Source organism: Balaenoptera borealis (assembly GCF_965194805.1).
Source record: "Balaenoptera borealis genome assembly, chromosome: 2".
NCBI classification, from domain to species: domain Eukaryota; kingdom Metazoa; phylum Chordata; class Mammalia; order Artiodactyla; family Balaenopteridae; genus Balaenoptera; species Balaenoptera borealis.
In genome coordinates, this window is record NC_138867.1 from 183696559 (window position 1) to 183799969 (window position 103411).

General features: G+C 56.9%; 3 protein-coding genes across 15 annotated transcripts; 1 reads left to right on the plus strand and 2 right to left on the minus strand.

Annotated features, from left to right (window-relative positions):
- Positions 1-257: 257 nt before the first annotated feature.
- CSNK1G2 (casein kinase 1 gamma 2) lies at positions 258-28749 on the plus strand. 6 transcript variants are annotated; one of them, XM_082381805.1, is made up of 12 exons: positions 263-562; positions 17555-17987; positions 25877-25917; positions 26067-26136; positions 26215-26363; positions 26465-26699; positions 26765-26850; positions 26930-27014; positions 27116-27264; positions 27425-27508; positions 27591-27697; positions 27835-28749. In XM_082381805.1, exons 2-12 carry the CDS (start codon positions 17804-17806, stop codon positions 27887-27889), a joined length of 1245 nt encoding a protein of 414 aa, XP_082237931.1. In that variant the 5' UTR covers positions 263-562; positions 17555-17803; the 3' UTR covers positions 27890-28749. The 6 variants fall into 6 exon arrangements, with proteins under 6 accessions (XP_082237932.1, XP_082237930.1, XP_082237931.1 ...); XM_082381809.1 differs by lacking the exon at positions 263-562 and adding an exon at positions 25513-25597 and having other exon boundaries at positions 17824-17987; positions 25882-25917; XM_082381807.1 differs by lacking the exon at positions 263-562 and adding an exon at positions 25513-25597 and having other exon boundaries at positions 17849-17987.
- Positions 28750-41454: 12705 nt separating this feature from the next.
- Positions 41455-63252, minus strand: BTBD2 (BTB domain containing 2). 3 transcript variants are annotated; one of them, XM_082381794.1, is made up of 10 exons: positions 62843-63252; positions 59368-59463; positions 51499-51618; positions 47654-47810; positions 46333-46438; positions 45962-46159; positions 43635-43827; positions 43397-43484; positions 42906-43052; positions 41455-42420 (listed from the first exon to the last, which is right to left on the minus strand). In XM_082381794.1, the coding sequence occupies exons 1-10, from the start codon at positions 63229-63231 to the stop codon at positions 42259-42261; spliced, it is 1656 nt and encodes a 551-aa protein (XP_082237920.1). In that variant the 5' UTR covers positions 63232-63252; the 3' UTR covers positions 41455-42258. The 3 variants fall into 3 exon arrangements, with proteins under 3 accessions (XP_082237920.1, XP_082237922.1, XP_082237921.1); XM_082381796.1 differs by lacking the exon at positions 62843-63252 and adding an exon at positions 60402-61350 and having other exon boundaries at positions 59368-59422; XM_082381795.1 differs by lacking the exon at positions 59368-59463.
- Positions 63253-73699: 10447 nt separating this feature from the next.
- On the minus strand, positions 73700-95887 carry MKNK2 (MAPK interacting serine/threonine kinase 2). 6 transcript variants are annotated; one of them, XM_082381803.1, is made up of 15 exons: positions 94661-95088; positions 94383-94518; positions 90722-90809; positions 90523-90624; positions 90345-90442; positions 88214-88293; positions 87817-87890; positions 87461-87565; positions 87271-87326; positions 87085-87180; positions 86430-86624; positions 85827-85991; positions 85044-85087; positions 79657-79781; positions 73700-73737 (listed from the first exon to the last, which is right to left on the minus strand). In XM_082381803.1, the coding sequence occupies exons 2-15, from the start codon at positions 94431-94433 to the stop codon at positions 73715-73717; spliced, it is 1302 nt and encodes a 433-aa protein (XP_082237929.1). In that variant the 5' UTR covers positions 94434-94518; positions 94661-95088; the 3' UTR covers positions 73700-73714. The 6 variants fall into 6 exon arrangements, 4 of the variants coding, with proteins under 4 accessions (XP_082237929.1, XP_082237927.1, XP_082237928.1 ...); XM_082381801.1 differs by lacking the exons at positions 73700-73737; positions 79657-79781; positions 94661-95088 and adding exons at positions 82905-84702; positions 95629-95887; XM_082381802.1 differs by lacking the exons at positions 73700-73737; positions 79657-79781 and adding an exon at positions 82905-84696 and having other exon boundaries at positions 94661-95082.
- Positions 95888-103411: the final 7524 nt, after the last annotated feature.

The window sequence follows — 103411 nt, forward strand, 5'->3', positions numbered from 1 at the left end:
GGCAAGGCGGGCCAGGGCCGGCGGCGGGAGCCCCGCCTCCCGGAAGGGTGGATGGGGCCCGGTTCCTTCCCCGCGCCCGTGCGCGCCCTCGCGGCCGCGCGCCTCCAGTGGTCCCGCGGGCTGCGGCCCGGCCGCGCTGGAGCAGCCGCAAAGTGCGGCGGTCGTCGCGCGGCGCCACCCGCTGCCGCAAAGCGGCGGGCGCGCCGCCGGGCCCCGCCCCGCGCGGTGACGTCACGCGCGCGCCCCAAGGCCGCCGGCCGCTGCGCAGTGGGCGCCGGGCCCTCCCCCGCGACGCTGGCGGCGTAAACGCGGGCCGCGAGCGACGCTGCGAGACCGGGGCGAGCCGGGCGCCCGCGCGGCGGGGACAGCCCGCGCCCAACATGCGGAGGCCGGCGGCGGCAGCGGCGCGGGAGCGGGGGCCCGAGCGGGCGCCGGAGCCGGAGCCGGAGCGCGAACGGGGTCCGGAGCGGGGGCCCGCGCCGCGCTGCTGAGGGAGCCCGGGCCGCCCAGCCCGGCCGCCCGGCCGCGGGGCCACGGCCACGGCCACGGCGGAGGCCGTCAGGTAACGACGCGGACGCCCTTGTCGGCGGCCGCGGCCACGCGCCCCGGCCCTGCGGCCCCACCCCCGCGGACCCCCGGACCTCGCCGCCCTTATATCCCGAGGACCCCCCAGATCCGTCACCCCGCAGCCCCTACACCCAGACTTCGGACCCCCGCAGACCACTGCACGCCGTGTCCCGCACCCCGCGGACCCCACAGTCCGGACCCTTTCCTGTGGACCCCTGCACTCCCGACTCTGCTGCCCCACTGACTCCTGCACTGCGACCCCACTGCCCCTCCAGCTCACTGACCCCCACACACTAGACCCCAACCGCTCAGCACTTCTCCCCTGCACCCCTGATTTTGCCGCCGCCAGCGACCCCCGAACTCAGGCCCTGTCACCTCTCACCCCCACTAATCCCCATACTGCAGACCTCATTGTCCCTCCCGATTCCTCACTCCAGACCCTACTGTTCCCTCACTCCAGACCTCAGTGTCCCCCACTGTCCCTCAGCCCCACCCCACCCACCCCTTCACCACCCCCCAGCGCTCAAGCCCACGGTCCGCTCCCCGCGTCCTCCCACCCCTCCAGCTCTCTCTACTGGGCCCATCGCTCCTCCCCACGCTGGTGCATACACTCGCCCCTCTGTGGCCCTGCAGGTTTTAGCGGGGAGCTGGGAGCAGGGAAGGGGAGCAGCAATAAGGGTCTGGTCTGGGGGACCTGTTGTGGGCTGCTCAGGAACTCCCGGCTCTCGCCTGGCTGCGCCTCCCCCTTCCGCCCTCGCCACCGGCTTTGTTTTCCGGAAACACTTCAGATCAGGGAGGGGGGTGCGATGTCTGCGTGCCCAGCAGCCACACTCATCCCCTCCCTGCCCTGTGCTTCCCCTGTTTCCTCTGCCCCAGTTTTCTCAGGGGAAGTGTTCACGATCGGGCTGGGGGCCTGAGAGAAAGCCGTGCTGTGACGTCCAAGGCGTCGTCCTGGGCAGGCTTTGGGCAGCTGGGGTAGTCCCTTGGCCTCCGGATGGCATTGTTTGCAGGAAACGGCCTGGAGAGCTCTGTGCACGTAGGTGGAGCCTAGCATTCTCTCCCCAACCCCTTCCACAGGGGGACCCTGGCCCGGCCAGCATCTGGGACTCCAGGGTTGTTCACACATCCATCCTGAGGGGCTTCTGGGGGCCCCCCGTCCCTGCCCCAGGGGACACGGACAGGCTCAGTGGGCGTTTCCGGGCCCCCACGGGCTCCTGTGGCTCAGGGATGTGAGAGATCAGTGGGAGAGCACAAAGGCTCTGATTTGGGGGCAAGACTGGGGGCTGGGGGATGGCTCTGATTGGAAGGGGGTGGAGGCTGCCCTTGAGGAGAACAGGCTGAGCTGGGCCGCCGGTTTGAAAGGGGGAAGTTTGTGGTCCTCGCCAGGAGTTTGTTTTTATCTGCTGCGTCTCCACCAAGTTGTGGCTCTGCAGGCACGTGGCCAGGTGGGTTGGGGGGTTGACTGTAGCGCCCCCAGGAGCGCACACAGGCCTGGACAGGCCCGCCTCACTGTCTCCAGGGCCCCAGGTGTTCAGTTCCCCCGCTGCGGTGGTGTCTGTGGCCCTGCCTCTGAGAAGTGGAATGGGAGGGCCACTTGGGGGTGGTGGGTGTGGGCCGGGGGTCCAGCTGGTGGGGGGCAGCTCCCAGGCTGGGGGGCTAGTTGTGTCTGCTGCATTTGGCCGTGGAGGGAGGGAGGTTGGGAAGGAGCTGGCTGGACCCCCCACCCTAGGGGTGGGCCAAACCCCGGGGTCTGCAGCGGTCGTCCAGCCCGGCTCTGGTTTTTCCGTGTGTAGTTGCCAGTCGGGTCTTCTGGTCTGATTTCGAGTTCCTCTAATTTTTCTGAAGCGGGCTGGGGACAGGCATCTTATTCCCTGGCTCAGAGCTGTGACAGCAGAGCCCTGTGTACACAGACTTCTCTGAAGTGCTGCTGCTGGTTCCATCTTAACCTCCTCCTTTCAACTACATAGTAATTACCTCTGGATTGCAAGAGGAAGTAGGTGAGGTTTTTTTTTTGTTTGTTTTTTTTTTTTTACACTGAAAGCTTTCTATCTGTTCATCCCAGCTCTGGGGAAGCCAGCCAGCCAAGAGGTGTTCCGGACAGCTGCAGGGCCAACCTGTGTCCTTGGGGGTTTACTGGTGGGTCTGAGCGAGCACTCAGGGTGGGCCCAGTCCCCGCAAGGTTGTACCTGGGGAAGTAGCACGTCCCCTGGACGTCTTGGGGCACCAGGAACGCCTCGTCCCAGTGCTGCCCCGGACACCTCAGAGCAGCAGGGTTTCTCCTCACGGTTGTTGTGGGTTTGGGTTGCTGCCCCCCCCCCCCGCACCCCAGAGGCCTTACTGGGAGGCCTTACCAGGCTGCAGGCTGGGGAGGGAGCTGGCAGCGGGGTGTCATGGCCAGGGGCGTTGGGTGGGTCAGCGTGGGTGGTGCGTGCGGCTTGGGGTCGTGGTCAGTGTCTGGGGTCCAGCTGGGGCTGTCAGGCCCAGTGGGGGCCTTGCTGTCATGATCTAGGCAGGGGGGTGTGCTCGGGAGAGCTCTGGCCGTCGGGTTGGGAATCTTTCTGCCGTGGAGGAAGGGTCCACCGGGCCCGAGGCCTGGTAGGTGTGGAAGGCCCTACCTCGGGCAGCTCCTTGTCTGCCCTTCCCCGTTCGGGAGCTTTGGGGGGCCTGTACTGGGCGACGGCCCAAGTGCCCGTCCTACAGATGAGGAGGTGAGGCCTGAGTGACCTCCAGTAGGAAGACCTGTGCTCCTTGGGGAACCTCTGTGCCCGCTGGTTGCGGCCTGAGCAGGAGGCTGGTGGCGGGAGGACCGGCTCCCTGGGCTCCCCTGGCCCACAGGGGCTGCGAGCACCCGTCTCCTCTCCTGGCCTCAGCCCCTCCCTCCTGCCCCATCGTCCACACGAGCTTCTGGCCCAGGCCAAGCCCATGCCTACCTTTGTAGTGCGGGGCTCCACGCAGAGGGCCGGTGGGACTCTCCGGGAGAGTGGCTGGTGGCAGCACTTCCTTCTCCAAACCCCATGCGTCCCCTGGTACCTGGCACGGTCCACGGATGTGGGCCCGCCCTGCTGTCACGCAGCCCTTCCTGTGAGTCCCTTTCAGTGAGCGGCAGAAGCCAGGTTGCTCGGGACAGACCGCGGTGCTTAAATTCCAGAGGGCGAACCCCTCCCCTCACTGCGGAGACCCAGCCTGCAGAGCCCGTGCAGAGTGCGTGCGGGGAGCCAGGAGGTCCCAGCAATCGCAGGTGTCGCGGTGCCTGAGCACCCCTGGTGCGGGACTGCTCTTCCCTGGTGCTCCCGCCAGCAGCCCGCCCTTTGGAGAACAGAGAACTGCCCGCCGCCCTCCCGCTGCTCGGAGCCTCTCCTGCCGGTGGCGGGCAGGGGCACCCAGGTGCTAGATCTGGTCCCAGGTCATCCTGGGTCATGGTAGGATCGCTATTTAAAGGTAGAAATAGATATACGGTATATGTCACAACTTTACGTCGGTCCGTGATGCACCTCAGTCTTAAAAAGTTGTTCTTGGGGACTTCCCTGGTGGCGCAGTGGTTAAGAATCCACCTGCCAATGTAGGGGACACGGGTTCGAGCCCTGGTCCGGGAAGATCCCACATGCCGTGGAGCAACTAAGCCCGTGCGCCACAACTACTGAGCCCGCACTCTAGAGCCCGCGAGCCACAACTACTGAAGCCCGCGAGCCTAGAGCCTGTGGAACAAGAGAAGCCACCGCAATGAGAAGCCCGCGCACCGCAGCAAAGACCTAATACAGCCAAAAGTGGAACTTCCGCCCTCCTGAATGAGGGGACAGCCCCGCCTTGTGTGGGGGGCCCGGCCGCTCCCCCGCCAGCCCCCTGCAGGACGTAGGGTTGCAGGGCAGCGTCGCTCATTGTGGGGCCCCCGTGAGCGTTTGCAGTGCTCCCTCACGGCCACGCCTGTCATGGGGGGCTCTGCTCGCTGTGGTTCCAGGGCTTGGCTGGTGGGCACGTGGCAGAGCTCTGCTGGGCGCCCAGTGGGTGACCCAGCCGGGACAGCGGGGCAGCTGGCTGGGGAGTAGGCTGAGATTAAGAATCCCAGGCAGAGAATTCCGGAAAGACCAGGGGCTTTCATGGGGGGATGGTGGGGTGGCGAGGGCTGAGGTTGGGGGAGGTGCCTGGGGACACGTACAGGCTCCCTTCCTCGTTGCTTCTAGAACAGGCCTTAGGTGTCATTTCATGGGGCCACGCTGGGAGACTGGTGTCTTTACAGGAACTTGACCGTGCTGTGTGCCAGGCCGCACCGTCTCGGGGATCACCCACACGGACGGGCTGGCCTTGAAGCCAGCCGCTCACGTAGCTTAACCCGAGCGGGCCGGGGTGGGGGGGACCCAGGTCAGTGCTGATAGCTCCCAGGACCCCTCGTGGCACCCTGTGTGCCTGTCGCCCCACCAGCGCCTGCCTCCACCTTTGCTCTCACACCTGCACGGGGGCAGTTTGGGGAGCTCCCGCCCTGGCCTGGGCCTTCCCTCGGCCTGCTGGCTCTCAGTCATGAGCTGCTTGTTTCCTGAAGCTGCAGCCGTGGGTCTAGCGGGAACCTGTGTGAGGGACTTTTTCTAGACCCAGGTCTCTCCCCTCGGCACTGTGGGCGTCGGGGCCGGGTCGTTCTCTAGGGCAGCCCCATCGTGACAGCCGCAAACATCCCAGGCGCTGCCCGGTGTTAGGGCGGCAGGATCAGCCTGGCGAGCGCCCCAGCTGGGTATTTCCTGCACCCCACAGCCTGCGGCGAGCTGCAGCTGAGGGCCCGGTGGGTGCCTGTTTCAGGTGCTCCCTGAGTGCGTCTCTGGGCCTCCACAGGCCCACCTTTGCCCCCAGGAGCTGGAAGTCTGTGGAAGCAGGTGGGGAGGGGACCGGCAGAGGGGAGGCCCAGAGGGATGCGGCTCATGTGGACCGGACGTGGTGGCCGGCCAAGGTCCCCCCATGGGGCAGTGTCTGCCCCCTCACCTCCGGCCGCCCTGCTGCTCGTCCGAGGGTGACCCTCATGCTCCCTCCTGGTTTCGCCCCTGGCCTCCAGGCTGCTGCCCGGGGAGTTGGGGCTTCCTCTGTGGCCAGATGAAGGGGGCAGAGCCGATGAGGAGACCGTCTCCCCTGGACGCTCCACGGCCTTCCCTCCAAAGCGGAGGCTCCAGCACGGCCCTGCGTAGTGCCGCTCGCCCAGGCCGGCTGCAGGGCGCGCCCGGCGCCCCTCACACCCCAGCCTAGGCTTCCCCGTCTGAAATGGTCACGACAGTACCCAGCTTGCGGGCGGGGCGGAGTATTTTGGAGGCCCAGGTATCTATCAGGGTCCCCAGCCCCGGTCCACAACACAGACAGGGTGTAAGCCGTGTGGATGGTGGACAGTGTGCCGGTACCTGGTTGAAAAGTAGAAAGCAACAGGTGACGCTCCGTTTATGTCATTTCATTTCGTTTTCTGAGGTATGATCATTGAAACGTTAATTGGTATGAGAAGTTGCTGTTGAGGCAGTTTATGTCCTTCCTATTTGGGTATATATTTCATACTCGTGGCTCATCACCATTTGGAAGCTAAGTTTTCATAGGAAACGCTTGATTTTAACAAATATACGGACTTGAGTAGAAAACATCAGTGCCTTTGGGAATGTGAGTCCTGCCAGAGGCTGTCTGCGCTGCTGTCAGGCATGGGCACGTGGAGCTGATAAAAGTGCAGGGCGCCCAGTGAAATTTTAGTTTCAGACAAACCACCGAAAATTGCTTAGTATAAATAGGTCTCAAATAGCACGTTGGACATACTTGTAGTAGAAGTTATTAGTTGCTTATCTAAATTTCCGTGTCGGCTGGGTGCCCTGTGTTTTTATCTACGTCTGGCCACCCCGGGCTGGTGGCAAGCCTACCATCTGGGGCTCAGGGCTGTGTTGGCCTCAGTGGGTTGGGGCCAGTGGCCGGCCTGCGGGGTGTGGAGGGGAACCTTCGCGATGAGGTGGTGGTGCTCCCAGGTGGCTGCAGGCCCCGCCCCGGCCTCCGCATCTGGGGGTGGGCTGGGCATCTGGTGACTCTGATGCAGCCTCTGGGCAGTGGAGGCTGCTCCAGCTCGCGGCCGATCTGGGGGACCAAAGTCGGGGTGCTGCTTGCTCGCTGAGCAGGGCCAGAGGCCAGCAGGGCGGTTCTGGGGTGAGAAGGGAGCTCCCGAGTGTGCCCAGGTGAGCGTGAGCCCGTCCTGGGCCATCGTGGGAACACCTCTGTGCCCCTGGGGCCTTATCCAGGGCTGCTGGGAAGGACCGAGGCCATGAGTCAGCCCTTCCTCCTCTCCCCACCTTCTCGCCGGTGTCTGCGTCTCTTACTTCATGTGGGCACGAACCCCTCGATTCCTCTGAAGGATTTATTGCGTGTCTGTCACAGAAGCTGCTTCAACTGGCGGGAGTGGGAGGCGTGGCTCTGGCAGCTGCATGTGCGTCGGACTTTGATCTGCGCTGGACAAGCCCTGTCCTCTGGGCTGCCTGCCAAGCCCCACGCCCTGTGCCCCCCCAGACAGCTTTGTGGAGATGCCACACACGCCCCTGGTTTTAGCTGAGGTACGACTCCCAGACCATGAAGTTCGCTGGCGAGTACACCTCGGTGGTTTTAGTGTATTCACAAGTTGTGCAGCCGTCACTAGAATCATTTCCAGAACATTCCATCACCCCCAAAAGAACCATGTCCCCATGAGCAGTCACTCCCCAGCCCGTGACAACCACTCACCACTCTCTGTCTGTGGACTGGCCTGTTCTGGACGTTTCCCATCAATGGAATCACACACTGTGTGTCCTTCTGCGTCTGGCTTCTCTCACTGAGCATCGTGGTCTCAGGGTCCATCCACGTGGTAGCGAGTGTCAGGGCTTCACCCCTTTTCGTGGCTGAGTCATGTTCCTGTGTGTGGAGGGACCACATTATTTATTCACTCCTCAGTTGATGGACATCTGGGTCGTGTGTACCTCTTGGCCATCATGAGTCATGCTGCTGTGGATGTGCGGACACAGGTCTGCGTGGACATGTTCTCAGTTGACCCAGGTGGACACGGAGTAGGTCGAGTGGTGACTGCATGTTTAACTTTTGAGGACCCGCTGCTTGTTTTCCATGGCGACTGCACCACCTTCTGCCCCACCTGCCATGGGTGAGGGTCCCGTTTGTCCACGTCCCCGCCAACTTCCTTTCCAGATGCTGTGTCCTGGTCTCTCCCAGCATCTCTCCTGTCCTGGGTTGGGGTCTGTCCTTTGTGGTGGTGTCTTTGTCTCCTCAGAGCCTGGGAACCCTGGCCGGCTTTTGGAAGACCGTTCTCCCACTGCCCTGCACTTTCCAGAATGCCAGCCCTTTGGAGCATGTGGGCGCTGGGGCTGGTCCTGCCCTTTGACGTCACAGACAACGGGCTGGTCCATGGACTTCGGTCCTGGTGCCCTTGCCTGCTCTCCTCTGAGCAGGCGCATCCGGTGCCTGGAGTGACCGGCAGGCCCCACAGGGCCAGGTGGCCCCCCCAGTTGTGATACCACAAAACCACTGTCCTCTCGTTGGTGTTTTCAGTAGCAAAAGCCACACGCACATTGAGGAGAATGGACGTTACGACGAAGCGTGGAAATGTCTTGAGAACTCGTTCAGAATCTAGGAGGTGGGCACCAGCCACGCGTCGGTGAAGTCCTTCCAGACCGCTGAACAACACGGGCGTGATTGTAAGCGGGTCCAGCCACACGCTGTGGACGGCCCCCCTCGGGATTGGCTGCAGGTTTCCTCCGTGTCGGGGAGAGAGACTGTCTCAGGCTGCGCCAAGGGAAACGAAGCCCTCCTCCCCGGGAGGTAGTGCTCGTGTCCCCGAGGCCCGGGCCTCCCGCTGCTGCAGCCTCTGGGCCTCAGGCGAGCTCCCGGTGCACCAGGTCTGGGTGGGGGGGTGGGGAGGGAGGACCGCGGAGGCTCCGGCCTGGATGCAGGAGCCCGGCCCATTGGGCAGGCACTGGGCCTCCTTCCCAGAGGCAGCTGCCTCGTGCTGCCCCCGGCCCTGAGGGGAGGGGCGGGTCTTTGTCCCAGACGCCTCACCCGGTGGGGGGCTGGCCGGGTGGGCCAGTGGATGTGGTTTTCTGGCGAGTTTGAAGGTGCTCTGGGCGCCCCTTAATGTCCTCCCTCGTGTGTCTCTCCGGCCCCTGCGTCTGCGTGTCCCCCCACCCCCCGCAACCCGCCTTCCGCGCCCAGCCGGGGCTCCGCATGAGGCGCCGTGCTGAGAACCCTCTTCCCCACCCTTTTCCCCCCTGCTCCTGAGCTCAGGAAAGTTTGCACGTGCTCGCTGGGGCTGGGAAGGCACAGAGGAGCCCCTGGGCTGCAGTGTGGCTTCCTTGCTGTGGGAGCGCGGAGGCCGCTTCTGCGGGCCCTCACGTGCCTCTCCCAGCACCTGGCCTGAGAGCCCAGGTTTCCATCGTTTCCATCGGCGCACGTGTCCCCGCCCCATGTTCTGGCCCGCAGAGGCCTTCGCGTTTCCTCCCTGCTCTGCCCCTTGTGCTCTCGGACCCCTTTCAGCGAGTAGCAGCCGCCGTGTTCCCCCCGGGACCTGCTGTGTCCTTGGGGAGCGCGTTGGGTGGACGGGCTGCTGTCGATGGCAGTGAGCGCCGTGGTGCTCTTCGAGGGGCTGGGTGGGTGACATTGGAGTGAGGCCCGGAGTGGGTGCTGGGCGGGTACTGGGGGAGCTGCTAGAGGAGGTGGAGGTTGTTTTTTAAATAGACTTTATTTTTAAAAATTATTTATTTATTTATTTTGGGCTGTGTTGGGCCTTAGTTGTGGCACGTGGGATCTTTCGTTGCGGTGCGGGCTTCTCTCTAGTTGTGGCGCATGGGCTCCAGAGCGTGTGGGCTCAGTAGTTGTGGTGGGCAGGCTTAGTTGCCCCGCGGCATGTGGGATCTTAGTTCCCCGACCAGGGATCGAACCCGTGTCCCCTGCATCGGAAGGCAGACTCTTACCCACTGGACCGCCAGGGACGTCCCTAAATAAACTTTGTTTTAGAACAGTTTTAGATTTACAGAGAGCCTGTGAATCAGTTCAGAGGGTCCCCGTGTGCCCACGACCAGCCCCTCGGCGCCGCCTGTGTCCCAGCTGATGGGCCTGTGTTCATACGTTGTCCTCAGCCAGAGTCCACGCTGCCCCACGTCCTCTCTGCCCCAGGCCCCCGGGCTGTGCCGGTGTCGCCCGCTCTCCTGGGGTGGGGGGCATGGCTGTCTCCCTGTCTCTGTCTCTTCTCCTCACAGGGCACCCGTCACAGCTTCAGGCCCACCCTCATTTGCAAATAAGGTCACAGTCCCAGACTCCAGGGGTGGGACATGTCTTTGGGGGACACAGCTCAGCCCCCTCCTGGGACCGATGCGGGGCTGCAGCGCAGGCACAACTGATCTGAGCGCCCAGGACGAGGGGTCATGCGGGGCCCGTCATGTGGGCTGGGGTGCTGCTGCCCCTCCACGGGCGGCCAGCTCACCGCAAAGGTGTGGACAAGGCCTTGGCAGGGGGGCTGCAGGGAGAGGCCCGCCTTCGCGGTGATGGAAGGTTCCAGATCTGCTCGTCCAGGACGGTGTGCGGCAGCCCTGGCGGTGCTGAGCTCCTGGCACGTGCCTGGTGCCACCGAGCGCGCTTCTGTGTGTTTGCCTTCTGTTAGTGGGTGGCCCGTGTGCTGGGGCAGGACGGTCAGTTACGCCCGTGCGGCCGGCCCGGCCCTGTCTCTGCGCCTCCAGTTGTCTTGTGTTCTACCTGGCATCAGGTGGAACCCACCTGGCGGGTTTGGATGCCCGCCGTCCCCGTGATCAGATGCCTTCTGTGTCCCTCCCCGATCCCCTCCTGTCCTCCTTTTAGCTCTGTGTTGGGGGACTTTTAAACGTGCCCAGACGTAGGGAGAACAGTCCAGTGAGCCCGTGGCCCCGTGGCCCCGTGGCCCGGCCCACCCGTTCCCAGCATTGTGAGCGACGCAGCACCTCAGCTTGTCCCAGGTGCCGTGTCCAGGGGTCACTGCCGAGCGCTCCTCCGGTAGGTTCTCGAGTCACCCCTGCGCAGAAGCGCCCGGTGACTTCTGGGCTGAGGCTGCGGGGTCTGTCGTGAGAACGTTTCAAGTCTGTGGAGAGGTTTGGAGGAAAGCGCTCTCAGTTCCCCCGTCCTCCTGGGCTCGTCTGTGACTTGGCTGCACCTGTGCATCTCTGCCCACACCTGCTCTCCATGACCCCGAGCCTGCGGCTGCCCCCGAGCGTGAGGTCTGGCCCCCTTCCACACCTTTCTCCATGGGGCGCAGGGTCTGGGCAGCAGCCCTGCGCCTCCTCTCAGGGCCGCGGGCTGGCTTGTGCCGCACACGGACTTTTCCTCGTGGTCGCTAAGAAGGTGACGCCGGGCCGCGGCCTCAGCGTGCTCCAGCGTTGCCGGTGGCGGTTACCTGCAGCCTCCGCCAGGTGGGGTGCCCCTTCCTCTCCCGTCTACTCAGGGTTGTGTTCCATTGTCTGTATGGGTCAGTGTGTTGTGACCCATTTCTGCCTAATTCATTTAGGTGTCGACCTCGTCCCGGGGGCTGGTCACTGTTTTAGGGCCACTTCCTAACTCTGTGCTGTAACTCCACGTTGCGGTGACCTCAAGCTTCTAGGCTGCGGCCCCAGGGCCGGCACGTCTCCAGGGTCCGGGTCCCTCTTGGGGAGCGGTGCATAGGCACCAAGACCTGACGCTCGGGGTGCTCACGGCTGCTGGGGCGCCAACCCCGGCTCTGGGTGACCCTGGGGAGGAGGCCCTCCCTACACGTGTCACCAAGACCCCGTGGGACGGAAACGGGCTCAGCCTGATGGAGGGACACGCGTGTCCGGAGATGCCTCAAGGGGGCCGCAGCCGCGATCCCACCAGAGTCCCGGCGTTTTCCAGGCGGCACCCACCAGGGCCTGCTGTGTGCGGTGGAGCCGGGCAGCCTCCGAGAGGCCGCCCCCAGGAGGGAAGCTGCCCACCTCTGCCCCAGACTGGCCCTGCCTCTGGGCCAGGGCTGTGCCCGTGATGTCGGCCAGGGACTGTGACATCACTGGGTGGAGGCGCTCAGAGAAGGGGGTTCCTGGGGCCTCCGCGAGGGGGACCTGGCCCGGGCCCTGACGAGATGGAGGACCCCCCAAGGAACATGACAGGTAACTCACCTGAGCTGGAAGGCAGGCCAGGGGCCGCCTGGGGACTGGCCTGGGGCGGCGAGGGGGGTGGGTCGGGGCTCAGCGGGGCCTGTGGGATTTAAGTTGGCCATGAGGGTCTGAGCAGAGCCCACACCCCTGTAGGGCCTTCCCTGCGTGGGAGGAGAGTCCAAGTGCCCCTGGGAGGACCTGAGGGCCATGTTGGTTGGGTCGAGACTGGCTTTGTTTTAGGGTCGGGTCAAGGACTGGGTACCCCCCCCCCACCCATGATGAGTTTTAGCTTCGGCGCATGCATCAGGGCTGGCATCACACACACCTGCCTCCTGGTCCCCCAGGTGTGCCGGGGGGGGCACCTGCAGACTCCCAGGCTCCTGGCAACGTTTGGCTCTGGTTTTAGCCCTGTGTCCACTCTGTTACCCCTGCTCCCCCCAGGTCAGCGGGGGACTCGCTCTTGCCGTCCCCCGTGAGGTCAGGAGGGCACCCAGGATAACCGTCGTGTGGATGGTGGGGCGACCTCTCCGTGCATGCTGGCGGTGGCTGTTCTCGTTCGTGGGGTGAACGGGGCTGGCGTCCTGTCCCTGGGAGGCTCAGGGTCTAGGACTCCTCAGCCGCCTCCCCGCGGTGGCCACACGCCTGCTCAGCTGCTGTGGGCCCGGCCGGGTGAGCTGCGGTGGGGCCTCTGGCATCGCGTGTGGGCTGGGGGCCAGGGTGGGGAGTACACACACCAGGGTCTCTGGTTTTGCCCCTGGCTGCCCGCCGGGAGCCCCGTGGACGTCGGGGCGTGGGGGCCAACACGGTGCGTCTACCGCCGCAGCCCCTGTTCACGCGGGCTGTGCCCAGGCTTGCGGCTCACACAGAGCCCCTTCCCTGCTGTGCCCGGTCACGCCCGTCTCTGCACGGCGCCTCCTGGATCCTTGGCCCGCCAGCTGCCGCAGGTGTGCTCGCGAACGTGCCTCTCTGCACGGGCTGGAGGGCCCCCCGTGTGAGCGGGAGAGCAGGCCTGCCGCTGGGGGTGTGGCTGGGAGCCCACTGCTGCCTGAGCCCTGGGCGCGGAGTAAGCGCTCACCTAACACCAGCCATCCCAGGAGGCGGCAGAGAAGGGTCTGGCAGAGGAGAAGGGTCTGCCGAGGGGAGTGTCGCCGGACCCTGAGTCTTGCGTCCTGCAGGGGCTGGGAGTGAGGGCCTGGGAGTGAGCACCTGGGGGTAGGGGTGCTTCCGAACAAGCCCGAGGGGGCGTGTCTCGTGGCTTTGTGGCCGTCAGAGGTTCCGTAGGTTCGGAAGGGTTTGCACCTGGGAACGTGAAGGCAGGCGGAGGTGAAGGCCGTGCCTCTGTGGATCTCCGGCTGGGGCCGAGAACAAGTCCTACATGGCCTGAAAGAGGGGGTCGCAGCCCGGAAAGGAGGCCTGCTAGCGAGCCAGGTGCCAGCGGCTGGGCCGGGGCTCCCAGGCAGGTGGGCTTGGAGTACAGAGGAGTGGGGCCCTGGGAGGGGTTGCTTGTGTGTGCTGTGGGGCTGGGCGGTGTCGGGGCCCCCTTCCCCATAAAAGCTGCTTGCACAAAGCAGGACCCAGACCTGAATCCTTGCCCGCGGGGGTGCGTGGGTCACGGTGGCGGGACGCGGGACTGCGAGGCGCCCGCCCGCCCACCCCGCACTGGCGCGGCGCGCCCAGTCGTCCTGGCCTCATCTGCGTGGAGACCACCCTCAGAGGCTCCCGAAGAACCTCCGCGCTCGTCCCCTCCCGCTTGTGTGTGCGTCCCCCTGAGCTCACGGCCCCATGGTGGCCTGCTGCTGGTGTCCGCCTGCCCCGCACCCTGGCTGCTTCTGCCGCTTGCAGGCGGGAGTGCCTGGGGCGTCCTCGGGGAGTGGAGCCGAGGAGCTGGGAGAACGCAGGGGTCACCTTTTAATCTTTGAAATTCCCATGGGTTTTACATCCGCCTCTGGTGTGCCTGCGTGTGTGTGCACAGGCCCGTGTGTTGTTGTTTTTTTTTTTTTTTTGATTTATTTTTGGCTGCATTGGGCTTTTTCTAGCTGTGGCGAACGGGGGCTACTCTTCATTGTGGTGTGCAGGCTTCTCACTGCGGTGGCTTCTCTTGTTGTGGAGCACGGGCTCTAGGCACACAGGCTTCAGTAGTTGCGGTGCGTGGGCTCAGTAGTTGTGGTGGGCTCCAGAGCACAGGCTCAGTAGTTGTGGCTCACGGGCTTATTTGCTCCACGGCACGTGGGATCTTCCCGGACCAGGGCTCGAACCCATTTCCCCTGCATTGGAAGGAGGATTCTTAACCACTGTGCCACCAGGGAAGTCCCCAGGCATGTGTTTTTAATTTCTTTCTGACAGGAAAGAAAATCCGGCTGGAAACCACCCTTAAGTGTCCATCAGCAGGGTGGCCTGTAGATTTTGGTGTTCCCTCTCTATGGAATCCGGGAGGATTTCAGAGGAATGAGGGTAGCGTGTCCAGGCGTGTGGTCCGGGAACAAGGTGCCCAGGGAGTACAGGGTACGGGCTCGCTGCGTGTGTACAGGTCTCGAAACAGCAGACGTAGGGGGCCGGGCACCAGGGGCTGTGGCTTCAGTTTTCTGCAGGAATCCCACGCTGGCTGGTTCCCATCTCAGGGAGTGTTTGCCCCCTGCCTGGTCCTGCTCCATCTGGCCTCTCGGCAGCTCCAGAAGTGAGTCGTGTGCACAGTCTCCTGTGTGGTCAGGCGTCCGGCCGCTCCGAGCCTGGCTCCACCTGGTCCCTGTGTGCACCTCCCCCGCTGCTAGGTGCCTTTTCCACAGGCACCCGTGAGATGAGTGCGTGTCCGGCGCTGGCACGGGCGCTGGGGGCGACGTGTGCCCGGAGATGAAGCGGGACCCCCACGTCCCTGGCAGCTGTCCCAAAGCCAGGCGGCAGCAATGCCGGGGGATGCGGAGGGCGTGGGCGGGCACGGGAGGGGGGCAGCTCCTCCGGCAATTAAAATAGAGCTTCCACCTGACCCAGCAGTTGCAGCCTACGTCCGAGCCGGGAGACAGCACTCGCCTCCTGGGGGCTGCACACAAACGCCCCGGCCGCACGGTTCACTGCAGCCCGAAGGCGGGCACAGCCTAGGTGTCCTCCCGTGGTTGAGCGTGCCCTCCACACATAGCAGCATCCCTCCGCCACGAGAAGGACAGAAACCCTGACACTCGTGGACGGACCCTGAGGACACGATGCTCAGAGAGAGAAGCCAGACAGAGAAGGACCCACGGTGTGTGATTCCACTGATGGGAACCGTCCAGAACAGGCAGATCCACAGACACAGAGAGTGGGTTCCTGGTTGTCCGGGGCTGGGGAGGGGGGGAGGAGGTGACTGCTGATGGGGACGGGGCTTCTTGTTGGGGTGATGGAATGTGCTGGAATTTGAGGTGATTGTAGCACAACTCTGCAAGCATAAGCCGTGGTTCAGTAAGAACCGTTGAACTGTCCACTTTATTTATTTTGGCCGTGCCGCGCGGCATGTGGGATCTACTTCCCTGACCAGGGATCTAACCCAGAGCCCCTGCGTTGGGAGCGTGGAGTCTTAGCCACTGGACCAGCGGGGAGGTCCCACTATTTCCTTTGTTGTTAATGTAGTTATTTCCTTGTAAGTTTGTAACAGCTGTTCCCAGTCGACTCCCAAATTCCTGATGGTGAACAGCTGTCCCCCCGCCCGCCCCCCACAGGGAACTAACCGCTTACAGGTGGGGAGCGGCCTGGCCCGTGGGTTGGAAGCCCTGAGACGCCGAGGGTGTGGGGAGCGGCCTGCTCTGGCCAGGGCCCGGCTCCTTGGCCGCGCCCCTCCCTGCCTGCCCTTGGGCCTGCAGTGCCCCCGTGGCGTCCCCTCGGCTCAGGTCCGTCTCCTGCGAGTGCAGCCGGTGAAGGTGGAGACCGACGGGTGGCCGCATGAGCAGGGGCACCGCTTGGCCAGCGACCAGTGTGTCGTCCACAGGCGCGGACAGCGCTGGTCTCGGGCGGGGGCGTGCTGCTGGCGGTAGGGGCCGTGCGCACGTGGCCCCGGGCCGGCCCCTTGCTCGGGTGGCGCGGCTGCGGTACCGGGGTGTCAGCTGGCGGGAACCCCAGGCAGCGGTGGAGCTGGGCGCGCAGCTCTTGTTGGGGTCGGATTGTCCACACACACCGTCCATGTGGTTGGGAAGCTGCCGGCCTTAAACGGTGAGGTTTGTCCTGCAGCCTGGGCCCCTGCCTGTCTGGGCATCTCCCGGGCTCCCGGGCTCTGGCCGCTCCGGCCCTGCACGCCCCCCCCAGGCAGCGATGACCTGCGTGGGTGCCGAGCACGGACTGGCGTGTGCATGCGTGTGTGAGCTTCCCCCCACCCCATCCTGCCGGCTGTGGGCCTGCCTCTGGGCACATGGCCAGAGGTCCCCTCATTCGGGCCTGTCCTCGGCCTGCGACTCTTGGCACCTGTGCCGTCGGTGACACGGTGGCTGGCTGGCCCTTGGTGGTAGGTGGGGACGCTGGGGGCCATGTGGGCGGCCAGTTGGGGGCTCGGGCACCCACGGGGGTGGGAGGCGACCCCCTCATCGCCCCCCCAGGGCACCGGGCCTCAGTGCTGGTCCTGCCACAGCCTGCCAGGGGCCCCCCGGGTGCCTTCATGGGCTGTGGATGAGCTGCAGCTGGGCCGCCTACCTGGCGTGAAGAGCCAACGACCGTGGGCAGGGCCCTCACCTGGCCTCACCTCCCCTCACCCCTCCTCACCCCTGCAGACGTTCAGGGGGGCGTGGCCTCCACCAGGTGTCAGCCCCTGAGTGCCTGGTGGGGAGGGGAGCACAGGTGTGAGCCTCGCAGTGGCCACTCTGGGCCGGGGGGAGCTTGGGCAGGCAGAGGGCATGGGGAGGCGTTATAGGAGCAGGTTAGTGTTTTCTTTCGAAAGCGATTCTGTGGCTTTGGCGTGAGAGTTGGCCAGAGGAGACAGGAGGAGGCGAGGGCCTGTAGGAGGGCGCTGCGCTGTGGGAGGCCCTGTGACCCTCGCTGAGAGGAGGGGGCGGCTTGAGAGGCTCGGCCAGCTGGCAGGGGAGAGCCCCGTCCGTCTGAGCTGCAGGGTGACTAGTCTACACGGGGGTGGGAGGAGGGAGAAGCCGGCACCACAGACAGACCTTGGGGGTGTATCGCCACCCCCCAGCTCGGGTGGCCAGCCCCTCCCTGTAACCCGGAGGGCTATCGGGGTGCCCGCCGTTCCCTCCACAGCCCAGCTTTCTGCTGGAGAGGCCAGGCCGGACTCGCCTTGGGGGCACGTGTCCAGCCAGCCCCGTCAGGCTCAGAGCCCATCTGCCTGCCCTCGGGGCCCTCGCAGCCCCTCCTGCCTGCTCACTCTCCCGCAGCAGCAGCCGGTCACCCACCTGACCACAGGGTCACGGGCTCCTGGAACGAGGCCCGGGGACGTTGATGTCACCTGGATATTGGGCAGGGGTGGGGTGGGGGAGAGGCAGCTCGGAGGCCCTCCGGGTCTGTGGCAGGGGCCTGTCTCCTAGCCTCGGGCACTTTCTGCTCTGCACCTCTCCTCTTCCGAGGAGCAGTGCTGGGGCCTCTGTTGCTCAACTAGGCGTCCTCTCCCAGCACAGCCGTCCTCTAGCCTGGGGTGGGCTGGCAGGTGGCACGTGGAATTCTCGGAGGCCCGGGCCTCCCTCCCCTCTGCCCCCAGAAGGTCACAGGTTGCACGAGCTTCCCTCCCCTCTGCCCCCAGAAGGTCACAGGTCGCACCTGCATGTCAGAGATCTTTCCAGAACGCGGTCCCGCCACCACTTAACGCCCAGTCCCGGGTCCCCGGCCAGGCTGTGCTCTGGGCCCTGGGGGGCGTGGCGGGCGGGCGGGCGGGTGGGTGCATTGCGGCCTTCTAACCCGCGCCTCTGTTTCTCCTGCAGCTGAGAGCCACGATATTTGAGCCCCCAGGACCTGTCAGCAGCATGTGTCCTCCCCCCATGCGTGACCCCGAGGCCACCAAGATGAGCGCTGCGGCCGGGCCCTCGCAAGCGCCCGTGTCTCACTAGCAGGAGCCCGCTGGGCGCCATGGGGTGCTAGCCCCGAAGAGCCACCGCGACCGCAGGTCTCCGTGGAGCCGGGATTTGCACGGCAGCAGAGTCACCGTGGAGAGGCCAGGGTACCACAAACTTATGGATTTTGACAAGAAAGGAGGGAAAGGGGAGTCGGAGGAGGGCCGGAGAATGTCCAAGGCCGCCGGCCGGAGCAGCCACGGCGTCCGGAGCTCGGGGACCAGCTCGGGGGTCCTGATGGTGGGCCCCAACTTCCGGGTCGGGAAGAAGATAGGCTGTGGCAACTTCGGGGAGCTCCGGCTAGGTGAGCCCCGCTCGTTCACTTCCGGGGACGCGGGGGCGGGGGTGGTCGTGAGGGCTGGGGATGCAGGTAAGCGCTTGTGGGTTTCTGTCCCCCGCCCCCGGAGGAGGCTCTGCAGAGGGCTGGACCCCGACAGCTGTGGGCCGGTTGTGCCGGGGGCTCCAGGCCCACAGAGCTCGGGAGGATGGCGACGCGGAGCTGGGGGTCCAGGGGCATCTCCTGCACAGCACTTAGTGGTTGGAGCTTAGTGGTGGGCGACCCCCAGCCCCCGTCTAGTGGTCCGTGTCTGTCGGCTGGTGTTGCTGGTGTCTGACACGCCCAGCGGCCCCGCAAGGCTGGGAGGAGAGGCCCGTCCTGAGCCTGAACCTTGGCCGTGCCAGAGGCGCTGGGATGGGGCTCAGCAGCGGATCCTCACTGCCCTGGGCTCTGGGTTTCTGGGCCAGTGGGCTGTCAGCAGCGGGGGCCCAAACTGCTCGTGGGAAGGGTGGAGGCGTGGGAGAGACGGGCGCCCTCCCCAGAGTGCGGGGCCCCGCGTGCCCAGCCCGACCTGCGCCGCACGGTGGCCGACTCCTCAGCTTCCCCTGACGGGGCTTCCGCGACCCAGCCCTGCTGCCCCATTAGCGTGTGCACGTATGTGTGCGCACATGCACACGCACGTCCCCCGGCCCAGTCCTGTCCTACAGCCTGGGGGTGCCCCTTGCGGTTTTGGGGACCCAGATGGCTGTGCTGGGTTCTGGCCTTGGCATTGGGAGCCGCAGCCTAAACAGCACAGGTCTGGGTAAACAGATGGTGGAGCATGCGCTGGGGACTGCGGGGGTAGCGGCTTTTGGCTTAAACGCTTTTTAAGAATCAAGGTTTGGTTGTTGCTCCCTACCTCAGTATGCGAAACCCGCGGTACAGAGGGCTGACTGTATTGGTGGTGCTGTGCGGCTTTATGTCAGGGGCTGGAGCAGCTGCAGATTTCGGTATCCTCTGGGGCTCCTGGAAGCCGAGGGGCAACTGTGTTCTTTCCTGCCAGGCTCCTCCTGCTCAGTGCATGTGGTTTTCTGGGCCTGCAGTTAGTCTCTGTTTGTTACTCTGCCCATTTGTATGACTGCACCCCGTTTTGTTCGTGCGTTCTCCTGCTCAGGGACATTTGACTGTGCCCAGATTTGGGGTGTTGTGAATAAAATTGCCCTGAGCACCCTTCTTCAAGTCTCGTGCACGAGTGTTTTCATCAAAGTGCTGGGTCACGTGTGCTTATGAGAAACTGCCAGGCTGGTTTCCAAAGCAGTCGTACCACTTTAAACTCCCGCGGGCAGCGTGTGAAGGTTCTCAGTATCCCACATCCTCATCAACACTTGGAGTTGTCAGGCTTTTCCATTTGGAGCGTGCTAGCGGGTGTGAAGTGGTGCCTCACTGTGGACTTTATTTGCATTTCCCTGATGACTACTGTTGACCACTGTTCTCCTATATATAGTATGTCTTGTCTTGTGCCTGTTTCAAAGATTTTCTTTTTATCTCTGGGTTCAGATTTTGATTCGGCCTTAATTTAGGTGTGGTTTTCTTTCTGTTTATCCTGCTTTGGGTTCATTGCGCTTCTAAGATATGTATATTAACACTCTTTTCTTAAATTTGGAAAAACTTTGCCATCATTACCTCAAATGTTCTTTCTGCCTCTGTTTCGTCTCTCATTCTCATACTCCAGTCACACATTAGGAGTGTTTGATGCTGTCCCACAGGTCCCTCAGTTTCCTCTCAGTTGTTTTTTTTTTTTTTTTTAATTTTTAAAAACATTTTATTATAGAAAACAATAAAAACAATAAAATACTCTGGTCCTTTCTCTCTCTCTTCTCCTTCTGGGACCCCTATAAGGCGAATGTTGTTGCGTTTAATGTTGTCCCAGAGGTCTCTTAGGCTGTCTTCATTTCTTTTCATTCTTTTTTCTTTATTCTGTTCCATGGCAGTGAATTCCACCATTCTGTCTTCCAGGTCACTTATCCGTTCTTCTGCCTCAGTTATTCTGCTATTGATTCCTTCTAGTGTAGTTTTCATTTCAGTTATTGTATTGTTCATCTCTGTTTGTTTGTTCTTTAATTCTTCTCGGTCTTTGTTAAACATTTCTTGCATCTTCTCGATCTTTGCCTCCATTCTTATTCCGAGGTCCTGGATCATCTTCACTATCATTATTCTGAATTCTTTTTCTGGAAGGTTGCCTATCTCCACTTCATTTAGTTGTTTTTCTGGGGTTTTATCTTGTTCCTTCATCTGGTACGTAGCCCTCTGCCTTTTCATCTTGTCTATCTTTCTGTGAATGTGGTTTTTGTTCCACAGGCTGCAGGATTGTAGTTCTTCTTGCTTCTGCTGTCTGCCCTCTGGTGGTTGAGGCTATCTAAGAGGCTTGATGGGAGGCTCTGGTGGTGGGTAGAGCTGACTGTTGCTGTGGTGGTCAGAGCTCAGTAAAACTTTAATCCACTTGACTGTTGATGGGTGGGGCTGGGTTCCCTCCCTGTTGGTTGTTTTGCCTGAGGCAACCCAACACTGGAGCCTACCTGGGCTCTTTGGTGGGGCTAATGACAGACTCTGGGAGGGCTCACGTCAAGGAGTACTTCCCAGAACTTCTGCTGCCAATGTCCTTGTCCCCACGGTGAAACAGAGCCACCCCCCGCCTCTGCTGGAGACCTTCCAACACTAGCAGGTAGGTCTGGTTCAGTCTCCCCCGGGGTCACTGCTCCTTCCCCTGGGTCCCGATGCGCACACTATTTTGTGTGCGCCCTCCAAGAGTGGGGTCTCTGTTTCCCCCAGTCCTGTCGAAGTCCTGCAATCAATTCCCACTAGGCTTCAAAGTCTGATTCTCTAGGAATTCCTCCTCCCGTTGCCGGACCCCCAGGTTGGGAAGCCTGACGTGGGGCTCAGAACCTTCACTCCAGTGGGTGGACTTCTGTGGTCCCTCTCAGTTTTTTTTTTCAGTCTCTTTTCTTTCTTCAGCCTGGATAGTTTTTATTGCCTTATTGTAAGCTCACCCTTGTTTTTTTCTGCAGCGTCCAATATATTATTTGATACATCCACTGAATTTTTCATTTGATAACACGGTATTTTTCACTTCCATTTGATTTCCTTATTCTGTTGAGATTTCCCATCTGCTTGTTCATTTTGCCCATCTTTTCCTTAAAATCCTCGAACATACTTGGAATAGCTTTTAAAAAAAATATATTTATTTATTTTACTTATTTATTTTTGGCTGCATTGGGTCTTAGTTGTGGCGCGTGGGATCTTTGTTGCAGTGCACAGGCTTCTCTCTAGTTGTGGCATGCAGGCTCCAGAGCTCATGGGCTCTGTAGTTGTGGCGCATGGGCTGTCTAGTTAAGGCGTGTGGGATTAGTTGCCTCGCGGCATGTGGGATCTTAGTTCCCTGACCAGGGATCGAACCCGCATCCCCTGCATTGGAAGGCAGATTCTTAACCACTGGACCACCAGGGAAGTCCCAGCTTTTTTTAAATTGAGGTATAGTTGATTTACAATGTTGTATTAATTTCTGCTGTACAGCAAAGTGATTCAGTTATACATATATTCTTTTTTAAATATTCTTTTTCATATTGGTTTATCATAGGATACTGAATATAGTTCTCTGTGCGATACAGTAGGACCTTGTTGTATCTGCTGACGTCTTAGCTAACATCTGCTAACCCCAATCTCCCACTCCATCCCTCCCCCAACCCCTCCTTCTTGGCAACCACCAGTCTGTCCTGTATGTCTGTGATTCTGTTTCATAGATAGACTCCACATATAAGTGCTATCATATGGTGTTTGTCTTTCTCTTTCTGACTTGCTTCACTTAATATGATAATCTCTAGGTCAATCCATGTTGCCACAAATGGTATTATTTCATTCTTTTTATGGCTGAGTAGTATTCCAGTGTGTGTGTGTGTGTTTGTGTGTGTGTGTGTGTGTGTACACCACATCTTTTTTCTCCATTCCTCTGTTGATGGACATTTAGGTTGTTTCCATGTCTTGACTGTTGTAAATAATGCTGCTAATGAACACAGGGGTTCTTGTATCTTTTTGGATTAGAGATTTGTCTGGATATGTGCCCAGGAGTGGGATTGCTGGATCATATGGTAATTCTCTTTTTAGTTTTCTGAGGAACCTCCATACTGTCTTCCACAGTGGCTGCACCAATTTACATTCCCACCAACAGTGCAGGAGCGTTCCCTTTTGCAGTAGCTGTTTTAAATGCAGTGTCAGTGGTGCCTTTGATGCTGTTTTTCCTTCTTGCAGTGCTGTTCCTTTTTTCACATGTCTAGTGATGTTTTATTGTGTGTTGGACAATGTGGGTGCCACACATGAGGTCTGGATCATGCTTCATCCTGGTGACTCATCTTGACCCCATCAGGGACTGTTTTTCAGCTTTGATAGGGTGGGTGGTGAGCAGGCATTACTCAAGGGCTGGAGTTGCCCCCTCCCAGAGTGTGGGCTTTCCGGGTTCTCAGCCAAATGTCCGGGGAGTTCAGGGCGGCCTCCGTGCTCTGGATGGTGGAGGCTCCAGCGTCTTCCTGCCCTGTGCAGCCCCAGCATCTGCCTTCTGCTCCTGACCCCCCGGAGGCGTTCTCTGTCAGGCCTTGCAGACTCTCCCACTTTTCACACCTGCTGCTGAGCTGGCTGTTGGTGAGGCTCAGAGCCTGGAGCACCGAGGTCCCCGGGAAACTGTAAATCCAGACTTCAGACGCCCGCGTGCACGTGCGCACACACACGCTCACCTTAAACTCAGCTGGACTCCGGGACTTTGGCTTCCCCACGTGCACAGTCAAAACAGGAGGTTTCTTGACCAAGACACAGAATAAGATGACCAGTTACCAGAAAGGATCAGTTAGACATCATCAAAGTTTAAATATCCAAAAATGTTGTTAAGAGCACGAGTAGGGGGACTTCCCTGGTGGCACAGTGGTTAAGAATCCGCCTGCCAATGCAGGGGACACGGGTTCAAGCCCTGGTCCGGGAAGATCCCACATGCCACGGAGAAACTAAGCCCATGCGCCACAACTACTGAGCCTGCATGCCACAACTACTGAAGCCCGCGTGTCTAGAACCCGAGCTCCGCAACAAGAGAAGCCACTGCAGTGAGAAGCCTGGGCACTGCAACGAAGAGTAGCCCCCGCTCACTGCAACTAGAGAAGGCCCGCACACAGCAACGAAGACCCAAAGCAGTCAAAAATAAGTAAAATTAAATTAAAAAAAAAAAAAGCGTGAGTAGGCGAGCCACAGACTGGGAGGTGCTATTTGCTGAGCACCATTGGACAAAGTGCTGGTACCCAGGACGCAGGAGAAGACAACAGCTTGGTCAGTAATAAAAAAACAGGTGCTGCGATTAAAACTGGGCAAGAGATCTGAACAGACACCTCCCAGAAGCAGACGGATAAGCGGCTGGGGGGCGTGGAGGGCGCCTCGCCTTGTTGGCCCCGGACAGGACTTCTGCTCCGTGTGCAGCACAAGCCAGCAAACCTGCCCGAGAAGTGACCCGACCCTCGCGGGAAGGCCCGTGCGCAGCGTTCAGTAACGCACACTGGAGACGGGCCAGGTGTGTCCGTGCTGCGGCGGACGCGCCCGGGCAGGAAGGCAGAGCGAGCCGCGTCATGCGTGTGCAGGGAACCCCAAGGAGCAGGGAGCACGTGCGGTGGTTCCGCCTCTCGGGAGGTGAGGTGGCGGTGACGCGCTCTGTCCTCACGGGATCGGGGTGGCACAGGAGCACGCATTTGCCAGAGCTCATCAGATGCTGTGCATCTGATGTTTCCCAGGTAAATGCCTCCTCCCAAGGGAAAGCCAAGCACTAAGTACAAATCGAAGTTGATCTGCAGGCTGCAGTGTTTAGGGGGCAGGGTACTGAGGTCTGCAACTTCCAGATGCGTCTGAAAATGAGAAGAACAGGTGAGAGCTGCGCGGCCGTGTGACCCAGGCAGCCGGGGCGTGGGGCTCCCTGCACACAGCCCTTCCCGCTTTTCTGAATGTGTGAAACTTCATAATAAAATGTTGAGGGGACGCACGAGAGGCATGCCTGTTATTTAATGAAAATGAGAACGAGGACTAGATGGGCGCTTTCTTTCTCTGCCGCTGGGTGCCTTTTACTCGTAGTAACTGAGGGAGTGGAATCTGCAGGAGGGACCCCTGTGGGCACCCCCTCCGGACGGTGGCAGTGAACGGAGCAGAGGAAGAAAGCTGGGAGAGGAAGAAACACAGCTGTGACCTGTCTCGGAAGGCTTGATTGTCCACGTGCGGAGGCCAGAGTAGTCTTTCAGTAAACAATTAGAAAGGAATGAGTTTAGTAAGGCTGCTGCATATACCAACACAGATCAACTGTATTTCTCTGTTGGAGCAACGATTGGGAGATAAAAATTTAAGAATAGTCCCGATCGTGTAAGAGCACCAAAACCCATCAGGTGCCTCCAGAATAAATCTAACAAAGGCTGCACACTCTCTCTACACTGAGCACTAAGAACATCGCTGAGAGAAGTTAACTCTGGAGACGTGGACGGGATGGTTTTCTGCAGACTCGGGGCCACCCTTGCAGGTGTCTGGGGACCAGCTGACTCTATAGACTGGGATGGAAACCAAGGCCCTGGAGGAGCTGAGGCTGAGCTGAAGACTCTAGGCCAGGCACCACAGTGATGAGACACCCGGGATGGGCAGGGACCCGGGGGACTGACTGACAGGCCTGCGGGCCCCCGACCTCGGCTCGTGGGGTCGTACACACCGGTGTCTTGGCCACCCGTGGGTGGGGCGGAACGGCCTGGTGCAGCTGTCTCCCAGATCGTCCCACTGCAGTGGGATGGAGAGGAGGCTGAGGCCTCTCCCCACACTGGATCCTCTCAGAAATAAGATGCAGCAGCACGGCGCTTCGGGCGTGAGGTCGCCTGGAGGGGCAGCGCACCGTGGGGCTGAGTCGGGGCTGAGGACCTGGAAAGGTGGGAGGGGCGGAGAGGGTGGAGCGGTGTACGCAGCGCTCACTGTGTGTGCAGACGGCGCCCAGGGGCTGGGGCCACACTCTCTGGGGCTCAGCCAGTGGTAGGAACTGTAGCAGGTGAAAAGCTGAGCTCCGCTGGGTTCTGGAGCTTGTGTTTTTGCAGTTTCGTGAGGTTGAGCACCGTGGCTTGTTCTCCGTGGGCACCTGGAGGTCCAGGTGGGCCAGCGATGGGCCGCGGGAGACGTCCTGCCCCAGGCATGTCTGTCTAAGCTGAGGACGCAGGTTACACTCCCTCCTGATGGGTTCCTGGCCGGGGCCCCTGCTTCACAGCGAGGGGGCGGGGCTTGTCCATCGGACGTGTACAGCTCAAGGCCGGAGTTCCTGGCGTTAAGGAATGGGGGGGCGCCCTCGGGGGTCCCTAGAGGCCGGAGCGGTGAGCGCAGGTCAGGCGGCGGGGGGGCCTCACAGAGCGTCTGGGGACGGTGGGGAGGGTGTGTGGGAGGGGTGTGATGTCTCCTCCAGGTTCCCTGCGGCTGGAGCTGAAGAAAGGCCTTGGGGTCACCAGGACTCTTTGTTGTGTTTTCACTTTTTTAGATGGGAGAAGTTGGAGCGCGTTGGCGTGCTGGCGGGAAGGATCCCGCAGAGGACTTGGGAGCAGCCCCGAGTGGGCGGAGGCAGGGTTGGCCTGGGGGGCGGTGCTGGAGGAGAGGGCAGGACAGCAGGGAGGGGGCCCAGGAGATGAGGGTGCGGGGGCAGATGGGGGTTCCCACGGCTGGTGGGAGTACCTTGCGAGCCCGGGAGGGATGGGCCCATCCTTTTCCCTTCCAGGTCCGGGAGGGATGGGCCACGCTCAAGGAGGGCTGCCGTGGAACAGGAGGTGCCCCTTGGAGGGGTGGGTCGTGAGCGGTCTCCTGTGTGCTGGGGGTCCTGCCGACCTGACGTGCCTCTCCTCCCACAGGAAAGAATCTCTATACAAATGAATACGTAGCTATCAAATTGGTGAGTCCGGGCCCTGCCCCCTGCCCCCAGTCCCCAGCCCGGGCCGGGCCGGCCCCTTGCCGGCCCCCAGCAGAGGCTGTCCCCACGGGCCGGGAGGAGGGCAGGACCGCGCCCTGAGTGACATCCATGCGTCCCCTCGTTCCTCCCAGGAGCCCATCAAGTCCCGGGCGCCACAGCTGCACCTGGAGTACCGCTTCTACAAGCAGCTCAGCGCCGCAGGTACCCCGGGGCCGGGTGTGGGAGCGCGGGGGGAGCCCGCCCGGGCGTCGCGTGAGTCTGTGTGTCCTCCGCCCGCAGAGGGCGTCCCTCAGGTCTACTACTTCGGCCCGTGCGGGAAGTACAATGCCATGGTGCTGGAGCTGCTCGGACCCAGCCTGGAGGACCTGTTCGACTTGTGCGACCGCACGTTCACGCTCAAGACGGTGCTCATGATCGCTATCCAGCTGGTGCGGGCCGTGGGAGGGCGAGGGGGCCGGGCGCTGTGGGGCGGCAGAGGGAAGGTGGGCAGGGCGGAGGGAGCCCGCTGAGGCCCGCCCGCCGCCCGCAGATCACGCGCATGGAGTACGTGCACACCAAGAGCCTCATCTACCGCGACGTGAAGCCCGAGAACTTCCTGGTGGGGCGGCCGGGCACCAAGCGGCAGCACTCCATCCACATCATCGACTTCGGCCTGGCCAAGGAGTACATCGACCCCGAGACCAAGAAGCACATCCCGTACCGCGAGCACAAGAGCCTGACGGGCACGGCGCGCTACATGAGCATCAACACGCACCTGGGCAAGGGTGAGCGGCGCGCGGGGTGGGCGGGGGGGCGCGAGGGCCGCGCTGACCTGCCGTCCCCCCCGCAGAGCAGAGCCGCCGTGATGACCTGGAGGCGCTGGGCCACATGTTCATGTACTTCCTGCGCGGCAGCCTGCCCTGGCAGGGGCTCAAGGTGGGCGCGCCGGGGCCGGGGCGGGGCTGGGGGGCCTCCCGCAGGCGGCGCCTCGGTGCCGACCGCGCTCTCCCTGCAGGCCGACACGCTCAAGGAGCGCTACCAGAAGATCGGGGACACCAAGCGGGCCACGCCCATCGAGGTGCTCTGTGAGAGCTTCCCAGGTGAGGGTCTGCCCCCCGGCCCCCGCGCTCCCCGCAGACCCCCTGCCCAGTGCCGCCCGCCCCCGCTCCTCCACGCCCCCCAGCCCTGTCGCTGTCCGCAGAGGAGATGGCCACGTACCTTCGCTACGTGCGGCGCCTGGACTTCTTTGAGAAGCCAGACTACGACTACCTGCGCAAGCTCTTCACCGACCTCTTTGACCGCAGCGGCTTCGTGTTCGACTACGAGTACGACTGGGCCGGGAAGCCCCTGGTACGTGGCGGGGGAGGGCTGGCGCTGGAGGGGCCCCTGGCGCGTGGGGGCAGCTGGCAAGGACCCTGAAGCCCCTGTGCTCGGGGGCGGGGGTGGCTGGCACGTGACGAGGGGGCGGGGGGTAGCTGCCGGGCCTCAGCCGCATCCTGCCCCCTTGCAGCCCACGCCCATCGGCACGGTCCACACCGACCTGCCCTCGCAGCCTCAGGTTCGGGAAAAAGCCCTGCTATACAGCAAAAACCAGGTGAGGGGCCGGCCGAGGACCCCAGCAGCGTGGGGGGGGCCAAGCAGGGCCTACAGGACTCCCCTGCCCCTCTTGCCCGCAGGCACTGAACTCCACGAACGGGGAGCTGAACGCCGACGACCCCACCGCTGGCCACTCCAGCGCCCCCATCACGGCCCCCGCGGAGGTGGAGGTGGCCGACGACGCCAAGTACGGCTCCCGCGGTCGCGGGGGGCTGGGACTCCCTGGGCCCCCCCTCGTGCCCGTTTCCCCCATCCCCTTCTCCTCCAGCCTGCACCCCCTTTCGCAGCCTGCGCCGCCTCCTAGCCTGTGCCCGCCCCTTCCAGGTGCTGCTGTTTCTTCAAGAGGAGGAAGAGAAAATCTCTGCAGCGACACAAGTGACCCCGGGGCAGTGGCCTCTGAAGCCTCCCGCTGCAGCCCCTCGGGGCCCGCTTGTCCACGGCCGCGTGGCCACCGCCGGACGCAGACTGCAGGCCCGGCAGAGCTGCCGGCCCCCGCGTGGGGTCACTTCCTTCACGTAAGACTTTGGCCGAGATTTCTACACCTGTGTCTAGTCCTCCCCTCCGAGAGCATTAACTATTTAAAACAAGGAAGAGAGAAAACCACAGCGGCCGCCCTGCCTTGTGCCCCTGCGCGTCTGCTGAGTGAGTAGCGTGGCCGCCTCCGTCCAGCCCGCCGCTCACCCGTTAGTGTCATAAAGTGCAGCTTGTCTCCCTCGATCCAAAGGCCGTTTTCTCGAGGGGGCGCTGCGGGGCGTTGCTGCCAGGGGTGAGCCCGCCCTGGGCCTCCCCAGACCAAAGGGGAAGGCGGGATGGGAGCGGCCCCCAACCAAAATGCTGCACCAAAGCCTAGGCCGGCGGGCGCGGCCCGCGGGGGTCCTGCGCACCTGCTCGTGGAGCCGCCGGCCTGGAACTCGGGGTGGCTACCGCGTGGCCCGTGGGCGGCGCGTGCCCGCAGGCTCCTTGTGTCGCTCTGCGCTGCCGGCCGAGCCGTGGAGACAAGCGCCTTAAAGCCCATCCGAGCCCCGCAGGTGCGTGCGGAGCGGGCAGCCCGTCGATGCGGCCCCTGTGGTCCCCTGGGGCCCGCGTGCTGAGGGCAGAGCAACTGGGGGCGCCCCGCGTGTGCGTCTAGGTCTTGCTTTACAAAAAGTGTACAGAAATGGCAATTCCGTTTCTCTGATGCTTCCTGGAAGCCATAGAACTTAGGGGCTTTTTTAAAAAAATAAAGGAAAATGAAACCAATTCCAAGCGTGGTGTCCAGTCTTTCCAAGGGGCTTGGCTGAGGCAAGCAGCAGCTCAGATAGCCAAGTCCCTGGGAAGGGACAGGCTAGGAGGCAGGACAACTTGGGGAAGGAGCCAGGGAGTGGCAGCCCCCTTGCTCAGGAGAAATGAACGGTCGGAAACAAGGTAACAGAACTGAAGTGAATGTGAGAACCGGGTTTGGGACTTCCCTGGTGGCGCAGTGGTTAAGAATCCGCCTGCCAATGCAGGGGGACACAGGTTCGAGCCCTGGCCCAGGAAGATCCCACATGCTACGGAGCAACTAAGCCCGCGTGCCACAACTACTGAGCCTGTGCGTCTGGAACCTGTGCCCTGCAACAAGAGGAGCCACCGCAGTGAGAAGCCTGCACACCGCAATGAAGACCCAACGCAGCCAAAAAAAAAAAAAAAAGAACCAGGTTTGGTCTACTTGGCGCTGGTGGAAAAAAGAGCCATTGAAGTAAATCACAGTGAAAACAGCAGACACGGGAGCTAAAGGACAGGCTCCTTGCCTTTGTCTGCACAAGTCCATCTGAAACCCTAACCCTAAGCCTTCCCTTCCAGGAGCGAAAAGGTACCAGCTATATGTGAATGGTTAGGTCTTGAGTGAACCCAGCAGCACAAAGTGGGAAGCCCTGTGACGGCGTCACAGTCACTGTGGATGCGGCTGAGGAAAAATGACCTTGGTGGCTACGGACTGATTGTTTATGTCCCCCAGCATTCAGATGGTGCTGCCAGACCCTCAGTGGGGGCAGTGTTAGGAGGCATGGGGCCTTCATGATGGGACTAGGGTCCTTGTAAGGAGAGGAAGAGAGACCAGAGCTCTCTGTGCCGGGTGAGGATGCAGCGGGAAGGTGGCCGTCTGCAGGCCGGGACGCGGGCCCTCACCAGGAACCAGCCACACCGATCTCGGACTCCAGCCTCCAGGAGAGTGAGGAATACCATCTGTGGTTTCAGCCTGTGTTGTTCTGTTACAGCAGCATCAGCTAAGAAAGCACAACAGCAGCAGTTCTTGAAACAGTTTCACAAGGATTCCAGGTAGTTGAAAACGATGGTAGCCCACCGTCTGTCCCAAACAACACAGAACCACTGGGAGGAATGCCTGCTGTGTGCAGCGTCCTGCCCGCACTTCCAAAGTAAGTAACACCACCAACTCCCCCGTGGGAGCCTGGCCTCCCGCCCACCCCTGCCTCTCTGCCGGGCCGTGTGGGAGCATCAGCAGGGGGCAGCCAGCCAGGTGGGCAGAAGCCAAAAGGCAGAGGTTCAGAGCACAACCTGAACATGTCCCGTGCCCCAGCCAGGAACCCCAGCCTCCCCAGGAGAGAGCATGAGGTCGGAGAAGGGCAAGACTGTCCCAACGGCGTCGGAAGATACGAAACCATCTTGGATCAGAAATTCAAGAACGAGGGACGGACACAGACAAAAACCAGACTTGGAAATGGCTGATCCAATTCTGGAAGGAAATGAAAGAACAAATGATTTTAGAAACGAAGGATAAACTGTAAGGTGCCCGAGGCTCCAGGGAAGATCTGAGAAAAGGCCTGGGAAGCAGAACAAGACGGTGAAGAGTTGACGCAGTTGCTGACGCAGGAGATGGTGGCCGAGTGAGTGTCGGTCTCAGAGTCTGAAGGAGATCAGAGCGGGTATTTAAAGCTGTTGCTGGGAGTTCCCTGGTGGTCTAGTGGTTAGGACTCCGCACTTTCACTGCTGTGGCCGGAGCTCAATCCCTGGTCGGGGAACCGAGATCCCGCCAGCCACGCAGCGCAGCCAAAAAATAAAAAATAAAGCTGCTGCTGAAGGGGACTTTCCAGGTAGAGCCCGGAATCTCCACCATGACTGTGGGAGACAGTCACCCACAAGGCACATCCTCACAAGGATGTGGGACGTCCTTGCGAGGACGTGCAAGGGGACGGCCGTGATTGGGGCCTGCAGGCAGAGAGGTAGAATCACGCACCGAGGCCCGAGAACTCGGCAGCTCAGCCTTTTCAGAAGCTGGTGGAACGAGCCTGAGCTGAGGCTTCCACGTGCTGCCAGGGTATCCCTCCAGCACCGAGGCCTCGGAAGGCCAGTGCTGCCCGGCCCGGGATGGATGGGTAGAGGCCACCTCTGTGTTGTGGGGAGGTGGAAATGGCGCAGCTGGGAGAGCAGGCGGAGAGGAGGCCAGGCCAGCCCTCTGGCGGTGACAGAGCCAGAGGGGTCAGCTCACGTGGCGGTTTTCGTTATAAACGGAATGAACGCAGAAGAGAGGGGCACCTGTGTGATGTTGGCCTATTCCCACTTACCCCCACTTGTGCTATTTTTGCCATTTATTTTACTTCTGACATATAAGCCCGCAATTCCCTGTCATTGTATACGGTCAAGTCTTTCAAATACATTTTTAAAATAAATTAATTTATTTTATTTATTTTATTTTCGGCTGCATTGGGTCTTCGTTGCTGTGCGCGGGCTCTCTCTAGTTGTGGCTCGCGAGCCCTAGAGTGCAGGCTCAGTAGTTGTGGCGCACGGGCTAAGTTGCTCCGCGGCACGTGGGATCTTCCCGGGCCGGGGCTCGAACCCGTGTCCCCTGCATTGGCAGGTGGATTCTTAACCACTGCGCTACCAGGGAAGCCCCTCAAATACATTCTTAAAAAGAGTTTTGTATGTTCACCCACGTGGTCACGCTTCCCACTGCTCTTTGTTTCATCTGCTGACCCACCAGAGGTTCCATCTGAGATCCTTTCCTTTCGGCCTGAAGAGCTCCCTTTAATATGTCTTGTGGTGCGGGTTTACTGGCAACAAATTCTCCCAGCTTTTAGTGGCCTAAAAATATCTTTATTTCGCCTACATTAGCAGAACGTATTTTCAGTGGGAATGGGATTCTGCGTTGGCAGGTGGTTTGGGATTGACTTTCTTGCCTCAGCATTTTAGAGATGCTGTTCTGTTGTTCCTGACGAGAGGTGAGCTGGCACTGTTAACCCCTTCAAAGGAATGTGTCTTTTGTCTGGCTGCTTTTTTTTTTAAATTTATTTTTGGCTGCGTTGGGTCTTTGTTGCTCTGCGCGGGCTTTCTCTACTTGCGGCGAGCGGGGGCTACTCTGTTGCGGTGCACGGGCTTCTCGTTGCAGTGGCTTCTCTTGTTGCGGAGCACGGGCTCTAGGTGCACAGGTTTCAGTAGTTGTGTGTGGGCTCAGTAGTTGTGGCTCACGGGCTCAGTTGCTCCGCGTCATGTGGGATCTTCTCGGACCAGGGCTCGAACCAGTGTCCCCTGCAGTGGCAGGCGGATTCTTAACCACTGCGCCGCCAGGGAAGCCCTGCTTTTTATATTTTGAAGTTATTTGACTCTGATGGGTGTTTTTGTTTGTTTGTTTGTTTGTTTAAAGTATAGTTGATTTACAATGTTGTGTTAGTTTCGGGTATATAGCAAAGTGATCAAATTTTATATATATATATATGTATATATATATGTGTGTGTGTATTCTTTTTCAGATTGTTTTCCATTATAGTTTGTTACAAGATATTGAATATAGTTCTCAGGGCTATACAGTAGGTTCTTGTTGTTTATTATATGTATAGTAGTGTGTTTCTGTTAATCCCGAACTCCTAATTTATCCCTTCCTCCCATCCTCTTTGGTAACTTTTAACTTTGTTTTCTGTGTCTGTGAGTCTGTTTCTGTTTTGTAAATATGTTAATTTGTATTATTTTTTATATTCCACATATAAGTGATATCATATGGTATTTGTCTTTGTCTGACTTACTTTACTTAGTATGATAATCTCTAGGTCCATCCATGTTGCGGCAAATGGCATTATTTCATTCTTTTTTATGGCTGAGTAGTATTCCATGTATATATGTACCACATCTTCTTTATCCATTACTCTGTCGATGGACATTTAGGTTGCTTCCGTGTCTTGGCTATTGTAAATAGTCCTGCTATGAACACTGGGGTGCGTGTATCTTTTCGAATTAGAGTTTTGTCTGGATATATGCCCAGTAATGGGATTGCTGGATCATATGGTAGTTCTATTTTTAGTTTTCTGAGGAACCTCCATACTGTTCTCCATAGTGGCTGCACCAATTTACATTCCCACCAACAGTGTAGGAGGGTTCCCTTTTCTCCACACCCTCTCCAGCATTTATTATTTGTAGACTTTTTAATGATGGCCATTCTGACTGGTGTGAGGTGATTCCTCATTGTAGTTTTGATTTGTGATATATGTTTCTATACATATATATGTATATAAATAGATATATGTGTATTTATACTGTATGCAGATTAGGAACGATCCTGAACTGAATGATATTGTGGTTATAATATACCAGAAAAAAATGTATATATCATATTTTCTTTGTCTATTCATCCATCAAGGGACACTTAGGTTGTTTCCATGTCTTGGCTATTGTGAATAATGCTGCCGTGAACATGGGGGGTGCATATATCTCTTCAAGATACCTGATTTCATTTCCTTTGGATATATATCCAGAAGTGGGACTGCTGAATCATATGGGAATTCTATTTTGAATTGTTTGCAGAACCGTCATGCTGTTTTCCATTGTGGCTGTATCTATATATGATTTCTGTAGTGAATCTGTTCTTTTTCTAGTTTTATTTTTAACCATCTAAAGTTATGGTCTGCCGCAACAGTATCCTAACCAGAAACTGAACCCCTTTTATTATCTCTTTCATGTCTGTAGGATCTGTAGTGGTGTCCCCCTTCTCATTTTTTTTTAAAGGGAACTTTATATTTATTTATTTATTTATTTATTTATTTATTTATTTATTTATTTATCGCTGCGTTGGGTCTTTGTTGCTGCGCGCGGGCTTTCTTTAGTTGCAGCGAGTGGGGGCTGCTCTTCATTGCAGTATGTGGGCTTCTCATTGCGGTGGCTTCTCTTGTTGTGGAGCACGGGCTCTAGGGCACACAGGCTTCAGTAGTTGTGGCAGGAGGGCTCAGTAGTTGTGGCGCATGGGCTTAGTTGCTCTGCGGCACGTGGGATCTTCCCGGACCAGGGCTCGAACCCGTGTCCCCTGCAGTGGCAGGTGGATTCTTAACCACTGCACCACGAGGGAAGCCCCCGCTTCTCATGTTTGGTGTTAGTCATGTGTTTTCTCTTTAAAAACAAACATACAGAAACGTTTGCTATTGTTTTATCAAAGGACCAAAGGTTTCTTTGTATTTCATTCGTTTTCTGCTTCATTTTTGGCCTCATTATTTTGTTATTTCTCCTGTTTCGGGTTGAACTTGCTGTTAATTCTCTAGTGTCTTAAGATGAAACCTGAGACCATGGATTTTAAACCTCTCTTCTTGGGAATACCCTGGCGGTGCAGTGGTTAGGACTTGGCGCTTTCACTGAGGGACCCAGGTTAAATCGCTGGTCAGGGAACTAAGATCCTGCAAGCTGTGTGGTGCAGCCAAAAAATTAATGATAATAAATAAGTAAAATAAACCTTTCTTCTTTTCCAACCTATGCATAAAGTATAAGTGTTCCCCTCAGTTCTGCTTTAGCAGGATCTTCAAATTTTGGTGTATTATAAGCACCATCATTCAGTTCAAAGTAGTTCTTAATTTCCATATGGTTTCTATTTTAGCCTATGTTTATGTCAAGGAGTTAATTACCAAACATTTGGGGATTTCTTGTTGTTATCCTATGATTGATTCTAGTTTGATTCCATTTTAGCCAGAGAACATGCTCTGCAGGAGATAAATTATTCTTAAACCTGCATTACGGTACAGAATATTACCTATTGTGGTCATTGTTTCCTGTGCACTTGATAAGAACCTGTGTTCTGCAGTTGCTGGGAGTAGTGTTCTGTGTATGTCCACTAGGCAAGTCTGCTGTTTGTGTTGTTCAGATCTAAATGATCCTTCCTGATTTCTTCTGTCATTTATAGAGAGCTGTGTGATGGTGTCCATCTCCAACTATGAATATAGATTTGGCTATTTTTCAATTTTTTCCTGTCAATTCTTTTTTTTAATATATTTTTTAAAATATTGGGGCTTCCCTGGTGGTGCAGTGGTTGAGAGTCTGCCTGCCAATGCAGGGGACACGGGTTCGAGCCCTGGTCTGGGAGGATCCCACATGCCACGGAGCAACTAAGCCCGTGAGCCACAGCTACTGAGCCTGCGCGTCTGGAGCCTGTGCTCCACAACAAGAGAGGCCGCGATAGTGAGAGGCCCGCGCACCGCGATGAAGGGCGGCCCCCACTTGCCGCAACTGGAGAAAGCCCTCGCACAGAAACGAAGACCCAACACAGCCAAAAATAAATAAATTTAAAAAAATAAATAAATAAAATAAAAACCTACCCAGATTCTCAGCCTTCACCATGGTGTTTAGACCTGATTTCATTTAAAAAAAAAAAAAAAAAATTTATTTATTTATTTGGCTGCACCGGGTCTTAGTTGCAGCACACGGGATCTTTAGTTGTGGCATGCAGGATCTAGACCAGGGATTGAACCCGGGCCCACTGCATTGGGAGCGTGGAGTCATTTTTTTTAAAATTTTTAAAATTTTTTAAATTTTTTAAATTTTTTAAAATTATTATTATTATTTTTTAAATTTTATTTATTTTTGGCTGCATTGGGTCTTCGTTGCATGGAGTCTTCTTCATTATTCCTCTTCCCCTCCGCTGGGACTCCACTGACAGACGTCAGGCCCTTTGACTGTGTCCCCTGTCCCTTATGGTCTGTTTCATTTTCCCATTCTTATTACTTTTTACTTTTCTTCACCTTGGACATTTCTTATTGCCCTATCTTCTGTGGTATCCAGTCTACTGTTGCTCCTAGCCGCCAATATTTTCATTACAGATACTGTATTTTTCAGTGCTAGACTGTCAAATATAGATATGTTCCAGCTCTTGAATTTTGTTATTTTTTCTTATTTATTCATTTAATTTTTTTTTACATTGGAGTATAGTTAATTTACAATGTTGTGTTTTAGGTGTACAGCAAAATGACTCAGTTATACATGTATCTATTCTTTTCCCACTTAGGTTATTACAGACTACTGATTAGAGTTCCTTGTGCTATACAGTAGGTCCTTGTTGGTTATCTGTTTTATGTCTAGTAGTGTGTATATGTTAATCCCAACCTCCTAATTTATCCCTCCCCCCACCTTTCCCCTTTGGTAACCATAAGTTTGTTTTCTAAGTCTGTGAGTCTGTTTCTGTTTTGTAAATAAGTTCATTTGTATCATTTTTTAGATTCCACATATAAGTGATATCATATGATATTAGTCTTTTCTGTCTGACTTCACTTAGTATGAGAATCTCTCGGTCCATCCATGTTGCTGCAAATGGCATTATTTCATTCTTTTTTATGGCTGAGTAGTATTCCATTGTATGTATGAACTGCATCTTCTTTATGCATTCATCTGTCAGTGGACATTTAGGTTGCTTCTATGTCTTGCCTATTGTGAATAGTGCTGCTATGAACACTGGGGTGCATGTATCTTTTTGAATTATGGTTTTTCTCTGGATATATGGCCAGGTGTGGGATTGCTGGATCACATGGTAGCTCTTTTTTTAGTTGTTTTAGGAACCTCCATACTGTTCTCCATAGTGGCTGCACCAATTTTCATTCCCACTAACAGTGGAGGAGGGTTCCCTTTTCTCCACACCCTCCCCAGCATTTATTGTTTGTAGACGTTTTTTTAATTAATTAATTTTATTTTTGGCTGCGTTGGGTCTTCATTGCTGTGTGCGGGCTTTTTCTCTAGTTACAGTGAGTGGGGGCTACTCTTCGGTGCGGTGTGCAGGCTTCTTACTGCAGTGGCTTCTCTTGTCACGGAGTATGGGCTCTAGGCGCATGGGCTTCACTAGTTGTGGCACGTGGGCTCAGTAGTTGTGGCTCGTGGGCCCTAGAGCGCAGGCTCAGTAGTTGTGGCTTGCGGGCTGTAGAGTGCAGGCTCAGTAGTTGTGGCGCACAGGCTTCGTTGCTCCGCGGCATGTGGGATCTTCCCGGGCCAGGGTTCGAACCCGTGTGCCCTGCATTGGCAGGCGGATTCTTAACCACTGCGCCACCAGGGAAGTCCCTGTTTGTAGACTTTTTGATGATGGCTATTCTGACTGATGTGAGGTGATACCTCGTATTATAGTTTTGATTTGCATTTCTCTAGCAGTTAGTGATGTTGAGCATCTTTTCACGTGCTTTTTGACCATCTGTATGTCTTCTCTGGAGAAATGGCAATTTAGATCTTCTGCCCATTTTTCGATTGGGTTTTTTGGTTTTTTTGATATTGAGCTGCATGAGCTGTTTGTATATGTTGGAGATTAATCCCTTGTAGGTCGCATCGTTTGCAAATGTTTTTTCCCATTTCTTAGGTTGTCTTTTTGTTTTGTTTATGGTTTCCTTTGCAGTTCAAAAGCTTTTAAGTTTAGTTAGGTCCCATTTGTTTATTTTTGTTTTTATTTTCATTACTCTAGGAGGTGAATCCAAAAAGACATTGCTGCATCCAAAAAGACATTGCTACAATTTATGTCAAAGAGTGTTCTGCTTGTTGAAATTATTATTACATCTATTTTGTCCATTTTTCTACTGTCTTGAATATATGAATTCTCTGATAACTCCAATTTCTTTTATTTTTTTTGAAGTATAGTTGATTTACTGTGTTCTGTTAGTTTCAGGTATACAGCGAAGTGATCCAGTTACCTATATATCTGTTCTTCTTCAGATTCTTTTCCACTATAGGTTATTACAGGATATTGAATATAGTTTCCTGTGTTATAAGTAGGTCCTTGTTGTTTATTTTAGACATAGTAGTGTGTGTATGTTAATCCCATACTCCCAATTTATCCCTCCCCCCCCACCTTTCCCCTTTGGTAACTAAGTTTGTTTTCTATGTTTGTGAGTCTGTTTTGTACATATGTTCATTTGTATTATTTTTTAGATTCCATATATAGTGGATATCATATGATGTTTGTCTTTCTCTTTCTGACTTACTTTGTATGATAATCTCTAGGTCCATCGATGTTGCTGCAAATGGCATTATTTCATTCTTTTTTTATGGCTGATTAGTATTCCATTTTATATATGTAGCACTTTTTTTTTTTTATTGGCTGTGCCTCACAGCTTGTGAAATATATTTTTTTAAATTTTATTTATTTATTTATTTATTTTTGGCTGCATTGGGTCTTCAGTGCTGTGCGCGGGCTTTCTCTAGTTGCGGTGAGCGGGGGCTACTCTTCGTTGTGGTGCACGGGCTTCTCATTGCGGTGGCTTCTCTTGTTGCGGAGCACGGGCTCTAGGTGCATGGGCTTCAGTAGTTGTGGCACGCAGGCTCAGTAGTTGTGGCTCACAGGCTCTAGAGCGCAGACTCAGTAGCTGTGGCGCACGGGCTTAGTTGTTCCGCGTCATGTGGGATCTTCCCGGACCAGGGCTCGAACCCGTGTCCCCTGCATTGGCAGGCGGATTCTTAACCACTGCGCCACCAGGGAAGTCCGTATGTAGCACTTCTTTATCCACTCATCTGTCGATGGACATTTAGGTTGTTTCCATGTCTTGGCTATTGTCAACAGTGCTGCTATGAGCATAGGGGTTACATGTACCTTTTTTTTTTTGACGTGGACCATTTTTAATGTCTTTATTGAATTTGTTACAATATTGCTTCTGTTTTATGTTTTGGTTTTTTGGTCTGAGGCATGTGGGATCTTAGCTCCCCAACCAGGGATTGAACCCGCACCCCCTACACTGGAAGGCGAAGTCTTAACCACTGGACCACCAGGAAAGTCCCTGCATGTACCTTTTTGAATTATGCTTTTGTCCAAATATATGCCCAGGAGTGGGATTGCTAGGTCATATGGTAGTTCTATTTTTAGTTTTTTAAGGAACCTCCATACTGTTCTCCATAATGGCCGTACCAATTTACATTCCCACCAACAGTGCAGGAGGGTTCCCTTTTCTCCACACCCTCTCCAGCATTTATTGTTTGTAGACTTTTTGATGATGGCCATTCTGACTGGTGTGAGGTGGTATCTCATTGTAGTTTTGATTTGCATTTCTGTAATAATTGGTGATGATGAGCATCTTTTCATGTGCCTGTTGGCCATCTGTATCTTTGGAGAAATGGCTGTTTAGATCTTCTGCCCAATTTTTGATTGACTTGTGGGTTTTGTTTGTTTTTTTGTTTTTAATATTTATTGATTTGGCTGCACCGGGTGTTTGTTGTGGCACGTGGGATCTTTTTTTTTTTTTTTTTTTAGTTGGTGGCATGCAGGATCCTGTAGCTGTGGCATGCGGAATCTAGTTCCCTGACTGGGGATCGAACTCAGACCCTCTGCCTTGGGAGTGCAGAGTCTTAACCACTGGACCACCAGGGAAGTCCCGGGTTGTTTTTTTGATATTGAGCCTGCATGAGCTGTTTGTGTATTTTGGAAATTAATCACTTGTAGGTCACATTGTTTACAAATATTTTCTCCCAGTCCGTAGGTTGTCCTTTCATTTTGTTTATGGTTTCTTTTGCTGTGCTAAAGCTTTTAAGTTTAATTAGTTCCCATTTGTTTATTTTTGCTTTTGTTTCCATTACTCTAGGAGGTGGATCCTAAAAGATACTGCTGTGATTCATGTCAAAGAGTGTTCTGTGTATGTTTTCCTGTAGGGGTTTTATAGTATCTGATCTTATATTGAGGTGTTTAATCCATTTTGAGTTTATTTTGTATATGATGTTAGAGAATGTTCTAATTTCATTCTTTTAGATTCAGCTGTCCAGTGTTCCCAGCACCACTTAGTGAAGAGACTGTCTTTTCTCCACTGTATACCCTTGTCTCATAGATTGACAGTGAGTGCATGGGTTTATTTCTGGGCTCTCTATGCTGTTCCAGTGCTCTATATGTGTGTTTTTGTGCCAGTACCATACTGTTTTGATGACTGTAGCTTTGTAATACAGTCTGAAGTCATGGCGTGTGTTCTGACTTCAGCTCTTTTCTTATTTCTCAAGATTGTTCTGGCTATTTGGGATTGTGTTTCCATATGAATTAAAAAATTTTTTTGTTCTAGTTCTGTGAAAAATGCCATTGGTAATTTGATAGAGATTGCATTGAATCTGTAGATTGCCTTGGGTAGTATGGTCATTTTAACAATATTGATTTTTCCAATCTAGGAACATGGTATATCTTTCCATATGTTTGTGTCATCTTCATTTTCTTTCATCAGCATCTCATAGTTTTCTGCGTACAGGTCTTTTGCCTCAGGTAGGTTTATTCTTAAGTATTTTACTTTTTTTGAGCAATGGTACATGGGTTTCCATAATTTTTCTTATATTTCATTGTTAGTGTATAGAAATGCAACAGATTGCTGTATATTAATTTTGTATCCTGCGACTTTACCAAATTCATTGGTGAACTCTAGTAGTTTTCTGGTAGCGTTTTGAGGATTTTCTGTGTATAATATCATGTCATCTGCAAATAGTGACAATTTTCCTTCTTTTCCAATTTGGATCCCTTTTATTTCTTCTTTGATTGCTGTAGCTAGGACTTCCAAAACTATATTGAATAAAAGTAAGAGTGGGAGTCCTTGTCTTGTTCCTGATCTTAGAGGAATTGCTTTCAGCTTTTCACCCATGAGTATGATGTTAGCTGTACATTTGTCTTATATGGCCTTTATTATGTTGAGGTATGTGATAACTCCAATTTCTGAAGTACATGTGGATTGGTTTCCATTTTCTCTCTTGCTTTGTAATTTTTGAGTTGCTGTAGGACATTGTCATGACAGCTGGTAGAGGCTCATACTGTCATCTTTCTCCAGAAGGTGAGTTGCATGTTCCTTTTGGCAGGTCACTGTGACCCTACATAGCTACACGTCTTGGGAGTGGGACCCAGGTGTCTCGGGGGCTGTTCTGACAACCCCACCATCTTGTTGCCAAGCTTTACTCCTACTCATGCCCACCCGCCATGGGTGCCCCAGCTGTGCCCTCATCTGACACCATCTGTCATCCTGTCCTGAGGTGGCAGCCCTGAACTGCAGTGGCCCCCAGGACAGACTGCTCTGGGGGCTACAGTGGAAGGCCTGGCCCCCCACCCTGTGGATCCCTCAGCTGGGGTCTGCCTGCAGTGTGGCTGGTCTCAGGAGGTGACACAGCCTGAGGGCCAGAGTGGGTCTCGGCAGCCAGCCCAGTCCTGGGTCTGGATCGTCCCTGCCTTGAGACAGTAAAATGCCACATCCTCCTTTGGGCCACCTCGGGCGTAAACCGTTACTTGTACCCAAGAGTCCTCACTACACAGAAGGAGGGGCCGGGGTGGGGTGTGAATGCAGGGGGACTCCCCTGGTGCAGAGCCAACAGGGCTGCTCTGGGGTGCAGCCCCAGGTCCAGAGGGCAGAGCTGACAAGATCCCTGCATGGCTCACTGCAGTGGGGGCCCTGCTGACACCCTCAGAAAGTGCCAGGAGGCTCCCAGGGCCGCACCAGGGCACAGCCCCACCGCGTGGCCATCACCTGCTGGTGGCTCTGCCCACCCTGCCCAGGGTCCCTGATCGCTGCACAGCAGGGGCACAACGGGAGAGGACAGAGGGTCCGGGGAGGGTCTGCAGCCCATGTGGAGCCCCGCGTGATCTGGACGCCCTGAAGGTGAGAAGTCTGTGTCAGGAGATGGCCCCTCCTGTGGGCCCCCCCAGCCCAGCTGGCCCCTCTAACGGTGGGGAAACAGATGCAGTGAGAAGGGCCAGGTCTCCAGCTGCCAGGGGCCCATCCTGCTGGGAAGCAGCACGTGGGTCAGGGCCGGTACGTTTCTTTCCTTTATTTTAAAAAAAAACATTTTGGGGTGTGGTGTGAGGACACACCTTCCATGGCTTCGGGGAGGACACAGGCTCCAGGTGGAAGCACGAGGGTGGGGAGGGGACAGTACCTGGGGGTCAGGGAGGGGCTGTGCCCTCCAGCACCTCTGGGCAGAGTGCTCGCTGGGGGCCGGAAGAGTGGGGCTACAGGATGTGCAGGTGGGCCAGCTGGGATGCGGCCCCCGTGTGTGGCCCGCAGCATCGCCCCTCCCAGGCAGACGGGGTCTGCCGCCCGTGTCCACAGCTGCAGGGGCTGGGAGGGGCCGTCCAGGAGGGCTGGACAGGGATGGTCCTTCACTGGGCCCTTGGGCTGGGCCTGGGCCTGGCAGGAAGCCGGCCTGCAGGACCTCGGGAGGGCTCGAGCCCGCGTCCTAGGGGTGGGTCAGGGCGGTCTGAGTGTCCCCAGTGAACAGAACAGAGGAATGCAGGACCCAGGCCCACTAGGGGCCCCGTACGTGGTCTCCTACCAGAGAAATGGGAATCCAAGATGCATTGCCACGTGCAGCTGAAACAAACACGAGGCAACACCCTACACAAATCCTATGGTCGGGCAGCTGGTCAGGCGACCCTGAGCTGCAGGGGCAGCAGGTGGACCCTCGGCTCAGGGCAGGGTCAGGCCAGCCCTGCCCCCCCGAGTCCTGAGGGATTGTCTCCCGCTGCCCTGCCCATCCGCCACCTCGGAACAGAGGAGCCCTCCTGGCGCCCAGGACCGAGGCAGGGGGAGCAGTGGGCGTGGCGTGGGACGGGGCAGCCTAGGTGTAGAAGATGACCTCAGGGATCTGCCCGTCCTCCACGGACGTGCCATTGTTGTTCCCGGCCGCGTAGCAGAAGGTGAAGCACGTCTTGGCCCCAGTCGTGGGCGACTCGTGGGTGACCTTGCGCAGGCCCTTGGTGCCGTAGTGGGAGTCCGGGCCCTGCGGGGTGGGGCCCAGCGGGTCAGGATGGATGTGCTGCGTGTGGACAGGGCGCAGGATCCTGACCCAGCGCGGGCAGCAGGCCCTCCACGGCTGCGACGCAGGGTTGCGTGCTCCTAGCCCCACATTGTCAGAGGTGGGCAATGGACTGGGAGGCAGGGTCCAAGTCGGGGTCCCAGGTACGGCTCAGGGGTCAGGTTTGGGGTCGGGGTCCCGGGTACAGCTCAGGGGTCAGGGTCGGGGTTGGGGTCTTGGGTACGGCTCAGGGGTCAGGTTCGGGGTCAGGGTCCCGGGTTTGGCTCAGGGACCAGGATCAAGTTTGGGGTCGGGGTCCTGGGTACGGCTCAGGGACCAGGGTCAGGGTCGGGGTCCCGGCTACAGCTCGGGGGCGGGGTCCTGGGTATGGCTCAGGGATCAGGGCTGGGGTCTCGGTCCTGGGTGGGGTGGGGCGTCAGGGGCATGGCTAGGGTTGGGGTCGGGCACACCTTGAGCGTGGCGCAGGCCGTGTAGTTGACATTGGGCAGCACCTCCACCGGCTCCTTGAACATGACTCGGAAGGTGCTGGCGGAGCCGTCACAGCTGAAGCCCGTGTCGTTCTGGCCCAGGACCGTGTTGCTGTCTGTGTGGATGATCTGTGGGCCAGGAGCCAGGCACAGCTAACTCTGGCACCCCTGCCCCTGTGCCCACCCGCAGAACCCCCAGGAGCCTGGACCCCAGGGCTGAGCCCCACCTCCAGGCCCTGCAGCGGGGGGTCCGACCCGTGACCCGCAAGGAGGAGGCCAATGGCAGGGGTGGGGAGGCATCGTCCTGGGTCCCATAGACTCCAGAACACTCTTGCCACCTTGGGGGGAACACGAGCAGACCCATCACTGAGAGGGACGGGGTGGGATGGGAAGGGATACGAAGAAGGGAAGAGGTGGGGAGGAACAGGTGGGAGGAGGGATCTGGAGGGGCGGGGCCTGGGGGCGAGCGGTACCTGGATGTTCACTTGGTAATCGGTGGGGCCGTGGATTGAGCCGTAGAGCCCGAAGCCAACCACGAAGATGCGCTTGTTGACCGAGAACCTGAACCCGTCAGAGGAGGGAGATGCTGAGCTAGCTCGACCGTCCAGCGCCCGCCCCTCCCCACGGAGGACCACCAGCCCCACCGCCCCCCGCCCCTGCAGCTGTGCTCGCTGCCTGCGCCTCCCGGCCCCGCGCCCGGCCCACGCCTACCTGATGCGGTCGCTCGTGCCGCTGTAGCCCCAGCGGCTCTCCACCTGCTGGAAGCGGTTGACGCTGCACTCCTTCCCACGGAGGCAGCAGCGTGGACGGTCAATGAAGTCCACGCGCGGCTTGGGGTTGACGGTGAAGTGCAGGAAGAGGCTGACCACCTCGCGGTCCACCAGGATGCCCGACTGTGCGGGCCCTGAGGGCACAGGGGCGGGTAGGGAAGGCTGGGCGGACCCCGAGCACGCAGAAGACACCGGAAAGCATGGCACCCAGCCTCTCAACTCCTCAGCATCTTTCTTCTGCAGAACGTCACCGGTCCAACCACCCCCGCGGGGGGATGGCCCTTCTGCCGCGTTTGGGGAAGGGTCCGAAGCAGACATGGGGCCAGTGCTCTGAGTTGCTGGCTAATCGGCCAAAATCCCCCTCACTGCCCCAGGCCTCCCGACCTCCACTGGGACCACCCCAGGGTACCACCGCTGGTCCACGGAGCACCCGCCGCCCTGCCCGTCCACCCCGGGGCACGTACACAGACGGGGGGATGCCAGTCCCCAAGAGAGGCCCAGAGCCAGAGAGGGGTCTGGAGGTGGGGGCCTGGATGCAGCCATGAGCCGGTGACGGGGGTCAGCGCGCGGGGCGGACGGGCAGTGCGGAAGGATTGTACGCGCCCCTGCCCGCCACCTGCGCCGGGACAGGGCCCCTGACGCAGGCCTTACGGCACCACCCTCGCTTTACAAGAATCACTCATTCACCAGCTTTGAGCTCATTTCTGCCGCAGGTCAGCCACAGCCCTGCCCGGCCCACCGCCCCAGCAGCTCACCGGCACACAGGTCTGAGCAACAGGGCAAGAGATCTCCATGGGTCACGAGAGCAAGTAAGATACAAAAGTGAATACAGGGCTTCCCTGGGGGCGCACTGGTTAAGAATCCGCCTGCCAATGCAGGGGACACGGGCTCGAGCCCTGGTCCGGGAGGATCCCACATGCCGCGGAGCAACTAAGCCCGTGAGCCACAACTACTGAGCCTGCGCTCTAGAGCCCGTGAGCCACAACTACTGAACCTGTTCTCTAGAGCCCGAGAGCCACAACTACTGAAGCCTGCGCACCTAGAGCCCATGCTCCGCAACAAGAGAAGCCACCGCAGTGAGAAGCATGTGCCCGTAACGAAGAGGAGCCCCGGCTTGCCACAGCTAGAGAAAGCATGCGCCCAGCAAGGAAGACCCAACGCAGCCAAAAGATAAATAAATAAATAAATAAATTTATAAAAAAAATAAAGCTCTCATACTGTTAAAAAAGAAAAAAAGACTAGGGGTGCTCCTGGCATCGAGGGGGTGGGACCAGGGAGGCTGCACCACACCCCACAGTGCCCAGGATGGCCCCCCATAGAGGAGGACCCAGCCGCATGTGCGCAGTGCCCAGGCTGCCTCGGTCACCACTGTGCTGCCAGGGCCAGGTACCCAGGAGGTGCTAAGTATTTGACGGATGAGTGACCCCCAGTGTGGAGACAGCCTCTCAGGCTTTCTGAGGGAACACCGTGGACCGCCAGATAAAACGCAGGACACCCAGTCAAGTCTCGATTTCAGATCAAAGAGGGCTGATCTGTAGGATAAGCGTCTCCCAGCTGCTGCACGGGACACGCTTACACTAAAAAAAATTGTTTCCTGTTGTTGCTAAATCTGGCAACCCTAAGCCTGGGTGGGAGCAGGGGCAGCACGGACCAGGGAGAGGCAGGACAGCGGTGCACCCGCCACGGGGCTGCATCACGGAGCCCCATCCAGAACCTTCCAGGCCAGTTTGGCACCAGGACTGCGGTCGGCACCAGCCACGAGAATGACATGAAGGGGAGGCCCCAGCCCCAGGGGAGGGGTCGCCAAGCTGGCCACCGCTGCCGCACGACCCCGAGACCCGAGTGTGCCCCCAGCACGAGAGGCAGGGTCAAGGCCAACCCCACCTGTGCCCGAGCCCAGGCCCGGCAGCAGCGGCCCACAGTCCCAGACACTACCCACCCTTTCATGAGGCTTGTCAAGGACGCGGGCGCCAGAGCCCAGCTCCCAGGACCTGAGCCCCAGACGGGACCCTCAGGGGCCTGGTACACTCGGACACGTGCGTGTGGACACCCGAGACGTGGGGGTGGGAGAGGCTGGGACGCGGGAGAGTCGGCATCTGGGGGCCGTTCCAGCGTCACCCTCTCGAGCCAGTCCAGGCTCCCGCATGGACACGGCCAGCACCCAACCCGCTGTGGCCGGGACGAGAGTCATGGGACTGAGTCACACGCAGCAGGGTCCCTGGGGTCACGCCCCTCCTGAGCATTCCCTCGGCACCCCCTGACCGTTACCTGCAGCAAACTCCTCGATGGTCATCAGCGGGAAGCGGATGAGGGCCAGTGCCTTGCCCAGAACCTTCCGCTTGTTCTCAGGCGTCACCTGCAGCTGCTGCCGCTGACACTCAGCCTCAGACCAGCGGACGACAGCGTTGAACAAGCGCACCTCGCGGATGCCCAGGGTGTCCCGCTCCAGCACGGCCACCAGCGTGTCTGCAGGGGAGGGGCCATCAGCGAGCGCCGGCCTCCGTGGCCTCGGGGATGACCTCTGACCGGCTCGCGGCCAGGCCGTCCACGGCCCTCGGGCAGCAGCAGAGTGGGGCAGGCGGCGGGGCCTCGGCGGGACGCATGTGACCACTGAGCCGTCCCCGGCCCTGTGGCCTTACCCAGGTCGATGTCTGTGAAGCCCTCTGCAGTGATGGCGTCGGCCGTGTTCTTGTCGATGTTTTCCAGGCACAGGCTGGCGAGCTGCGGTTCGTCGAAAAGCCTCGCCTGCAGGGGAGAGAGCCTGTCAACACCCAGCCAGACGGACCCTGGCTGCAGACTGCGCACGGATATCAAGTCCCGGGCCGAGGGGCCAGAGGGATCTTCTTTCTTGAGATTCACAGACTCTCAGTAACCACTGCCTGGGGCAGGGGTCAGGCCTGCACCTCGAAAGCTGGGGCACCTAGAGGTTCAGGCTGGAGGCAGGCCCAGTCTCCCCTTGCGGCAGGCAGGAGCCTGGGGGAGAGGGCTGAGAAGGACCTGCGGGACACGGCAGCGCTGTGCTTCTGACCGTCTGAGAACTCGCACACGGGGCGGGGGCCGGGGACGGAGAAGCTGTGGGGCAGCTCGACGCCCACACCCCTGTGCATCGCTCTCTGCCTGGAGCCTGGCTGGGAGGCTAGGACACCCCACGTGGCTGCAGCTCTCAGCAAATGGCCGGGAGCGGCCGGCCCCCACCCGACCATCCAGGCTCTGGCCCTTGAGAGCAACTCAGCAGACGGGGCCGAGGCCCAGGTGCCACCTCAGCGAGGGGTCTGTGGAGCCACGATGACACTCGGGCTCTGCCCCGTCCCCGCCAGGTTCCCAGCGCCCACAGTGGTCCAGGACCGCCGCAGCCCGTCAGACCAGACAACCCCAAAGGGTCCCCCTCCAAGAAACCTAGTACGGAACGCCTTTCCCCCCACCCGTGAGCTCTGCACAAGGGCACCAAAACGCCAACGGGAAGCCTTTAGCAAATGACTGTCGTGAGGCCGGCCTGCCAACAAGGTGCACTGCACGAAAGGCGACCAGGGAAACACCGCGGTGCCACCAGGGGCAGGGACAAGGGCAGGATGAGGTGAGGGAGACACTCACCTGGGAGCAAGAGTTAAGCGGCGCCTAAACTCCGAAATTCCCTCATCCGTCCTCCCCTGCCCCGGTGTCCTTACTCGCACCCACGCACCTGCATCCTTGAGGAGACCCGGAGCACCTGCTCCCCAGCGGGTCCCGAGCCCTCGCCCCGCCCCGCAGCCCTGCCCCTGCGCCCTCGCCCCGCCCCCTGCGCCCTCGCCCCGCCCCGCAGCCCTGCGCCATCGCCCCGCCCCCTGTGCCTTCACCCACCCACCCCCACCCCCGCAGCCCTGCCCCTGCGCCCTCGCCCCGCAGCCCTGCCCCTGCACCATAGCCTTGCCCCTGTGCCCTCGCCCCGCCCCTCAGCCCTGCCGCTGCACCCCCGCCCCGCACCTGCGTCAGCAGCATGAACGCGTTGTCCGCCCGCAGGTTCTTCTTCAGGAACTCCACGCAGTGGGCCTCGAGCGCGGGCACCGCGTACTTCTTGGCGGTGTACAGCGTGGTCATGACCGTCTCAGGCCCGATCTGAACCTCGTCCGAGTAGAGAAACCTGGTGGGGGGGGGGGGCGGACGGCGGCGTGAGGACAGCCGCCCAGCCCCCACCCACCGGCCTGGCCCGAGGAACCAACCGAATTAGCATCGGTCGCCCTCTGACCTGTGGACGTGACCCCGCAAAGGCAGTTACCCGGGAAAAGGAGTGCCCACAGGCCAACCCTGGAAACGAGTCTACACAGCAGGTGGGCCTCTGTCCGGCTCCTCCGTGGGCAGCACGGGATTTGCCCCGGGACGCGGAGAGGCTTCCGCACCCCCCGACCCGGCCACAGCCGGCTGCCATGCCCGACCACTAACGGGACCAGAAGTGCCAGCCGGAATCGCAGATACCGGACGTGTTGACCACCTGCCATCGGCCCGACTCTACATGTGGGTCAGAAGTCAGGGTCGATTACAAAACCACGGGGAGATGGTGAGAAATCAGAACCCTGGCCCGTCTGGTGGGAGCGCCTCAGAGGCGGCCCTGGGCGCGCAGCTCACCCCTCTGAGTCCGGGAGAAATGACGCGTGTTCACACCAGCGCGATCCACGCGAAACCACCCGAGTGTCCGTCCACGGGCACCATGGACACGGGATGGGGGGTGGGGTGGAGGAGCCCAACCGGGAGCCCCAAAGAGCAAGTTCCTGGAAGGTGACCCCCCTCTCCTGGGACTCACTCCCCTGAGAATGCACAGGAAGCCCTGGTCCGGTGGGACCAGCAGCGGCCGGCGGGGTCAGTGACAGAATGACCACCAATGTCAGCAGTGCTGAGGGGGACCTGGTAATGGGACAGACCAAGACATGTGCGCGAAGATGGGTGAGCCGCTCACGTGCCAGTGGAGATAGTGTCCACCCTCTCGAGGGGGCAGCTTGGTTACCAAAACCCAAGCTGATACGGGGAGGGAGAGAGAGAGACAGGGAGAGATTGAGAGACAGGGAGAGATATAGAGACAGAGAGACACAGGGATGGAGAGGGAGACGGAGAGAATAGCAGTCCACCCCACATCTCACCAAGCTTAGACTAAGGCAGGGTTTGGCTAACTGCAACCCGTCACCTGTTTGGGGTCTTGATTTTTTTTTTATAGATATGACTTTTACATTTTTTCATTTTTTTAAATTATGGTAAAATACACATAACATAAAATTTACCATTTTAACCATTTTTATCAGTAGCGTTAGGTACATTTATATTGCTGTGCAACCATCCCCACCATCCATCTCCAGAACTTTCTCATCTTCCCAAACTGAAACTGTCCCCTGACTCCCCCTCCCCCTCCCCAGCCCCCGGCCCCTCCATCTACTTCCTGTCTCTATGGATGTGACTCCTTTAGGACCTCCTGTGAGTAGGTTCACACTGTATTTGTCCTTTTTCATCTGGCTTATTTCACTAAGCATCATGTCCTCAAGGTCCATCCACGTTGGAGCAAGCGTCAGAATCCTTTTTTTTTTTTTTAATTTTTATTTATTTATTTATTTATTTTTGGCTGTGTTGGGTCTTCATTGCTGCGCGCGGGCTTTCTCTAGTTGCGGCCAGCGGGGGCTGTTCTTCGTTGCAGCGCATGGGCTTCTCATTGCAGAGGCTTCTCTTGTTGCGGAGCACAGGCTCTAGGTGCGTGGGCTTCAGTAGTTGTGGCTCGTGGGCTCTAGAGCACAGGCTCAGTAGTTGTGGTGCACGGGCTTACTTGCTCTGCGGCATGTGGGATCTTCCCGGACCAGGGCTCGAACCCGTGTCCCCTGCATTGGCAGGTGGATTCTTAACCACTGCGCCACCAGGGAAGTTGCCAGAATCCTTTATGACATAAACGGGTGTTGAATTTTGTCAAAAGCTTTTTCTGCATCTATTGAGATGATCGTATAGTTTTTATTCTTCAACCTCTTGATGTGGTGTATCACGCTGATTGATTTGTGGATACTGAAAAATCCTTGCAGCCCTGGAATAAATCCCATTTGATCATGGTGTATGATCCTTTTAATGTGTTACTGAATTCCAGAATCCTTTTGAAGGCTGAGTAATATTCCGGTGTGTGGGTGGATCACACCTCGTTCATCCCTCAACTGTTCATGGACACTTGGGGTGTTCCCACCTTTTGGCTGTTGTGAATCAAGCTGCTGTGAACACGGGTGTGCAAATATCTCTTCAAGCCCCCGCTTCTCCCTTCTTTGGGGGATGTACCCAGGAATGGGATTGCTGGAGCACATAGTGATTCTATGTTTAGCTTTTGAGGATCGTCCAGACTGTTTCCACAGTGGCTGCCGCATTTCACATTCCCACCAGAAGCACATGAGGGTCCCAATTTCTCCACCTCCTCGAGACAAGTCATTTTGTTTGTTTGTTTTTTAATAATAGCCACCCTGGTGGGTGTGAAGTGATATCTCACCGTGCTTTTGTCCCCTATTTTGTACATAAAGTTTCCTTGGCCCACAGCCCTGCCCACAGTTTACAAATCCTTCCAGGCTGCTTCTGCAATGACGGCAGGGAGCTGTGGAGACAGAGCCCCTGCCCTCCCACCCACCCCGGGGCAGCCTGCGGACCCTGGTCTGAGGGACCATCTGAAAAGTTGCCTAAAGACAGAGGAGTGAGATTATTCCACAAAGTGCTGTGATCAGCCCACAGGATTCGACACTGTTAGATGGAGCTGAAGGGAACCAATTTACACTCTGCAGACACCGGAGGAAAAAAGGAGATGACGACACAGTGGGTGGGGCGGGGCGCTGTGAGCATGTGATATAAATGGGACCCGATATGAATGGGAGTGACCAGCCACGGCCTTGCCCGTGGTGCTGAGAGGCGAGACAGGTTCACTCCATTTTCTTCCTTATGCTTTCTTTTCTCTTCTTTTCTTCTCTCCCTCCCTTTTTCTTTCTCTCTCTTTCTGTGAGCCAATGCCATTTTTATAATCAGAAGGGGAAAAAAAAAAAAAGCTCCACTCTGAAAAGCTGTCTTGACTGTTCGGGATAACCTTTCAAGCCACCCAGAGTTTCCGGACAGGGGAGGACGGTGCTCCGCGGAGCAGGGAGGTGTATGGGAGTTCCACAGAGCTCGCCGGCCTCCTTCTCGGTGGAGCTGCAATCTGTGGGCGGCACTCCCACCTCCAACATCCACTGTATTTGTTTTAAAGTCCTTGAGAAAAAATTTGAAACCCAGGAAGAAAAAATATAGGTGGAATTTAAAATTCTTGCATTAGGCTATTTCTTCAAAGACTCTTGAAAGGATGAAAACTTAGCGACTCACACACGCTGCAGCGCAGGTGGACCTGGAACCGCGATGCCCAGTGAGAGCAGCAGACACAGGACACGCAGCGTGTGACTCCACTGATGGGAACCGTCCGGAACAGGCAGAGCCACAGGGACAGAGAGTGGGTTCCTAGCTGTCAGGGGCTGGGGGAGGGGGATGCCATTCCTTTGGGGGTGATGGAATGTTCTGGAATTAGAGGTGATGGTTGCACACTCTGTAAACATAGTAAATGTCATTGAATTGTACACTTCACATGGGTGAGTTGTATGGTATGTAAGTTACATCTTGATATTAAAAATACAAAAATGAAAATGGGGGGGCGTCCAGAGCCCATCCCTCACTGAAGAGGTGAGTTCTAGAAATCTCCAAGGAGCTGGGGGCTCTGGAGGCAATGTCACCAGGGCTCTATTTTTTTTAAACATCAGGTGTGTCTGTCCCTGCCGCCAGGGCGTGAAGGACCTGGAAAGTCTTACTTGAGCAGTGCCAAGAAGGCAGCGGGCTCCACGTCCGGCAGCTCGATCTCGGTGGACGTGGTGGCCATTCCCCCGTTGAACATGGCGTCAAAGACGGCGCTGCCCACGGCCAGCACGAACCTGGCGTGTCAGAGAAGACCCGGTTACCCTCCGCGAGGCCCACCGGTCCCCACCGCCCGAGCCCGGGGGGCTGTCGGGGCCCCGGGATGTGGAAGGCGAGTGTCCCCGCAGCAGTGACACCCCAGCCAGCACCTGCAGCAGATGCTGTGCCCAGAGCAACCTGCCCTGGATGCTTCCGTTAGGAAGGCCCTGAGGACTGAGAAGGCAGTGCCTGCGGATCGTAGCAACAAAGGCCAGAGAAGCGAAATCATCTCCCCAGGGGCTGGACGGCTTATGGCAGAGAGCTCATGCCCTCCCCACGCAACTCATTCCCTCCTTCCCTCCCTCCGTCATTCCCTCCGTCCTTCATTCATCCCTCCCTCCTTCATTCATTCCCTCCCTCCGTCATTCATTCATTCATTCACTCAGATTGACCCAATCATTCAACCACTCCCTCCATCATTCATTCACTCACTCATTCCTTCACTCACTGATTGGCTCACCCACTGATTCATTCATTCATTCACTCCCTCATTCATTCATTCACTGACTCACTCAACCACTCCCTGCCTCCCTCATTCACTCCCTCCTTCATCACTCCCTCCTTGCTCTACACACACGGCCCCTGTGCTGGGGCTGCGGGCACTGAGACCCTGGCCTTGTTGGAGGAAGGCAGCCACGGGTCCATGGCATGGACAGCCTGACAGCGGGGCAGGAAGGAGAACGCAGGGGTGTGAGGGAGCAGAGTCAGGAAAGGCCTGGCGGGGTCACCTGAATGGGGCTGAGTCCGTGGGAGCATCCAGACGTGGGTGGCCACGGGGGCCTGCAGGTTCTGCCTGGCGCCGCGCGCCCACTCTGTGCTGTGCACCCACGGGCCCCGGGGCCCGCCCCACGACAGCCTCCCCGGGGCGGCAGAGACGGCGGGGGCCGAGCTCCAGGCCTGCCCCCTGCAGAGCCCCTGTCCCCTGGGTCTGCAAGGCCCCACGCCGCAGCCCCTCCCGGGTCCCCACGGTGACACACGCAGGGCTCTGAGAGGCCGCCCCCCTGCGGAACCGCTGGAATCGGCAGCCACAGCCCGATCCCCAGCTTCTGCCCAGTGCCCGGGGGACGCTCCCGACGCTCCCAGCGAACCCCACCTGGGCAGCCCCCTACTCTCCGCGAGGAGAACCACCCCCCCCGCCTCCCACCTACTCCCCATCGTGGACCGGTGCTCCCGGCCCCGTCAGGCCCTCGTCTGGTCCCCAATCTGGCCTGGGGCTCTACGGCACCCCAAAGCCCAGACCAGAGATGGGGGCCAGGTGGGAAACCGAGTGTGAGTGTAGTGGGGTGAACAGTGTCTCCAAAGTCATGTCCACTTGGAACGTCAGGATGGCACCCCGTTTGGAAACAGGGTCTTTGCAGATGCCATTTATTAAGATGAGGCCACCCTAACCCAGGCTGGCCCTAATCCAATGATTTATAAAAGGGACATGTGGACCCAGACACACAGGGATAGGCCACGTATTGACGGAGGCAGAGCCTGGAGCGCCGCGGCCACAAGCCCAGGACGCCTGGAGCCCCAGAAGCCGGAGGAGACAGGAAGGACCCTCCCCGGGAGCCTCTGGAGGGAGCACGGCCCTGCAGTACCCTGACCTTGGGCTTCTGGATTCCGGAACTGAGAGAGGACAAATCTGTGTGGCTTTGCCCATCCATCGGCGGTGCTTTGTTTCGGCCGCCCCAGGTCGCTCATGCCCTGTTCTGCCCCACCGCATCCTCGGAGCCCCCCTCATTCACCACCGCAGCTGGGCCCCTGGAGCCTCACTGCACTTCCCCACGCACACTCTCCATAAATAAAGTGTCTTCCTGTTCCTCCTTTCTTTCTAGATTAAACAAAGCATCTTGATCTCCCGCGGGGAAAACTTTCCCCAACGATTCACTGGCAGGAAGTAAGAGGTGGCCCAACTGGGCCTGTGTGTCTGTGCAGAGCCCCGGATGCCAGGCTGTATGCACCCTCAGTGCCCTCGGCGGACGCGGCGACAAACCCCAGGGCTGGCAAGGCCACTGGGTCGAAGGCGGTCTGAACATCTCCAAGGCTCCTCCACCCACAGCCCCACCCGCCGGCCCCCTCGCTGGCCTCCTGCCAGGAGTCTTCTACCCTCCCTTATCCGTCCATCCTCAAAAACATGACGATGAACATGGCAAATCAAAACCACCATGAGACGCCACCTCACCCCCACTAGGAAACGCCAGCTAGGATAAAAAATCCGGACAATGACAAGAGTTGCTGCGGATGTGGAGAAATCAGAGCCCTCGTGCAGGGCGGGTGGGGACATAAAGTGTGCAGCCACGGTGGATGACAGGCCAGTGATTCATCGGAGGGTTCAACGTGGAGTTACCGTCTGACCCGGCAGTTCCACTCCTAAGTTGCGTTCCCGAGAGAAATGAACACACACGTCCACACAAAACCTGTGCACAAGTGCTCACAGCGACACGATTCATAGACAGCCAAAGGTGGACGCAACCCAGTATCAATGGACAGATGATGGATGAACACAATGTGGTCCCTCCATACAAGGAGTATTAGTTACCTTAAGAAGGAAAATCCGACACATGTTACAGAGTGGATGGACCCTGGGGACGTGATGCTCAGTGAGAGAAGTCAGACACAGAAGGACACACACTGTCTGAGTCCACTCACAGGAGGTCCCTGGGGGAGTCAGATCCACAGAGACAGGAAGTAGATGGTGGGGGCCAGGGGCTGGGGGAGGGGCTGGGGAGTCCGTGTTTCCTGGGGACAGAGTTTCAGTTTGGGAAGATGAGAAAGTTCTAGAGGTGGATGGTGGGGATCATTGCAAACAATGTGAATGTGCTTCATGCCACTGAACTGTGCGCTTAAAAAGGGTAAACTTTGTGGTATGTGTATTTTACCACAATTTAAAAATTAAAAAAAAAAAAAGAATGACATACTACCCTGAAGGGGCAGGGAAGAAAAGACCAGCTAAGTAGCTTTGGGAAACAGGTTAAAGGCCAAAAGAACTGCATACAAATACTGGGCTTTACTTAGTAAAATATTTTTCACAGGAGAGGGTTAGCAGCTCTGAAACTACTCTACATATCTAGGTTTGTGCTACCAACTAGACGTGTGCAGAATGAGAACCAGGGTCCTCAGCGTGGGAGCAAACAGTTATAGATTTGGGGGGGGGGCTGGAATAAATTCTGGAGGGCTGAACCGAAATCAGAGCGATCAAGATGATCTCGTGGCTTTTAGACAGGTAGATGGATGGTGGATGGATGGACGGATGGACAGACTGGTGGAGAGACAGAAATAAACAGAGATATGTGTGTGTTGGTACATTTCCTCACTCTACCTGCTAAAAAGGTCTCTAAACAACAACACCCCAGCAGCAGTGGGCACACCCAGCACCCAAGTCTTGGTTTCTAAATACCGTTTTCCACTAAAACGAACCAGAGCTCCTTGGAGAAATGGCTGACTCCAGGGCTGGGGCAGGGGAAGGACAAGATGAGCGTAGAGTATCCTGTGGCGCCAGAAAGTAAAAACACGCTCCAACATGACGGGGAAATGTTGAACGGACACAGGAGCCAAATCTGGGACGATACGAACAACAAAATAACGTTCGCACCGGATGATGACCCAGAGGATAAAATAAATATCCATGAGTCCATGATGAAATAAATATATAACTGAAGGAATGGATGAGTAAGGGAGAAGGGACAGCTCTTCCTTTTAGAACCCCAGTTAACAAATGCAGAGGGAGTTACGGAAATAGGAAATCACCATATGGCAGATGCTAGAGTAAATAACTCTTTCCAGCAGGAACCACCATACACCAGCGGGCAAAGCAGGAGGGGAAATGGGATGTCTGTACAGTCCCAAAGTATCCCTCGGGAAGGGTGATTTACAAGGGGACGGTGGTGACATCCAGTGGAGAAATCTACCCCATGACCAAGGCTCACGTCACCAGAGATGGGACAGATGGACGTCACGGGCTCAGAAGTTTTACATTCAAACACACAAAGGGGATGAAAGGAGAAAGATGGGGAAAGACATACCTTGCATTCGGAAACCACCAGAGAGCTGGAGTGGCTACACAGATATCAGACAAGACAGACGTGAAGGTAAGGAATATTACTGAACAACGGACGTTTCATGTAAACAGAGGGTCAGTACATGGGGATAGTTAACGGTACAAATGAATACACAACAGAGTCCCAAACTACACGAAGCAGAAACTGACTGTTAAAGGAGAAAGAGACAATCCAACAATTATCGTTGGAGGTTCTGATGCCTCACTCTCTACAACTGACAGAACAGCCAGACAAAATCGGCAAGAATACAGAAGACTGAACAATGCTGCCAAGCGACCTTTTCGGAACCCTCAGCCCAACGATGGCAGAATGCACGCTCTTAGGCGCAATGGCACATTCTCCAGGACAGACCACATGCTAGGCCAAACAAATATACTCAGAGGCACTGAAAGCAATGAAAGCATGTTCTCCAAAGAGAGGAATTAAACTCCATACCAACAACAGAAAGACCTCTGAGAAATCCCCAAATATTTGGAAATGAAACAACACTTCTAAGTAACCCATGGGTCAGAGAAGGAACACAACGGAAATTAGAAAAGATCTTAACTGGAACAAAAATGCAAACACGGCGCATCAAAATATAAGGGATGCAGCTAAAACAGTGCTTAGAAGTAAACATTATATATATATTAAATAAAGATCTAAAATAAGCAAGGTAAGCTTCCAGTAATTCCCTGGTGGTCCAGTGGTTAGGACTTGGCACTTTCACTGCCAGGGCCTGGGTTCAATCCCTGGTTGAGGAACTAAGATCTCGCAAGCCACGTGTGGCATGACCAAAAAATAATTAATTAATTAAAAAAATAAAATCAGCAAGGTAAGCTTCCATCTCAAGAATCTAGAAAATGAAGAGCAAATCGAGCCCAAAGAATGAAGAAAATAATAAAAGTGAGAGCAGGAATTAATGACACTGGGAATGGGAAAATAGAGACAAATCAATGAAACCTCACTCTTTGGGGGTGGGGGGGAAATCAACAATTGCTAGAACTTTAGCTAGACTGACCAAGAGAAAAAAACACAAGTTACCAAAATCAGGAATGAAAAAGGGAACATCACTACAGACCCTATAGGTGATAAAAGAACTTTGAAACAACTTTATGCCAACAACTTAAGACAACTTAGAGGAAATGGATGACATCCTGGAAAGACACAAACTGCCAACACTCACTGGTGAAGAGAAAATCTAAACAAACACATAACAAGTAAGTGAACTAGTCATTAAAAATCTTCCGGAACTTCCCTGGTGGCACAGTGGTTAAGAATCTGCCTGCCAATGCAGGGAACGCAGGTTCGAGCCCTGGTCCGGGAAGATCCCACATGCCGCAGAGCAACTAAGCCCGTGCGCCACAACTACTGAGCCCCCGTGCCACAACTACTGCAGCCCACGTGCCTAGAGCCTGTGCTCTGCAACAAAGAGAAGCCACCACGAGAAGCCTGCGCACTGCAACGAAGAGTAGTCCCTGCTCGCCGCAACTAGAGAAAGCCTACGCACAGCAACGAAGACGCAAAGCAGCCAATTAAAAAAAAAAAAAAAAAAATCTTCCCACTGGGACTTCCCTTGTGGTGCAGTGGATAGGACTCCGCGCTCCCAATGCAGGGGGACCGGGTGTGATTCCAGATCAGGGAACTAGATCCCACATGCATGCCACAACTAAGAGTTCGCATGCCACAACTAAGAGTTCGCATGCCACAACTAAGGAGCCCGCCTGCTGCAACTAAGACCCGGTGAGACCAAATAAATAAATATTTAAAAAAGTCTTCCCACACACAAAAGCCCATTCCCAGAAGAAATAATAACAACCCTATGCAAACTCTTCCAGAAAGGAGAGGGGGAGGGAATATTTCCCAACTCGCCTATGAGGTCAAAGACACTCTGGAACCCTCGGGCACCACTGAGGGGTGGGGAATGGGGCGGCCACTTTGGAAACCAGTTTGGCAGTTTCTTAAAATGTCACGTTACCCTGTAATTCCAACATGAGACCCCTAGGTATTCACCCAAGAGAAAAGGAGCAGTTCTTCCACAGGCATATTTCTACACGAATGTGGAATGTTCACGGCAGTATGATTCCTCATAATGAAAAGCTGGGAATAACCCATATAACCCGTGTGCCCATCGACTGGTGAGTGGACAAAGCGTGGTCCATCCATGCAATGGAATTCAGCAGTAACGTGAATTACTTTAGCAATAAAAAGAAATGAACTGCCGATACAACGGTGTGGAGGGGCCTTATAAACAACACACTCAGTGAAAGAAGCCAGACCAAAGCCTACACATTCTATCATTCAAATTCTATGAAATTTCTACAAATAGCAAAACTAGAGAGAGAGAGAAGGAGGTCAGTGATTGCCCAGGGATCAGGGTGGGAGCGGGGACTGAGGGTAAGTGGGGAAAGGGGCTTTTGGGGGTGACAGAAGTGCTCCCAAACTGGGCTATGGCAGTTGTCACACAAATGCATAATTTTCTATATGGCCAATTGTCAGATCAAACAAACCAAAATCCATTAAAAGCACTCGATAACATCCCATGCCCACACTTCATGGAAACTCTTAGTGAACAAGGGATGGAAAGAAACTTGTTACTGTATTAAAAAGGATTTGTCAGAAACCAGTATCAATGATCACACTGAACTGTGAAAAACACCTCTGTTACGGAACAATGCCCTGGTGGTCAGAAATGCAATCAGAACAGAAAAAATGACGCAGAAATATGAGAGAGAATGAGAAATTAATTGCCCATAACGTGACTGTCTCACTTAAAACTCTAAATTCAGGGCTTATTTAAATCTAAATTAAAATTAAAATTAAATAAGATTCAGTTTGGGACTTCCCTGGTGGTCCAGTGGTTAGGACTCTTCGCTTTCACTGCCGAGGGCGCAGGTTCAATCACTGGTTGGGGAACTAAATAAGATCCAGCAAGCCACGCAGTGTGTCCAAAAAAACAAAACAAAAAAAAAAGGATTCAGTTCCTCAGTTGCAAGAGCCACAATTCAAGTGCTCAGCAGCCACAAGTGATTAGTGGCTAGGACTGGAGAGCATAGATCTAGAACAATCCCATCATCACAGAAAAGTCTACTGGACAGTGCCAGACCACAGAATCAGTGGAGCAATTATTAACAGTAAGAAAGGTTCAGAAAGAAATCATTCAAATAGATAAAAATAAATGCGCAAAAAATCTACAGCTTCCCAGCAAGAACCAACTAGAAAAAATACAATGGAGAAATTACTCATAACAGAGAAAAAACAAACAAAAACTAATAAAAAACTTAGCAATATACGTGCAAGACCTATTTGAAGAAACTACAAAACTTTCCTAAGGACTCACAAAAATGCCCTGGATAAACAGGTTTCCAGATATATTTTGTATTCTAAACTGTCAGCTCTCCCAACCTGTATCTTTGCAAAGACCAATCCCTCCAGGCAATTCCTTTGGCATTTGACAAATTGATTCTAAAGATCATAAGGAACCACTGAGGCAGAGGCTGGTCAACTACAGCCCTGGGACTCAATCCGGCCCACCGCTTGTTTCTGTAAATAAAGTTTTATTGGCACACAGCCACACCCATTCATTTCTGTCTTAATGCATTTGTGTTGCTATGGCAGAATTAAGCAGTTGGGACAGAGACCGTGTGGTCTGCTGACACTATATACTATCTGGCTCTTTACAAAACTTTGCTGGTGCAAATTTACCTGAAGGTAAGTCCCACAGGGAAAAAGATGTCTTCTGTCAGCACTGTTTCAATGACTGTTGGATGCAGGGAAGGACAGATGGATGGGTGATTGATTCTGGAAGAGTTAAGTGTGTGAGACCAGCTGAAAAAAGTCTTGACAAGGAGTAAAACTGGGAAGAACAGCCACGGCAGTTCTCAAAACCCACCATAAAGCCACAGTCATCAAAAAACGTGTTATTGGGCTAAGCACACACAGATCGATGAAAGAGAAGGGACCCCAGCCACAGGCTGCTCCACTTTTGGGACTTCTCTGCACTGCTAAGTTTTCCATGATAGATGAATAAAGGTATTTTAGATATTAATGTGGGACCATCCGATTTGTGCACAGTGCTACCCTGAAGATGCTCGGTATTTCCTCAGAGGGAGCCCCTCGAGCGTAGACAGTGGACTCACGGGTTTCCTGAGCACCTGCTGTGCCAGGCGTTTTCCTGGGCCTAGCAGGAGGGAGAGAAGCAAAACCCTGTGGCGGTCCAGTGGTTGGGACTCCGTTCTTCCACTGCCAGGTGCCGAGGTTCAATCCCTGGTTGGGGAACTAAGATCCCACAAGCTGTGACTCAGCCAAAAAAAAAAAAAAAAAATCCTGCTCACAGGAAGCCAATGACGGCAGTCAGAGAAAGTTAGAAGGAGAAAGCTGTCAAAAAGCAGTGAAGTGCAGTGCGAGGGGGTGGGGCTAAGCCGACTGGGGGCGTGGGGCAGGGGGAGGCTCCGAATGAGGTCTGAACTTGTCCGGGGCCAGAGCTGGCCCCTTCTGCCATCACTCATGCCAGGCCCTCCTGTGTCCCACGTCCCGAGTCACCCTGTACCCAGAATTCACGGCCCCAGCCTGAGACCACCCCAAGCCTGGGTCCTGGGAGATGGTGGGTCCAGACCCCATGGCCTTCCTCAAAGCTAGCATGAGCCCCTCCCTGACTCGGCCCTGCTCCCCAGTCACCAGCTCCGCACTAACATCCTCTCCGCCCCAGGCCCGCATCCAGGATCCCACGTGCCTTTCACCTGTGTCCTCAGGCTCCTCCCAGGACCGGCTGGCGTCCTGCAGCATGGCCCCAAGCTGGGTTTATCTGGTATTTTCTCCGATAGGACCAGGTGTACTGGTTTCCTGGGGCTGCTCTAACAAATTACTGCAAATTGGGTGACTTGAAAGAACAGGAATTTCCTCTCTCACGTTCTGGAGGCCGCACGTCCAAGGTCAGTGTGTCCCAGGGCCGTGCTGCCCCCGGAGGGGCCCGGGGAGGGTCCCCCTCCCACCTCTTCCAGCTTCTGGGGTCCCAGGCGTCCTGGGCTTGCGGCCGTGTGTCCCTCCCGTCTCTGCCTCTGTTGTCACATGGCCGTCTTCTCTCGGTCTCTCCTCTGTGTGTCTCTCATAAGGATACTTGTTGGATTTAGGGCCCATTCAGATAATCCAGGATGATCTCTTCTTGAAACTCTTAATCACATCTACAAAGACCCTTTTTCCAAATAAGGTCCCGTTCACAGGTTCTGGGTGTCAGGATGTGGACACACCTTGTTGGGGTCCACCATTCAACCCACTACACTGGGGTTAAGGGTTTGGGGTGGAGCACACTGAGGCGAGGTGCCCTTCTCGTTGATTCCTTCCAGGGGGACCCTGACACCCTCAGGGCATCACCCTGAGGTCGACCTTGACCACCTGGCTGAGGTGGCATCTGCCGGGTTCCCCCAAGGTGGGATTCCAATCTACTCTTTACAAGCAAGTCCCCAAATCCAGCCCACCTGGGACAGAGGCGGGAGTTAGGTCCAGCCCGGGAGCATGGAGCACGGTATTAGGAATTTTCCCCACTCCTGTCTGTGTTCCATCAGCAAGGCTGCGAGGTGTTTCCTTTATGCGTTGGGTCACATCCCCACCTGCATTTTAAGCCAGCCCGTATGCAGGATGAGCCCCAGGCCACTGTGATAAGGACCTGGTTGGGTCACAGGGTCCACCCTCCCTGTGGCCCTGGGAAGGAGGTGTCTGAGTGGTCAGTCCCAGGTCCCGGGGGGGATGGGGAGGTGGGGGGGAACTGAGGCTCAGCAGAGCCCAGGGTCACTCACGGTAGAGTCATCTACCTGATCACTGCAGGTAAAATGTCAACAATGCGTATGAAATAACAACCCAAAGGCTGAAAAGACAAAGAACCAGAACCTTCGATCTGGGAGGTCCACACAGCGGGAATGTGGGACAAGAAAGGCATGAGGGAGGCTGGGGGCTCACAGGTGACACATCAACTGGCCCCCTACTCACAGCTTGCGGGAGAGGGGGAGGACCGCAACACACACACAGGGCAGGGAGGTACTGGGGACCCCATCACAGGCCTGGAAGCTTCCTTGGACAGGAATCTAGACCTTGTATATAAATAACCAAGAAAAGCCAGAAAGAGGAATCTCGAAGGCACAAGTTAAATAAAGGCCACACGTCAGAAAAGTGGGGAGGACCCTCACAGCAGGTTGGGGGACACTCCAGGCAGAGTGGTGAGAACCCCTGAAGCCCCCCTCCCCACACAGAACCCTCCCCAGCACCCCCCAGCGAGCAGGGGCAGAGGAACCAGCAGTGGGCAGGACGCTGTCTGACATCAGTCCCACCCTACCCAGGAGTCTGGGGGCTGCACCCTGGAGACTGGCAGAGGGATGGGGCCTGGACCAAGAACACCCCCCGCTTTTGAAAGGAGGCCTGGGGGATGGGGCGTCACGGAGCTGGGTGATCGCAGAGCTGGGAGTCACTGGGGGTCCTGGGTTCACAAGGTGGGAGTCTGGTGGGGCTCTGGGGGTCTCAGCCCCAGAAGGATGGGGCACTCGGGGGAGGAGGTCACTGGGGCAGGAAGGAGGAAGTGGAGGGAGATGGTAGTGTCTGGGGGTCCTCGGGCTGGCCAGGCTGGGGGTTGCAGGGCCTGGAGAGCCTGGCAGGGGCTGATGGGTCACAGGGATGGTAGGGGTGGAAAAGGTCACTGGGCCTGGGAGATCCTGGCCAAGGTGGCAGGGTCAGGGGTCACAGAGCCAGGAGACGCTGATGAGAGAGGAGGGGCAGGGGTCGCAGGACCAGAATACGGCCAGTATCTGGAAGTACGGGTGGAAGGGGGCCTGGCAGGGTCACAGGGCCTAGGGGTGGTAGGGCCCGGGGATGGTGGTTACTGGGAACAGCAGGGTCCCAGGGATGGTGGGTGTCCCGGGGTGAGGGCAGGTCCCCGGGACCAGCAGGGGTTCCAAGAATAAAGGGTTGGGTCCTGGAACGACGGGGTCCTGAGGGTGGTGGGGTCCCGGGGACAGCAGGGTTTCCAAGAAGGGCGGGTCCTGGGGGATGACTAGGTCCCCGGGGGTGGCGGGTTTCCCCGGCGTGGGGGAGGGGTGGCGGGATCTCAGGGATGACTGAGTCCCGGGGGCTGGCGGGGTCTGGGCCCGGGGATGCTGGGTCCCCGGGGGCGGCGGGTCCCGGGACGGCGGCCCACCTGTGCGCCGGGATGCGCTGCGCGCCGAGCCCCTTGCCCACCAGGAAGTGCACGTCGCAGAGCACCTCGTTGTTGAAGAGGAAGGCGAAGCGCTCTTTCACCGTGGGCTTGGTGGCCTGCCAGTTGTAGACGGGCTCGCGCAGCAGCGCCCCCGCCCCCGGCTCCTCGGCCGCCCGCTCCCCGCCCGCAGCGGCCTGCGCGCCCGGCCCCGGCCCCGACACCGACACCGGCGGGGGCGGCCCGGGGGCGGCGGGGGCCGGGGCGGCGGCGGCGGCGGCCGCGTTGCCGGGGGCCGGGGTGGCGTTGGCGCTGGGCCCGGGGCCGCCCCCCGCGCCCGGGCCGACCCCCGGCGGGCACGACGCGCGCCCGCCGCTCCCACCCGCCGCCATCTTGTCGGTGCGGCGCCCGGCGGGGCGGGGCGGGAGGGGGGAGGGCCGGGGAGGGGGAGGGGAAGGAGGAGAAAGGAGGGGGCAGAGGAGGGGGAGAGGGGACGAGGAGGGAGGGGGCGGGGCAGGGGGAGAGAAGGGAGGGGGAGGAGGTGGGGGACTTGGAGAGCAGGGAGGAGAAGAGAGGGGGCCGGGGAGGGGGGAGGGGGAAGGGGGAGGGAGGGGGCGGAGGAGGGAGGGGCGGGGCAGGGGCTCGCGGGAGCAACGGACTTCGTACCTCCGACCCTAGGCCTGGACCCCAGACCCCAGACCTCAGACATGGGACCCCAAGTGCTAGATCTCGTACTTCACACCCGGGGACCTGGACCCCGGACTCTATATCCTTTACCTCAGACCCCGACCCCAGATCCTGGACCCCTGATCCCTTACCTCAGACCCTGGACCCCATACGCCGGAACCCAGGTACAAGAGCCCAGACCCCCTACTTCAGACACTAGGCCCCAGACCCAGAAATTGCGACCCCACACCTCAAGACCCTGACCTCGGATTCAGGATCGCCAGCCCCAAATCCTAGATCCTCCATCCCAGCGGCCCCAGACCTGGGACCCCAGTCCCTATATCCCAGACCTCAGGCCTCAGAACTCAGGCTCTGGATCCCAAACTCCAGACCTCAGATTCCAGACCTGGGGCTCCAGAACTCAGATCCCCGGCCCCAGACCCCAAATCAGACCCCAGCTCCAGTCCTTGAAACCCAGATCCCAATCTCTGACCCAGGACCCCCAATCCCAAAGCCAGACCCAACTCCAGAGTCCAAACCCCAGACCTGGGATCCCAGACCCCATCCCCAGTCGGTCTGCCTGCCCAGTGGATGGGACACCACTGTGTGTGTGGCAGGGGAAGCTGAGGCCCGGGAAGGCTGCCACTGAATGCAGGGAAGATGCTCTGTGCCTCCCAGACTCAACAGATATATGGGGCCCTCCTCTGGGCCAGGTCTCGGCTGCCCGGCGCTGGCAGAGATGAACCCCCAAATGGCTAACTGCACCCACAGTGTCAGAGTGACAGAATGCCTTGAAGATGAGGCACAGGGAGCTAAGAGGGCATAAAATGGGGTCCCTTGAGCAACCTGGGGTTTGCAACCTGGAGATGCAGCCTGGGGGATGTAACGGGGGTACAAGTTCAGGGGGGCAGGGGGCAGCCCGGAGGGCTTCCTGAAGGAAGGGATGCTGACCAGTGACTTGGAGTCAGGAAGATGAATAGGGGTTGGGTAACCTCTTTAAAGTCCCAGAAGTCAGGGGCTGGGTAGAGAGGGAGGGGTGAGGGGCCCTCCGCCGGCCCCCACCTGAGCATGGGACTTGAGTAACACCTGTGATAATTTAGCATCTAAAAAGTGGCTGGGAGACCCCCAGGGGTCTTGGACCTGGTCCATCCCATGGAGAAGGGATTTCTGCGTGTGGGCTGTGGCCCATGGACACCCAGGAGAGCCACAGGCAAGACATTCTGCCTCAGCGTCCAGTCTCTGCCAGAATCCTGGCCAATTCTTACCTCCAAAGCAGACCTTGAAGCGGCTCCCTTTTCCTGGGTCCCCACAGGGGCCGGCTTCACAGGCGTTCAGCCCCTGCACTTGATTGAATGCTCTGCTGTCACCATCGTGAAATTCATAATAATTTTTCGACAAGGGGCCGCATGTTTTCATTTTGCACTGTGGTCCAGGTCCCACTCCTCCTCCTCCACTGCCGTCTAGAACCACCCAGCCCTCTCCCTGACAACCCCCAGCCCCAGCTACCTAACCTTCCTTACTCTTTTTAGAATCTAGGCTCCTCCCAACTTAAGCCAGGTCTCTGGGAGCCAGTGCTTAAAGCCCTACCAGTACTTCCCTCAATTGAAAGCCAAACCCCCTCACCTGGGGACAACATTTACCCCCAGGGCCGAGGACCCAGCTCCACAGATTTTACCAGCCCTCTTAGCTCAACGTCTTTCAGCCCCACCTCATTGGATGTACTCCCATCCTCAGCCTTGGGCTCTGGAGTTTATAAAATCCCACTTGCCACCCTCTGCTCTTTGGGGTGAGAAATTTCCCAAAGACCAAACCATACAACGTTATAACCATGGAAAAAGACATCCTGAACCCGGAGATAAGGAGTGTTTTTGTTTTTTAATATTTGCTTCTCTTTTCAAGAAAGTATTTAAAAAAAAATTTTTTTTTGCAGTTTCTCTCTCTTTTTTTTTTTTGGCCTCACCATGTGGCATGCGGGATCTTCGTTCCCTGACCAAGGATCGAACCTGTGCACCCTGCAGTGGAAGCACAGAGTCTTAACCACTGAACTGCCAGGGAAGCCCCTGGAGATAAATTTTTTTCAAAGATTTTTCTTTTTCACTCTAAAAGTAATATATAAAAAATAAAGGCGGGAACTTGGAAATGCCAGAAAAAATTCAGGAAAAGAACATGAATGTCATTTATCATATTACTATCCAAAAATAACCAATGTTAATACTGTATTTATCTTTTTTTATTGTTTATTTTTTACAAAGAGGAGAATCATTTTATATAGTTGGGATCACCCTGAATATATGTCATTTGGTAAGAAGATGTCAGCCTTTTTATGTAGGGATGCTAAAAAATGGTTCACCCAAATAAAATCGGGCTATGGATATAGAACTAGCAGCTTGATAAAGAACAAAAATCCTGATTCTTGTCTTTTGAGGATAATTATGAATTCATGGCATTCAGACTTGAGTAGTTTCATGAATTGGTCATTAACTAATCATTATTGACATGGGATACCTTTAAGTGGGCTCCGGTGTACCTTCAACACACCCAGAACTTAGAGAGGCATCCCTTCTTTCTGGCAACAAGATATACTAGGCCCATACTGCACCTTCCCTGCCCTGAAACATAAAACCAGCTATTCTCCAAAGAGCCCTTATTCCTTGGGGTGGGGAAAAGTACCGATGACTGCATTTTGGATATTGGGACCCCTCTCTAATTACTGCACACAAATTTGTGGTGGAAAACTGATTAAAAACTACTTCAGTGGTCAGGTAGAAATAATAAATTTCAAAGATTGGAAGATCGTGTTGCTCTAATTTAGTTCTAACAATGCTGCAGAACACCTGTACTCAGCAACTTCGGCCTGCCTGCGGGCCAGACCCTGTCCACCACCTGTGGTTGTAAATAAAGCTTTATTGGTACACAGCCACGCCCACTCATTTACACATTATGTACAGCTGCTTCCCGGCTTACAGGGATTTGAGTAGTTGCCACAGAGACATTATGGCCAGCAAAGCCGAAAATATTTACTCTCTGGCCCTTTACAGAAAATATTTGCAGATTCCTGCTCTATAAATGCCTCACCCAAATTATAATTTTACTCTTTTATCGTTTTGTGAACCATGTTAGTCTCTGAAGATCCTATTATAACTAGTGTAATTTCTTGTTTTATCTGGCAATATAAAATATAAATCCAGGCCATGACAGTAAGATCAACAATATCTAAAATAACTGCAGGTTGGAAATTAAGATCTAAGATCACAGAAGCTATCAGGATGAGTGTGAATGACTCACTCACTGATTGGTTAAGGGACCAGGCATATGACCAGTCCTGGCCAATGAGATGAGAGGAAAAGCCTGCAGGGGTGGGGATGCCCCTAGCATCCCGAGCGTGGAGGCTGCCCTAGCTTGCAGCTATTTGTTCTGTAAGCTAATAAATGTCTTTATGGAGTTCAGCAAGCAGAGTTGTGTTCTCTGTTACTCATGGCTACAGGCGTGTAACTGGTGCAACTGGCCCTGGTGGCCACCTCTGAACACCTCCCGCTAATGACAGACAGGGAAGTGACTTTGTTCTTGCATCTGTTTTGATAATCCCTGACACTGTGTGGTTATTTACAGCTATCCTACAGTATCCTGGGGAGACTGGTTCCAGGACTGTTGCACATACTAAAATCCGAGGGTGCTTAAGTTCCTCATATAAAATCGCATAGTATTTGCATACAACCTATGCAAAAATAATACATATATTATTTCTAGATTATGTATAATACCTGATACAGTGTTTTGTTTTGTTTTGTTTTGTTTCATTTTGTTTTGTTTTGTTTTGTATCTCAGTTCCCCGACCAGGAATTCAACCTGAGCCATGGCAAACATGTTGTAGATCTTAATAGAAGTTCAAGTTGCACAGATGTGTGCATCTGTCAAAACTCAGCAAAAGCATACTTAAGACTTATGCAAGTCACTGTCAATTTTACTTCAAAAGAAAAAATATAAACAAATATTGGACTCTTGTTAGTCATATGCTAATGATATGCACACCAAACTGTTCAGGGAGCAGTGGGCTGATGTCTGCAACTGTGAAATGCATCAAAAATGAGATGAAGTAAAAAACCAAAAAAACAACAAAAAAAAACGAGATGAAGTGATGCATGGACAAAGGGATGGGGAGATGACAGACTTAATAAAATGGGAATGGTAGAAGAGATGTGTTAGGAATGTGGGTGTTCACTGTAAACTTATTTAAACTTTGATACACATGTGAAATTTTTCACAATCAAATGTTGTTGGGAAAAAACTCGAATTTTGTTTTTTTTCCATTCGGCGGGTTAGGGGGCATTTCCTCTGTTGATCTCACCTGGGCTGATTTATGAGACCACAGACACCTGAAGGGTTCAGTCTGCTGCAAGGTCCAAGATGGCTCCACTGGCATATTGGGCAATTGGTGCTGGTTGTTGGCTGGGAGGCCTCAGTTCTGCATGGAGTCTCCCAGTCTCCAAAAAGCTACACTGGCTTCCTTACATCATAGTGGTCGAACTTCCACACCTCACTTCTGCCGAATTCTATAGGTCAAAGCAAGTCACATGGCCATGTGTCGATTTAAATGGGTGGAGAAACTGATTCCCCCTCTGGCTAGGAGTTCCATTGCAAAGGGGCATGCATATTGGGATGGGGGGAATTTGTGGTCATTGTACAATACACCCAAGTCCTTTGGTCTAGTTGTTTAAGTTCATGTTTAGTCAGAAGGTGTTCTATCGGGACTTCCCTGGTAGTCCAGTGGTTAAGACTCCATACTTCCAATGCAGGAGGAGCAGTTTCAATCCCTGGTTGGGGAACTAAGATTCTACATGCCACGAGGCACAGCCAAAAAAAAAAAGGTATCCTGACTCCTGACACTTCTTACTTGGTAGCTTACAGCCATCAGGTCTTCCTTGATAATGGCATTTAGCTATTGGAGGGTCAGGGAGGTCAGCTCTAAGCAGTTTGCTTTATGAGACAGAAGGAAAACAACATAAGCCATTCAATGTCTGAAGGCTTCATGAAGAGACCCTACAACCACCCACCTGCAATGCAATGAAAATTGTACATGGGTAATTTTTTTTTTCTTTTTTTGGCTGCACCATGCAGCTTGCAGGAACTTCCCCAACCAGGGATCAAACCCGCACCCCCTGCAGTGGAAGCACCGAGTCCTAACCACTGCACCACCAGGGAAGTCCCTGTACATGGGTAAGTTAAGATTCAAATGCACACTGCCTGCTCTGGCCCCACCTGACAGCATCACACTCATTCTGAAGTTGGAGGGCTTCTGGGCTTGAAGGCTGGTGAAGCAGATGAAATCTCCAAGAGTTTTCAGCTCTTCATGAAATTACTGATTCAGGCAAAGATTACCAACGGCGTTGAGACCCTTAGGTTCTTTTTAGCAGTGCTACATGGCTTGCAGGATTTTAGTTCCCCAACCAGGGATCGAACCTGGGCCCCCTGAAGTGGAAGCACAGAGTCCTAACAACTGGACCGCCAGGCAAGTCCCCCTTTGGTTCACTGTTGATGGAGAACTAAGCCATTCTATATGCGAGATTCTCATCACACACAATACTGTTTCAGATAGCTATTGAGACTTCTCAAACAGTTATACAGTAGTCAGTAAGAAAGGGGCTGAAGGATTGACAAATGGATAGATTAGGAGCCCAAGACAGACCGTATCCACATCCAGAGGGTTGATTTATGATAGAGGTGGTAATGCAGAGCAGTGCAGAAAGGACAATCTCTTCAATAAATGATGCTGCGACAACTGGATATCACTATGGAAAATACACAAAACGTGACCCCTACCTCACACCAAACACAAAGCCAATTTGGGGAGGACTGCAGACCTAATGTGAAAGATGAAACAATAACATTTTAGAAGGTGATACAAAATAATACTTTTATAACCTTGCAGTAAGGATTTTTTTTTTTTTTTTGGCCTTGCTGCAAGGCTTGTGGTACCTTTAGTTCCCTGACCAGGGATTGGACCCAGGCCCTCGGCAGTGAGAGCGCCGAGTCCTAACCACTGGACTGCCAGGGAATTCCCAAGGATTGATTTCTGAAACAGGTCACATAACAATAAAGGAGGGGCTTCCCTGGTGGCGCAGTGGTTGAGAGTCTGCCTGCCAATGCAGGGGACACGGGTTCGAGCCCTGGTCTGGGAAGATCCCACATGCTGCAGAGCGGCTAGGCCCGTGAGCCACGACTACTGAGCCTGCGCGTCTGGAGCCCGTGCTCCGCAACAAGAGAGGCCGCGACAGTGAGAGGCCCGCGCACCGCGATGAAGAGTGGACCCCGCTCGCTGGAACTGGAGAAAGCCCTCGCACAGAAACGAAGACCCAACACACCCAAAAATAAATAAATTAATTAATGAAAAGGAAAGGAGGGGGGAAATTGATTAAAAAAAAAAAAACAATAAAGGAAAAGAATGAAACATTGGGTTATATTAATATTAAGAACTGTTCAGGGACTTCCCTGGTGGTCCAGTGGTTATGAGGCCGGAGATAGATGGGCCCCAGTCTGAGCACCTGGAGTTTCTCCCCTGTGGACAGAGAGGAGGCTGGGCCCTGCCCAGATAAGAGATAAAAGAGCACATATTCCTCACTCTCGAGGTCAAGGAGACCTTCCCGACTACACATGCGCAGAAAGGCTCCTTGGAGGTCAAAAGAGAGGGGGCGTCACCCCATAGTAGGTGATGTCAACTACCCATAGGCCTCTTCACTAGAATCCATCTTGGCTGAGAGATGCACAGGCCCACAGGGAAGGACCCTGAGGTATACCAAATACGGACTCAGAACCAGGCAAAGCAAGATGATTGGCCAAAGGAAACCTGGAAGAAATGCCCCATATAAGTGATTCAAACCACCATGAGGGCACAACTCTCTCTCTGAGCCCACCTGTGTGTCTATCCACACGTACTCTTTTTCCTCCTAATAAACACTTCACTTGTTTCACCTCTTTCCATGTCTTTGTGGGAATTAATTTCTGTAAAGCCAAAGGGCCAGGGCCTTGTCACTGGTCCCTGGTGGGCTAGTGGCTAGGATTCAGCGCTCTCACTGCTGCGACCTGACTTCAGTTTCTGGCTGGGAACTGAAATCCTGCTTCAAGCCACTGCAGGCCGAGGCCACCTGAGATCAGTTAGGGCTCTGTGCTTCCAATGCAGGGGCCGCAGTGTGTGGGGAGAAAAAAAAAAAAAAAAAAAACTATTCAAAAGACACCCTAGGAATCATTGAGAGAAAATTGAAAACTGGACTATACCTAACTAAATGATTCACAGAAGGGGAAATCCAAATGGCCAATGAATCATGAAAAGATGTTCAACCTTATTAGTAAATAGAGGAATGGAAATTAAAACTGCAATAAGGGAATTCCCTGGCAGTCCAGTGGTCAGGACTCTGCACTTCCACTGCAGGGGGCATGGGTTTGATCACTGGTGCGGGAACTAAGACCCCCACAAGCCGTGTGGCATGGCCATAAATAAGTAAATAAATAAACATAAAAAACAAAACTACAATGAGATAACACTACAGACCCAACAGGTTGGGAAATAAAAATTCAGGTGTACTGATAAGTTTTGGCAAAGATGCAAGGCAATGGGAGCTATCGCATCCTCGTGGTGGGTGGCAATATAAATCAGTACAACAACTTTGGGAAAGAGTTTACCATTATCCATGAGTCTGAAGATTCACAAACACTACACCTTGGCAATACCACTCCTAGGTATATACTCTAGTGAAACACACAGACGTATATAGCCAGACATATCCATAGCCACAATTTTTGGGGGGGGGGTAAAAGCCCAAGTCTGAAAATAACTCAAGTCAGATAGTAAATAATTTGATGGTATATTCACACAATGGAATACATATAGTTATGAAAGTGAATGCACTCAGCTACATGGAATAACCTGGATGAATATTAATTGAAAGAAACCAGACAGAAAAGAATACATGCAATACACTTTCCCTTATGTAAAGTTTTAAAAGAGGCACAACTAAATTTATTTGGGCTGCACACTCATGTGGTCAAACCATAAACAAAGCGAGAAAGTAATAATCATAAAATTCAAGTTACTGGCTACACTGGGGGAAGGGAGGACAGGGTCCAGATGACCGACCCCTGTGGTTGCGAGGGGGGTGGGGTGGGGAGGACTCCTAAGGTGCTGGCCGTGATCATGTGTTGGCTTTATGATAACTTGTTAAATTATCCATTGGCATTGCATGCACTTTTCTGAAAATGCATTACAACTCACAATAAAAATGTTTGCACACATGATGTTTTAAAAGACATCAGTAAGTTAGAGTATAACAAATTTTGGTATAAAGCCATAGTCATATTTTATTTTCCATTCTCTGGAATAGTAGTTCACCAACTGGTAGGGTTTTTATTAAAGCAAAGGTAGAGAATTCAGAAAGCTTTAGCCATTTCAACATCAATGCAAAAATGCAAATCTTTGCAGGAAGTAAAATAGGTGATGGGTGATCCCCAAGGTTCCATCTTTTTTTTTTTTTAATAAATTTATTTATTTTTGGCTGCCTTGGGTCTTCGTTGCTGCACGCGGGCTTTCTCTAGTTGTGGCGAGCGGGGGCTACTCTTTGTTGCTGTGCACGGGCTTCTCATTGCGGTGGCTTCTCTTGTTGCGGAGCACAGGCTCTAGGCATGCGGGCTTCAGTAGTTGTGGCACGTGGGCTCAGTAGTTGTGGCTCATGGGCTCTAGAGCACAGGCTCAGTAGCGCAGGGAAGCCCCCCAAAGTTCCATCTTGTTGTAACTGCCCTGTTGCTGCAAAGATGAATCAAAACTTAAAATCCTGGACTTCCCTGGTGGCACAGTAGTTAAGAATCCGCCTGCCAATGCAGGGGACATGGGTTTGATCCCTGGTCCGGGAAGATCCCACATGCCGCGGAGCAACTAAGCCCATGTGCCACAACTACTGAGCCTGTGCTCTAGAGCCCGCGTTGTGCCACAACTGCTGAAGCCCGCGTGCCTAGAGCCTGTGCACCACAACGAAGAGTAGCCCCCACTACTCTAGATACCCAACTAAAGTCCGTGTGCAGCAACAAAGACCCAATGCAGCCAAAAATACATTTAATTAATTAATTAAAAAAACAAACAAAACAAAACAAACAAAAAAACTAAAATCCTGAGACACATTTCTTTTAGCAACACATAAGGAAATATTCTGAAATGTGAGAAATAAATGTTCAATTTTAATATGCCACATTCTTTATGTTAAACTGAAAGCCTTTTAATAAAAGCCCTTAGATTTGAAACCATTTTAAATTTGTAAATATAAACTTTTAAAACATCACCTTTGTATGGAGAAAGGGAATGCCATCCTCCCCTCTTTGAAATGTCAGAACCTAGAAAAGGTCAAGCTCATGATTTTGATCAGAACATCTCCCTTCTTGTTGGCAAGATGATCTTTTCTAGGGACTTCCCTGGTGGTCCGGTGGTTAAGAACCCGCCATCCAATGCAGGGGATGCAGGTGCCCTTGTCGGGGAAGTAAGATCCCACATGCCGCGGGGCAACTAGAGCCGCACGCCACAACTAGAGAGAAGCCCACAACGAAAAACGAAGACCCAGCGCAGGCAAAATTAAAAAAAAAAAATAAAAAAAAAAGATGATCTTTTCTAAACAAATCAGGATGAAACGCAAAAACTGGTGAATTGACCATAATGCTATTTCAAATCACCATTTTTAGGACCCATAGGTGGTCAAGGTGGTTAAATTACTTTTGAGGAATAAGTTACAAGATCTTTAGTTATTTTGTACACATTTCACCCTTCCATGTCTGCAGGGAAGAGATCAACACATCTATCCATAAAGGTGTTTATGTTTCAAGTAAAAAAAATGTTTTAAGGGACTTCCTTGGCGGTCCAGTGGTTAAGACTTTGCCTTCCAATTCAGGGGGTGTGGGTTCGATCCCTGGTCAGGGAACTAAGATCCCACAGGCCTCGTGGCCAAAAAACCAAAACACAAAACAGAAACAATATTGTAACAAATTCAATAAAGACTTAAAAAAAAATGGTCCACATCAAAAAAGATTTTTTTTTAAATGTTTCAAATTTCTCTGAATACAAACTTTCTTACCTCACGTCATACCTTTGCAAAGTCACAGCTCTTTAGCCAGATGCTGAAGACATCCCGTGGGGGACCAACTGGATGAAGTTCCGGAACAGGCGTAATTTCTACGGTGCTACAAATCAGGAAGACGGTTGTCTGGGGAAGTGGAGGGGACTTTTTAGGATGCCGGAATGTTCTAGGTCTTGATGGGGTGTGGGTGACATGGGTTCCCACACTTGCCTAAACCCATCGAAGTACACTTAGGATCTGTGCAGGTCACCATTAGTAAACTATACTGCAATTAAGTTCAGTTGGCATAAAAATATTACATTTCTACCATCAGTTCTGGCATCTTTTCAAAGACACAGAGATTAGCTGTGAATGCAGAAAGTTGAGCCCACCCAGATGCGGGGGTGACCAGAGAATGTCGCCAAGCCTTTCTGCCCCACCATGTTGATATGCTTCCTGTTTGCTATCAGACACCTGAGTCCCTCGCAGAAATTCTTGGAGAGGGTTTTGAGGTTCACACCCAGGGCTCCCTGAACCACCCCCAGCCCTGTCTAAGCTGGTGGTGGCCTCTAGAGGGCGCTGTTAACATAGTCAATCCCAGGAGTTTTCATTCATTCTGGAGCTTCAGCAATTTTTAGGAAACCATCATTGGCAAGCAAGGTGGGAGATCATTTCCTACCCCACCTCCCTGACTCTTGGACACTGGGGCTGTCCCTCAGGGATATCATTCACACCAAAAATGCCTGATATTGAAGAAAAATTTTGGAGAGGCAGCAGAAAATTTGGGAGGAGCCAACTGGAGATCAGGATTAGCCATCCCCAAATGTGCCACTCTGGTGTAAGAATTACTCTGAGCTGAAAGCATCTGAGTTCTTGAAATCTGTTATCTACCTAAACACAGAGCCTCATACTGTCATAAATCTCTGCCTGGAATCAACTCATTTTCTCTTCTCGGAGAAGACAAGTCAGCTCCCAGACAGACTTTGTCACAAACTATCATATCTCTCACCTATTCTCCAAAGGCCCATTTATCTCTCCTAACATTCGTTTGCTCTCCCATAAGTGGCCTTTCTCCTCTCCTTTTCCTCTATTACGAAGGCCTATGAGCTCTCAAATCTCACTGTTCCTTTGGGGATTCACTTCTTTCTGCGACGCCCCAAGCATGCAAAATTAAAAATTAATACATTTGTATGCTTTGTCTTCTGTTAAAATATCCTTTGTCAGTTTAATTCGCAGCTCCCAATTATGAACTTAAGAGGGTAGAGGAAAACATTTTCCTCCCCCACACAACGAGGTCAGTTGTGGGTTGATGCTTCCTCCTTCTACTTGGCCTAAGTTAGCCGGCGTCTAAGGTGGAAACACTTCTGAGAAGCCAGCCTAGCCTCTCCTTGACATCCTGGCCCAGGAGGGGACCCCTTACAAATGGGTCAGTGACCGCAAACAGATGCGGCCCAGCCCGTGCCAGGTGCTCAGCCTGGATTTAATTTCTGGGCCATTTAAAGTCTCACACCCCATCAGACTACGGGGTTTGCCAAAGCACAGAACAGAAGATTCACCCACAGGGACAGCACGGCCCTTGTCACATCATAAATTGAGGATGTGACTGGATTTGGGGAAAGGAAGAAAGAGACCATTTCAACTGAGACCAGCCAGGAGTTTGGAGCTCTTAATGAAACTCTTGGTTCCAGCAGTGGTGATCAGCAGTGTTGAGATAACCAGGTGAGTCATGAAAGGGGAAATCAAGCCACTCTATGTGCTAGAAGCTCGTCCCAAGAGTTTTATCCATGTGACTCATGTCACTCGATTTTTTTTAAAGTTATTTTATTATTTATTTATTTTAAAAATATTTCATGTATGTATGTATGTATGTAATTTGGCTGAGCCGGGTCTTATTTTATTTATTGTGGCATGTGGGAACTTCCTTGCGGCACGTGGGCTTCTTAGTTGTGGCATGCGGACTCTTAGTTGCGGAATGCATGCGGGATCTAGTTCCCTGACCAGAGATCAAACCCAGGCCCCCTGCATTGGGAGTGAGGAGTCTTACCCACTGGACCACCAGGGAAGTCCCTCATGTCACTCTAGTCCAAGGATAAACTGTAGCACATGGAGCCACCAGATCCCACCTGAGGGGATGCAAGTGCCACCTAGGAAGTATTCAAGCCAAAAATGTTACCCTGACTCCATCAAGCCTTTGACTCTGATTTCCCACTTGTAAGAAATTCAGGGGTTCAGGAAATGAACTAAGAGCACTGGAGCTGCCAGAAGTGACATTCTGCAGGACAAGGGGCTTAGCCGCTGCAGGAAGTCAGATCAGGAGCAAAGGGCAAGGTGACCTGGGCTGTTGGCAGGAGTCTCAGCCCTTCTCCACGTGGGCCTCTCCATAGCACTGCTTGAGCATCCTCACAACATGGTGGCCGGCTTCCCCCAGATGAGTGATCCCAGAGACAGTGAGAGAAGTCACACCCCGTCATTTCCCCAGTATCCCATTGCTCACCTGGTCCATCCTATTCCATGTGGGTGAGGGCTACACAAAGCATGAGTATCCGACAGCACAATCATGGAGGGCCAACCTGCAGGCCTGGTGACCATCAAAAAGGAAGGGAATGGAAAACGAAAGATAGAGCTACCATATGACCCAGCAATCCCACTCCTGGGCATATATCTGGACAAAACTCTAATCCAAAAAGATACATGAACCCCAATGTTCATGGCAGCACTATTCACAATAGCCAAGACGTGGAAGCAACCTAAGTGTCCACTGACAGATGAATGGATAAAGAAGATTTGGTACACATATACAGTGGAATACTACTCAGCCATTAAAAAAGAATGAAATAATGCCATTTGCAGCAACATGGATGGACCTAGAGATTATCATACTAAGTGAAGCAAGTCAGAAAAAGAAAGACAAATATCATATGATATCACTTATATGTGGGATCTAAAATATGACACAAATGAACTTATCTACAAAGTAAAACAGACTCACAGACATAGAGAACAGACTTGTGGTTGCCAAGGGGGAAGGGGGCGAGGGAGGGAAGGATTGGGAGTTTGGGATTAGCAGATGCAAGTCAGTATATATAGCATGGATAAACAACAAGGTCCTACTGTAGAGCACAGGGAACTATATCCAGTATCCTATGATAAACCATAATGGAAAAGAACATGAAAAAAGAGTGTGTATATATGTGTATAACAATCACTTTGCTGTACAGCAGAAATTAACACAACATGGTAAATCAACTAGAATTGAATAACCAACAAAATTTTTAATTAAATAAATAAATAAAAAGGAAGGGAATGAACAGGACAGGCAACCAAGATTGGCAGTTCTACCCGAATGACCCCAGTGCAGGGTTTTTAAATAGACCTTCTACCTCCTGGGACATCCCTGGTGGTCCAGTGGTTAGGACTCTGCACTCCCACTGCAGGGGGCACCAGTTCGATCCCTGGTCGGGGAGCTAAGATCCCACGTGCAGCGAGGTGAGACCAAAAAAAAAAAAAGAGAGAGAGAGAGAGAGATCCTTGAGCAGCAGGAGGTCTGGGGCTCAGCCACCTGAGCTCCTTCAACCTCCGCCACTTCCCTGACTCCAGCTCCTCACCTCCTCCCCCCTTCCAGAAGGTTCTGGGTCCCTAAATTCTTCACAGGGAGAAGCCCCGCCCTCCCCAGCTCCTACCCGAGCCAGGAGAGGCCCCAGATACCAGCACCCACCCAACCGAGGAGGCAAAACAAACAAGACAGGACAAGCACACCAAAGAGGCAAGCGTGCAGGCGACATCACCTGACACAGCCAGGCAAGGACACCCACTGGTCTTGTGGGCAGCGGGAGGAGAATTCCTCTGTGGGCAGGGACCTCCCGCACCCCACTGGCCATCAGGAAAACCCTTCAGTGTGTGTGGAGTGTGCCCTCCAGTGTGGAGACTGTAAATGAAAACATTTATTCACTGAGGATTTTTTTTAAACCCACGGGACAAATATATTTTATATACGTTCATTCTGGGGCGTAAAGTGGTTCTGGATGGAGAGCAGGTACAACATGTGCCTTCCTTTATGATAGGAAGGAAGGCAGACAGGAGGCAAAGAAGGAGGCGGGACCGGCTCCAACTGAGGACACAAAAGCTCTGCACCCGCAGGCAGGTGACTTACGTGGCTGCACCTCCGTTTCCCCATCTGAGACTCCTCCTCCTCCCTGTTGGGGTGCCCAGAGCACCCCCGGCCCCAGATGCAGCCCTGCTTCTATCTCTTGCTAGGGTGGGGGTCCCGGTGGCCCTCCCCCCAGGTGCCACCCACTGCTGTGGAGTGTATCCCCCTGGGTGGCTGTCACGGGGCGTGAAACCCCGAGGATCTACACCGGCGAGGGGTGAAGGTGCTGAGGACAGGGGGAGCCCCCTCTCCTGGAACTCTGGCGCCCTGACCCATTTTGCAGATGGGCGTACTGAGGCCCAGATGAGGGCAAACCCAGTCTCACGTGGAGGGGCCAGAGTCACATGGAGGGGGTTAGAAGGCCAGGAGGGACTGACCATCCAGAGACCTCACTCACTCAACCTGTCCCACCACAAACATTTATTGAGCGCCAACCATATGCCCGGGGCTCAGGATGAACAAACTGAGGATCAACCAAGGATCTGGGATGAAACCCAAGGTAACGCACAGACCGGGCCTTTAGACCTGCGTTCTCCAACGGGGCAGCCAGCAGCCCCACTGGGCCACAAAAATGTAAATAAATGAAAGTGAAATCAGTGAAGCATTCTGCCCCTCCTCTTCACTGGCCACATTTCACGTGCTCAGTAGCCACATGTGGCTGATGGCTGCACAGATGGAGGACACGTTCATCACACCAGGCGGTTCTATCAGAAGACACCGGCTTCCACGGTCCAGTCTGACTCCTTCTATTTCCAAGTGAGAACGGGGTGAGTGGAGTTTTGTCACCTGAATAGCATGCTCTATTTTGCTTTGAGCCCAGAGCGGTGTTGGTTGGTACCATGAAAGGCACACACACAAGGGGATACAAGAGACAGTGTCGACTTGTAGCAATGCCAGGATCTCGCTTATGACACTGTAATAGACTTTTGCAAAAATGTTGCCACTGGGGAAAATGTTATTTCTTACAACTGCTATGAATCTACAGCTGTCACGGTAAACATTCTAAGCACAAAACATTATCTGGATGATGGAGGTTTTTTGGCACCCCCTTAAATTTCACGCCCAGGGGAGGGTCCTGGCCCAGGACTGGAGTGGTGGCGAGCCGGTTTCTCCCCATTGTGTGCCTGGCACCAGGTCCCCAGGGAAGGGATAAGTGGCCAGGGGTGACTCACTGGGCTGATGACCTCAGCTGGGGAGGCATCAGGGCTCCGACCCACAGCTCCGACCCCTGCACCTGCGGGGTGGATGCAGAATGTGCAGATAAAACGCTGGCAACAGGGGACTTCCCTGGCGGTCCAGTGGTTAAGACGCTGCGCTTCCACTGCAGGGGGCACGGGTTCGATCCCTGGTTGGGGAACTAAGATCCCGCATACCGCGGACCAGCCAAAAAAACAAAACAGAAAACCCCCACTGGCAACAGGCTCTTGTCCCTGTTTGTCTGCAAATCTCTGCTGGGGACTTGCTCACCAGACGCTCTCCCCAACGGCCTTTGGCACCAGCATCCTGGGACCCAGACCCTGGAGGCCTCCTTGGTTCCAGAGCCAAGGATGCAGCACTGGACAAGCCCCTCTTGTTGGTGTCCCAGGTTCCTGCCGCCTCTCAGGAGGTCACAAAAGGGAAACTGAGGCCGGGGAGAGCTGGAGTTGGCGGACGTGACAGAAACCCCACGGCATCTTCCCGAAGTCGCCCACAAACCCCAAACCCTATGTGCAGGGGAACGTGATGCCCATTGGACGGAGGGGATGAATACAGCCCAGTGTGGGGACCGGAGAGGGTTCACGGCACACAGTGGCCCAGGGCCGACGGGCTCCAGATGCCCATCCAAATGCCAGAGGCAGGCGAGGTGGGTTGGCAGGTGACGCTCTTCGCCCAAGTGCCCCGCCCCCAAGAAGCCAGCCCTCCCTCCCTCGCCAGCTCACCCCATGCAGGCTTCCACCAACGGGGTAAGTCCTTCCTCACGTCCGACTTGATTTCATCAGGCTTCGCTTTAAACCAGTTTCTCCTCCTTCTGGGTGAGTCTAAGACCAGGACAGGCCGCAGTTTCCTGAGAGGGAACAGTGAAAGAGGTTGTGAGATGGGATGGTCCACGGGGAGGACTTGGGTTGGTGACTGGTGACAATGGCGGGAACAAAACCTGCACAAATCCCTACACTCTGGGGCAGAGACACCTGTGCTGGTGATAAAACGTTCCTCCATGCATTTATTGAGCACTCACTGTGTACCAGACTCAACACAGACTCGGTCCTGTCATCTTTTTCATTCTTATTTAGGAGAAATTCACAGAACATGAAATTCACCCATTTAAAATGAACACTTCGGGGACTTCCCTGGTGGTCCGGTGGTTAAGACTCTGCTCTCCCAATGCAAGGGGCACGGGTTCCATCCCTGGTCGGGGAACTAGGATCCTGCCTGCCGCACAGCGTGGCGAAAAAATTAAATAAAATGAACACTTCAGGGGCGTTTAGTACATTCACAGAGCTATGTAACCATCACCTCTAGTTCCAGAACATTCCATCCCCCCAAAAGAAAACCAGTGCCCATCAGCAGTCACCCCCACCCCCTCCACAGCCCCTGACAACCAGCAATCCACTCTCTGTCTTTGTGGATTTGCCTGTTCTGGACATTTCACATAAGTGGGATCACACACTACGTGGCCTTTTGTGTCTGTGTCTTTTTCAGTTCATTTTATTTTTTAAAATAAAATTTCTTTTTTAAAAGACAGTATTAGGTTTACAGAAAAACTGCGAAGACAGTACAAAGTTTCCAGATACTCGCCCTGTTTCCCCTACTCTTAACACCGTACATCAGCATGTGTGGCCCTCTTGTGTGTGTGGAGCAGCGTGGAGGGCAGCTCCCGAATCACACATGTGATTCGCCGTGATCTCGGGGTGACAGACCCAGTTTGCAGATGCCCCGGACCAGCTGAAGCACCTGCCATGAGCCCGTGAGCCCCGTTTACTGAGATGCAGACAGGTGGCCACGGTCACCAACTTGGGAAAGGCTTCAGCTCCTCCGGCTCCGGGATTTTCCTGCCACTCCTCCAGGGGACGTGGAAGGGGCGGGATCGGCCAAGAGGAAACCGCAAACATCAAATGTACAGCGGCAGCTCCGAGAACAAGCTGTGCCTGGCAGCTGCAACTTGGCAGGCGGCAGGGGGCAGGCAGAGGTCAGCGGCGGGGCCTGGCGGGGATGGGCGGGGCTCGGTGCCACCTAGGAGGGCGGTGGTTTGGCATGCAGCACCCACCCCATTCCCCCCACATATACCAGGCCAGGCAAGGGACGGGGCGGGGCCTGGAGGCATTGGGAGGGGGACTGCGGGGTTTGAGAGGAGGGCTCTAGCAGGCGGCTGAGCAAATGCAGCGGTAGGGCCAGGCTCCAAGGTGTGCCTGAAGGTTCCTCCGGAAGGGCCAGGTGGGGGAGGGTGCCACCTGGCGAGCCCGGGATCCTGGGCAGGAGAGGAGATTCTAGGGCGTACACCTTGCCAGGAGGCCTTTTGGACAGCCCGGAGAGCCCCCCTCTCGTCCCCCCCCCCCCGCCAACATGCAGGCTGTCCCCGGGCGCTGGCAGACACCCAGCATCTGTGTGCTCTGTGGCCTCCACCCTCACCAGGCCCGTCAGCCCTCACTGGACTGGCTGCAAGGGTGACAATGGCTCTCGGGGTCCTTTGGGCCCCAAGCCCACACTCCACCTGGTGACAAGAACAGTCCTCCCAAAAATGGCATCTGATGGGGTCTGTGCCCTGCTCACATTCTTCCTACGGGTGTCCACCCGGGGACAATGAAACAACCACCAGACAAACGTACACTGATGTTCACAGCATGACTCACAACTCCAAAGAGCGGAAACCTCAGTGACCATCGATGGGTGATGGATAAACACAGTGTGGTCCGGATGATGGACCAATCACTCAGCCATGAAAAGGAGTGAGGCACTGACACACGCCGCAACACGGATGGACCTCGAGGACGTGATGCTCAGTGAGAGAAGCCAGACACAGAAGGCTCCGGGGGCTGACCTGGACCGGCCCACCCTGGGACTGCCTGCTCCCCACCCCAGGCCCTGCAGAGGCGACCACATCTACTTCTTTCTTGCCCCTCTCACTGTACTACCTGCTGGCCTCCTCACCTGGCTCCTCTCAGATCCCCGTTGTCAGTTGAGGAAACTGACAAGCACAGCAGTCTGGAAGAGACTGCGATGCCAGGCGGGGCTGCGATCCTTAACCACTGGACTCCCCTGCCACCCGCTTTTGCCTCCTGCCTGCAGGGAGCGCTCCCTGATCCACCGCCTCCCTCCCTGCATGCCCCCCAGGATCTGAAGTCAGCCCTGGACTGTCCAGCAGAAACCAGCGTACAGCAAGAACTTAATCATGGCTGAGGGGATGGAGTCTAGAGAGGGAGGCGGGCCAGCCATGAGGGGGAGGTTTGAATCACCGGGTTTTATCGAGTTAGGTGGCGCTGTCTAAAGGCACCCCTCCCCCACGCAAAGCTGTGTTCCCGTTTCCCTCTGGATCTGGGACAGCTGTGCGCTTGACCCCAACCTAAGCTCGGACATGGGGAGGTGATGCAGGAAGGCTTCCGAGGCCAGGCCGCTCAGATCCACCAGCCACGCTGCGCGGGAGCCCAAGCCACGCAGGAGGCCACGTGTGGGCACCTGGCCCTCGTTCCCAGCCGAGCCAGCCTTGGTGCCAGCCCAGCCCACGCCTGCGGATGATGAGTCTTTCCCTGCCGAGGACCCAGGTCTCCTGGAGCAGAGAGAAGCCGAGCCCACCCGTGCCCCATCTGAATCGGTGACTCACAGCATCACCAGGAATATCAAAATGCCTTTGGGCCACTAGGTTTGAGGCAGCTTGTCGCAAGGCAACAGAAAGCCGGGGTGCGGGCACGCAAACTAGTTTTTGACTTTTATTAAATCCTTACAAAACAGAATACAAAATACCGGCGTTGACAGTTGGTGTAAAGGAAAACTTCTGAGCTGTATCAGTTCACCTGGTACAGTGGAGTTAAAGTGCTTGGATGTTTTTCCCCCACTTTAAAAAAATTTGAGTTCTTTTTTTTGTCTTTTTTACACATCTTAACGTTGAAACACTGCTGTGCCCCCTTCCCCCCAGCGCCAGGCTCGTTCACAGTAACGGTTCTGACCAGTCCTCCGGGCCGCACTGTCGTTGTGACAGGGGTGGGGGAGGAAGTGGCTGTCCCACCTTTGAGGAAAAAAAAAAAAAAAAAAAAAGCTGCTCACAGCTCAGCTTTCCGGAGTAAAATGGCCATGGCGCCTGCAGCGGGCGAGAGCCCGTTTGTTTCTTTTTTACAAAAAGGCAGAATCCTCGGTTGCAAAACATGGAATCACTGATGGGCGAGAAATGATGGGGGGTGGCCTCCCCACCCCCGGAGTCTTTGGAAAGGCCAGTCCACAGATCGGCGGGCGGGCGGGGCGGAGGCCCCCCACCAGCCACCAAGGACGGCGACAATCTCCGAGACTCGGGGGGCCGCAGAGACGGCACTCGAGCCCCCCACGCCTCGAGGCCCGCCCCGCCCCCCCCCACATTCAAGTATTCGTCAAGAACAGGGAAGTCAGCTGATGTTCTGGAAAACTAACGAGACAGGACGAACAGCTAGGAGACGGAGGGCGATCTGGGCGGCTGCCCGCGCCCCCAACCCCGGCAGAAGCCCGTGTGCACGTGGAAAAGGAAGCCTGTGAATTGCATAGAGTCTCCCACCCGAGGACGAAGGGCGTCAGAGTCTCCCCAGCCCGGCGGGTCACGCGACGTCTGACTCGGGCGCGGGCGGAAGGGGCACGGCAGCTGCGGCCTTTTCCTGAAGGTGGGCGGAACAGAGACGCCGCCCTGCGGGGTGGGGGGGGTGTCCCGCGAGACCCCGGGGACGGGGCTGACAGAGCTTCCACGCCAGACCCGAGGGGCGGCCGGGCAGGACGTGGCCGTGGTCAGACTGAGCCCTGAGAAGGGGCACTCGGGTGCCCGGGTCGGGGGTCCGCGGGACCCCCACGTCGGCTGACGGGGGCCTGTCCGGCTCCTCGCGCTTCCTCTGGCGCCCCCCTTCCCGGGTGGGCAGTCCCCAGTGGAGAGGCCCGGGGAGGGGACCCGGGCAGCCGCAGCTTAAGGTCAAGGTTCGAGGGAGCCCCGATTGTCAGTCGGCGGGGGCTCCAGCGGGGGGCGCCACCCCGCCCGACCCCAGGCCCCGCCCTGCGACAGGGGAGACCTGAGAAGCCCCCGGCCCGCCCGGCCGCCAGGGTGTCTGAGAGGAGGGAAGGAAGCTACCGTCTCGTCGAGGGGAGGTGGGTGGGGGTCGACCCGTCCCTGAAAACACTGTGAGGGCCGGGGAGTGGGGCGGCGAGGTCCCGCCGGCTCGGGGAGACGCCACGCCCTCCTCTCCTGAGTCACGCGGGCGGCGGGGAGCGGCCTTCACAGTACCCGGCGCATCCCGCGCATCCCGGGCCGGGGCAGCGGGAGGGCCCCACCCAGCCACAGGCCCTCCGCTCTCCTCCCCGGGCGCCTGCTCTGCATTTAACACCATTGAAAGGAAAAAAAAAGGAGGGGAACAGGAAAAAAACCCAACAGCAAAAACCTTATATAAAAAGACCCCCGAGCTGAGCTTAGCGCCTCGGAATCCAGCCGGGGGAGGGCAGCCCGCTGGTCACCCGCGAGCAATAGCTTAAAAAAATCTTTAGACTTGAGGGGGGGAAGGGCGGCCTATGTACAGAGGGAAGGAGGGGGTCACGCGTGGTCTCCCACCAGGACCACGGGGGCCGCGGACAGGCTGGCTCGCTGCCGCCGCTGGGCCAGCTTGGACTGGGAGGGCGGGGACAGCTGCAAGCAGCGTGAGGTAGCTCGGATGACCACGGGCTGGTCCTGCCCCGCCTCCTCGGCCGCGTCCTCCTCGCGCTGGGCCAGCTGCCGGTTCATGGCAATGGCCTCGGCCGCGAACGACGTGAGGTCTTTGGCGCAGCTGTTCCTGGGGACAGGGCGGAGGTCACCAAGGAGAGGGAGGTAGCCGCCGGCCCGTCCCCCCTGCTTCCCTCGGGACCCCCGGGGTCTGTTCAGTGCCCTGGGGGAGGGGCTGCAGGCCCCAGGAGGCCCCAGACTCCGCAGGGGGCGGGAGGGGCCGGCGGACTGGAATTCGCGGTGGGGTCACAAACTCATCACCCGGTACAAGGACACCCAAGCGCTTGGACGGCTTCCCCCGCCAAGACTGAAAGAGGGTCGTGTAGTCTTCCTTAAACATCTTAACATGTAGCGCCCCCTCCTGGACCCGGGGCTCCCCGCTCGGAGCCCGGGATCCCACACGGGCCTCACCTCTGCAGGACCATGGGCGTGGGCAGGGTGTTCTCCGGGGCGCACTGCAAGGAGACAGGAGAGGTGAGGCTGGAGAGCAGAGCCTGCCCGCCTCGGGGCGCCCAGCTGGCTGCGACAGCACCGGGGGTTAAGGCGGTGCACCTGCCCGGGAACCGAGCCGAGCTGGGGGGAGGGGCGCGGCCCGAGCCGGGTGAGCGTGGTGGACATTGCCAGAGCGCGTCGTGGGCGGGGCCTGCCTCTCACCAAAGCTGCCCCTTCCAGAGGGTTCCCAGCTCCCAGCAGGGGTTGGGAGCCCCCTCCACCAGCCCATCCGCCTTGACAGTGGGGCCCCAGTCTTTGCTCCCCACAGTGCCAACTTGTATTTTTGTTAAGCTCCCTGCCCTGGTGGCCTAGGCATCTGCCCCGCCAGGACGACAACTGGGCGGAAGAAACAGCAAGCTCTTCTGAGCTTGGTGGGGGCAGAGCCTTGGACAGGGGGTGGCAGGCACCCGCCTGCCACCTGGCTGACCTCAGCTTGACACTCTGTTCCAGGTGAGAAGAGGCCCCTGCGCCTCCAGGACACAGGACCTGGTGACTCGCTGAGAAGCAGCTCCTGCAGTCCCAACCCAACCTGGTCAGCAGGGGCAGTGGGGGGTCTCCCTGCTGCGTGCTTGCCCGCTCTGGGGGGTCTCGATGCTGAGCCGCCTAGGTCTGTCGTACCCTTGCTCTGAGTCACCCCAGCCCACTGGCAGAGACTGGATGGAGGCCAGCGGCCCCCCAGGCCTCCCTGGGGCTCCCACTCACCCCCTGCACCCAGGGGTGCTGCAGCACTTGGGCAGCACTCAGCCTCTGCTTGGCGTCACGGACGAGAAGCTTGGAGATGAGGTCTTTGGCAGCAAAGGAGATGTGGGCCCAATCCTTCTCTGGAAACTCGTACTTGCCCTCCTGGATGCTCTCAAACAGCATGTTCTGGAGAGGACATGGAAGGTGGGGTGAGCTGCACCCAGCAAGGGCTGAGGCCACGTTGCAGATGCCTGAAGGGGCAAGCCTGGACCCGGAGGAGCACCGCTGAGTGACAAGTTCTGTCAGGGCCCCCAGCCTCCACCAGCTGCATGTGACCTGGGCCCAGGGTTAGGGTCGGGGAAAGTGCCCTGAGCTCAGCTGGCAAGGCCGGGGGCTCTGGCAGGCCGAGGAGGGCAGGGACCCACCCATCTGGGGGTGGCTGGGAGGCTGGGCCAGAGAGTGGCCTCGGGGAGGCACTTGGTGAGCTCTGCTCAAGTGGGGCCCGATTTACTGAAGGGTGGCTCTGGGCGGCCAGGCTTTGGGGGGATCAGGCCATGACGCCTGAGCCTCACATGGTGGGTAGAAGGCTAGAACCTGGCCACCACGGCAGGACCCCACTCGCACCTGGCATGCCGGGCAGGCCTCGCCGCGGTCCCAGCCGCAGTCGCTGCCGCAGTGGCCCACGAAGGGCGGGTAGCCGCTGAGCAGAATGTAGAGAATGACGCCCAAGCTCCAGAGGTCGCAGCGCTTGTCATAGATGCTTGCCTCCTCGCTGAAGGCCTCCACCACCTCCGGGGCCATGTACTCGGCGGAGCCGCACTGCGGCCGGGGGCGGGAGCGGGGGCGTCAGGGCCCGCGGAGGGGGGAGGGGGGCGCCCCGACAGGGACTTCCCGGAGCCCGCAGCCAGACAGCCCTGCCCGACCAATCACAGGTTGCTGAGGGAGCCAGCCCCGCCTTCGCCCTGCCGGCCAATCAGAGACTGCTGAGGGATTCGGCCCCGCCCCCAACCCCCGCCCAATCAACAGGTGCCGGGAGCCCGCCCAGCCTCACCGCGCCCGACCGCGGCCCCGCCCAGCCGCTCTGCCCGGCCAATCAGCGGCTGTTGCTAAGCGGAAGCCCGAGTTCCGAGGCCCGAGCCGCCAAGCAGGCTCCGCACCTCGAGGTTATGCAACTGCAGCCTGGGACCGGATTCGGGGCCATTCCCGCCCTCTCCGCCCCTGCCAGCTACCCCTCCCCCCCGCACCCCACTCGGGGCGCCCTGAGCCCGCAGGCCCTCACCGGGGTGAGCAGCTCCGGGGTGGAGATGGGGGAGCAGTCCCCGTTGAGTTTGATGCCACTGCCCAGGTCAAAGTCACAGATCTTCACGGGGGACACCTGGGCGGGGTCAGAGAGGGCTGTGAGGGTGGGGGTCCCGACCCTGGGGGCCCTGGCCCGCAGGGAAGGCCACCCCCAGGTGCCCCTCACCTGGTTGGGGTGCTCACAGAGGATGTTTTCCGGCTTTAGGTCCCTGTGGGCGATGCCTGCAGGGAGAACCAAGAACCACGAGGGCGGGTCAGGGGTCCGTGGGTGGGTGGACACATCTTCCAGGAGTCCTGGGCAGGTGGATTGGGCTAGACACCCAGGGACCCCTGGGGCAGGCAGCGTGGCCACCCACCTTTGTTGTGCAGAAAGTCCAGGGCGCTGGCCACATCCTGCACCACCACGCTGGCCTCCAGTTCGTTAAAGTGCCGCCGCTTGTGTATGTGGCTCAGGATGGAGCCTGGGCCAGGCCATGGAGCAGAACACACAGAGGTCACCTCCACTGCCCAACGGCCAGCACCCACCCCACCCCACCCTGGCAGGGAAGCCCCCACTCCGGCCTCCTCAGGTCCAGAGTCCTCCAACCTGAGCTGGCGTGTGTACCCCACAAGGCCCCTCTGATGTGCAGGCCCCCCTGAAAGGTTCTCCCTGGTGGCCCTAAGCCCCCGGCCCGTTAGGATCAGATGGAAAAGCCTGCCAGGCCCCACGTACCGCCCCGCATCTTCTCAAACACCAGGTAGAAACGGTCGTCTTCCTCAAAGAACTCAATCAGCTCTAGAACGTTCCTGGGGTTGGGGCAGGGAGGCAGGGGAGGAGTGAGGCTTCCTCAGGCCTGTGGGCAGCCACAGCCCGGCCCAGCAGGGGCCCGCCTTCTCCACCCCACCTACCCACAGGAAGGCCGCGCCTGGGGCCACAGGCCTGCTTCCGCCTTGCCCACCTCGGGACTGTCAGCCTGCCTGCCGCTGGGCCCACCCACAATGCCCAGCACAGGGCCTGGCACACAGTGGGTGCTCACTAAGTGCTTGCTGGGGGTGATGAGGCACTCGGGCCCATTCAGCCACTGAAAGATGGCTCGGGGCCCAGTGTTGTGGAGGGTAGGTCACATTACCTGTGTCCTTGGCACTGATACAACATCTCCACCTCCCGGAAAACCCTACTCCGAATGTGGCCTGGCTGCTTCTCAATGATCTGAAACATCAGCGGGGGGAGGACACACACACAGACACCAACTGGGTGAGCCAGACCCCCTACAGCCTGAGACACCCCCCCCCCCCGCCAGAAACTTCCCCTGTGTCACGCCTGAAGCTCGTCAGAGCTTAGATTTTGAAGTTCTGGAAAGCAGAGCTATCCTATGGGGGCCCAGAATTTACCAGAAGTCAAAACTTTGGTGTCAAAACAAACTGGGGGCAACGTGTTTCCCCAGAGGCGTCACAGGAGGGGCGAGCGGGACAGGACCTGGTAGCTCTCCGCCCCTGACTGCCACAAGCCTTCGGGTGTATTTGGGGCCTGGAGCCCCTGCAAGATACTCCTTTAGGGCAGCAGGTTCCTTAGCCTAGCGGCCTCCTCTCCCTGACCAGGAGACTGGGGGCCACTGTGCCGGCTCACACACCACCCAGGGAACTGGAGGGGCCTGGGGGCACCTGGCTGCCAGCCAAGCCATCCCACTTGCCTGGGCACCAGTCTGGACAGATGCCCCAGCCCTGTAAGCCCAAGTCTGTTTCAGGCCAGGTCAGCGGGCACAGCCTCCCAGGACCCCAGAGCCTCAGGAAACCAGCCCACGCCTCTGCGCCCACTCCCCTCTGGCACCCAGGAGCTCTAAGGACCAGAGGGTTCTGGGCCCACGCCCTGGGGTGAGCCGCTTCGCTCCCAGAGAGGGGAGGTCAGAAAGCACATGCCAAAACAAAAAAAAAAGTGCGTGCCAGCTCTCTCCCAGCAAAGCCAGGCCGCACACACCTGCTGGGAACCTCTTCCCAGCTTGGACCTAAGGCCCCCTCTCACTGGGTGGGCGGGCAGCCTGGGTCACCACTGTGCCTGGGGCTCCCAGCCCACCAGCAGCCTGGGGGAGGGGACGTGGTGTGCTCCACTGGCCAGGCTCCAGCAGGAGGCGGGCACGCACATCCACTGGCCACCGGGGCTTGGCCACCACCCTAAGCACTGTCCCACCTGTCTAGTGACAAATACACCTGCCCCACAGAGGGGCAGAACCACCAGATTCCAGAGCTCCTTGAGATAATGCCAGCAGCCGTGCCCTCCTGGAGTTACCTGAACCTCATTCCGTCCCTTGGGAATGTGGCTAGGGCCCCCCCCACTCCACGGAGACAGCGGTCCCTCTCGGGAGGGAACGGCCTCCTGAGGGGTCACACACGGTACAACTAACCCGACCCTCTGAGCCTTGGTTTCCCTGTCGGTCAGAGTGACAGGAGCCAGGCCGCCCAGCAGGGGCCTCAGGAAGGACGCTGACCGTGCAGAATGTACCTGATGCCAGGTATGCAGTCCTACGGCACCATCACCCACCCAACTCGGGCACTCCCGGGGCGGGGACCACAGCCACCCTGGTCACCACGCTTCCACCAGGGCCCGAGGCTTCCGGCCAGCCCGCCTGCCACTGTGCACCTGGCCCTCCTTCCTGGGCAGCCAGTCTCCCGTTACCCCACCCAGCCCAGATGCAGGGTCATGAGGGAAGCCTGGAAGGCTTCTTGGAACACAGGGTCTGACGCCTGGCCAGGCAACACAGGCTGCGCAGGCGCACCCTGGGTCAGAGGCGGCCCAGGGCTTGCAAGAGGCTCTCGCGGGCCTGCCCTGGTCTCCCGATGCCCAGCTCCCCCGGGGCCCGAGTAGGGCATTGCCTTTCAATCTTTGTAACCACTACAGGGAAGCATTCGTCATCCCTGGGGACAGGGGCCTGGCCCGAGTGACCCAGCAGGTGAGCATCAGCTCTGACTGAAGCCCCCAGTTCTCGGCGGTCCCTCTGGCACCAGGTCCTTGGCCACCTGTGCAGCGGGGCCACCCCTTGTCACTTCCCACCCAGACTTGGGGGCTCAGCCCAGGCTGACCTGGATTCCCAGGTGTGGCCTGAGTCACCGGCCTTGAGGCCATTTTTAGACACTGGTTTTCCCCGGCTGCCAGTCGGCAGCTCAAATGCCAGCTCCCCTCCTTTTGCCACCCCTGGCGGGTGCCAGATCCCAGGCACGGCTGGGGAGGGGCGAGGGGGGCCGCCCAGGTGCTGGGGCCTGTCTCACCTTGACGGCATACTCCTGGTTGGTGATGAGGTTGACACAGGTCTGCACGCGGGCGTGGGCACCCTCCCCAAGCACGTCCTCCTGCAGCTGGTAGACATCTGCGGAGCAGGGGGCTAGTGAGAGCCACCCTGGGCCGGCCCATCTCCCCAACACCGCTGCCCCCGCCGGCCCCACTCACCTTCGAACCTGCCCGAAAAGCTGTCGGTGGCCCGGCACCTCTTCTTCTTCTTGCCCCTTTTCTTGGCGTCGGGGATGTCGATGGGCTGGCTTGCGGGCATATCTGTGCAGGGGCAGCCAGAGGTGAGGCCCGCCTGGCTCAGGAGGTGGCCCAGCCCTCCGCCACCGCCAGAGGCTCGCCCTCCCCCCAAGCCCCTCACCAGGGCGGGCCGGGCACTCCAGGCCGAAGTCAGGCTCCCCGTGGTGGGCCTGGTCTAGGGAGAAGGCCAGCTCGAAAGGATTCTGCCCCTGCAGGAGAGGAGAGGACAGAGCTCAGGCCCCAGCCCTGCAGGGCAGCTGCACCCAGAGTGCCCCGGCCTCCACGTCCCCACGCTGCGGAGCAGAAAGCCTAGCTCTGCCTGACCACAAGGAAGTGGACCTTTCACCCCCAGCCCAGGGCCCTCGGGGCCTCTGGGGAGGGGGTGTGGTATGGGAGGAGGCCAGACGCAGGCAGGGGAGGGGGTGCCGCCTCCCAGGCCAGGCCTGAGTCCCGTGGGGCACCAGGCCATGTCTTGAGCCTCGGTTTGCTTACCTGCAGGATGGGGCCAGCACCACAGCCCGGCTGACCGCCCGCACCCCTGCCGGCACAGGGATCAAAGGCAAAGGCGCAGGGCAGCCAGTGGGAGGGAGTGAGTCAGCGGCTTCCCGGGGCGGGGCTCCCAGCCAGACGGCCCTGCCTGCTTTCCCATGGCTTCCTGGCCTCAGTCTCCCCTCTGTGGAATGGGGCACCACTGCCCTCCTTGCTTCTCGCTGTCCGCTCATCTCCGCTGCACCTCCCGGCCTGAGACGATTCCCGCCACCACACCTCTGCTCCTGACGCGCCCACAATGCGCCCCGTCCCCCAGCTCTGCGCCTCCTCTCCTGGTCCGACCCCCCTCACTAGTCTGCTTCCAGCTCCGCACCACTGGGACCCGGCTCCGGGGGCTCACGGGAAAGGCACCCGCGGTCTCCCGCGTGAGCACTGGGCCGCTCCCTGGCCCGGCCACAGCGCACTGTCCCGCGTACCCTCAGACACCCCAGGACGGAGCCCCTCACAGGCCACGGTGTCCAGCTAAGGAAACAGCCCTTGAGCAGGGAGGGGCCTGCTCAAGGTCACCTGACAGCCCCCGGGACTGGGCGGGGGGTGCGTGGGATCCCAACAAGGGAACGAAGGCAGCTGGGGTTCCTCCAGTTTCTGCGGATCCAGCATGAGGACTGGTGGCCCCCGGCAACGCACGAGACTGAGGCTTTAAAGTTGGGGCTCTGAGGCCCCACCGTGTTTCTCTAGGAGTCTGCTCTCATTTAGCTCCCCGAATCCTGGCGGTCCAGGTGGCCAGGGCTTCGGGTGGGCGTGGGGGCCCTGTACACGCGGCAGTGGCGCCAGCTCTGATGCTGGAGGACCTGGGTCAAGTCACTGCCCCTCTCTGGGCCTTGGGACAAGGGGAAGCAGGGCTCCAGCAGGAGGGCCATCTGGCAGAGAAGGAACTCCGGGAGAGCCCCAGGGAGATACCCAGGGGCCTAACAGCAGAAGGGGCCAGGCCAGATTCCTGCAGACGGGAGGCCCGGAAGCCAGTCCGGCAGCACAGGGGCAGGCAGAGGTCACAGGGAGCGGCTGAAAAACAGGCGTGGGCCCTCCCGGCCTCGCCACCCACCCGCCCTGCAGATAGTTGCTAGGAGGCCCAGCGGGCGGGGGAGGGGAGGAAGGCAGCGCTCCAGCCAGTCGGCGCGGGATCGTCCACCAGCACCTGCCCCTGCCCGCCCCGGGGTCCGACACCCACGGGGAGCCAGGCACACAGCTGTGCCAGCACCGGCACTCAGCGCTCTGGGAAGGCTCAGTCCAGGGGCGTCTGGAGGCGTCAGGTGACTCCCTCCTCCCAGGAGGAGGGGCCCCAGGGTGGCAACGTGGGGTGATCAGGAGGGAGGGTGGACGTGAGGCTCGGGGCCAGCGGCGGCCCGCACCAGCTACCTCACCTCGGCCTAGTGACCTCAGCTCCTGGCCTGACCAGCACCCAGGGGTGACTCGAAAGGACCACGAAGGGCACGAGGACCTCAGGAGGCCTGTCACCGACCCCACACCCCTGTGCCAGCCTCCAATGCAAAGAGCTGGACCCTGGAGAAAAGGGGCGGCCAAGCCACCAAGGTGAAGGGACACTAGCCATGCCAGCTCCTGTGTCCCTGTCACCACGTGCGGGGGGTGCTAAGACGAATGCCCATGCTGTCCAAGGCTCCACTCTCCCATGTGGAAATGGGGAAAATACATCAGAGACACCTGGCAGACGCTGCTGCCAGGCTGAAGGGAGGGCGGTGGCCACGGCCCGAGGAAGCTTGGGGTGCAGTGGGAGGAGACGCCTAGCGAGGCCAGCCTCTGGCCACCGGGAGGGCCACCTCAGAGCCAGCACTCCCTGCCCAGTGTCCCTCCAACTCCCTCAGGACTCCCACAGTCCCACCTCAGCGCTGGGCTCTCGCACGGCCTGCAGAAGCCAACCCGAAGTACCAGGCAGTGTTGCCAGGCCAGGCCCAGGGCTGGCTGCGGGCCTCCAGTCAGCAGGCCTTGGCAGGAGGTGGCTGGAACCATCCAGAAAGTTCGACTTTGCTTTGGCCACTGTGCCGGCCCCACGCGCTGACCCCATCTCGGCTCCCACCTAGCCCCCGGAGAGGACAGACCACCACCAGTGACGTCTCAAGTCCACCCTGCTCCCGCCCAGCCCTGAACACTTGGATGTGCCAAGGCTGTGGCTGCCCTGGGGGGAGAAGCCAGGATGACAGGCGTGTGGGCAGGGGTGGGGCGCTGGCCCGGGACGCTGGCTGGACGGTCCTGGGAATTTTAACCCAAACAGTCTCAGCTCGCTCCTCCCACCCCGGTGTGCAGTTCGCCTGTAGGCGTGCGCGTGCTGCACACACACACTCACACACGCACATACACCCAGGTCTTGCCTTCTCTAGAGGGCAACAGGTTCTTGCCCAAGAAGGCCCAAGGAAGCCATTACATAACACGGCCAGCGGGGTGGGGTGGCCGCTGACATCACTGTGTCCCCTGGGCCAGGCCCTGTGGGGCCCCTGCCTAGCACCTGCCTGCCCTCCCCAGACTCGCTCATCTGAGACTAGAACTGCGGCGGCCCCATGCCACAGCCGTGGGGCGGCCGCAGAAACTTCCTGCTCCGACAGGAAATAGCCTTGGGCCTGGGGTGTCTGGGAGGTGCTGCGCTGGGAGGGCACCCAGCCCACTGCCCCATTCTGCAGACCACCCAGGAGGGTGCAGGGGAGGCCTGCAGCCCCGCCTGGGGTTCCAGGAGGAAGGACCCCGCAGACCCCCGCAGGCCCCATGACGCTGGGGACCGGACTGTGGCCTGCTGACAGTCCCCAGCAGTGCACACTCGGCTGGGCTCTGCAGGGGACATACAGCCAGGGGCCCCCACGGGCAGGACGCCCCTCAGCCCTGCCCGGGGTTCCTGGAGGAACGACCCCAGAGGCCCCTGGGCGCTAGGGACTGACTGTGGCCTACTGAACTCCCCCCTCCTCACCATACCAGCACATGCCTGGCTCGGGTCGGCAGGGGACACATATGTAGGGGTCCCCAGCCCGGTGTGGGGCTTCTGGAAGAAAGACCCGACAGGTCCCAGGGTGCTTGAGATTGGACTGTGGGCTGCTGACACCGCCACCCGCCCCCCCCCCCGCCCCCCGCCCCCCGCCCCGACAATGCACACCAGGCTGGGGCAGCTCCAGGCGAAGGGTGGGGAGCTGGCACGAGCCCCGGGGGGTATCCTGGGGGGCGGGCTCCGCGTCCCGCCACCGGCCACTCGGGTGGTCCAACCCGGGGCGGCCCCAAGCCGACCCGGCCCTCACCTTGAAGGAACGGTGGAAGCCCTGAAGTTCGGCTGTTTTCTTCTGTACCATCTTCTGTCCGGGCCCCGCCAGCGGGGGAGGGGACGCGGGGCCCGGGGGGCGGCCCGTGGGCGGGGGGGCGGCCGGTGAGGGGACCCTGTGGGCGGGAGCAGACAAAGGAGGGCGTTGAGTGGCCGCGGCAGGCGCGCCGGGAGCCCGGGCCAGGACGGCGAGGCTCCGTGGGGCCCGCTCCCCGAGTCCGGGTCGGGGTCGGGCCGGGGTCGCACGGCCACACTCACCGGGGTCGGGCTCCGGCCGGGGCCTTAGTGCCGCCGCCCGAGACGCGCAGCCCGGAGCCCGCTGCGCGGACCGCGCGGGGAACAGCGCCGCCGCCGTCGCCGTTGCCGCCACCGCGGACTCCTCCGCCAAGGCCGCCACCGCCGAGAGGAGCCGGGCGGGCCGCGTCGCCGTCACTTTTATAGGCCAGGCTCGGCCCCGCCCCCCCCCACCCCCGCCCCGACGCAGACCCCGCCCCTCATGGCTCCGCCCACGCACGCACGGCGGGGGCGGGACTGGAAGGCCGCTCTGGCGGCTGGGCGTGTCTGCGCGCCTGCGCTGTGTGGTGCGCGGGGTTCGGGGGGCGGGACCCGGGAAGGATCCTGGTGGGCGTGGGCAGGGTTGCCGGAGGCTCCGGGAGGCCCGCGGGACCCTGACACTGAGCCGAAGACCAGGACAGGAGGCAAAACACAACCCCATTTTGGCTGGGGCCCCTGACCCAGGCTCTGAGAGAATCAGTCAGCTCTCTGTCCCCGCAGCCCAGTGGTGCATGGTCCTCAGACCCCGTGTCTGGACTATTAGTGTTACAGGCCTGCGGAGTAAACTGTCCTCCCTCTCCTCCAGGCCCCAGCCTGTCCTTTCAGAGGCTTCCCACCACCCACCCCCAACTGTCCCCCAACGAGGCCTGAGCTGGACCATCCCCTTGCCTGTTAGGCTACCTCTATTTCTGTGGTGCCCCCCAAGGCCACAGCTCAGGCCACGGGAGCTGTAAGGCCTGACCTCAGCCAGCTCTGGGGTGTTTGGAGGGACCTGCAGGGAGCTCCCCGGCCATCCCCCAGCCCTCCCCTGCCCCGCGCGTGCGCGTGTGCATGTGTGTGTGTGTGTGTCTGTAGACACACGTTGGCTCCAGGTGCTGGGGTGGGGCTGCTGGACTTGCCTGCCCAGGGGAAGCCTCAGGCTCCCTCATCATCATCCCCACCCCTCTCCTTACCTGGCTGTCCCTCTCTGTGTGTACACCGTCACCTGCAGGTCTTCATGTGCTTCTGGATGGCATGGGTGTGTACAGATGCCCCTCACCAGAAGGCCAGCTCTGAGAAAGCCCAGATCCCCGCACGGCTGGTCCAGCACCCAGCACAGGGCCTGGCACACACACAGGAAGTGCTCACTGAATAGTGCTGAAGAGAAAGGATGTATTTAAGCATGTGTGAGTGCGTGCGTGCATGTCTGTGTGCACGCATATAGGGGTTGGGTAAGGTATGAGCTTCCTGAGGCTGCTTCTGGAGCCCAGAAGTCTGAAATCAGTGTCATCAGCAAAGCCACACCCTCTCTGAAGGCTCTAGGGGAGGATCCTTCCTACTTGTTCCAGCCTCTGGTGGTTGCTGGCAATCCCTGGTGCTCCTTGGCTCATGGCCTCATCACCTCAACTCTGCCTCATTGTCACGGGACCATCTTCTCTGTCTGTGTCTCTCCTCGCTCCTAAGGACACCAGTCATTGCATTATGGCCACCTTAGGGACTTCCCTGATGGTCCAGTGGTTAAGACTCCGTGCTTCCAGTGCAGGGGGCACACGTTCGATACCTGGTCAGGGAACTAAGATCCCACCTGATGCAACCCCCCAAAAAAAGGCCACCCTAATCTAGTACAACCTCATCTTAATTTGATCACACCTGCAAAGACCCTGTTTCCAAATGTCACATTCACAGGTTCTGGGCGTTGGGACGTGGACATATCTTTCTGAGGCACGCAATTCAGATCAGACAGGAAGGGGACCCAATTTCTGGTGTGTGGCTATGATACATCTATCACCTGGTGCGGGTGTTTAGCTGTGTCCATCCTCATGTGTGGATCCATGGGGGTTGCCGGTCACGCTGACCTCAGGGAATAGAAATGAACTGAGGTCTTGCTGCAGGGCCATCTTCCTCGGTCCAGCCGAGCTCAGTTCCTGGGCAGCCTGATTTGGGAGTCCAGCTGGTGGGGGCAGATTTTTTTCCCAAAGCCAGAAGCAGCATCCAGCCCTGGGCGCTGCTCAGAGGAACTGCCTTACCCTCACGCAGCCTGGACAGATGGTCCCTTACTGGGCCCAGTACCACAGGTTGGGAAACAGGAAGCTCAGAGATGGGAAGATGACCCCCGGGCCTTTGGGGTCCTTCCACCCAGTCTCTGCCTCCTCAGCCCTGCTGACATCTGGGGCCTGGATCATTCTCTGTGCGGGGCCGTCCTGGGCACTGTGGGCTGTTGAGTGGCATCCCCACCCACTCAATGCCAGGAGCCCCCCCAGTCATGACGACCACAAATGCCTCCAGACACCGCCCGGCATCTCCTGGGGGGAGGATCACCCCCTAGGTAAGAACCACTGCTTCTGACCACTGAGTGCACTGAGTCCTGCCATCCCCCCATCCCGTGCGTGAGGAGGGTGGCCACCAAGGGAGCACTTGTTTGAGTGCTGGGAGGGGGTCCTGGTACACACACGGGCTCTTCAACCAGGGTAGGGGTCATACGTGTGTGTGCACACACGTGGGCTTCTGTGCTGGAAACACGAGTGCTTGCGCATGTGCGTGTATCCATGGGTGCATACAGGCATATGCATACAGTCGCCACACTTCCCCCAGAATAGGATAGGTTGGAGACTCACCCAAGCCCTCAGGAGGCACCTAAGCCCCCAGGGCCGAGCAGTGGGATTGGGCTTGGTGCGGGCCCCTGTGGGTGCCTGGGCTGTGGTAGCCAGAGCGAGGCAGCCAGGCCCAGCCCCAGCCCGGCCTGCACTGGGTGGGGGTAGGGTGCTGCCAGTGGGAATGGGGGAGGGGAGGGACCTCTGTGCCTGGCCTGCTGGCTCTGGGGCCTCAGCCCTGTCCTGCCACGGGCCGGCTGACAGACCCAGCCAATTCTGTCAACTTCCTTGACCCTATGTACAGGCCGAGCAGGGGCTGGGAGGTAGCTGGGGGCCTGGCCACCCTGCCCACCTTACCTTGGGCCCCAGGAGTCTCGCCTGCCTCTGGGTGAGTGAGCCAGAAAACCTGGGCCCTGGCCCCTCCTCCTCCTGCCAGCCAGTTTCTTCCATCCCTTCAGAGTGCATTCGGGGTTGGGGCAGTGACACGGTGAGGGGCAGGTCCCGCAGGGCGAAGGACGACACAGAGCAGTGGGCAGGACAGGCAGAGTCCAGGGCAAGGATACTCCCCCCACCCAAAGGATGGCAGGGGAGGCGGCCAGCTGCAGAGGGGGCTCAGGATTGCTCTAGGGGACCTGGAGTTGGGAGGCGCTGGCCTGATAAAGAAGGACAAGGCTTCTGTAGCAGTTGGAGCAATTCCCTGGCTCCAGGGCCTTCCCCTCCCCTACCCCAGCTTCCCTTGTGATACCCTAGGGGACCAGGAGGACAGGGGTGCTGGCCCCCATCTTCCACCCCAGTCATGGAGGGGGCTTGGCAAGCCTTAGGCCAAAGGGTCAGAGAATCAGTTCCCTGAGAAGCCCCTCCCTTCTGCAAGGTGACTCTCTTCCCATGTTGTATATGAGGTCTCCCCCAAACCCCGGAGGAGACACCAGGCAGGACATGATGCTGAGCCCTAGGGCCTCTGCTTCCCCTTACCTTCCCCTTAGCTGGCTGGCTGGGTGGGGTCCATTCTGACCACCTTCCCCTGGGCCTGGTTGGGCAGCCAGAGCCCTGGCATCCTGGGGCCTCAGTCGTGCAGAGTTCACCTCCTGGACAGCATCCAAGGGACCCCAGGACAGCTCAGGGCCTCCAAACACAGCAGGTGGAGCCCCCAGATTTAGCAAATAAAAATATAGGATGCCAAGTTAAAGCTGAATTTCAAGGCTTCCCTGGTGGCGCAGTGCTTAAGAATCCGCCTGCCAATGCAGGGGACACGGGTTCGAGCCCTGGTCTGGGAAGATCCCACATGCCACGGAGCAACTAAGCCCGTGCACCACAACTACTGAGCCTGCACTCTAGAGCCTGCGAGCCACAGCTACTGAGCCCGCGTGCCACAACTACTGAAGCCCGCGCGCCTAGAGCCTGTGATGTGCAACATGAGAAGCCACTGCGATGAGAAGCCCGTGCACTGCAACGAAGAGTAACCCCTGCTCGCCGCAACTAGAGAAAGCCTGCACGCAGCAACGAAGACCCAAAGCAGCCATAAATAAATAAATAAATAAAATAAAAAAAGATTATAAAAAAAAGTTGAATTTCAGATAATGAATAACTTTCCAGTATAATTCCCAGGCATAAGTATATTCCATGCGTAAGTATATCCAAAACAATTATTCTTTGTTTATCTGAAATTCAGATTTAAATGGGTGTCCTCTATTTTATCTGGCAAACTTACCAAGGGGTAATGGTAAGACCTTTGTCTCCCAACATTATTTATTTATTTATTTTTATTTTTGGCTGTGTTGGGTCTTTGTTGCCGCGCGTGGGCTTTCTCTAGTTGTGGCGAGCGGGGGCTACTCTTCTTTGCGGTGCACAGACTTCTCATTGCAGTGGCTTCTCTTGTTGTGGAGCACGGGCTCCAGGCGCACGGGCTTCAATAGTTGTGGCTCGCGGGCTCTAGAGCGCAGGCTGCAGGCGCATGGGCTTAGTCGCTCCGTGGCATGTGGGATCCTCCCGGACCAGGGCTCGAACCTGTGTCCCCTGAATTGGCAGGTGGATTCTTAACCACTGCGCCACCCGGGAAGTCCCTGTCTCCCAACATTAAAAAGAGGCACCTGTTTGGTGTGATTGTGTGTGAGTGTGAGCAGATCGGGGTGTGTGTGTGTGTGTCTGTGCACATTTAGAGAGGCACTGAGCCTGTGTCTGTGTAGGGCAGACTGTGCACAGGTGGGAATGGAGGTAAAGCCCGTGCTTGGGGCCAGTGCTGGGACCGCTGCAGTATCCTCATGAGCCCATGCCTTTGAGGGGGAGGGTTGGGCCCCTCCCTCCTCTTCTCAGGCACCTTAGGCTCAGAGCGGGCACAGGGCTGGCCCTAAAGCACTGAGAGGTTATGGAAGGAGCCAGATCCGAACGCAGCTTCCGAGCTAGGATCAGGGTGTCAGAATCAGGGTCGGGTCGGCACTCGGTGCTTGGGTGACTGTGGGCATAAGGGGAAGGTAGAGTTGGAATCCTGGGCTGGAGCCCAGCATGGCCTGTGCCCCCTCTGCATGTTCCCACCTGTCTGGACCCCCAGAAATAGGAACCACCAGCTCCCGGTCTTATCAGGTCCCCAGATAAGTGAGGGTCATGGGCAGGGTCATCACTGGGCCCTTGCTGGGCTGGGGCCTCTGGCCGTGGGGCCCAGCAGCAGGAACATCTGATGCAAGTGGCTGTAAGTGTCCCTTCCTACTGGCTGACTCACAACCCGCTCCATTCCAGTGGCTCAGCAGTCCTGGGGACGGAGCCAGGTCCGCTGTCCTCTGTGGGGGTGGGGAGAGGGCAGGCAGAAGGGAAAGCACGGGCGGGTGTGGCCAGGAGCTCGGAGCTGGCCCGCCTGCCTGGCTGTGGCTGTCTCTGCAGCCGTGCGGCCTGCTCTGCTGTGATGGTGGCGGCTGTGTAGCCTCCCCGGGGGTCAGTCACTGAAAGTCCCCAAGGGAAGGGTGGGGGTGGAGTCGGGGGCTGAGCAGTGCTGGCCCAGCAGACGGCCAAAGGCTGCCACTATGCGACTGGGGATGGGGCGCTTGGCTTGTCATCCCGCTTTCCCTCCGTGTCCAAGGCAGTGGACACCCAGGTGGCTCTCAGGGGAGCCAGGTCTCCCACTCCCAGCTGACCTGCTCCCCAAAAGTGATCTGGGCGTCACGTACAAGAGCCCTTAGTTTTGAGGAGGGTGGGGGGCTTTCTCCGGAACCTGTGGATATGAAACCTTAATGTGGCAGAAGGGACTTTGCAGATGAGATTAAGGGCCGTGAGATGGGGGTGATCCTGGATTAGGGGGTCGGGCAGTGTCATCACAAGGTCCTTATAAGAGGGAGGTGGGAGGGTCAGAGGCAGAGAGAGACGGGAGATGCTGCGCTGCTGGCTGTGAGGATGCAGGAGGGGCCGCGAGCCAGGGATGCGGCGCCTCTAGAAGCTGGAAAAGGCGGGAACTGATGCTCCCCTGGAGCCTCTGGAAGGACCCGCCCTGCCCACACCTGGATTCAGCCCCGTGAGACCCAAGTCGGACTCCTGATCTCCAGGACTGTCAGAGATTAAATTTCTGTCATTTTGAGCCCCTAAATCTGTGGTAACTTGTTACAGCGGCCCTAGGAGGTTCATACAGGCACCAACACCCGCGGCATCCCACAGTTCCCATTTAGCAGATGAGAAAAATGAGGCAAGTCCAGCCAGGTCCGGAGGAGGCCAACTGACCCCGGCTTCCCGGCCAGGGCCCCTGATGGGGCTGGGGACAGGGGCGATGTGTTCAGTGGGCCTCGCAGCCTGGACTCCTGGGCCTGGTGTCTGCTGACCTGCCAAAGGCCCCAGAGGCCGCTGTGGCCGGAGGAGGGGGGTTCTGCCTGACCACGGGGCTGGCGCAGGGACCAGGCTCCAGGAATGTCCTCCCCCGGGGTCGGATTTGCTTGTGCTGCTAAATGCTCGAGCCGATCTGCTGCCTGGCGTGTGACCCGGCGCCTTTGAACCCTCCCCGCCCTCTGCAGCGAGACGCCAGCGGCGCCCAGCCCGTTCCCACGCCGTGACCCCCGGCAGGCATGCCCTCCTCGGGGCGCCTCCTCCTCATTCCAGTAGCGGGGACTCCCGGGGGGCCCATCGCCGGCTGCCCTGGGGTGGCCGTCGGCCTGGGGCGGCGGCGGGGGGCGCCGTGGACTGCAGGACTGGGTGCCCTGGGGACCCGGGCGGCAGCGCCTGCGCTCTGGCGCTGGGCCCCCTCCGCCCGCTGCGTGACCGGTTGCCGGGCAACGCGTTTGCGTCACCGAACCCGGCACTGGGCCCGGGCTCCCCTGGAGCGGGAGGCCGGGCCCTGGCGCTGGGCCAATAGAATTCTAGGCACTGAACGCGAGGGGCGTGGCCGCGGCCTGCCCACCGGCCAATGGGATTGTTGTTGTCGAGGTCGCGCTAGGAGGGCCACGCCCCTTTAAAGGGATCGCGCGCATCTCACCGCGTTGGGCTTGCCTACGGGTTCTGAAAGAAAAACACGGCGCGGGGTTAGGGGTCCGCGGGTCTCCCTGAGCCTCAGTTTCCCCAGGTGCGCATAGCAAGGGCACGGGGACAGTGCATCCAGAGCCCGCAGCTCCCCCAAGGGGCCCCCTGCGTTTATGCAGTGCCAGTTTGCACCTGGACCCCATGCAGCGCCATCCACCGCACCCCCCCCAACCCCCCGGCAGGATGACCCTGGCCGCACGGCTTTAGGGCGATCGCGTCCCCAAGAAGACCATACTGCAGCTGGAGGCCAGGTTTGTCCTCAGGCCTGGGCCCCTGCGCCCACCCCTCCTCCTCAAGGGCCAGGAAACATCCCTTACGAGGACCCCTTCTCCGCCTGTAGGTCTGGGAGGTTGGTTCCCCTGTCCTCAGGTCTTAATGCCCCGGCACTATACCCACCCGCCCTCAGTTCCGACAGGGGAAAGCAAAGGGGGTTGGTGGTGAGGGTCTGTTTCCTGTGGACTCTGGGGGGCAATGGCCACAGCCACGATGTCCCTCCACTCTGGACGGACCCTACTCTCTGCTGTCAGGTGGCCCATGTCAATGAAAGACAAATCAGGAGTAAGAAGTGACATTGGCTGATCCTGGGTGCAGAGATCAGCAGAAGTGACCCCTCCAAAAACCATTCACCTGCACCCTCTGTGTCCCAAGACTGGAGTGCCCCCAGGGGTGGCCTATGGGTCCTGGAGATGCCTGCGGCCTGGGTTTCTGCCAAGGATGGTCTCAAAGAACAGGGCTGGAATCTGGAGGGGTGACTGGGCCCAGAGATCTGGGGAGGAGGGGAACATTTAGCTGGGCAGGGTCCCTGGTCCATGTCAGGCTTTGGGATGTGGACTCAGCTCCCCCCTGGTGGCCCTCTTTCCTGTCCCTCCATCACCCCCGACCCCAGCACCCTGGACACCGCTAACCTGGGGTGTCCTGCTTTGATCCTTGTTCCCTGGTGATGTAAAATGTTAGCTTTAGGGGAAACTGGGTGGAGGGCATCCAGGACTTCGAAGTACAATTTTCGCAACTTTTCTGTAAGTCTAAAACTTGTTCAAGATAAAGTAAAATAATAAAGAAAGCACACCACTAGTGTTGAGTAATTTCTAAACATTTTTGTTGCCCCTGCCCATTGACCCATAAAAGATGACCAGCAGGTGCACATGGCCTTCCAAGGCGTGAGGCTGGACATGTCCCAGAAGTGTCAAGGCCTCCAGCTGTTCTGGAAGCAGCCTTTACTGCTTCCAGGAATGCTATGTCCTCGGAGGGCTGGCTTTAGTCTGCGGAGGGGAGGTCATGGGCACCCAGCCCCCCGAGGCCCTCCCCGTCAGCTGTCCATGGTCTCCACACTCTCCTAGGACCCCCAGTCAGGGGGAAGCTCACCAGCTTGTCCAGGATTCTTTGGGGTTTACGGAGGTACCACTGGGGTGGGCTGTCTATATCCAGGGGGCCAGCATGCTGTGCTGCTGGCTGTGAGGGTGAAAGAAGGGGCCGTGAGCCAGGGATGCGGCGCCTCTAGAAGCTGGAAAAGGCGGGAACCGCTGCTCCCCTGGAGCCTCTGGAGGACCAGCACTGCCCACACCTGGATTTTGACCTCCAGGACTGTGAGATGATAAAGGTGTGTGGTGTTTTTTTTTTTTTCTTGGCTGCGCCCGGAAGCTTCCAGGAATTTAGTTCCCGGACCAGGGATCGAACCTGC

Excerpts from the sequence above, each read along its gene's own strand:
- CSNK1G2 (XM_082381804.1), top strand. The coding sequence starts at position 17,804 with ATGGATTTTGACAAGAAAGGAGGGAAAGGGGAGTCGGAGGAGGGCCGG. Across the intron at positions 25,918-26,066 it reads AATACGTAGCTATCAAATTG|GAGCCCATCAAGTCCCGGGC; the intron begins GTGAGTCCGGGC and ends CGTTCCTCCCAG. Across the intron at positions 26,851-26,929 it reads TGCCCTGGCAGGGGCTCAAG|GCCGACACGCTCAAGGAGCG; the intron begins GTGGGCGCGCCG and ends CTCTCCCTGCAG.
- BTBD2 (XM_082381794.1), bottom strand. The coding sequence starts at position 63,231 with ATGGCGGCGGGTGGGAGCGGCGGGCGCGCGTCGTGCCCGCCGGGGGTC. Across the intron at positions 59,464-62,842 it reads CAGCGCATCCCGGCGCACAG|AATCAATCACCCATCCATCT; the intron begins GTGGGCCGCCGT and ends TAACTCTTCCAG. Across the intron at positions 43,053-43,396 it reads ATTACCAAGTGAACATCCAG|ATCATCCACACAGACAGCAA; the intron begins GTACCGCTCGCC and ends CCTGGCCCACAG.
- MKNK2 (XM_082381801.1), bottom strand. The coding sequence starts at position 94,433 with ATGGTACAGAAGAAAACAGCCGAACTTCAGGGCTTCCACCGTTCCTTC. Across the intron at positions 87,891-88,213 it reads TATCAGTGCCAAGGACACAG|GAACGTTCTAGAGCTGATTG; the intron begins GTAATGTGACCT and ends CCCCAACCCCAG. Across the intron at positions 86,625-87,084 it reads CCCCGGAGCTGCTCACCCCG|TGCGGCTCCGCCGAGTACAT; the intron begins GTGAGGGCCTGC and ends CCCCGGCCGCAG.